Source organism: Vipera ursinii, assembly GCF_947247035.1.
Source record: "Vipera ursinii genome assembly, chromosome: 15".
Lineage (NCBI taxonomy): Eukaryota > Metazoa > Chordata > Lepidosauria > Squamata > Viperidae > Vipera > Vipera ursinii.
Window position 1 is genome coordinate 804923 of NC_139528.1, and position 135896 is coordinate 940818.

Genomic DNA, 135896 nt, shown 5'->3' on the forward strand with positions numbered 1-135896 from the left:
AACAGTTTCCCTAGGCTCACAACACTCCCCCCCCCACACACACACACCAAATTCCCCATCCCTGGAAAAAAGAAGGCAGCTTACCTATTGTTGGATGTTAAGCCTTCGAGAGGCAGGTAGGACTGTTGGATGAGAGAGGGAGGGAGAGAGAGAGAGAAAGAAGGAAGGAAAGAAAGAGAGAGAAGAAAGATTATTTTGGCTCTCCGGCACCCCAGCAGCCGTAGCCGCCGTCTCTTCCACCTGCCTCGCCGGCAGCGGCTCGAAGGGGTGGCTTTGAGAAAGGGACGGAGGAGAGCGACCCCAGATCCCTCCCTGGGGGCCAGCGCAAAGAAGCTTCTCCCCCCCCTCCCAGCCCCCAAAGAGTCCCACTTTGGAGACCTTCCCACCCCAAGCAGCAGCAGCAGCATCTGGGGGGGGGGGGAGAAGCATCAATTCACTGCCTCTCCCTCCCAGCTGCTGCTGCTGTCCATTTAATTTGGATTTCTGGAAGTCCGTCCAGCTTGAACTAACCTCCTCCTCTGTGTGTGTGTGTGTGTGTGCGTGCGTGCCAGTGGGTCAGTCTCAGCCCTCTCCTTCTCCCCCCCAGTGGGTCTCCTCTCCAGTCCAGCCTCCCCCCACCCCACTTCCCAACCTTGCTTCTTCCAAGCCCTAAAGGCACTGGTATTGATTCCACCAGCCTAAACCTTTTGCTCGCCTGCCTTTTTCCACGTCACCAGCCTAAAAAATATGCCGGATTGCAATCAGGAGCCAATTGGATTTAACCCAGTCGGCCCTGGAGCCAGGGGGTGGGAAAGGCATCAGGGGGCTGGGGCGGGGGTGGGGGGGTGGGAAGAGAGAGCAAGCAGGCTGCGGTGTGTGCAAAGAAAGGGTAACAGACCTTTTCAGATATGCCATTAGGGATCTATCATCTCTCTGGATTCGCCTTGGAAGCTTCCTCTGCGGGTCCGAAACAGCACACTGATGTTAAAAAGCCCCCAAAGGTTTTTAATTGAGTGGGGGGTCCTTGTAGCAGACAAGGCAGAGATTGACTGGATTTTTATTAGCTATTTCGATCCATCTATCCAGAATTGCTTGGCCATCGTCGTCTTTTAAAATGTCTTCTTGCTAAGCTACACCGGTGGGATCACCTAGTGGTCTCCCATCCAAGGAGTCACCAGTTTTAGGGAAGCAGCTTCATTTTTTTTCATCATGTCTGGCCTGGGGGTGTTGCCTTCCTAATCCCAGTTTCAATGTTAGGTTGTCCTGATCCATCGTTGCTTTTGGAATTGGCTGCAGAGACTAACCGTCATTCTGTTAGTTATACCTGATTAAGTGCTGCACTTTTTAAATTCTGAATTTCATTTATTCTGAGACTTGCACCAGCAGAGAAGACAAGACAGATTTCTCCATAGTCTCCTTCACAGCAGGGAACAATGGGCGCTGAATAAGCTTTGGGAAAAAAGAGAAAAAAAGTGTGTGGGGGGGAAATCAAAGACTTTTTTTTTAAAAAAGGAACAACTAATATTGATTTTGTTTCTCAAGATTCTGTAGTAATTTATTTTCCTTCCCCGATTTTTATTTATTTCTGGGCCATTCGCCTGCATCCCAGCCTGGGTTTTGTTTGTACGTAAACAGGAGCTTGAGCGGAAAACATATTTAAATTTGAAAGTTTGCCTTGTTTGATTTGGATGAAGATGGTCTGCGGGAATGATGCATCAAGAGTCAAAGAATTCGAGAAAAAACAGGCCAGTGAGAGAAATGAAGAAGAAGAAAAAAGAGGAAAAACTGACATCTTGTTCTTGAACTCCTACTTAAAATCACTACTTAGGAATTTCGTGAGGATGTTTGCAAGGGATAAAAAAGACCTTTTTCTGAGGTCATCTTTGCCGTGACCCTCCACAAAACCCTTGCAAACACCTTAGCAAATATTATGGCCCATTAATGTCACCACAACTTTGTTGGACACCGGACCATTTCCCATAAACAAGATTGGCACCTACAGCCCACGAGTTCTTTCCTTCCCATAGCCCAAATTTTCTTGGCCCAATAATGATTCTGGCATCTAAAGCTGTTTGGGACTCCCTTCTTGGTCAATTGCTAAATTTCTAGATCCCCCCCCCCAAAGGCAGAGGGGTTGCGTAAGCAATGGGGGGGGCGTCACCACCACCTTCCCTGTTGATAATCCCATGTGGATAATTTAAGATCTGATGAACAGAAGCAGCATCTGAGAAGCCCATGGCTTCCTTCCAATTTTTGCAAGCAACAGATCCCCCCAAAACCTGGATTTCAGACCTGGCTTCCCCTCCCCCCAAAAGCCTCCCTCTCTCCAACTGCTGGAGGACTGCCGAGGCCTCCATGGACCCCTAGAGGGTCCAAGGCTGGTCTTCCCTTGGTCATTTTAAGGTGCCTGCTGCACTTCTCTTAGTTTTGGGACACAGTTCAAAGGCCTGGATGTTCGCAGTTAGAGAAAACAGCAGCCTCTGGAGTGTCATCCTTACAGTCCCTTGTGGCCTGCAGGCGCCCGTGGTCACACAGGTAGGCACAGGTGAGCTTGCTCACAAGTCTTTTTTGCACCTTCTTAATTGCACAAAACTGGAAAAAGGGGTGCCACTAGAGGGGAACGGGCAGCTAGGTAGTCTTTGTGAAACAAGGAGTTGGTGAGAAGCCCCAGCTTTTGAGAACAAAACCATCAGGAGAACGTAGCCGCTTTCTTCTCGAGTTGCAGTCTTCAGCGTTACACAGAACAAGTAGTCGGTATGAATTCCCCATCTCTTTTGCAAAGCTGCAGCTGTCTGCGTGAATTTCAAAACTTTTATCAAGATAGCCAATGAATAATCACTAATTTTGTCATACATCTTAAGAGGAGGTGGTTGGTTGGGGGGTGGGCAGTTAATATTTTGTGTGATTTCATGAGGGTGTTTCGTTAAGGTCCAAGTTAATGGTTAATGATGGTTTCCAAATTAATTACGTATTTTGAGGTGGCTTAGACATGAAAGAAGGTCCTTATTGTGCAGCCTCTCCCTCTGAAACCCAAGTACTGTCTTTGCCTTGCAAAAAAGCAGTGATTTGAGAAGGTTGGTTAAATTCTGCTCATTTTATATATTTTCAGAATTTATATGCTGCCCTCTTAAGGTGGCTCCAGCTGTAGGAATGGAGTGAGTTTATGGCAACCTAGCAGCAAAAAAATACAGAAAACCACAGAAACGTAATAGCTAAATCAAAGTGGAAAAACAAGCACAAAGTCTTTAAATATTCATCATGTGAATTTCTGAGCCATTAAATCCTAAAAGCAGATGGTTAAAAAAGTCGCTTTTGGACGAGATGGGCCAAATAAAAATAATGCACAGATACCTTATCAATTAAATTCAAATGCATTATAAAGAGAGAAATGGAGGTTTGGAGGCATTTGGAATTGCGCCAGGATGTGGTAGCGTCAACATTTTTTGATGGTTAAACTGAGAACTAGCTGCTTAACAAAGCAACACCCAGTCTAAACATGGCTATTTTTGTAACCGGCTTCCTGAGGCTTCCCCTTTGCAACCGTCCTTAGTTATATAGAAAAGCTTGTGACTAAGAGGCATTAAATGTTAAGAGCCCTCAGCTTTGAGGCTTGTTTAGGCCCAAATCACTAAGACGCTGTGAACTCTACATTAAAATATTGGCCAACATTCAAAGCTTGATGTACCGTCACCTCACTGCCCGCTTAATTATTGTTAGGTCAACTTAGCAAGATCCTATTTGTTGAGTTAAAAGACTCTGCATATTAAACATGAATTTATTTTCTTCTAAGCTGATTCCATAGGTGGTAAAGGGTGCTGTTTCTGTGCATGTGCACGTAGGGGTTTAACTTCGATTTTTTTTTAAAAAAAAGAATCTTAATAAAGAGCATTTTACGTCAGTAACCCAAATGTTGGCTCCCTATTCAGAGACAAAGGACATCCCCTTGCTTTTCCTCCATTGCCTTCTGCATCTTTTAATTAATTTGTAAACGTCTTGGCAGAAGAACTGTACAAACGGAGTCTTATTCTGGCTAGAAAGGATCAAAATCTACCGAGGATCAAAAATGAGCTCTGGATGTTGCAATATTCATTAAATTTATAAAACCCTCTGCGAGGAAGGAAACTGCTGGAGCTTTTACGGAAATCTGATCAGAAGCGGAGACACACACACACACACACCCCTTGGTAAAAACAATAATAGTGATAAAAGGGACGATCAGTCTGAAGTGGAAATGAAGTTGGAGGTAGAAAGTCCATTCAATTCTAAATTAACTGAGATTTTTTAGAAAGAAAGGACTTTCAGGTGTGAGCAATAATTAAACACACAAGTTGGCTTTTTTTTAGAGCTCTTTTGACCACAAACGGCTCTCAGCAGCCTCCTCCACGCCAATTAATCAATATTTCGCAGAAATCTGCTAGAAATTCAAGAAGAAGAAGAAAAAGGACGTCAGAAATTTTTTTTCAAGTGCTGTTAAAAAAAAATCAGGTTTCCCCCTTTTTTCCCCCGAAGGAGCTGTCCGGGCATTAGGTGCTGAAATGGCTCCGTTTGATCGCCTCTTAAAACATGTAGAATTTAACAGAAATAATAATAATAATAGAAGTCATCTCTTTCTCTGCTATATTGTCAGAACCTGAAATAAAATCCTGCCAGGACTGGCAGATTTAAAACAAGTAACAGCATATTAGAGAATATTTTTTTTGCACTTTCCTAGTACGCAAACCCTAACCAAACTGACTTTTTCTCCTGGAATGGAAGCAAAACGTTAATTCTCCAGGGTTAAACGTCATTCGGACAAACCTTGCTTTCCCCAAAACATTCTCCACTGTTCACTTCAACCCAAGTAGGAACTAAATGTTTTTCTTGAACATACTGCCTTCTTTCAGACCAAAATAAGATTCAGCTCTACCGCTGATCACTTGAAGGAAATTCACGCAGAAAACAACAACACACAAAAACACTCCTCTTTTGTTTCCACTCTTAATAAACTGCGTCTCCGAAGGAAGAAGACATTGGAAAAAATTAAAGACCCTTCCCATCTAAAAATATTAAGAGTTAGGAGTTTTTAAAAATCCAGATTTTTTTTAAAAGTTTTTGGCAGATGCCAAGAGTATCCGCTTATTGTGAAAATCTGTGTGGGTTTTATTCTTGTCTGTGTAGTTTTAGCTAGCAACCCTAAGGATTCCCCCTTGTTTATTTTCGGCTGCTGCAAACTTTACACACAATGTTGTTAAACAACTTGTGAATAATGTTGTTATACTCCCTATTCTGCTTTAGCAATTATGGAAAAGCTTTTGATTTGGAACTGTAATGCCTTCTTTTCCCCCTACATAAGTCTCTCAACACACTTGTCACATCAATAAGCTATTTTATCTACATACACCCACAGAAAAACACCCACACATCCCCCCTTGGAAGGAGTTTAAAACACCATTTGGTTGATTAATTGTCTTTTTATTGATCAATTTCCTATTTGGCAGAAACCGTGGACCTTTGGCTACATAGATTTCAATATGTTTCCTAACCTTAAAAGGCAAATGTATATATATATATATATACTCTTGATTTAAAAAAAACATACACAGGCACGGGAGCTGGATTTGTTTCCATTCTAGAAAGTGGGCTAAGAAATATGGATTTTCCCCCCATGCCCATCTTTCATAGTGAGGAAATAAAGACACCTTTAATGCAATACTGGAGGATGGGCCCTTTTTAACAACATGGAAATTACATTATATAAAGTTAATCTTTTTTCTCTTTAGGGAAGAAAAGTGAAGGGACTTGCTAATGAAACACCAGCCAGGCAACCTTCAAACTTACCTTATTTCATTGCTGCGGTTCCTTTGAGGGTGGGGGGCGGTGGGGGGGGAAATTTGATTTATTATTTATTAAAATTTATTAAGACGGGGTAGTCATATCTCTCTTTCCCCTCCACCTTCTCAGGGATGGAGGAGTTTTGGCAAGCCCGGAGATGAAAACGAACGTGTAGAGAGAAGGAGATTAAACGTCTCAATTCTTGCAAGCCTTTCTTCAGCTTAAGGTTAGGAGGAAACTGGAAAAATTATTTTTATGGTTATTAATATTATCTTCCTGTTTAGGAGCCTTGCCACTTCTCACCTCACTTGAGTTGCCCCCCCCCAAAGAAACAAACCCCTTCAGGGCAACCTCAAATTTCCAGAATATCCAGAGAAAAGGCTTTAAAAATTAAGGGCTTCTCCCCCCCCCCTCCACACGCCTGGTTGTAACTCTTGAGGAGCTTGTTTTGCAACATATTTATGAAGTTGTGCAAATGGTATCTCTCCTCTCCCCCGGCCCCCCTCCCCCCCCCCGCCGCCCCATTACTCAAAAGGAGCTCTGGCCAGACCTCTTTTTGAAAAGGAGACCTGGTTTGTAATAATAATAATAATAATAATAATAAAGTGAGATATAAATAAGTATACAGAATAAACACAGGAAGGGGGAAGTATGCTCTCTGGGGCTTACTTCGAAGTAGACGGCGGGGTTGTCTCGGTTTGCGGGTCCTGGCCGGTGGGTGATTTTGGAGCAGTGCAAAGACGTGGGGAAAGGTTCAATCTGCGTGGAAAAATCTCTTGTGTGCATAGATGCTTTATTTCATTCCATTTACGCAGCCGTCTCTCTCGCGGAGGGGAGCCTAAGTGGCATACAAAGATTTTGTCTCTCTCCGTGCGTGTGAGACTCACGCACACACGTATAAATGCATATATACACCACCCACAAATCCAGGAAGAAGCGACGTAGCTCCAGTTGTGTCGATCCTCATTGTAAATTCCGAATTCATATATTTGGGAGGGTGAAGGAGAGAGCCCCCCCCTCCTTATGGAGCTGAGTTCAGGCAGGCAAAGCGAGGCGTATCGGCCCGGCTCTGGGTTCGTCTGAATCCTTCTCGCTCGCGATCCCGGGTTTTCCCACCCGCGGTCGAAAGTCTTACGCCTAGTTTGGATTGTAGGGGGAAAGCGCGCGGGGGGGGGGCAGGTGAGCGGAGGGAAGGGCGGAATTCGGGGAGATCCCGGGAGCCCCCCCAGAGGGAATCGGGGCGCCCTTTGGCCCGACCTCTGCCGCGCCCCCCAGGGAGCGAGAGCAAATTGGAGCGGGGGAGGCTGGACCTTTGGCCAGCCGGGGTGCCGGAGGGGGGGCGGAGGGGGAGTGTGGGAACCGGGCAGGGGCTGTTTGGGAAAACTCCCGTTTTTCAAACTTTTTCCCCGTGCGGGAAAGGCGAGGGGGTCACAGGAAACCAACAGGTGTGCAGCTGCCTCCTGCTGCTGCGGCTGAAGGATGCCTGCGGGGGTGGGGTGGGGGGGGTCTCCGGGTTTATCCCTCCAGACACCTGGGGGAGCCTTGAACCCCGGAGCGGTCCGTGCGCTTTGGAAAAGGCCGCGCCACCCCAACCCCCACCCCGCCTTGCAGGCAACTCGGGCGGGGGAGAAAGAGGACGGGGGGGGGGACGAGGAGCGTTGGAATTAATTTGGGCAGCGCCTCTTGGAGGAGGAGGAGGAGCAGGAGCAAGTGGAGAAGAAGAGGAGCAAGTGGAGAGGGGAGGGAGGCGAAGAGGAGGAGGAGGAGGAAGAGGAGGAGGAGGAGAGGAGAGGGAGGAAGAACCGGACAAATCTCTGCCCCGCAGAGATGCCAAGAGGGCGCGCGGGAGCCGGCTGCTCCAACCGGGCCGGCGGCGTGTCAAGCACGGAAATTGAGGGGAAATCTCCGGCGCCATCCAAGCCGGACAGCCCAAGCCCCGGCCTTCCCTCCAGTTGCCCCCCCCCGGGCCGAGCGCCTGCGATCCCCTTCCCTCTCGCCGGCCGGGGTCTCTCCCGCAGAGGAAGCCCCGAAATGTCCCGGTAATCGACGCTGTTATTTTAATAAAAAGAACCAGGCTTGAAAGTCCCGGCTGCCCTTGCAGAAAACCTGACGTTTCGCCCGGCGAGAGGCTGCAAGCCGAAGACCGAGGCCCCCTCTTGTCCCCCCCCCCATTGACAGACTCTGCCCCGAGGGGGACGCCGGAGGAAGGGGAAGCCGGCTGACCTGAGTAGCCCCATTTGGGAGCCGATCTCGGGGTGCAGGGATCAAAGGGGGCGAATTGGGCTCCCCAGAGGCTCCCCTTTCACTAGAACAATCGGATCTTTCTTTCTTTCTTTCTTTCTTTCTTTCTTTCTTTCTTTCTTTCTTTCTTTCTTTCTTTCTTTCTTTCTTTCTTTCTTTCTTCCCTCCCTCCCTCCCTCCCTCCCTCCCAGGCCGCTTGCTTGCTTGCTTGCTTCCTTCCTTCCTTCCTTCCTTCCTTCCTTCCTTCTCTCAAAGGGGGGGATTTGGATGTCACAGAGCTGCCCCCCCTGCCTTCCATCCAACCCCGATTTTTGCCCCGAGGCTGCCTTCTCCAAACTTTCCCCTAACTCCCCCGCCTGCCCAGCTCCATTGCATTAGGAAAATGAAAAGCAAATCACGGGCGCGGGCAGGAGGGATTTTTCACGAACCCCCCCCCCCCATTAACCTTTGGAAAACTATAAAGAGGGCTGTAAAACACACGCGCCACGCACCCGCCCGCAGCAGCCGCAACCCGGGTGGGCTAAGGGGAGAGAGAGAGAGAGAGAGAGAGAGAGAGAATTTTTTTAACTTGATTAACGTTATTTAAAGTATTCCCAGGAGGCCGCCCCCAATGGAGTTTACTTTACAGATAAAGGGAAGCGGAAGAGAGTGAAATTGAATTAAATTCCTGTATTTGCCTTTGCTTGACAGGTGGAAACGAGAGGGGGGGGATTGGGAAGAGAACAGCGAGAAAAAGAGAAATCTAGAGGAATCTGGGAATTATTCTGCATTTAAATATACCTGGATAAATAATTTGTACCTTTGCATCTTTAGGGATTTGTGTTTTGTTTTTGCTGTCTGCACAAAAAACGTTTTTTTTTTGTCCTGCAGCTTTAGCTGAAATTGAGATATTTAGGCTCAATCTCAGGAATTATTTTTCCCTTATTTTTTTCCTTCCTATTTCTAGCCTTCCCCAAACACCCCAAGATTTTTGTGGTGCCATCATCTTTTAGCGAAGCCATAAATTTTGTGGACTTGTCACTATGGACCTATAAAAATTCCATTCCCTTTTTTTTTACCTTTTCTTTCTCAGTTGACATCGCAAGCACCGGTTTATTATTATGTATGGTAGCAAGAAGTGTCTGTTTGTGTGTATGTGTAAGAGTGTGTGTGTGTATTTGTGTGCACACGAGAGACCAGGCCTTATAAAATCCAAAGCCAGGTTAAATTTATTCTAGTACATTCAGGTTTTTTTTTTAAAAAAAAACAACAACAACAAACACACGCCTGTACTCAAATATCTAGCAGACTCTATACGTTCAATTTATTTTATTTTATTTGTAAAGATCAGGGCTCAGAGGAGGAAACCAAATTATAATCTTAAACCCAGAGCTGGAGAATGAAGACTCCTTGAATTTATAAAATTTATTTCAGAGTAAGTATGTATAATGCATGAACAGGCAGCGGTCAAAACATCTGAGTATTATTATGAATAATTTTTCTAATTGATATGCAGAAAGGAGGAGTCAGATGGGCTTTTTAATGCAACTTGCTTTAAAATAAAATAAAAAATTCTTTGATTAACTGGCAAGTAAGGAAGTCTTTCCACCTCCCTTCAACCCCCAATAGCTTCTGTTTTCCTTTATTGATCTGTCTTTCTCTTTATTGATCGCTATATAAAAAGAACCCTAATCCTTGTCCACAAGAATCCATATTCCAGGGATTGCTAAACACGTCTGATGCCTTTGCCTTTCTGTTCACCATCGCTCTGGAAACACCCCTGCATTTTTTTTCCTTGATTGGGCTCAGAAACATGGGTATTATTGTGTGTACAAGAAGAGGCCCTCTATTTATTTGACAAACCAGAGGAGAAGCAATATATTAGCATTTGAGGCTTGTTTACAAACATAAATCTCTCTGGATGCATTATTCTCTTCTTTTAATTCTCCTTAGACCAGCAGTTAAAATTTTCCTAGGGTGGCTGGAATCTTTATCAAGGAACAAAGCATTAAACAAACCCAACATGATGCAAATATTAAAACACACTTCCAAAGCAAAGAAGAAGCTAATAAGATCACACGAGATTCCAAACAGAGCATAGTTACCTATCTGCACGCAACACTGTTTCTCCACACACACACACTTGCAAACACCAAATTCAAATGTGGGTATCAGAACAAAGAAAGGAGATGTTTCAACTTGCAATAGCTGAAGACCAGTTTCCTGCAATCTCCCACCCTCAATCATTAAACAACCTGCTTTTATTTTAAAAAAAAAACAATATCAAGATTCTCGCCCCTCCTGATTCCACCCGAGCTACAGGCATGAACAATAAAAATATTACCCTGATCCTCGCTTTGAGGGGAAAAAAAATGAGGATGAAGAAGAAAGTTTAAAAGAGGTTGGATGCATGGAAAGAAATTATCTTTATTCTGATACTAAAATTTATTTTTGTGTTCTTGTTCTAGGCACAAGGTTCCATGCTCGTAAGAAAAATCCTGAAAAAAAGACATTTCGTATCTTTGGGGGTTACATTTTCTCCGCTTTTTGAGAATTCAAAGAGGTAATTTTAAATGCCGAGCAAGTGATACTTTTAATATTAGGAAGCTGGCTCTTCATTTCTGAAGTCTGCTTGATGGAGAGGCTTCTGCAAAGGTTTATTATTGTTGCAGGGAAAAAGGAGACCTCTCTTTCTGCCTTTCAAAAGAGATTAAAGCCTCAGTATATCGACGGGCTGGATGCAGAATGCAGCAATTATTCTCTAATTTTAGATTTGAGCTGTCTGAGAAATGGGAGGCAGAAAGAAAATCTTCCCAAATCAAAATCAGCTCCCAAATCAGTCACGGCTGTTTCCTTGCCCCCCCTCCCCTACCAATTGACTCTCAATCTAAAGGGATTGCAAACGCCAGGAAATTAAGGAAATTACGTGTAGAATACCTTGTGTCTTTGGTTAGGGAAGGCCAACACTCTCCAGCTTGGCTGTCGAAACAGAGCATCAAAGGAAATCAATGCGATGCATTTCCCATATTTTATGAGCCCTGGATGAGGGTTTTGGAGACTTCATTGTCTGAAGGCCTCTCCACCCTTCCTTGGCTGGAGAAGTTGGAAAGCCAAGTGAGGCTAAAGTTGCCAAATTGAGCTTATATGAATGGCTCAAAAACTCAACATTTCCAAATGTATCATGAGAGTTAGAAATTGCATGTTGAGTCAAGGTGGAAATAAATCCATTTTCAGGGCCTGCAGCAGCCAGTTGCTGCTGGAAACGGACATTTCTGCTGGACCCCATCTAGCCTTGACCTCTGAATTGGAAATTCATGGGGTTTGCACCTCCAGCCTCAAGGATGGAGATGCTTTGAAGCCAGTTTCCTGAGTTAGAGCCTCTTTTAACGGCAGGTCACTTCATCACTGTCCGCTAAAAGTTGATAAGTTGGAAAGAAACTTGGTGGGGAAGGTATTATGAGAACAATGCAGGGGGGGGGGAAATCTTGAAACCCTTCCTGTTTGCCCTACCCTCATTTCCTGCCTGTGCCCCCTAAGAAGCTTCCCCAAGATAAGCCTTTGCAGACTAACAAGCCACCTTTAACTCCAAAGGGTTCAGCCATGGGGTGTCAATGGAAATGGACTCATGGAGGGCTGCAAAGTTGGAAATTAGAACAAAAAAACATTTCACCAGCTCAGAGACCTGTGTGTTTGTGTGTGTGTGTGTGTGTGTGTGCCTCCCATGGCTGCGCATTCCCCCCCCCCCCGGCCTCTTTCATCCACCCTCTTCCCATCATCCCCAGCTAGCCAAGACGGGATGCTGCGGGCATGGAAGACTTTAGCCCTGAAGCTATTTTCTTTCTAAACATTACCTGTATACTTAACCCTCGGCTTAACAACCACTGTCAGGACCAGAATGTCTGTGACTAAACAAGGCAGTTGTTAAGTGAATCACGGCCGCCATTAAAGCGAATCATGCAGGCCCCTCCCCCTTGAATTTTCTTCTCGGAGCTGAGAAGATTGCAAAAAAGACGATCAGACGAAGGCAGAATGGTCAAAAATAGATGCTGGTTGCCAGGTGCCCGAATTCTATTCACGAGGGATGCTACGACGGTCACCAGTGTGAGGACCCGCCCTCACTTTCTTTCAGTGCCTTCGAACGGTCGCTAAACGGATACTTGTAAGAAGAGGACCACCAGCGCACAGCCCTTCCCTAGAGTTGTGTTTCAAGCCGCTATGTTTTTTAAAAAGGGGTAGATTTCTCCTAATTTCTCCCCGGGTTAGCTGAGGGGGTGACCCGGAGGGGGCGGCCCCACGGGCTCCATGCACTCACAGCCTCCAGCCCCACCCCCACCCCCGTGGCCCAGTCCGCGTGAGGCTCCTAGCCGGCCTATTAATGGGAAGCTGCCTAATTAATAGATTCAGTCAAGAGAGGCAGGCAAAAAGGATCTGCTCGTCTGCCGGTCTCTTCCTGGGAAAGCAGCCTTGCTTCCCTCCCTTCGCCCGATGATCGGCTAATGAAAACAAATCCCCCGGATCAGTTAATCTGACAATGCAATTTAATTATTCCCTAAACCAGATATGAGCATTTCCAGAGTGGAAACTGAGGGAGATTCATCGCGTCTGCCTCTTTCTCTCTCTCTTTTTTTTCCCTTCTCCTGAAATTCAACCGCCGAGGGACCCTTGAATTTCAGTCCGTTTCCTTCCCCTTTAGGGACATGTTTGCAGAGCCCCCCAGAGGAGGGGGCGGCCCTCTTCGGCCCCGCTCTGAGGCTGACACACAAACAGGCCTATTCGTTTGTGCTGCTTTTCACTGAACAGATTTTCATATTGGTTGTCCTGTGGTTGATGAATGAAGTTGCCTCCAGAAGGTGTAGGGGCTCCATCACTGGAGGCTTTTAAGAAGAGACTGGACAGCCCCTTGTCTGAAATCGCACAGGGTCTCCTGCTTGAACGGGGTGGGGGGTGGACTAGATGATTCCTAAGGTCCCTTCCAGATTCTATTCTATTCTATTCTATTCTATTCTATTCTATTCTATTCTATTCTATTCTATTCTATTCTATTCTATTCTATTCTTATTTGAACTGTTGTAAATTGAGGACTAGCTGTAACAGTCTGCCCTCCCTTCTACGGCCGGCCATTCTGCCTTCTTTTTCTCAGCACCGCTACCTTACGAGGGACTAGGAACTTGAAAACCTCTCCAGGCACTCAACTTCTGCTGATGACTTTGGTTGCAAAACGCATTTTATTCAAAGCTGTCTCTGCCTCTTGGGGAGAAGCTGTTTTGAGGGGGGGGGCCCTCCGGCTTCCCACCGGGGAAGAGGGGAAAGGAAAGCAGGGGGGAGGTTTAATTTTCCAATGCGGGGCAAAGCCAGGCCCGGCTCCATCCTTGCCAGCTGCAGCATCCCCAAAGTTGGGATTTTTTGCCAGCCTCACCGGCCTTCTGGGGGGGGCCCTCCTGCCACCCACCCGCCTCTCCTCCCCTCCAAAAAAAATCCCCGCTGGGGCGACCTCTCTTCCTCTCTCTTCCTCCCACCTGCCGCCCAACCAGCTGGCCTGCAATGCTGCGGTATCCAAGGCAACCACACCTGACCCTGGCCGGCTCCGAGGACCGGCCCTATCGATTGCAAAGATAATAAATGGACAGCCGTGGCCACGGGCCCATTTCCATATCAAGCCGGGGGGGGGGAACTGAGTTCAGGTCCTCCCAGAGGGAAGGGAGAAGGGCTAGGCCCCGTGGAGCCAGCCAGAGGATCAGGAGAGGGGGGGGTGAGGAAGTTTTGCTGCACAGGGGCACCGGAGGCCATCCAGACGGGCCCACAGCCAGGCTCTCGTCTGTGCCACAACTGCCTTGTGGAGTGGGCCGGTGATTGCAGTTGTTTTGAAGACAGCTGTCTCTGTGGACCAGGTGGAGATGGAGATTTGAGCCATAAGGGGTGAAATGTCATTTCTCCTCTTTTACAACCCTCTCTTGGGCCACGTCAACAGGGCCACGGGTGGCTAGCAGGCGCACCACTCAAACCTGGAGCCTCTGCAGACCTTTCCGGTGTCTTTCTATCTGCCTTCTCCTTGCTGAGTTTCCCCTCCCCCCTCGCTCGCTCTCAAAGCTGCCTAGAGATCTTTGCCATCCAGTGAAACAGTCAAGAGGCTAGTCCCTGCTGCACCGGCTCTACTCCGCAGGGCCGGCCGCGTAGTAGAGAATCTGCACGGCAGCCCAGCACGGAGCATTTCTGGAGCTTTGGCCTGGCGTAAGATGTGACTTGTATCCCGCAACGCACGGCACTATGTTGGTTTAATGCAAACCACAATCGCTTACGGGAGGCTGTGGCTTAGTCCGCTGGCGGGGAATGGGGCAGAACAATCTGCCTCCCCAGATTTATAAGGCGAAGGCGAGACTGTCTGAGGCTGCAGGGCAGGCCCTCCCTGGCGCAGTTCTTGGGTATCTTTTGAAAAATGCTGCGCCTTGAAGTCTGTGGCCGAGATCGATGCCTCTCCCGTCAGCCTCCATCTTCTCCCTCTCTGGCGGCCAGGAAGATGGGGAGGGGGGACGCAGGCAGGCCAGCCGCTTCCTGCAGACCCCCCAAAGCGCCTTTTGTCCTCCAACTCAGACCCTCATTCCAGAAGCTGCCTTTGCAAACCTCCTGCTGGTTTGGGGGGGGGGGGCTCACAAGGCATCTTCCACCCCACCCCATTCTTTTTTTTTTTAAATTGCCCTGTTGTTTACTTCTGGGTCAAAGTGGCTGGGATGAGCCAGCGGTGGCAGTTTGGGGCTTCCTGATCTTTGGGGGAGCCCCAGGGTGAATTTGTGGGCGGGAGGGGAACCGGGTGATGGGAACAGCTAGAAGGATTTTCTCAAGGGGGGGGGGGGAAGAAACGAAGAGAAAAGGGAGAAGAAAACTCCTCCTGATTTTTTAATCCTAACTTCCTCCAGGTTTTTCCATCCCAGGGATTAACCGAGCGAGCGGGTCGGAGATTTGCAGGGGGCAAATAATGTCGGAGCCCAGTTTCTGTGGTCAAGGAAACTGGACACCCCCACCAAAAAAAGAGTCTTGTTCGGGGTATTTTGTGTCTGCATTAAACCCCCCCCCAGACCTCCCCACTGTGCCTTTAAGGCGCCGATCGATCCGCAGAGTGACCTCCGGGGCTGTCCGAGGGGTGAAAGGTCAGCGGTTCCCATCCAGGCCTCAGGGACTGGCCGAGGGGCTAATCAGAGTCCAGCCAGAAGAGGGTCAGGGAGGCAGGGCAGCCCATCTGCGCCCAGCCACCTTTGGGGGGGTCCCTGCACCCCAAAGGCCCTCCGGAGGGAAACAGTTCTCCCTCCTGACCCGAGACCTTCGCTCAAGGGGCCGAGGGTGGTCCTGAATTACGACCACAATGGAGCCCAATGTTGTACGTTGTTAAGCGAGACCTTTGCTCAGTCGGCTTTGCCCCATTTTGCCCCCTTTCTTGCCACTGTCGCTAAGCAGATCGCTGCGGCTGACAAGTTAGCAACACGGTCGTTAAGCGAATCAGGCTCTGTCGACTTTGCTTGTCGGAAGGTTGCAAAAGGGGATCACGTGACCCCCCCCAGGGACCCCGCGACCGTCGTAAATACGAGTCAGGCGCCAAGCCGCCTGAATTTGGATCACGTGAGCGTGGGGAGGTTGCGACAGTCGCTAAGTGTGAAAGACGGGCCTAAGTGCCTTTTTTTCAGTGCCGTCATAACCGTGAAGGGTCACTAAATGAGCTGTCGCAAGCCGAGGACTCACTGTCATGCCCTCCCCTCCACGGCCGGCCATCCTGCTGTCTTTTCCTTGGCACGTCTACCTTCCGAGGGACTAGGAACTTGAAAACCTCTCCGGGCACTCAACTTCTGCTGCTGACTTTGATTGCAGAAGGGAGCAGTTGGGAAAAAAAGAAAAAAAACTCCTGGCTTCCCTGCCTTTTTGGTTAACCCCCCCCCCATAACACAAGCCGCCAGGAGGACTGGGGGGGGACGGAAGAGAGGAGAAGGCGAAAGGAAGACTCGTCCGGAATAAAGAGGGCCAGATATTGATTTCGGCCTATGGTTAGGGAGGAGGAATTGCAGCCGGGCGCTGCGTGGACAGCCGGCTTCGGCTGCGCTGATCAATAGCCCAATACATCAGGCGTAACCATGGAAACCCCGGGTTGCAGAGGATGAGGTGTGGGCCGCGGAGGTGAGTGCGCGAGGGGGAAGGCGGAGGGCTGGAGACCAGGAGGCCTCTGATCTGGGGAGAACCCCTCCTCGAACGGCACAGGTGGGGGGGTGTTGCAGACCCCCCCGCTGCTTAAAAAAAAATAAAACTCTGGCTCCCCCCCCCCCCCGATTGCAAGCAGAAGACAGAGAGCAAGCCAGTTTTCCATTGGGACCTTAGGTGGCCGAGGTGCACCTTTCCCGGTTTCACAGCACGCTTCACGGCACAGGCGTTCTGTGCACCTGGGAGGCTTGCGCACTTTGAGCCGGTTGGTACTGGAGAAGATGACCAATCAGCCGATTGGCGGCTCTGGAACCGCGCCGGGCTTTGAGAGTCAAAGGGAGATGGGCTGAGCCGGGGCTGGTCTAGTGATTAGGGACTACAGCTCCCAGCATCCTCTCTTGCAACCTGGTGGGTAGTGGGAGAGGGTTCCCGAGTGGCCAGGCGCAACAGGGGTTGCCCCCCAAGATGCTCCAAGGGAGCTTAGAAGAATCGTCCTCTCGGACACCACGCAAAAACCAGGAAATCTGCCCAAAGAGGCCACAACTTGGAACAACAAACACACCACCTCGAAACTGTGCCCACGAGGCTAAGTCGATTACAATTTTGCAGAGGCCATCTCTCGTCCTCTGCCTAGGAAGCCATCGGCCCTCGGATTCCTGCCAGGCGGGGACCCTTTTTAGTTTTAACATACTGATTTATATTTATTTCTAAAATTTGTTTTATTTTATTGTTTGATGAGATTTGCGTGCTGCCCGTCTTGACTGCTTTTGGAGCCGGGCAGCCAGCTGCATCCGTAAACCTGCCAGGTGGGACCCTCGGCTTTGCCACCCTTCTGCCTTGTACCAGGAAGGGCGCAACTCCTGCCTGTGCCCAGAATGGCCTGGACTACAGGGCCTGTGCATGGTGGCCTGGCTGCCACCAGGGGAAAGGAGCATGGGTCCCCGACTTACCTCTGAAGAAGCCTCTGCGATGCCAGTCCTGGAGGGGGCACCCCGGTGGCGGAGATTCTCTAGCTTCAGTGTGACACCGCTGGGCTGAGTGGTCTTCCCTAGCGCCAATACGAGGCCGGCCTGTCCCTTGAATGCCACGGGTGTCAAAAAGCCCTAAAACCCACAGTCGAATGTGGCACAGGCTCCTATGCGTGCGTTACACACTCACTTTGTCCTGGCAAATTAAAAAACGGCTCCTACAACGTGGCACGGCCGTGCTAGCAAGCGCATCCCAGAGAGCGAGAAACATATTGCCGCGTGGCTATTGATTTTCCTCCCCCCACTCCACCCTCTGGCCCCTTCCAGCAGATCAATGCGGCCCCAATCAATAAGCCGGGCGGGAGATTCGCCCATGTGGCACACACTCCCAACATGGACGCCTCTCTCTCTTGCACACCGAAAGACACATTTGCACGGAGAAAGCTGCAGGGCCCATGTGCACAAAGCCGTCAGTTGGTATTTGGGTTTTAAACTTTTGTGTTAGCCCGACAAATGCTGCAAAATCCCCTAAGATGGGAGTTGTGGGCAGGTGGGAAGCCAAGGGGCTTTCCCTCAAGAAGGGACCTCTAATGCCCTCACAACAGCCCTGCTGGGTAGGTTGGGGGAGGGAGAGAAAATAACTGATCGCTCAGGCCTTTTCTTCGCGTCTCCTTAGTTTAATCAGAATTTAACACCGGCTTATTTAATATGACGGGGGCAGGGTCAATCAACCCCACAGCAATCAACCCTTCTTGCCCTCGTCTTTATTTTCTCTCCCTTTCAAACCCCAATTCCTGGCTTGTTGTCAGGAAAAGATGGATGCCGTCTGGAAAGATGAGAAGGTGGAAAAAAGAGAGAGAAGGAAAATGGCTTAATGAGAGCCACGGCTGCCCGTTCCAAGAGATTCCCCCGTGTTTCCTCACCGAGATCATCAGGCAATTGAGGTGGGGGATCCCAAAACAGAATCCGTAGGTCCCTGAGCCTTGTGGTTTTGGGGAGCATCTTGGCAAAGACTGGGGGGGGGTGTCACAGGAAAGAGGCAGCTTCCTTCCTTCCTTGCAGTCCTATTGATTTTTCAAAGCCATTTCGAGTAAATCTACCCACCGACTCGGCCCCAAGGAGCTTAAAAGGCTTGACAGTTTTTATTCGGCCCCTCAATCTATTTTAAAACATGTCGGTCTCTGCGCCCGGCTGGCCTTCTGTGTGTGGGGGGGGAAACAAACCCGAAGGGCTGTGGATGGACACAGATGGGAGATTTCCGTCTCAGAGATATTTCAAAAGTCATTTCTTGGGAGGGGGAGGAAGATGCACACCCAGCAACCAAACGGAGCTCTTTTATCTCCTTTCTGTCTGAAGCTTCTGCCTCTTTCCCACAAGGGGAGGAAAAAAAAGCAATTTTTCTGTTTCAGCCTTGCCAGAATCCAGGGAGGTTTTGCTGAAGTGTGGAGACAAGTTTTAAACGATGCAATTTTTGTGCTTTTCGTTTGCTGATATTTATTTCCAGACGAAACCCCAAACTTTGGGCATTGGGTGGGGGTGAGATTTGCCGCTGACTTCTCTCTCTGTAGGTGCAAAACCCACCAGGAGACGTTTCTCCCTTCTTGGTCCCTGAAGCCAGCGGAGCCCCCAGTGCAAGAGCAGCCCCCAGACCCGCCAGCAAGGACAGGGAGGGCCGAGCAAGGAAAGACCCTCGACCCGCGGTAAATAAAGGGGGGAATCTTGCACGGATGCTGCGCAGCCCCTCCGCCGAGAACTCGGGAGCCCCCAGCCCACCGCTCTCATTCTCCTCTTCCCGGTTGCCATAGCGGCCACCCAATTCCGGCGGTATTGATGTTCCCCATTGATCTGTGCGGCGGTGCGGTGTCTGGACGCGAGGCCCAGCCATTGTGCCGGAGAAGCTGACAGACACCGATCAATGCGCCCTGCCATTTTCCAGCGCTGGCCCACTCCGTCCGCAGGGCTGCCAGGCACGGGCCGATCCCCGCCGGCTGTGGGGGAAATGGGGAGGGGGGAGAAGGCAGAGGGGGTCTTCTCTTAAAGCAGCAGCGGACCCCGAGCCTTTCCCCGCTCCTCGCCGCCATCCTGAACCTAACCCCATCCCAGCTTTTGGAGGAGGGAGGGAGGCACGGCACCTTTGCCAGGTGGGAGAGCAGGAGGAAGGGCGGCCATGCGGATGGAGGGGCGGGGCCGCGCAGTCGGGTACCGCTCCCTCTGTCTCGTGGATGGGCCAAGCAAAGTCAGCCCATGTCCCATCAGCCACAGCCCGGCGGGGTCCACGGGGTGTGAATCTGCAGAGGATTGCCGAGGGCAAAGAAAGGAGACGCTTTGCCTGCTGGATGCTTGCGGAGGCGCGCCCTTTGCCCATGCTCTGGGGCACGCGAGACCCCCCAGGCGCCTTCCCATCGCCCCCGGGCGCCTTTGGGCTGGGACGCCGGGACCCTCCGCTTGCCCGCATCGGCGCCTCGCCTGCCCTTTGCAAGCCCGCATCAGGGCTCGGGGCCACCCGGCCACCCTCCGGCATCGGCGGCCGGGACGGGGGGGGGGGGCGGCCTCTCCGCCCTCTGCCGGCAGCTGGACCGGTGCGGAAGCGCGCGGGCGCCCTCTGGCGGCCCATCCCGGGACTGCAGCCGCGGGGGAGGGGCCCTCGTGGAGGCGGGGCCAGGAGGAGGAGGGCGGCTTCCTTAGCCCGGGCTGGATCTGCTGGGGAAGGAGGAGGGCAGCCTGGGCGCGCGCTTTGGGGCTTGCAGAGGCCATCTGTCCGTGCTCAGCGGAGGGGCCCTCGCGCCGGAGGCAACGGGCGACGTCCCGACGGCCTCTGGCCCGAGGAGGCTGTTCGCCCCGCCTTCTGCAATTCTTATTGGCTAGGGCCGGTGCCCGTCTAATTCGAATCTTTTTCCCGCCTTTCGCCGCCTGTCGATCGCCGCACAGAAACCGAGCGCCCGATTGGTCGGCCGCGACATCTCCCGCCTCCCGGCGCTGGCCCGGTGATTCGCCGTGCGCCTCGTGGCTCCGCCCCGTGGGCGCGGAATAGTCAAGCGAGGGGGCGGAGGAGGCGGCGGCCATTTTGGCTCTCCGCTGACAGGGGCAGGCGAGCGGGAAGGAGGGCGCCGGCCGTGCCTGGCCCCAGCGTTTCCACCCTCGCTTTCCTCGGGCCGCCCGGCTCCTCGCGCCTCGCCATGTCGGACACGCGTGGCGGCAGTGACAGCCGTTCCGACGAGACCGGCGTCGAGAAACAGGTGAGGGCGGGGAGGGGCCGAGCGGCGCGGGTGGGTGGGGGGAAAAGCGTGCAGGACGGGGAGCGCTGATTGGTCTGCCCCTCCGCCACTCAGCGTGGAGGTGCCTCCTGATTGGTTGAACCCGAGGAATGCCCGGGGGCTCATTGGTCGGCGAGCTCTCCGGCGTTCGGCCCCGTGGGGAACCATAGAGAGCAGCGAGCGCGGCTACCCGCAGCCTGAACTTCCGGTTTGAAACTGCTCCCCTCTTGCCCGCGTTTCTTTATGATGGATGCGTTTGCTAGGGAAAATCACGCGTGGGAAGCCGGCGTTGAGCGTTTGAATGGGGCTCGTTGCGTGTCGAGCGAGCCTTTTGAAAGCGCAGCGCTTCTGCCTCTCGTCTTGTGGAAAGGCATCGGACTACAACTCCCATCACCTCCCCAGGCACGGGATGACGGGCCCTGGCCATGCATCCGTCCTGGGCGATTCGATCTCTTCCTGGAAGTCGAAGGGTGGGGGGGGAGAGCATCATGGGTTCTGTGGTAGCCCCAGATGCTCTTTGGAAGGGGAATTCCGCCCTTGGAGACTGGCTGGGGAATTCTGGGAGCTGAAGTCCACGGCTGCCCACCCTTCGGAGAGCCCCGAAGAGAGGAAGCCTCTTTGGAGCCCTAAAGAAGCCTTTCCCCAGACAGGCAGCCTTCAATTCCCAGAATTCCCCAAATGGCCTTGGGTGGATTTCACTTCCCTGAATTGGCTGGGGGATTCTGGGAGTTGGAAGTCTGCACCTCTTCAAGCAGTTGAAGTGGAGAAACGCTGCTGTGGACCTCGCTGGACCGTTTTCCCCTGGCTGAGTAGAGCATCTTAACAGAATAATAGTGTTGGAAGGGTCCTCGGAGGTCATCTAGTTCAACCCCCTGCTCACCATACAGAATAACAGAGTTGGAAGGACCTTGGAGGTCATCTAGTCCAACCCCCTGCTCAAGCAGTAGACCCAAGACCATTTCAGAGAAACGGTTGTCCAATTTCTTCTTGAAAACCTCCAGTAATGGAGCATCTAGAACTTCTGGAGAGAAGCCGTTCCACTGATTAATTCTTCTAAGCTTCGGGGTCAGGAAGGTTCCAGTTGTAGATAACATGCTGGCACCTGGTCCTGCTGCCTGGGGGAGGGATGAGACCCCCTAGCAAATCACCCTTGTCTGCTTCCATATGTGATTGACTGAACTTCCTGCCCCAAAGACCTCCAGTTCAAGCAAAGAGATGTTGCACCTGATGAGGCCCATCAAGCTTAGGTTACTGGTTGCTCCAAATAAACCGCCAAGGGCTGGCATCCCTGCAAAGCTCAACCTGGCAGGGACCGGCAGGGTTTGGTTTCAAGCAAGAATAACCTACAGGGCATCCAGCTTGGCAGCAGAGGGGACAATTTAAGGAGCGAGCATCAGAAAATAATACCAGGATGAGATCCGGCTATTGTAATGAGAAGAATCTGAGATTTTTTTTAAAAGAAGAAAGTCCCATCCATTTAGTAGGAGTGTCCTTATGCTGCCCTCCAATAGGGAAGCTCCTTTGAAATCAGCACAATCCAATTGCAATATATTACTCTGAACTTTGCTTTTATTTTTTAGCCAGTGTTTTAATGCTTTTATTTCCTGATTTGTGGCGGTAATAAAGATGGACTGATTGAAATCAGCACAATCTTCTCCACGGTGTTATCTTCAGAGAGGCAGGAGCTGGCGTGGCTTAAAGAAAAGATAAATTCTTCTAGGGGTGGAGGAAAGTTCAGGAATGTAGGATTGGCTTTCAGATAAAAGTTTGAAAAGTCTGACAGTCTTTCCCCCCCCCATCCAGATATTTACCCTTCTTCTTCTTCTTTGGTTCCTGTTCATCAGCATTCTAGAGATATTTAGCTAGCCCAAGGGAGAAGAAGGTCTGGTGCACCCAGGACGCAGAAGAAGAAACGGGGGTGTCTCATAATGTTCAAAGCACTGAGGCAGATATTAGTAATTTGGCAAGTTTTATTCTTTAGGCTTGTCTTTTGAGCTCCCTTCAAAGAGCTTGGCCTGCCTCTTTTATTTTATTTATTTTAATTTATTTTAATTCCATTTATATCTCGCCCTTCTCCGAAGACTCAGGGCAGCTTACAAGCTTAGCAGTAGCCTTCATTCTATGTATATGCCTGCTTATTAGGGCTTTCACACACACACCCCAAGCAGCATTATTACAAAGTCAGCTTAATTGCCCCCAACAATCTGGGTCCTCATTTGATGCATCAGGGCTTGATGGCTGCTGTTGAATTTTTTTCCCTCCCCCTCCCGCCTGCTTTCTTTCAGGACACGCAGGAGAAGGAGGCGGGCATTCCCGAGAGAGAAGAGGAGGCCAAGTTGAAAGCCAAATACCCCAACCTAGGACTTCAGAAGCCCGGCGGCTCTGACTTCTTAATGAAGAGGCTGCAGAAAGGGGTAGGTGAGCCTCCGGGGGCCTCTGGGGGAGCCAGCTTGGCAGGAAGGGAGAACTCAGGGCTGCAATAAATGGAAGCCTGGCTGGGGGGGCTGAAGGTGGGCGGCTGGCTTGTGGGGCATCTGGGGGAGGGTCTTGCTAAGACTCCTGGGGTCCGCTTGCAGGATTCCCACCCAGTGAAAGGAATGGTCTGGAGTTTCCGCTCTTTTCTGGCCAAGTCCTTCCCATTTTTTGCCCTGAATGTCACCAGACTAGTTTCCTCCGTGGGAGCAGCAGAGGGGAGACTAGATGGGTCTCCAACGTGGGGCGCTTTAAGACTTCTGGACGGAAGGAATTCTGGGAGTTGAAGTCCACGAGCCTTAAAGCGCCCCACGTTGGAGAACCCCGGGCTAAGGGAAACGGCAGGCCCCTGGGGAGGAACCGGCGGCCGCAGCTGCTCTTGGCTGGAAGGGGCGGCAGGAGGGGACGAGGGGTTGGCCTGGTGCGGAGCGACAGCCCCAGATCCTGTCTTCCAAACGGCTTCTGCCGCTTCTCCGCCCTTTGGGACCGGAACCTAATTCCTTCTTTTCTTCTCCAGCAAAAGTACTTTGACTCTGGAGATTACAACATGGCCAAAGCCAAAATCAAGAACAAGCAGCTGCCAACTGCAGGTACTGACAAGAACCTGGTGACCGGCGACCACATCCCCACGCCTCAGGATCTGCCCCAGAGAAAATCTTCCCTCGTCACCAGCAAGCTGGCAGGGTAACCTGCTTTCCTGATGGGATTTCTCTCTCTCTCTCTCTCTTTCTCTCTTTCTTTCTCTCTCTCTCTCTCTCTCTCTCTCTCTCTCTCTCTCTCTCTCTCTTTCTTTCTCTCTTTCTTTCTTTCCAGTTGGGGGTTTGGGGAATTGGGTTGTTGTTTTTCCCATTGTCAGACTGAGCTGAACTCTGCTGTACCCTGCATCTGGGATCCACAGAACTTCCACTGTGGCGGATCTCTTTGTAGTAATCAAAGCCAGAAGCTGAGACCTGGACTTGTGTGCCGTTCTGGTGTGTGTTTTCTCGCCACTGTGGGCGGGCAGGCTGTGCAGCATGGATTCTCTGGGGCTGAAGCTCGCTTTGCTTTAAATTGCCAACGCGCTGCCCTGCCGATTAATCCTTCATCGCCACCTCGGAGGGGGCAGGAGGCTGCAGAGGAAGCCGAAGGAGGCAGAGGCAAAGTTAAACAGGAGACACAGCGGTGGGTTACACTTCCGGGAAACCGCTAGCCCTCCGTACATTTAGGACAACAAGACCCATCAGCTACAACCACGGGCTGCGTGGCCTCGAGCAATCTGAAACACCCATAAGCCTCCTCACCTCGAGGGCTTTGCGGGTAGAACTGCGACAACTTTGTGTTGTGTTTTGACTGGTTGAGGAAGAGTAGGGTTCTTTGGAGGTCCCGGAGAAGCCCTTTTGCAGGGCTGGGAGTTTACAGGCAAAAGTCTTCCAAACTCAAAAGCTTTTCTCGGCCATCTTGTCCGACGCCAGCGGCCAGGACCAGCCTTCCCTGGATCTGCAGAAGCTCCGGAATGGGATCGATAGAATCCAGGCAGTGCGTTCAGGCAAGCCAGCCCATGTCCCAAGCCGAGGCACGCGGCTGGACTGAAGCCCTCCCCCTCCTCCCCTTGGCTGTTTGCCACGGCCCCCAGATTGGCGTGGATCTTCCACCCAGCCTAAGCGTGCCTGGGTGGAACCCTTTTGAAGAGAGATCCGGCATGTAAAATCTCCTTAGGCAGGGAAAAGGTCTTCCTGGATCGTCTTGGGAACAGAGGGACACAAGAAGGTTGGCCAATGCGGGGTGGACCCCTGGCCCACGCCCCTTCTCGAAAACCCAGCCCTTGAGAGTCTGGGAAGCAGATGCTGGGCTGGGGCCAGAAAGGCTGATGCCGTGGGGAGCAAAGGAGGCTGGACGGCCCTGAACTCTGAACTGAAGGCGCTGGAGATGACCAGACCATTGGCCTTTGAAGCGTCCCGTCTTGATTCACGGCGAGGAATTTGGCGCGAGAGAGTGAGACCTGCTCTGCCTCTCTTGAAACGAAGAGTATTTAAAGCAGGGCTGTTCCACTTAGCCACTTTAAGACCGGTGGACTTCAGCTCCCAGAATTCCCACCGGTCTTAAAGTGGGCAAGGTTGGACACCCCCAATTTAAAGCGTCTAGGATGATTCCCTCCATCAATAGAACAAGTAGCGAAACTTACAATTCTGAATTTAGACGAGCGGCTGCAGAAATCGAAGGGATGAATCGATCAATAAAATGATAAGCAGAATCCTCTGGGCAGCCCAAGTAAAGCAGGTCTCCTCGCCCAGAGTCACACTTTGGGGCATGCTTGGAATTCTGGGAGCTTCTCGAGGCCACGGAGAGCCCGCTTTGGTGGGCTTGGCCATGTGGGGGTCTCCAGGGAGGCTGCAAGAGGTCTGGGCGAGGAACAGAGTAGGGTCCTCGGTGGTCTGTCGGGCGCCCTACCCACCCTCTGTCCCCCATCTGTATTCCACGCCTCGTTTCCACAAGAGAGCAGAAACCTGCATTTCGGAATTGGGTGCATCCCCTCTGCAGCAGCGGTCGGGTTGCAAAATCTTACGCGGGAGGGTGCCCCTCGCACCCTCCACACAAACACACACACCCCGTCCTGCTGGGTGTTTGTAACCCCAAGAGGTGTGTCCGTGGGTGCGTTGGCCACTCCCTCTTTTCCAGGTGAAACTTCCTGGGTAATCCCATCCACTCTCCAGCTTTGCTAGATGGCTTAGTGTTGGCCAGGAAAAGGTTTTCTGTTTCTCCCCCTTTCACCCCCCCAAAGGTGCAGCTGCTTCTTCCGAATCGCTGCGGTGCTTTGAGACCCCTGAAGCCGTAGCGCCTTGCCCACCGAGCCATCTCTCCCAGCCCTACTGTAAATAGACCCGTCATTTATATACATACATACATATATATACATACATACATACACACACATATATATAAATAAGTGTGTGTGTGTGTGTGTATATATATATATAATATACTGCTCAAAAAATAAAGGGAACACAAGATAAGACATCCTATTAAATACAGTACATTGTGTTGTTTAAGTCTTCTCTTTATTTTTTGGAGCTGTGTGTGTGTGTACACACACTGTATACACATATATATAATTTTTTACATTGTCTCCATCATCTTCTGGTGCTTGGTTTTTTCTAAAAAAAATGGCAACCCCGCCCCCCGCAAGTATGAACATGCACACATAATTCTCTCTTTCTCTTTCTTTCCAAACTTCAGACCTGCTGTTTACAATTCTGCTCTTCTGTTTGTCCTTCCCGCAAACCAGCTTGGTGCTTAGAAGCTGCTGCTTAGGTGGGGGGAGGGAATAGTGTCCTCTGGCGTGGGGGGCAGCAATTCCGGGTGGTGTGCTATGAGAAGGAAAGGGAAAAGAGCCGGGGGGGGGGCGGGGGGTGAACACTGGACTGATAAACCTTTGACAATAAACAAACCCTTGTTTCAACCCAGAACTCTGATGTCTGTTGTGTGGCCTCTTGGGGGCACCGATCCCGGTTCCCACCACCTGCTGGTGCTAAGATGGCTTATTGGGTTGTTTTTTTCCAGTTAGGGCCTTGTGCGAAGCACTCTAGTTAGCCAACTAAACGTGGCTTGGAGGCTTAGTGAGTTGTGCGAACCCGGTTTACTCTAGCTAACTTGACAGATCCAAGTTAGGTTGTGGCGTCTCATGGGGTATGAACCAAGCGGTTGCATTTTGCTGATTTCTGTCTTTTAATACCTGCTTCTACCTCATTGTTAACCCCTGCCTGCAGGTGCAGCGTTTCTCAACTTTGGCAACTTGAAGGTGAACTCCCAGAATTCCCCAGGCTGAGGAATTCTGGGACTTGAGGTCCACTCGTCTTTCGTCTCGTCGAAATATTCCGAGTGGCCCGTTGGGAAAACCAAACTCATAAGCCAGCTGTTTCCACCCATTGACGAAGGAGGCCGACCCCCGTGGGTGTTATGCTGGCCGCTGGTTGTGTGAAGGCGGCTTGCTGGCCGTGTCATTCCCTCCGTGGCCAGGGGGGGGTGAAAGAGGCCTTCCGATTCGGTCAGTCCCAAATCTGGAGGGAGGGGGAGAGACAGAAACCGCATGAACTGGATGTTCCTTCTGCATTTCCAAACATTGAGATCATTGCAAAGCGTGGGAATGCCGAGCGGGGAAGGAGTGCAGAGCATTATGGGAAGGGCCTGGTTTGTTTGCAGTCGGGCTGGGCACGGAGCCAAGGCCTGATTCCCAACAGACCCCACCCAGCCCTCCGTTGGAAAGCAGACGGACACATTCAGAGCTTGCTTTTCTGTCCAGGTCCCCCCAGTTGCTGAAGGGCATCTAGGCTTCCCCCGAGCTCCCAGGATTGTGTTTTCAACACAAACTGGCCTGTTTGCTTTGGAAGCTTTAATTGCTGTTTTCCTTCCTTCAGCTGCCTTCTTGGGCTGGGCTGTTTACCTGGGCTGGGGCACGTTAGCGGTGCCTTTACTTATGGAGGGTCAGAGGTCAGAGAGGACATTTGCAGGAAAGGGGGGGACAGACTGTGGCTGGAAGAGTTTGACACACACAGGGCCCCAGATCCTTTCAAAGGGGAGAAGGCGGCTGCCGGCTTTAGGCCGACCTGCCTGACCTGCCTGCCTTCCTCGTCCCTCCTGGGGGAGGCCCACACAAGTCGAGGCCAGCATAGCGTAACCCTTCCTTCCTTCTTCCACCTGGAGCAGCCGATTCCCCTTCTGCATGGCTGACCTTGCCCGCTTCTCCCCTCTGGGTGTGAGAGGCAGCCATGTATTGGCATGTTTTGGGGTGCTGGTTTGTGGCCCAGAGAGATCCGGGCAAGAGGGAGAGTTGGTGGACTGTTTTTAGGTTTCCCCACTGTCTTGGTCCGGGGGACTGCCTCAGTTTCCAAATACAGAGAACATTTGGGAAATATTCCTTCCCCCAGTGGGTTCGCTGGAGCAAAAGATCGAAGCGTTGCGAGTCCTGCCTCTGTTGTGGGTTTGATCTCAGCCTGAATCGAGGCCGCAAGGAAAAAATTCTATCTGTGTAGCAGCTCGTTCGGGAAGACTGTTAGAGCAGCGGTCTGCTACCTTGACTACTTTAAGACTTGTGGACTTCAGCTCCCCAGCATAGCTGGCTGAGGAATTCTGGGAGCTGAAGTCCACAAGTCTTAAAGTGGTCAAGGTGGCAGACCCATGTGTTAGAGGGTTGCAGGGTCTCCGTCCCTCAATCGATCGTCCTCCATCGGCTTTTATCACGAGAACCGATGGGGGAAGATCCCTTCAGTGCTCTTTCTGTGAGATATGTGGGTCAAGAGCTCTTTCTGAAAATCATATTTTCCATCCCACTTGAGGGGCAGCTAATTTTCCAGAGAAATAGGCCGCAAGCCTCAAAACTGGTTTCTCCTTCTCAAAACTTTCTGATGAAATTTTAAGATTCCCATCAAGTTTCCTGCTTAAAAGATAATTCGTGTGGTTTGACCTTCGGGGTTATGTCTTTAAAAATGTTGGATGGTGTTTGCGTTTGGGTCGGTTGTGAGTTTTCCTTGGTGTGTCTGTGTGATTGACAGCATGTAGGCACCATGTCAACAATTCATGCCAGGGCTTCGTAATGCTGACATCTGAAGACAAGATGTACTTTTCAGAAGCCGCCTACGTCAGCTGTGCTTTCTTCCTCCTTCACAATAGATGTGTTACATAATCTCCAGCAGTGGGTTAGTACGTGATTACGTAATGGGGATGTAGGTCTGGTGAGCAGGTTTGCACCCTGTTTTGGCTGCCATTGGAGTTGAGGGTGGGTGGGCGGGTGGACTTTGAACAGAGACGGGCCTGTGTGCTCAGCATTTCACTTTTGAATTCCGTTTTCTTGTTTTTTTCCACCAGTGAAAGTGGCTTTAATGTGGGGAGGGTATTCTTGGTCACTTATATGCCGCCACTTTCAGAGACTGGCTGATTTACAAGAGAAACCCAAACACATCTGTGAGAAATAATCCCACCTCTGCAAATCCAGCCCCTTCTTTCATTAAAGGGTGGGGGTCTCCAGGAAAATAGACAGGGAGGGGACCACCTCACACAGATGAGGCCACCCCGTGCGGTCCTGCCTTTCGGGGCAAAAATTAGTCTGCTTTTGCTCAGTGGGGAGAATTGTTTGGGTCAGGCCTTTTTCGTTTTCCTGCTGACACTCTCTTCCCAGATTTGATGCAAACATTTCAAAAGATGCTTTTCCATAACGTCATGCTAAGAATAGGGAGGGGGGAAAAACCTTAAGAAGCTTTTTTAAAAACACCCTCTGGTTTTGGTTTTTTTTTTTATTAAAAAAACCTGTCTTGTTCCTGAGGTTTGAAATGTGCATACCTCATCCCTGGTTCCTAAGGCAAAGCTCTTTGGAAGGAGTGATTTCATTCAGCTATCCTTGGCTCCGGGCCCTCAGTCAGCAGGCCAAACCTAGGCCAGCCCCTGGGCTGCAGAAAAACATCTCTGCGGGTTGGTCTAGACAACCCCAAACTGCTTAACCTGAGAACACTCAGGGCTTTGGCCCGCTGACGTCACGGGAGACGTGGTTTTTTGCAGGAGGAAAATGAAAATATGCTGTGTGGGGATTGCACAGTTTTGAAATCTGTCATTTACCCCAAGGCTGCGTGTGACATCCTGTTATGCTCAAGAAAGACGCTGAGCTTTTCGTTTCAAAGCCAGCAGGTTTCCCACCCCCCTGGGTTGTTTTTTTTTTTTTTGCTGAATTCTGCTCAAAGAGAGGCTGGGTGCCTTGCCTTAGAAAGCAGCCCAGATTTTCATTTGTTTCTATCCTGGCTTGATTGTTTTTTGTAAATAACAGCAAACATAGCCAACCCCCCCCTTCCTCCTCTTATTTGCCTTACCACAACAGCCCTGGGCGGTTGGCCAGGCCGAGGGTGGGGGGAGGATTGGCTCAAAGTCACCCAGTGGGCTTTCATGCCTCAAGTGGGACTACAACACCCATCGCTTGAGTCTGTTGGCTGATTGGAGCTTTGGCTTGACGGTTGCTCCCATCGGGGCACTTTGGGGGGGGCATAATCCAGGCAGGGGGTGTTGCCAGCCAGCATTAGCCTCAGCTTCACTGCCAGGGATCCAAACCTGGCCTGGGGGTGGGTGGGAACCGATTGGGGAGGGGGACCCCAGACCTCTGCCTTGCAGGAGGAGAAAACCCCCAAGAACATCTAGTCCAAGCTCGGCCACTTTAAGGCGTGTGGACTTCAACTCCCAGAATTCCCCATGCGTGGCCTAGGAGGGGAGTCGGGGTCAAGCCAGGATTCCGCCGGCGCCCGCGGGCTCCGCTTTGCAACTCCAGAACTTTGAGTGCCTCCCCTCCCGGCAATTCCCCGCTGGGGCGGCGCTCTTTCCGCGGATCGGCCGCCCGGGAGCCCCACGCGGGAGTCCCACGCCTCTCCCTCCCCCCCCCAAAGCAGAAATGCGCCCGTCCAGCCTGGCTGGGAAGGTAAAAGGGGGAGGGGGAAATAACTCCAGCCGGAGCCCGGCTCCGATTGGCTGCGCACAGAAGCTCCTCCTCCCGTAGGGAGAGTCCCCGGCCCCTCCTCCGCTGTGCCGCGCCAATCGCCTCTCGCGCGCCCCGCCCCTTCCCCCGCCCTCCTCGTCGTCACCGTGACGTCACGAGCGAGCGGCATTTATAACGGCCGCGCCGGGCGCGCGCCACTCCCCTGCTCGGACGAAGCCTGCGCAACGCCGGCCGCCATGTTCAACAAGAAGACGATGGTGCTCTACTGCGGGGGCTCCCCGGGCTTGGCGCCCGCCGCCCCGCAGTCTCCGGTCGGGGGCGGCGGAGGCGTCGCCGGCGGCGAAGGCGGCCCGGCTCTCCTGCCCGCCGGCGGTCGGGCCGGCTCGGCCGGCGGGCTTTGCTGGCCTCCGGCCGGCTGCGCTGAGAGGCCTCGAGCGCTGATTGGCGGAGGGCCGCGCGCCGGGCCCCCGTCGCTGATTGGGCCCCCGGACGCCGCTGCGCGCGCGCTGATTGGCCAGGCGGCGACCCCCGAAGAGGAGCTGGACGGCTGCGAGCCGGAGCCCGAGAGCGAAGCCGCCGCCGCCGCCGCCGCGCCGCCCGTGGCCGACCCGCTGCGCCGGGTGACGCTGGAGCTGGTGGCCTCGTACCTGCGGGCGGCGGCCGACCAGGAGCCCCCCAAGCAGGGCGGCGGCGGCGGGAAGTTCCTGCAGGGCTTGCTGGGCCGCTTCGGGCCCTGCCCGCCCGGCCAGGCGGAGACGGCGGCGCGGGCGCTGGAGACGCTGCGGAGGGTCTGCGACGACATCATGGAGAAGCACCAGCTGGCCTTCCAAGGTGGGCCGCGAATCCCGCCCCGCCGTTCGGGTGCTGCTGCGCTGCTGCCCCTGATGGGGCTCGGAGTCCCGAGAGGGTTGCAAGGGGTGGGGGGGGGGCGCAGATACGGAGAAGCTACGGTGCAGGCGGGAGGTTACTCTAATTAGCCTCCCCCCGGAAAAGCCTGGGATTGCGAGGGTGCAAATGTTCAAACTGCGATGCAAGCAGAGGGTCAGTCTAGTTAGCCCCCCCCTCCGAAAAGGGCAGCAAGCAAGGAGGCTTGGGCGGGTGCAAGATACGCAGGAAGGGATCTAAAATAGACCTCGTTCTATTCAGGGGTTCCCCCCCCTCCCCATTTGCCTTCTGCTGGGGATGTGAGTTGGGGAGGAAGAGGCTCTTGGCCCGGGTTGGCTGTACGGCAGCTGCAACTCTGGAGCCCACCCTGGTGGCTGGGAGGCTGCGTGTGGCCAGGTCTGCCTCTCTGCTCCCCCCTCCTCTGTTTTTGCTGCAAGGAGTCATTGTGAAAGTGTCAGGCTGCAGCAGAAAGGAAACTGCACTTCGTACTGAGAGAGGGGGGGCAACCTTGCAGGCAGGCAGAAAAAAAAATCTCATTATAGATTAGCTTTATCAGTGGCTCGTATCCTGCTGGGCCCAGCAAGTGAAAAATAGCTCATTGTAAACAGGGTGGTGTTAAAAAAAACCCAGAAGCTTCTCTAGGCAGGGTTTTTAACTTCCTTTGCTGTAGAGCAAGTCGGTTGTGCTTCGCCTTTGGAGTGATCTTAGCAAAGCGTTTGAAGTTTGCCAGCTTTTAAGTTTTCTTGATAAATGGGATGGTTGCTGATGAGTTTCTAGGCTGATGTACTAGTGGAAGGACACCCTCTGCCTGTTCTGTGTCATAGTCCTCACTTCAAAGCGTGATGGCCAAAGGCGTTCCTTCATCTCTGATTCCTAAAGGAGAAAAGTCTGTTGTGGTTGATTCATTGAATTCCCTGGTAACAGATTTCATCGGCACCTGTTTACTAGGAGGCTTAAAGCCTTCCGAATAATCCACTGTACTGTAGGGACATTCTAACCTGAATTCTAACTTCCTGAAGCTTTGAAATCAACTGGTGAATCCAGTTCTGCCTTTGCATCTTACGTGGCATCATTTAGCAATCTGAACTGAGAGTTGCATCCTTCTTTACTTGGGAAATCACTGGGCTGAGTGTTATATATTGTACATAAAATGTGCTGTTTCCTTTCTGGAAAAGCAGCACTAGTTGCTATTTGGATGAACTATGGCAGCACTGCCTGTTTTTCTGAGGGGTTTTTTTTCCCCCTGGGGCAGGGAAATGGCCAGACTAATCCAGAGATTGTTTTCAATATTTTTATTCCTCTTTAACATTCTGTGGTGCTTTGCTTAAAGTCCTTCCTTCCCTTCTTAATTCAGGAATGCTAAGGAAAGTGCAAATCAACAAAGCAGATGACTTGAAGCTTATGTCAGAAGTTGCAACGCAAGTTTTTGACGATGGCGTAACAAACTGGGGGCGAATTGTGACTCTCATTTCTTTTGGTGCCTTTGTTGCCAAACACTTGAAGAGTATAAATCAGGAAAGCTGCATCAACACTTTGGCGGAGATTATCACAGAGGTTCTGGTGACAGAGAAGAGAGAGTGGCTGCTGCATCATAACGCCTGGGTAAGTGAGATTCCTGGCCTTGGGGCTGATTTCTTGCTTGTTCCTCCTTATTGAGGACCTCAGGGGCAGTGGAAGCTTCAGCTGTTCTTGTGGCTGGTTGTCCAGACAAGAGAATACTGCTTAAACCCCTGGATTATGGTGTCTGCCTCACGTTAAATAAATCAAGATAAAATGTGAGATGGTATTCCTTGGCACGTGGGCAGAGTTTGCATGGCTCTAGAGGGGTGGGCTTCTCTGGTTTTATGACAGGCTACGTTTTCTGCAGGTGTTTGAGATACAGGTCATATCCTGTAGGCCCAGTTTCTGGAATGTGCTTCTCTCTTCACGCGAAACGTGTGCTTTGCTTGCTTTCTGTGAATTCTCTAAAGCTGCCAGCTGCTACTCTGGCCACCGGTGTCAAAGCCATTAACGGTGCCGTTCTTTCTTTTAGGAGGGCTTTGTTAAATTCTTCCACGTAGAGGACCTGGAAAGCAGCATCAGAAGCATTCTGGTGGCTTTTGCGAGCGTGGCTGGCCTAGGGGCCAGCCTGGCTTACTTGATCCGGTGAGCCAGACGAGGGGGGCTCTCCGAACGGAGCTTAGCACGGACTCCTCTGTTCCTGCTGTGAATAGAAAACTGAGCTGTTCTCCTCTTGCGAGCGGGAAGCAGAACAGCTGGAATGCCCCAGGAAGGAGGACTGCTGTGAACTGTCCAGGATAGAAGGTAAGCCAGCAAAGGCTATCTTAGAAACAGAAGTCGGTTTTGCAAGGGAAGAAACGTGCACTCTGGTTCACTCACACGAAGCAAAGAGGACTGGAAACCTGTGCAGGATGTGTGCTTGGACTGGCGAGCTCGGGAGAAAGACCGTGGGATGCACTGAGCAGTGATCGGATTGCGCAGGGCGGCAATGGGAGACTAGCGCTGGTCTGACCTGCAGAGGTTTGGGTCCAGTGTCGCCTTCAAGACTTCCAGGTGATCTCTGTCGGTGGAAGCAGGCAAATGTTTGTGGTTTTTTTGCCCCATCACTAAGGAAAGGCCTGGCGTCCTTCAGACTCTCACCAACCCATCGTATTCAAAAGGACCGCCTGTATTATTGTTATTTTTTGCCATCTTTCCTTCCGTTGCCCTCCCTTTGAAAGCGTTACACTGCCAACGGGCCCCCCTGGATCGCACCAAGCTGCTCCGTGCAGCGGAGCTCAGTCTGCAACCACGATAAACCATCATTTGGAACCGATGTCAGTCCCTGTTTTGAAGCCTGCAGGATGTGTGCGCTCTTGAAGAGATCTTTGAGAAAAGTTGCAAAGAGTTTTTGGTTTTTGTTGTTCTTTTAAACATGATTCAGCTTGGATTTGGTGACTCTTGATTTATTTCCCCCCCTCTTCGATTACAGGGCATTTCAGAAAACCTTTCTATCCAAGTTAACAAGGTTATCCATGTGACTGTAGTGTCCACCTAAAATAGCAGGGTGTTTTGAAAACCCCTCTTTTGGCAAGGAAGGAGACCTCGGGGATCCTCAATCGCCCTGCTTTTATTTTTGATTCTCGAATTGAGTTAAAGGATGCTTTAAAAAAGAAAAAGCTAAACTTGCACATGAATGTCATTTATCCTGTAAGAAAGCAAAATAACTTGCGTGAATTAGCAGTGGAATATAATGTGGTACACGTACACACACACATGCACACGCAGCCTCCTGGGTGCCCTCCAGATGTTTTCAGCCTGGATGTCTCTGGAGGGTGCCTGATGGCCTTTTCTAAACCCTTGAGGATGAAACAGTTCATAAGCTGAATTTCCTTGATTTTTTTTTCTTTTTATTCAGGAGAATGGCTTCAGTTAATAGGAGCGGGAGTTTTAATTTGCAATCTAGATTGCTTTTAGCTTTCACTGTGCAGCAGTCTAGACCAGGGTATCCAGCCCTGGCCCCTTTAAGAACCATGGACTTCAACTCCCAGAATTTGGGGAATTCTGGGAGTTGAAATCCGCAAGTCTTAACAGTGGCCAAGGTTGGACAGCCCTGTTCTAGACCAAATAAGGGCAGGGGTAGTAAAAAAAACTTGGCATGGTGCTGGCAGACCTGCTTGTTTACATAAACTGTCTAATAATAAAACCCATTCACTGATTCTTGCAATGTGAGGTCCTTCTGTTAATACAGAAACCTGAAATGTTTGTTTTCATCTTGTGACTGAATGTTCCTTGTTCGTTCGTTCTTTTTCTCTCCTTTAACGTTGCCAGGCGATTCGTTGGTAGATGAGGCTTAAAAGCCTGGCCTTGCTTTTGCTTTTGCTTTTTTTTTTTTAAAAAAAAATGGGGAAATGTAGAGGCAAGGCCAGAGACCACAACCTTCCCTCTTCAGGGTAGAACTAGCCAGCTTCAGGAATGGGGGCTAAGCCTTGTTTGTTCATTCAGGGTGGTCTGAATAACTGGGTTGGGTCCTGGGGCTGTCTGATCTAGGACTTGCACACCTACCTCGTTGTTTCCGAATTGCTGCCCTGTGGGCACTGAGGTGGTTAAAAGAAGATTACAGCGATGTGCAAGGAAATTAAATATTTCACACAGGTTCAGCTGCCCTTTCTCTCTGCCTTTAGGGACCAGAAAGGTGGCTTAGATTAGGAAGAGAAATTGAGAGAAGGCTAGGCAAGTATTTTCATAGGGGCTAATAGAACCAGCCTATTGTGTTGCCTTGTGTGGGGTTTACTGGCACAGTATGCAAAACCTTTCCTTAGAAATATGCAAAATGGCACTTCTCCAAAGTTCTATTTATAAATACCAATGTACTGCGTGCGTGTCAGCTGTGGTTCCCCATTTTCACACGAGCAGCAAACAGACCCACAGTGAGACCTGTACTTTTTCTTCTGCCCCCTTTGAACAAAACTTGACACAAACTCCAGTGGCTGTGAATCTCTTTCCTGAGCATGCAGAAGAAACATTGGCATTTTATCTTTTAATAGGGCCCTGAGCCTGGATCCCTTCTGACTTCCTGGCAGATCTGAAGGACCAGTCACAAACCATGTGAGGTCTGTTTACACCCTAGATCCCCTTTGCTGCTAGACTAACTTCTCTCTTTGTGGTAGGAAAGAAGGGAACAGTTGCACGTAGCGAAGGAGGCCAGAGAGAGAGTTATTCTGAAGACCCTGACTTTGATAAAAGCAACATGGAGGCCTTACTGATCCCTACCCTGTCCACATTCCTCCCAGGCGGAATCACTCTTTTGCAATCTAGCAATGAAGTGTTTAATATATGTGCTTGAATGTTCTTCCTAATTAAATTAATTTAACCCTTAACTGTTCAAGTTGTCGGTAATGTTACACATCGGGCAAACTCCCCAGTCTTCTTAGAATGTTACGCGGAGGAATGTCTCTCTCTGAATATGGCAAACGTTCTTTTAGGAATTAACCACAGAAAGTTCATGTATTGGTAGATTTTTAATCCAATGAGGTTCTTTCAACTATTTTTTTCCCCCTCTGGAGCTTTTATCGCTCCTTGGTGTAACTGACAGACTTGTGCCTTTTCCTCTAATCTGATATTTATAAATTTCTCAGTTTTGCAATAAGTAGCTGGGTGTGTTGGAAATCACTGTTGGGTGTGATGCTGTGACTTTTTTCTAGCAACGGTCATACTTTTTTAAAGGAGGAAAACACGTTTACTGGATGCCAGTCACTTGAGAGCGGGCTTCATCCTTGGTTCAGCTTTTAGGCAAAATAAAGGTTACTTTTGCTACAGCTCAGAAAGATTTGACTGGAGCGATAATGGGCGGTGTCCACCCTCATGAATAGAAGGAAACCATATTAAGGAACTTGCAACTGCAATTGCAAGATAGTCATTTCCCCTTTCTGCTTGGTATTCATTCCTCACACACCCAATTCACTGTAGGAAGAGTCAGCTCTCAAGGTGTAAATGAAAAGGGGGGAGGAACAGTGGTGGCAGTCAGCCAAACCAAACGGAAGAACTGATGTCTTGATTTTAGGGCTGGGGGAAAAAAATGTTGAACTTCGGAAAGAACAAACCATTCAAGACGAGCCGAAGTGCAGTAAAGCCGAACTGCTTTCTTGAAAGTTCTAATGAGGCTCAAGCTTAAATAATTGGGTCACACAATGCCAAGGAGTCACTGGAGAAGTAGTCCCCGTTTCTTGGAAAAAGCGATGGTCGAAAGGATTCTGTTAGGCCCCCAACAATATTTTCCATTTCATAAACGGGTCCCTGGGATTTTGAATGGAAGCGAAGTGTAATTAAGCATTGTTTATTATTTCACAGTTCTCAGGATTTTCTAGCACAAATCAAAAATAGGAACAGGGTGGAGCTGAGTGTTGTTTTCCCTGATTAATTCCCATCCCTTTTATTGGGGAAAACTCATGACGGGGAGGCTGGCGAGAACATCCTATGGGAACAGTGTGGGTGGCCTCTTCCATTTCACTGGCTCGTGTCCCAAAACTCCCAGCAACATCCTTGTTGGAATTGTTCTAGAAAGAGGCGATAATGATAATAAACTTAGAAAACTGTTGGTTTTTTGTTGTTGTTGTTGTTTAATGAAACACTGAAACTCAACTTCCTTTGCCCCCCTGTGGCTTTTAAAGGCTCCTGTGATTCTTTGGATCTAAAACTGAGCAGACGGCTGACCCAGCACGCTCCCTCTCTCTCCAGGCTGTTCTTTCCCACCGTTTCCTGTTCTTTGCCTCCATGATCCGGGGTTCAGGACAATTCATGAAAGATCCCAATCTTTTTTTCATGGCAACTTAGCCCAGCTGCTTTTCACTTTCCATTCCTAAAAGGGGGATTGAAACAAAAAAGCTAGGCAAATGTTTTAAGGCCATTCCTGTCTGGTGAAGTCATCCGCTGGTGGCTTTTCCTGTAATAAGAGGCCTTGCAAGTAAATAAATGAAAGGGAAGCTTTTATCCCAGGGAAGGGAAAAGGGGGGGGGGGGCTCAGCTAGTCCTCCAGGACAGCTGCCTTGAGAGGTGGGGGGAACTTTCCTGCTGGAATCGGTTCCCCCTTGAGCTCGACGCTGGGTTAGTATTTCCCCGTGGGGTTCGTTATTCCTTGCTTCCCCCCTACCCTGAAACTTTTAATTCAGCATTTACTTTGTCTCACGGATTGCTGATAAGGTGTGCTTTCATTTTAAAACTTCTCCCTGCTGGTCGGTCTGCTGCCTTTGTGATAGCAGAAGTTGAAAGCAGAAATGGGACTGCGGGGGGGGGGGGCGGGGGGAGAAACCAGCTGTTAGGGGAAGCGACCTTTGAGATCTAGCAGACTCCATTGTAAAATAATGGAAGCCATTCAGAAGGAGACGCTTGAATGCAGGGGAGTTTCTTTGCCACTTCCGTGAGAAGGGGCTCCTGTTTTGCAAGCCTTTTTGCCTCCTACAACCTGCTTCCTCGGCTTCACAATGGCTAATCACGCAACACACACACATCCTCACTGACCAGCCGCAAAGGCTGGCTGGCGCCTTCCCCTAACGCCACAAATGGCACGTAGGCTGAAGCACCCCAAAGTTTCAGAGGGCCAGGCCCCAAAAAGGTTTTCCCCCCCTGTGGTTTTATAGTTTTTCTGATCTTCTAGTGTCTCTTCTTGGCTGAATTTTGGGCTGGTGCTGCCCTTCATCTTGCGGGGTAGAGAAAATAGTGAGATTTTTCTACTTCTGTTTGACTCCTGGCTGAATGTTGCCAGCATCCAGGTGTTTTATAGGGCAAATGCTCTTTTGGGGGTGGGGGTGGCTGATTCCCTTCCAGGAAGTGATTAGCAAGCTCCCCCCAGCGGCTTTTAAGCCGTCTTCCAAGTGGCGGAGAGGTGGGACCGCCAACTGTCCTTGCGTCCTCAGAAATAGGAATTATTAATGGAGTAACCATCACATCTTTAAAAGGAAAAAGACCGCCCAGAATGACAACCTTTGAAGGTTTCCAAAGGGGTCTCCGCAGCCGTCCACTCATTCTTGAACCCTGTCTAGGTCTCAACAGAGGAGCCAGTTTTCAGGGTGGGGGGTGGGGGTCCAAAGTCTGCCTTTCTGTCTATAATTAATCTTGGCTGTTTGCGGATTTGTGTCACTGCCTTTTCCAGGGCGTGGGCCTTCCATTAGCCCCTTGCTTCAATATTCCGACAGCCTCCTTTGCTTTGAAAAGTCTCTTCCTCCTTGGAAATTTGCACATCTGTTTTAAGAAGTTCCTTATAAAGCAATCCACTTTTTTTTCTCCCCCCCCCCCCCCCCCCGGACAGACCTGGGATCTCCTTTCTGGTCGCCAGATTCTTCAGCCAAGAGATCACACGAGGCTTGCAAAAGAGTGCAGGATGACCAAGGAGATAAGTATTCAGAGGAAAATGATGGATCCAATTAAGGAAATGGCAGAGCAGAGTCTATTCTCTGCTTAAACCATATCTAAGCCATAATTGGCTGAGTGTACATCTCACATTAAGCCATAAAAAGCAGCTTTTATCAGCCACAGTGGGGAATTCTGTGACCTTGCCCTGTGGCTCCTTCCACAGACTCCCAATATAATGTAATAAACCCATTAAACTTTTACAGTTGTGCATCAGCCCAGGTGCAAAGTGCCACAGGGTGAGCCAGTCCGTTGCCTTTCTCATAAGACGCAATATCTGACCATATCTGAACTTTGCTGGGAACTGAAACTCTAGTCTTCTCTTGGTGCCGCCCCTCCCCCCAAATAGCTTGAAAAAATGCCAAGGTTTGGGTTGGTCCTCCTCTGTGAAACAAATAAAACTTTATTTATGTTTGTTACTTTAGCATTTCTTCCCACGCAGAAAAGTTTTTCTTTCTTCAGCAAACTGATTCTTCCTAATCTGAAACCGGACTGTAGAATTTGCAATTAATAATTTGCAATTATTCGGGGTTAAAGTTCCTTGCTGAACAGGCAGTCTTTTGTGTGTGTGTGTGTGTGTGTGTGTGTGTGTGTGTTCTATTTTGCTTTAACGTCTTTTTTTTCCTTTGAAATTGGAGACTGGAAAATGCAGTTCAGGCCCTGAAGTCTCCTGATAGGGTTATCTAACACGTCCTTGAATCGCTCAAGCAAAATGACAGGCCCTGCAATTTCCTTGTTGTGTATCTCCCTTTAGTGGAAAAAAATCTGGAAAAAAAAGCCCACGAAACTCTTGCAGGAGATAGGATCTTCTCCGCAAAGATGAAAACGTTGCATTCAGAAGAAAAAAAAATAATGGCAATTTTGGACCACATTTCTGCCATTGGGCCTGTCTGGAGGGGATGTTGATCTGAATTCTTAGAAATGTAGTCCCAACACACCTGGATTTTGAGACAAACATCTCTGGGGAATGAAACATTGAAGGATCAGGTTGGGACTGGTGTGTGTTGATAGTTTTTAAAAAAACCACATCATTCCACATTTGTGCATTAAATCCCTTTTAATTCACTGAAGGTTGTTTGTGTCAGGCAGAGTTCTGGTTTAGACCCCTGTAGAGAAAGCTTGAGAAAGTTGAGAATTCAGCTGGGCATGACCAGTTAAATACCAGGATCAATGTCTGGTAATTGTGATGTTTTAATCATCTCCAAGTTAATATCTAACCACTGAAAAAATTCCTTAACAAAGGGGCCCCCTTTTCTCATCTCTGCCCGTCCTTTTCACGTCGCCTACCCAGTGGGAGTTTGCAAAATAATAATTACGATGGCGATGCGGAAGGCACATAGCAATTTACAAAACCCCACAAGCATGCTGGGGATTGCACAGAATACATCAACCTGACAGAGAAGCAGCCTTTCTACACACTGCTCGTCGATGAGAGATACAAAAAAAAGAGGTTGCCATTTGTACTACAGTAGCTTAATAGAACGTCGCTCCTTCCAAAACTGGACTGTTCGTTTCGGAGAACGAGTGTCCAAGTCTCGGCATTTCCTCGAATTTATATGAGTTAGAAGAACATCTTTTTCTTAGAAGCGTTTAGGTGTCTGGGAAGACGACAACATTTCATTTCGGGGAACTGTCTCCAGGAGGCTTATCAGGCAGGCCCAGGAGACCAGTACTAGCAAGAGAGGAGAGGAAAGAGGACCGGGCCAGATTGGGGCCAGCGTGACGAGGCAGGAAGCTGCCAAGTGGCTGCAGATGGCAACAGTCTGGCATGCTCAAAAGATTTATGGGCATTGGCATCGTTGCCATCCCTCCTTGCCCACGTGGGCTGAGGCCAGAAGGAGTAGGACGTTCCAGAGCACATCCTTGTTAACCCAGAACGTCAAGGAGGGCGTGGTGGCCGACCTCACCGGGATGGGGCCTGAGTCAGAAGGGGTGCAAAGTCTCTTGCCTCCATCACCCAGTGGGAGAAACGGAGCTTTCACGCTGTTTTGTTCTAGAGCGAAATGATGCGCCTTCAATTTCCTGTGACTCAGGAAATGGCGAGCTTCAAAAGTTCCCACCTTGGCAGCGCTTCCTGCCACGAGAGCTGGGAGGGCCTTCTCAGTTTCGCGTGGGTTTCTTCTCCACTTTCGCTCCTTAGTCGCAGAGGTGACGTGTCGGCGAGGGGGCAAACAGGTGACTTTTCGAGAGCCGAGTTTGTTTCTCGGAAAGGCGAGATGCTGAAACCCACGGGGGTTTCAGTTGTGGGTCCGAGGGAGCCAAGCGTGCTTTTGTGCTTCCCTGCCACCTGTTCCCCAACAGCTGGCTGCGTCTCGGGCAGCTGGTCCTTCGGTTTTGGCACCCGGGCAGCCTCCGTCTGTTGGGTGCTTCCTCCTCGACAGAAAAAAACAACACAAAACATCTCTGAAAAATCCGGGTTGGCTTGGACTTGTCCATGCAGAGAGCAAGTGTGTTTGTGTTTGCATGTGTGGCTGTTACTCATTGGCCAGTAATGCTGCTTGGCAGAATCCCTTGGTGCCTAGAACATAAACACTGGCAGTTCTTGACTTACAACCGTTTCTTTTCGTGACCGTTTGAAGTTACAACCACACCGTTGTAGCATCCCCAGGGTCAGGTGATCAAAATTTGGCTGCCTGGCAACTGACTCATATTTATGACGGCCGCAGTCTCACGTGATCCTCCTTTTGCGACCTTCTGACAAGCCAAGGGGGAATCCGGATTCACTTAACCAGCATGTTGCTAACTTAACCACTGCAGTGACTCCCTTAAGCGGCAAGAAAAGTCATAAAGCTCTTCTTTGAGCTTTCCGGCCCGGGCTGAGAATTTTAATTGGGTTTGTTTATTTTTTAGGGATTTGATTTAATCTTTTTAAATTGTTTTTAACTTTTGTATCGATCTTTGTTTTAAATACCCTGTAAACCGCCCTGAGTCCTTCGGGAAAGGGCGGTATATAAATCCAATAAAATAAAATAAATAAATAAATAAAACGGGGCAAAACTCACTTAAGGAATGCTTCGCTCAGCCACAGAAATTGAGCAAAGTGCTGTGTGCGAATCCAGCACTTGGCCTGCCACAAAAGCCGTGCCCGGCTAGACTGCTTGCAACCGGGCGAGGTTGACCTGGGTTCTTGGCACAGGCTGGTTGCCTACCTGTGGAAGTGTAACATCTGCCCACCCAGCTCGACCCACCGTGTAAAGGACGTCCCCCTCCTCTGCACGTTGACAGAGGGACGCCCCCCCCTTATGACCACACGAGGGCTGGAATGCAGCCTTTGGGCCTCCCCCTACTGCCTACCTACCTGAGCGGGGACATTAATTGGGGTGGGTGTCAGTCGGGCTTCTGTGAGCGTTGCTTTTCCCAGGACCCTCCTTTCCCCTGGGGAGGGGGGCGGACCCTCCTCTTAAAATTTGTTTGCTCTCCGCCTGGTTTCCTCTTCGAAGTTTACCCAGCAGTAATGGCGCTACTCTCTGTGTACTTTACTTCCTGTTTCCCCAGAAAAGGTCAAGCCTGGGTGATTTGAGACCCGCAGTGCAGATTGGCTTATTTTGAAATAGACTTATTCTGCGTCACTCGCGTCCTCGGTTGGGTGGCCGATGCTGCGGGATTCTCATTGGGTGGCTTGTATTTGCAGGTACTACCCCAAAATGACTTCATTTTAGACGGGTGTTTTAGACACTCGTGACGTGCTCCGTTTTGATGGGGGAGTTTCTGTAGTCAAAAAAGTCAGGTGGAAATTGCAATAGCCATTCTCAGCCCAACCTCCTCAATCCTACCCCCCCCTCTCTCTTTTCTGCAACTTTTTTTTGTCATTTTCGGTTGGTTCCTTAAAACTCGCCTGGCTTCCCCTGCCCTCCCTAATTCACAAGGCTTGTGGGGGAGTTAAGGTCTCATGCTTAAGCTGGTGCAAACATCACCTGCTCTTTGGGCAAATGAGGAATGATTCATTGCCCTGAGAACAAACTGTTTCCTCCGTGCACAAATATTTGGAGTTGCTGTTGGCAATGGGAGGGAAACTCCTTCCTTCCTTCCTTCCTTTTCAAAAGAGAGGATCTCGGGATTCCCCGTTTGTGGCGATCACCGAAATGTGGTTGCTGAATAAAAGACAAAACTAGGCTGGATTTAGACCGGGGAGGCCCTGCCCGGATAGTCCTTGCCTGGGCACTGAACCAGCCATAGCTTTACTAGCAATTCGCCACCCCAAAGGCTTGCAAAGCAGTCGATTCAGCCAGGTGTGGAGTAGTGGCTCAGTCGCACCTGGCTACACCTGCCATCCTCATCCTCTCTCTCTCTCTGTGTGTGTGTGTGTGTGTGTGTCTTCTGCTACTCTCACCCCCAGCGCGCTGAGCCAAGGTCCAAGGGAGCCGAGAAAGAGGACGGAGGGGTTTAGTCTGTGGCTTGCTCTTGAAGGTCCAGAACAAATTGGGGCAATAAATTGGAGGCTGCAACCCAAACCAATTTTTTAAACTACCACGGGTCTTTCCTTGCCGCAACTATTCAGTTGCTCATTGTACACAGAGCTGTGTGTTCTCTCTCTCTCTCTCTCTCTCATGTGCAAGGAACCCAGCCAATGGTGGCTCATTCTACAAACCCTAGTTAAGCCAGGATTGGGTGCCTAAACCCACAAACCAGATTTCTGCTTGCATGTGCAGGAAGGGTTTGCCTCCAGAATGAACATCGGTTGCCTAAATCTGCCTCTTACAGAATCAAATGGCCCTTAAAGAGCCCGTCTTGGGTGATTCCTATTTTGGAGCAGTCTCTCCTGCCCGATTCCTGGTTTCAAGGTGCGTTTCTGTGCAGGATCCATCCCGGAGGAGATGCTTTCCAAGGCTGCCCCTGATCCAGTGTTGGATTCCAGTCTCCCCCACACCGAGCCGGGGCAGTACAACTTCAGATGCTCCGTGCGAGGCTGAGGAAGTCGCTGTGGGCGAGATGTGGGTTTTCCGCGAAATGCTTTTGCTGCATCCGGCCCTGTTGCTGGGCAGGAAAAGCGAGGCAGCCCAGCCCTCTCGGCCAAGGCGCTCCTTCCCCTTCGGATTTTTCCGCAGGAGGAGTTTTTTGGGCTTGCTGTGACTCATGAGCATGAGGACTAGGAAACTCAGCTGGCCTTGCAGAAATCCTGACCCGTCTCCCTTGTGTTCTGGCCTTGCCTTACCATGATGCCACTGACACCATTCCTGTATTTCTAGCAGACTTTTAAATCTGCAACAATTAAGCTTTTGGGATGGTAAGAGGAAGCCCAAGGATCCCTCGTCCCGTGGTGAAGGCAGATTTCTTCCCTCCCTCCCCTTCCCCTCTATTCCTTCCTTCCTTCCTTCCTTCCTTCCTTCCTTCCTTCCTTCCTTCCTTCCTTCCTTCCTTCCTTCCTTCCTTCCTTCCTTCCTTCCTTGTGGCAAGTTGTGTTCTGCGCCAGCCCTTTCACAAGTGCTCGCTCACTCCTGGTGAATCTCACTTGAGTTCTGCTTAGTTTGGCTTTCAGACGTATTCCAGCCTCCTGGCTTGCAAAAGGGGTTGCCATGTTGCTTTAGGGGGATTTTATCCCACTCTCCAAGCTAGGACGGGTGCCTGGCCAGGACCAAGAAACGGGAAGGCCACTTCCTTTGCATCCTGGGGGGGTGGGGGTGGGATTCAGGCTGAGGAGGATTCTGGACATTAAAGAGGATAAGGGCCCAGTCTCCTGTCTGTGGGACTTCCCTCCTTGGCCTAATTTGAATCTGAGCAAAGATAGTTTATAACCTCCAGCCAGGAAGTGAAGTGGGGACAAATACATAAAATCTGGGTTTTTTTGCAACCGGCCATCCTCGTTCCAGAGTGAGCATTTGTTCAAAATCCACTTCCTTTTGGCAAGGTTTGCTTCTCCCACAGTTGGCTGCACGCCTTCCCCCTTTTTGGTGTAAAACAAGGAAATGGGCTCTGTCCTTCCTTCAGAGAAGCGAGAGGTTTCAGCCGGAGAGAAGCCAACTGGTCAGGCCAGCCTGAAGCCTGGCACCTTTCCCCCCTTAGGATCTCCTCCTGGGGAAGTGCCTGGCTCTGAACTGGAAAAGAAAGATGCTCATCGATAAAGAGTTCGGGTCCTGTATGGATGGAGAAGCGTTGCAGATTTGGAAGAGGCAACCTGGTTCCCTCTCTGGCGCCTTGGAGATGCACTAAATCAATCTGTTTAGGGCTTAGCTAAATCAGGTTTTGACACCTTGATCCTGGTTAGTGCCTCGGTGCAGACTGCCCCACCAATATGCCTAGTGGAGCACATTCCTGGCATTCCCCCCCCCCTTTGGTTGTTAGCAAGACTAAAAAAAGCCTCATTGTTCTTGCAAACCCTGGGTGATTCGCACCCGTTGCATGGGCTTAGTGAGGCCTCAATCATCTTGCTGAGGGAGCTCGTGGGCTGAATGTTAAGGGTGGGGGGGGAGAAGATTGCTCTGCATTTCTTAATCCTTGTACCTCCAGACCACCTAAAAAACCAGTTTTTAGGAGGAGGGAGTGGGGGAGAGGGATAGGGGTGGGGGAGGGGGGGATTAAAGTCAAAATGTATTGTAAAACTTTTTAAATAAAAAAAAAACCAGTTTTCCCCCTTTTTTTTTCCTTTGAGCTTTGTGGGGGGGAATAACTCAAACATTCCTGGCATAGCAACCCTGAACCTTAGCTACTGGAAGGCCTCCATGGCAAGAGATATTGCTGTAATATTTACCTTTAGCAAATCGCTCTGGGCCCCAAGCAGAAATTCTTGCTTTTTTGCTGTCTAGCAAGAAGGGTTAGAAGGACAACTTAAGATAATTAAAGGCCTGGAGACTAAAAGCTATGAAGAAGGGTTGCAGGATTTGGGAATGGGCGGTCTAGAGACAAGAAGGACTTGGAGGGGGACATGATAGCAGCCTTCCGGTATTTGAGGGGCTGCCCCAAAGAAGAGGAGGGGGTCAAGCTCTTCTCCAAAGCACCAGAAGGCAAGGCAAGAGAGAATGGATGGGAACCAATCCAGGAGAGAAGCAACCTGGAATTGTGGAGAAACTTCCTGACAGGGGTGACCATTAACCAGTGGAACCGCTTGCCACCAGACGTCGTGGGTGCTCCATCACTGGAGGTTTTAAAGAAGAGACTGGACAGGCACTTGTGTGAAATGAGATAGGGTCTCCTGCTGGAGCAGGGGGTTGGACTAGAAGACCTCCAAGGTCCCTTCCGGCTCTTTTCTGATTTGTTTGGAAAAAAGTTCCCAAGCTGAGTTTTGTAAACTTAAGTCTGTTTGTCCCCACTCACCCCCATGTGGGAATGCGGGTTGCCTGGCTTAGGATAAGGAGCGGGGGGGGGGGGCGGGAAACCCAGTATTGACGGTTGTTCTTTGTCCCTTCCCATTGGGTCCAAGGCAAAGTGAAATTGTTTGAAATTGTTGTGTTTCAGTTTGTTTCCAAGGTGGAGCCTTTGCACAATGTACTGAGATACAGCCGGCCTTGGCTTAAGGGCAGCTAAGGCAACGAAAGGGGATTTAATTTGTTTTTTTATTATTACGTTTTATAAGGAAAGGGAAGGCAGATCGCTGGTTCCGGGGAAGCAGATAACGACAGGGAAAGGACTTTCGATCAATATGCTTGCACTTTGTAGTTGGAAAGGACAAGTGGGGGACGAGCTGAGCTGCAGCTCACAGAGAATGCCAGCCCTGACTTATCCCTTTGGCAAGGTAGACTGCTGGAGGAAACAGAAGCTCTGTTAGTTATTATACGCTCTCTCCCTCTCTCTCTCTCTCTCTCTCTCTCTCTCTCTCTCTCTCTCTCTCCCAGCCCCTTCCGCAATCGCTCTACACACAATCCCAGTTCTGCTCCTTCAGGAGTCGCCATCTGTCCCCGAAGCCCAGTTTTGTACAGGCTGCAGGAAGCCTTTCCGACTCATGAACTCTTCCACGGAAAAGGGTGTGGATGGGTGCGTGCGTCGTTCGAATCCCCCTTTCCTGACAAAACCTCTGAAGACTTGAGCTAGGAAAACGGGCCAGCATCCTTTTGAGCGTGCCCAAGGGTCTTTTCTGCATGTTGGAACTTGCCCCATGCGACTCCAGCTCCGGGTTCAGATATCAGCCAAGCTGGAATGCAATCCCAGAGGCTTGTTTACCTTCCATCCCTGGCAGGATAACCAGCCCTGACTCAGGAGTCTGGAATGCGCCTGTCCGGCACATAATGTCCCAAGCAGGCTTGGAAGCCACACCGGCCTGGCTGGATCTGGATGACTCCAGACGTTCTTCTTCCGTTATTCCCGGCAGCTGGAATGAAACAGTCCCAGGCGATTTATTATTCCCCAGGCCTGGCTAAAGTCCTTTGTCCTCGCTGGAGGTTTGCCTCGATCCTTGCCCAGCTGAAGTTTTCTTTTACAATCCATTGAGGATCAGAACTGAAGAAGCTTCTTGGATGAGAAGCGAAACGTCTTCAAGGGGGGGAAAAAAACACACAACCCCAAGAAAGTCCAGTTGCTTTTTGCAAAGCACCTTTGGGACAATCACGACCGGAAGCATTTGAGAATCCCGATAGCTATTGAGGATCGAGGAGTCTCGGTTCCCTGGGCGTGTGTGGAGTTGCTTGGGGGTGGGGCTGTGTCCCCCCGAAACACACCAGGTGTGGGACAGACCCAAAGGAGCGAGCTTCCACCCACCTCCTCAGTCAAGAGAATTCGGTTTTGCTGAGAGTTTGGTTCTCTCCCCACTCCCAATCCCGACTCACTCCTCTTTGGAAATCCTACTTCGCTTCTGTCGCCTGCCTGAGTTGCCTCAAAACCCAACTGGATCACGTTTCCCTTTTGTCGCTTCCTCCTGGTTTTGTCCCGTGGCTCAGCCCAAGTTAGGAATGGACGGTCTGCTGGTCACACACATACACACACACACAGACACACACACAAACCCAAAGCAAAGGCCCAGAACTCACCCGTTGGTGTCGCAGCAACTCCTAGTGGTCAAAAAGAGCCTTTGCGACCGACGCAACAACACAACTAAAGTCTTGTGGACTAGTCTAGGTGGCTTTCTTGGCAAGGGCACGCAGAAGGTCTTTCTTTTTGACTCCCTGGCTTTCCTTGTGGTCTCCCATCCTTGTGCTAACCAGATCTTGCAAGTTCAAAGTCACACACCCCCCATCCCCGACTGGGCTATTAAAGAATAAAAGCGTACGTTCGTATCCTGCACTCCCAGTTCTTTCAGAGGTGAAAAAATTCCCCAGAGCCACGTTTGTCTCGTTTGGCGTTCTCCGGCCTTTGTCCTAACTTGACCAAAGAAATGACAAGAGTCCTTTTTTAAGAAAAGAAAAACTCTGCATAACTTTATTCAGGACTGACAGACAAAGCAACAAACGGAAGAGGGAGGGCTAGGAAGAAATCAGCAAAGCCAAGACTTCCAACGGAATCGGGCGTGAAGTGAAACAGTCGCCGGTTTTTAAACTTCAGCTTGGAAGCTCCCCAAAGCATTAACGGGGGAGCATAACTTTGGCTGTGAAATGATTGTCTCTAAACACAAAAGGCTGCTGGTGCCCACAGGATTTCCACGTGAAATGCCACAATAACCCCCCCAGCCCCTCCCAGGTGAAATACAACCCCCCTCCCCCCCAGTGTCAAAATCTGAGAATGAAACTTCTCCTCCACCTTCTGCCTCTAGGAAAGGATTTCGAGAGGCGGCCCACGGTTTTCCTGGAGACAGCTCGGCTCGTCCCCGTGCCTCGACTTGGCGACTGCTGTTTCGCAGAAGGGGGCCCGTCTGAAGGGGCCCCCCCCTTTGCCTTTCCCACCTGGAGCCTTTGGGGAAGCGAAGCATCGATGATCAAATGAGGTCGGGTGAAGCGCCTTGCAGGCCCATGCTTTGCCGGATTCCCTTTCTACACGCGTGCGCTGGGGAGAAACGCGTAGGGACGCAGACCCAAGGAACGGGAACGGGCAGAGCCATCAGCTGGGGCCTTGTCTTGTCGCCCCTGAGCTGCCGGCCGCCTCCGCCGACTTCTCGCGGTCTGCGCCGATCCACTGCAAACGTCCCACAGGCGCCCACGAGGCCCAGCCTGTCGGACAGTCCTTGGATAGTGGCGGACGAGACTTCAGGGAAAGATCCGTGGGCTGCAGATCGTCTTCCGACGAGTCGTGCCTGTCCGGCTGGTCCAGTGGCGGGGAGTCCTGTAGACCCCGTCCTAAGGGCGGCGGTGGCGGCAGGATCGGGGGACCTGACATCCGGGTTCGGATGACGCTGAGGTGGTAGGGCAAGATCTTCCTGGGGGGAGCCACAATGAGGTTCCTGGCCCCGGCCGGGCCTTCCTCCCTCGGCTCCTCGGGGGCCGGTCTCTTGAGCGCCAACCCCAAGGGGGGCTCTGCCTGGGAACTCTCTTTTTTCAAGTTCTGGGTGGAAGAATTCGAGGCCACGGGGGGCTCTTGGCCACGTGCAGGCCCCACCACGGGCTCTGACTCCTCCTTGCCTTTGGAGAGCTCTTTCCGGAGGATGCTGTTCTCCAGCACAGGAGGCTCGTCTGGCTTCTTCCGCGGCCGGCCACGCTTCCTCTTCACGGTCACCTCCCCGGGCCGGTCTGCCGGCCGCTTGGTGGGGCTCTTGACTTTCTGCGGATCACAAGGGCTGCGCCCGGCTTCGGTGCCGGACGCTGCACTGGCCCCTCCGGAGGTGCTTTGGGGCTTTGGCCGGTTCTCGGCTGCGGGTGGGACTGCCACGTTGATGACCGGCACCATGTTGATGACCGGCACAGCAGCCGGCTGGCTGACCAGGCTGGGGGGCCCATTCACGGCTGAGGCTAGCAGAGTGGAGGGGGGTGTCCCCACTGACAGCGCCATTTTGACCGTTCCCCCCACCGGGGTGGGGGTGAGCTTAGGAGCCAGGATGGGGTGGGGAGAGTGGACAGCCGCCGTCCCAGGAGACACCACCAAGTGGTCCCCGGGCTGGACTTGCACACGGGGAAGCAGCAGAGGGAGACGGGCCACCAAGGCGTTGACCTGTGGGCTGCTGGCCTTCTTGGGGGGCACGTCTGGTGGCTTCTTGGCTTCGCTCCGTGGGGAGGGGGCCGAGGGCTTGGGCGCGTTGTCTGGTTTAGCCTGAAATGCAAAGATCAGAGGAAGGATCAGCCCCTTCAGCTCCTCCGTGTGGCTAGTCCGAGGGTCACAGTGGCTACTTGGACCCCACAAAGCCGGGAAACGGCGGCCTTTGCCTGCCTGCCGCTTCCTTCGTGCAAGATGTGCGGGTTTTTCTAGAGGTTCCTGGTTTGGTCCTTTAATTGTGAGCTGGGTCTGGGGTCTACATCGCCCACTCTTTGTCGGATCTGATTTACACAAAGCGCATTTTGGGATTCCTCTGCCCGGTCCACTTGGCCCGTCTCCCAGCCTCCCGTTTCTCCTGGGGTGGCTAATTCCCCCCCCCAAACACACACGCGCCAGAGTCTCGTACCTGAGGTTGTGTTTTGGCTGCACTTTCTGTGGCTTCCGGCTCGCTTTTTTTTGGGGGGGGACGCTTGCCCCACGAGCTCTCGGGGTGCTCTGCAGGTAGGGGACATGGAAGCAAAGGAAGATCAGCCAATCAGGGTGTTTAGGGGAGGGATTGCAGGCAGAGAGGTGGGGAAGGGGACAGCCTCGGCCCCAAAGAGGATCCCAGAGCGAAGCCGTGGGTCTCTCGAGTTCGGCATCTTCCACCCTCCCGCCCCCCCCCCCGAGAAGATGGGACAAGTCAGGAGCGAGACACCAGCCAAGGGCAGGCCACCCCCTCCCGCCACGCCCCAGGCCGGCCCAGACTCCAGGGCCCACCTGTGACTACCGTGGCCATGACTAGGTCGGCGTGGGCCGAGCGGGAGCTGATGAGGTGCTGCTGGAGGAGGAACTGGGCCACCTCCACGATGCTGTCAAAGGAACGCTTGAGGATCTTCTCGGCCCAGTTGCAGGTCAGGGCGCAGGCCGCCTCCACCACCTCGGCGTTGTAGGCGTGGCTGCTCTCCGCTCGCTCCAGCTGCAGGGACACGGAACTGGCCTCAGGCGTGGATCGGCTGCCCCCTCCTCCCGAGTCTTCCCTAGCTGCCTTCCCCAACCCCCTGGAGCCCCCCCCAAACACAGCTGGAAGGAAAGAAGTCAAATGCAGAATAACAGAGCCGGGAGGGAGCCTGGAGGTCCTCCAGTCCAACCCCTTCCTCAAGCAGGAGACCCTATGCCACTCTGGACAAATGGCTGTCCACTCTCTTCTCGGCAACCTCTAGTGATGGGCCACTTCTGGAGGCAACTCCTGTTCCACCCACTGATGCCTCTAATCGAACTAAAAATGCAAGCGTGTCCTTTATCAGGAAAGGGGTGTAACAGAGGAGACCCTGAACCCTCAGGCCGTGGCCAAAGACCACTCTACCCAAGGTGTATTGCAGCAGGAAAGCTTTAAGAAGATTAGAGAAAAAGCCAGTTGGAAATGCCTCCTGGGAGCTACGTGGAACTTCCAGCTGCAGGGATAGTCTATCTCTTCAGGGACAAAGCTACGAGGCCCAGCTGCCTTGTCTGTCTCTGTTTGATCTCAGCAGGTGATTCACGAGCGAGTCCACACAGCTTACAGTCTCTGTTTCTTTAAGGTCCAGGCTGGGCAGTGGAGGCATGTTGACCACCGTTTTGCGACGGATCCCACTATAGCAATATGTTGGAGGAGAATTAAGGAACAACGACAGGGGACGGCCCTGAACGCTGCAGCCCAAAGGGCCAGGTGAAAACAAGGGAGGGGGCTGAAAATTCTTGGGGACCCCCTCCAAGGGGGAGGAAAGGGCCTCCACCCACCCTCCAGTCCCTCCATCGTAGGAAAAAGGATATTTGGATTGCCCACGTCCACCCAATCTTCTCGCTTTCATGTTCGGAAAGATCTCCCTGATGATCTTGCCAAAATTGGCGGCGCTCACCGAGCGGCTGCAAAGGTTGTCGCAGTAGCGCCTGCCGAGAGAGACCAACGGCAGCCACGTTTTCTTCTGGGGCACCCACCCACCCACCCCCCCGGCACGGCCTGCCAGCCCAGGACCGTCACTCCTCTCGCTTATCTCTTGGGATGCCCAAGGGGTGCTCCTGCAAAAGCGCCAGCCCCCCCCCCCCGGGAGAAAGGCCATAGACGGCCCCAGATTACTCACTTGTAAGCATCGTACACGTCTTGTTTTGGCAAGCAGGTGTCCAGATACTCCTCCAGGTGGTTCCGTATCCAGGTGCAGGCGTGCATCTGTTCTGCCGAGTTGAGGGAAGTGAGGTCCAGGCTGGGGAAATAAAATGAATTGGATCAGGAAGAGAATCAGTCTCTCTCCTTCCACTGGCTCCTCTCAGCCTGATCTCTATTTATCTACGTGTCTATCATCTGTCCCTCCCTCCCTCCCCTCAGCCAGGCACGAGGAATTCTGCGAGTTGAAGTCCACCAGTCCTCAAAGGGCCGAGTTGGAAGACCCCCTGCTTCGGAGGCTGCCTGAGGGCCCCACGGGATGGCTCTGGTGCCTTCCAAAGGGCGCTCCCCCTGTACACCCACGTTCAGGGACCACAGTCGCTTACGCTTAGCTACCTTTTTTCTCCCGAAGCTGGCCCAGAAGGCAGCTGAAGATACAGATAAAGTTTGGCGTAATCTGAAAACTTCTGGACATCTTGCTGTTCACGGCAAAGGCAGGGAGAAAGAGAGAGGGAGAAAAGTGAGGATCGGTAGGAAGGGAAACCCCAACTTGGGAGCCGCGCATGGCGAGCAGACCGTCGTGGCACCCCGCCTGTTTCACCTGCTGTTTGCCCATCTCATTGCGAGGAGCCTGACCGATGGGAGTCCGGTGGGGAGATCAGAAAACTTACCAAGATCAAGTCCACTTTGCTCTGGATAGACTTTCTGTCGGAAAAATGAGAAAAACGCGTTGCGTCAGGGCAAAAATCTGCTTGGAAGGGAGCTCAGCGCCTGGAGGACGGGCTTTGCCTTCTGGCCAGTGGTAGGGAAGGGGTTGGGATGGGATGGAGGTCCCCGTCTATTCCTGGTGGCCTCTCATCCTAACTGACCAGGCCTGGCTGTCCTTAGCTAAGAACACACTTGGACCGGTAACTTACTTTCCTCTTTCCAACAGCAACCAGAATGACCCACCCTGTGCTTAATTCTACAAAGATGCCCCTGGTCTCTCAAAACACCCCTTGCAATGAGGCCTTTAATCTTTGCCAGCCGCTCCTCCTTTCCTTCAAAAGCCTTCTAAACCTATTGCCGTTTCTCGTGGCAGGCAGTTCCACGGATGAAGCGGAACATTTTTGTGGAGAAGCGCCGACTACGGCGGCCCCAAACTTAACTGCCCCTGTCCGAGGCTAGAAATTTAGGTTCCGTCTGCGCTCTCCTCGTCTTCCTGAACTGGACCCGGCGCTCTTGAAAAATCAGGGAATCACGGGGCAGAAGGGGAATCCAAGGCGTCTGTCTCCCTTACGAGATGGCACTCTTCAGCTTCTGCAGCAAGGTGTTCGGCTCTGCGCTGCAGTCTCCTTGCGCCTCGGCCTCCAAAATTTCGCTCCCGTTTTCCACAATCTTTGCCAACAGGCCGCCGTCATCCGCCATGGCACCGGTGCCCCTGAACCAGAAGGAGAGGGAGACCCCGGCCCCCTTTAGTATCTCCCTGGCAAGGCGTTTTATTTTGATTTAATTTGCTACGAAACTTCCAGTTTCAACCACTGCATTTTGTTGTTTTTTTTTTACGTTGTTCTTTGTACTTTGTTTTTATTATTCTTATTCTTAGTTGACTCGCCAGCATGGTAAATCTCGTGGCACCGAATAACTGCTTTTAATCAATGGAAGACTTTGCAGGGGGTGGGGGGTGGCAGAAATACCTCCAAACTTCAGAAAAGGGGTCTAAATAAATAAATAAATAAATAAATAAATAAATAAATAAATAAATAAATAAATAATTTAAAGGTTCTTTTCTCCTTGATCCTTCCCACCCGTTCTTCTCAGGAGGGCACCTCTGGGTCGCGCTTTTAGCCCTCCTGCCTCACCTTCACAACTTTCTTTGCCCCCCACCTACACACACACACACACACACACACACACTTTTTCTCCCACGATGGGGAAGGGAGAAAAAAAAACCACCTTAATAAACTTCTGGGCTGCCGCAGCTTAGGTGGCAATTAGCTTCCTGGAAGAGGGAAATTCGAATGAATTTTTTGAATTCTCCCAGCGAGAGAGAAGCCGCAGCAGCAGCATCGTCTTTCGAAGCTGCCAATGGCCGTCTCTCTTTCCGCAAAGGAGTTTTGCAACCCCTTTCTCCGCCTGCTGCTTTCAAACCCAGCCCGCCCCAGGATGGGCATTTCCAGGCATTTTATGGCTTTTTTTTTAAGTTTCGTTTCCTTCTCTCTCTCTCTCTCTCTCTCCCGGCAACAAAGCTGCTGTTTTTCCTAGTTGTAGTCCCTGCAAAGCTTTGCAAAACAACAACAACAACAACCATCAGCAATTTCTGGCTGGAATTCACTTGCCTCTTTCCTCCCCGGGCTGCAATTCTTCGGCCTGCAACGGTCCGGGCTTCTTAGGCGTCTTGATCCAATTGCAAACAGAAAAGGGAGATTTCGCATGCCGGAAAAAAAAAGGCACGGAAAAGAGAGGAGAAGCCTCTGGAAAGGCCTGGGACCCTGCGGAGGGTTAAGGGATCCCCCCGTTTGCTCGGGCGGGATCCGGAGAGCAAAACCCCGGCCGCGTCTCTGCCCCGCCGCCGCGCATCATCTCGGCCACTTTCGCTCTCAAAAAGAAAGTGGCGCTCGGGCGGCAGGCAGCCTCGGCTTTTCTTTTTCCCTGATTGGCCAGCCCGCTTCAGTTCTGCCCGGATACTGGCGCTTGCTGTAATGCAAATGGCTGCCTCCGCTTTTTCCACCCGGATACAAGCCGGGCGCGGCCGGCGATTGGTTGAAGGGGCTGGGAAGTCTGCCTGGCAACGTGTCGGCGATTGGTCGGGACTCTGTCAGTTTAAGAAGCGAACTAGGAAGAAGGGGGCGGGGAGAAAGAGAGATTGGCTTCAGATAGACTGGGCTGAGCCACGGAGAATTACAGCCGGTTGCGGGTCTTGCTCCGGGGTTGATCATCTGCTTTTGCAGAAGGGGTGCGTGTGTGTGTGTGTGTGTGTGTGTGTGTGTATGCATCTCCAAGGTTCGAAGCCAAGGAGCTGTTTTCTTCTCTGCATGGGTTGGTACTACACCTCCCATCATCCAGGGCTGTTGTGTATTGTGGCTAGTCGCAATCAAAGAATGAAGGATTCCATAGGCTATGAATTGCTTCCCAGGGTTAGAAGATTTGCACTCGTTCTCCATCCAGAGAGGAGTTTCGGCAGCCAAGGAACCAGAAGGAGCAAAATTTTCACTGCCCAAACAATCACTCATTTTGGGGAAAACAGGGAGAAAAGGTATTTTGGCCGCTCTCTTTGATTTGATTTAATCAACTATTCTGCCTTAATCAGGGTGGTGGTGAATCTGAGGCCAACATTAATTAGTGTTTGGCCTAACTTATGGATGGAGAGCCAGTTTGATGCTGGATTAGACAGTGGGCGACCGTGGATTTTAATCCTGTTTTAGGCATGAAAGCCACGGTGAGTAACTTTGAGCCAGCCCTTCCATCAGCCCTGGGAAAAAGGAGTTGGTCAGAATAAATTGCATGAGAGACACAGAGACTTGGTCAACTGGTAATCTGCAATGCCAAGAAGATTCTTTATTATAATATTTTTAATTTCTTTGTTTGCATCGTCTTCAAATGCGGATATCTGTGCTACTCTACAAGCCAACATTCTGGTTTTGACTTGCTCCACAGCCCACTTCCTGACCCCTAAAGGCCAGCTTAGCAGGAGGGTGGGCTGGGAGGAGGGTCTCAGGTCCAGATCTCTGAGGTGCAGTCTCCTCCCGGGTAACGCATTTCGCGTGCACGAGCGGGACCATACGGCTCCTTCCCGAAATCCACCAGGAAGTCCGGGTTCACACAGAGGCCCCCTCTCTCGGTGTCCACATCAATCTGGAGCATGACTGACCCGTCCCTGCAAAGGAAGAAGAATTCAGGGGTAGAAAAGATGGTCTTTTGCTTGCTTATTTGGGCCTTCATAATGCTGGAGACGCTGATTAGGGAACTCTGCAGTTCCAGCATAAATGGAGAGGCAATGACAAAGCAATAGAAGGTAGGTATAGGATTGATTTGGTATGTAATGCAAGAAGGAACAGAATGAGGAGAAACCCTAACCCACCACACCAATTTGGTCTGAAGGTTCTTCGTCTGTTGAGAGACTTCATACCTGACCATTTGTGGGTAAAATTGCTTGTCCCACGGTGTGTAGAGGCTGTTGGTGACATAAAGCCTTTTTCCGTCCAAGCTGAGCTGGAGCATTTGGGGTCCCCCGTGGACTCTCCTCCCCTGAGGTGAAAAAAAGCGAGGAGTGGTCAAGAAACGTAGGTGGTCCATAAAGGGGAACATGTGGCTCCTTAGTTTCAGTCTGCCTCAGGAGACTCATTTGGGGCATTTCAAGGTGTCCCACCGAGAATCCACGCTGTCCATTGACAGTTATGCCCAGCCCGTTTCCCGTACGCGTCTCCAACCTGGAACCCTTCTGAGAAAAGGGAGGCTCACCTGGAGCATGAACGGATCTGGTTGGCATTCGAGCTCTTCGTCCTCAATCACAGTCACCACCCCGCCTTTCTGGATGCTGCCTCCGACAAACACCTGCGGGTCCCAAAGGGAGGGTCAGCTCAGGCCGAAGGACAGTCTGCCCTTCCCCAAGCTGCCCTTTCTCTCTGCCCAGACCACGGTATTTGAAGGTGGACCCCGTCTGAATGTGGAGGTTCTCCCAGCAGTTGCCGGTAAATGGGGCCTGGGTTAACCCAAGGTCTGCTTAACCCAACATCCTGGTTCTGACGGTGGAAGAAGACGACCCCGGGCCTTCCTCACGGTTGCAGGGCCTTTGGGCAGGAGGGGGCTCACCTGGCCCGTCAGCCGAGGGCAGTGGGGGTCGGAGATGTCGTACTGTCGGACATCGCCGTGGTACCAGTTGCTCAGGTACAGGAAACGGTCATCCAGCGAAATGACAATGGCTGCGAGGAACGCTGGAGAGCAGAAGGTGCCGAGAAATAAGGTCAGGTTTAATTCCGTGGCATGGAAAGTTTTGGACGTCTCGGTGTTTCCCCAAAATGTGCCGATCTCTCGGCCACGAGGCACTCAGCCCGTTCTCCAAAGATGCTGAAAATCCTTCCCAGAGGGTGTGAAGTCCAGCACAATACAAAGGTAGAGGATGGAGACCTAAGCGCCTGAACTTTATTTACTCACATGCCATTTCAGGTTGGTACCAGCCAGTGACCACCTTCTTTGGGATCTGGATTACCTTCTCCGAGGCCCACGACCCATCCTGCAAGGGACACACAAGGCTGGTTGGGACGTGGAAAGGTCTCCCTTCCAACACGTTCGCACCAGCCCTTCCGCTTCCTGTTGTGTCTGCCTCCTGATCTGAAGCCTTTCAAAGAGATTTGAAATACTCCTGTAGCTTCTGAGTTCCACTCTTTCAGCTCCTGGGGGGTCCTTGGCACTCTCTCCATTCTCTTTCAGCCCCCTTTCTCCTCAGGAGAAGTTAACACGGTTTCTCTGCCATAAAAAGAAGATGAACCGATGGAGCTGGGTGGGCCACTCCCTCAGGGTGACCCCCTTTGTCCCCAAATCTTCTTCTGACTCTGCGATTCAACATTCAGGTTCCTGTTGCTGAGGACTTCCATATCGTCATGATCACAGAAGACGAATTACAGGTAGTCCTCAGCTTACAGCCATTTGAAGTTACGATGGTTCTGAAAAAAGTGAACTATGACCTCTGTTCCCCTGGTCAGGTGGTCGAAATTCAGCACTTGGCGTGGATTTAGGATACTTGTGGTGTCACGTGGTCCTCATTCGCGACCTCCCCAGAGGTCTTTTGAGAAGCTAAGTCAACGGGGGAAGCTGGATTTCCTTAATGACCCACGTGATTCACTTAACAGCCATGGCAAAAAGCTGCTAAACATCAGATGTGACTCCCTTTCACTTAGCAATGGAAGTTCCTGTCCTAATTTTGGCCATAAGTCGAGAACTACCTGTAGTATATTGGGTTGTTTTAACCGCTGCATTTTATCCATTAACTCTGTAATTTATTCTAAGCTGAAGCCTCGGATGCCGGCTCTTTCTCACGGAAAGGAGAAAGAAATCCTACGCGTTTTCACCTGCTTTCTGAAAATGTGATGCAAAGCGCCGTCAAGGGCGCAGCCCACAAAGCCATGTGGGGAATCTGGGTTGTGCAAGAAGCGAACATGCAGGGGGGCAGAATCCTCCCCCAGGTCAATGGACTGGACAAGGCAGTGGGTGGTCAGGTCCCACACATTCAGGGAGCGCCCATAGCGGTCTGCGGAGGAAAAGAGAAGAATCGGCTTCATTTCTTCTGGTGAGTAGGAATGCTTCCTGCTAGAAAGCGCCCAGGGGGAGGCAGAGGGTTTCGCTAAGCAGTTGCTCAGAACAGGGGTCCCCCCGACCCCCGGCCCATGGACTGGCACCGGGCCGCAGCAGCCCAGAAACCGGGCCACCCAAACAAGCAAAGCCCCATCCGTGGGGATGCAGGTGGTACGTGAAACCAGGCCCCCTCCGGTCCGCGGAAAACCCTCTCCCCGCAGAAGCGGTCCCTGGTGCCCAAAAGGTTGGGGGCCTTGGAAGGCTGGGGGCTTTCTCCTGTCGGAGGCCTCCAAGCAGAAGCTGAGCTGCCAGCTCTTGGGGAAGGGTTAGGGTTAGGGTGGGCAAGCGTCCCATTTCCCCAAAGAGTCCCGGCTCCCTCCTTACATTGGAGGGCAGACCTGCTGGGTTTTGAATTCCAACGTGCCAGAAGTTGGCATAGTTTTGGCACCTCACCTTTCTTCAGATCTTCAGGGTTGAAGCCATTGGAGAAGAATTTGGGGTCTCCTGCTTCAGTGCTGACTAGGACGTTTTGCCTGGGTTGGAACCAGAAGTCGCAGCCTTTGGCAGCGGCATCCCCGGGGTGGTTCCAGGTGCCCTTCACTTCCCAAGTTTCCGCATCCACAACAACAAATGCTCCTGCGATTGGGGTGTGTGGGGGGGAGAATGCAAATTAACTCAGACAGGTGCAGGTGACTGCCGGGAAGGGTTGGCCGAAAGGAAAAGGGCTCTGCCCAGTGGTACCTTTTCCGTTGCCATAGAGGTCCCCTAGAGCGGCGATCACGACATCTCCGGGGGGCATAAAGTGTGCGGTGCGCAATGTAGCCAGGTTGGTTTTACAGAAGACCTCCCTAGGTTCAATCACCTGTCGGGGTAATAAAAACTCTTACATTGCAATTCTGTTTTCCTTCTTCTCACTTCTGCAAAATGCTTTTGTCTAAAAACGCCAAGACCCCTGTGAAAATGGACGTTAAGAGGTCGGGGCCAGGTCAGGGGGTCGGTAATGGTGGTGTACAGCTTTAAAGCCCCCCCGCCCACATCACAGGGGCCTTTGGGGAACCCCTTCCAGCCCAATTCCCTGACTTGCACCCTCTGTCAGTGGGGGGCCTACCTTAAACAGGCAGGGAGCTTGGGGGTCAGTCCCCGTGTCCACAACATAAATCCGCGAAGAGCTGAAAGACGGAAGGACCAGCCGGTTGCGCTTCTTGGTGGGGTCTCCAAAGGAGCTACTTCCAGTGTTCCAGCCCGAACAGTGAAGCTGATCATTAATGAACGGCATTTGCAGCCGGTGAATAACCTGGTGGGGGAAGATTGGGGTGGCAGAGATTAAACAAGCATTATTTATCTCCTTGCCTGGAGTTGGGCTTCTCCGTGTGATTCCCAAGAGTTTGTGATCTGCATATGTTTTGGGATGCAAACGTGGAGTGGAATTTTTGCTAGTAAGTCTTCTGCTTGGTGGAAGATCGTGTGGGTGGTGGATTGTTGCTGGCAGAACGCATGTTCCTTCCACTTCCAACTGGCAAGCAGAATCTCACCGACAGAACAGGCATCCCTGCAACAAGCCTTTTTCTTCCCTTCCCAAGTTCTCGCGTGTGTGAACGCAACAGCTGGCGTCTGAGCATCGCCCGCTTATTTCGTGCATTGTGAGCAAGCTTTAGGCTTCCCGCAGCTCTGCCAGGACGGTTCCTGCCTCAGCTGCACCTAGTTAAGGTGTCTGCGCTAGGCGTAACTGACCACAACTCTGCTGACACAAACATGTGAAGATGGCAGATCCGCCTGAAGACACTCATTAGGCACCGAGGAACAGAACGGCTGGAAACAGTCCAGATGCCGGGAGCTGCTGAGCTTGGAACCAAGGACTCCCTTAATTTGATTTAACTTAATTGTTCCCAGCTTGATTTTATTATTCTAGTCTTTAGTAAAAAGTGTCTTAGAAATTGAAAATATCTCTGAGCGTGTTGTAAATAGCGCAGATTGCCCTCCACTTAGGGCAACAATTGCAGCCGGGAACCCGGTCAGTGAGTGAAGCAGCCATTAAGCGAACTGACTATTTCCCTAAATTACTTCAATTCCAACACCTCTGGTTTCAGTCTGTAAGCGATCTCCTTCATTTGCTAAGGCTGCCTCTGAGTTCAGCCCCCCCCCCGTGTACTTCTGAAACATCTCTCAGGTTTTACGTCCATTTGGAGCATTACAAAGCAACTTTAAATCCTCCGCCCCCATCCACAGACCCTGAACTGGAACGCCAGGTATTAAACGAGGAAGAGGAAGCCGGACAAGCGTTCCCATGTTCCCAAAGAAGTAAGTGCTGTCATACTTGGCAAAAAGTGGGAGATTTAGGATCAACATCCACTGTGGCAAGATAATCTGGCATCTGGGTCCCTGACTCAGTTAAGACGCAAGTCACATAGATCAGCCTCTCTCGCGGTCCTGGAGGGAAAAAAAGATAAATCCACATTTTAGGATCTCGGACTTGAACCTTAAAACGGTTTTGTTTGAGCTACAACTTTTACATTTGCCCATCCTGTTAAAGTTGGTTACTGGATTAACTTGTGCTATGGGTTGAATCTTTGTTCCAGGATCTCGATACCGGATCGGAAGTCTTACGCCCGACGACTTCGTTAAGCTTGCTCCACCCTTCATGCTTCAATCGAGGCGGCTTAATATGAAGTGTGAGCCCACGCCTCACCTGCGCAGCTCTGCCTGGACTCAACACCCACTTCCCTGCTCTGCTCTCCGGGAGAGGATCGGATCCCCCCTTCTTACCTCTCATGGCATCCAAAGGCGTTGGATACCCAGGGCCCGGATAGCAACATACTTCTCCCTCTGAAAAAGGAAAGAGAGAGAGAGAGAGAGAGAGAGATTTAGCTTCTTGGCAGCACGAGGGAGAAAGAAGACGCAGGTGTTTGAAGGAGACAGGTGCCATTGGGGAACAAAGCCAGATCGATTCCCAACCTTTGCTTGGCATCTTTGCAGGTGCCTTCTCCCCATCTCTTGCTCGTTGCTTGTGCATTTCCTTCTCTCTCTTTAGCACTGCCGCGGCTTGCATGCCTGAGATTCTCCGGCCTGTCTGCATCCGGTTTATATAACCCAGGAGACCTGACCAAACCTTGTTGCATTCCCGGAGGGTGCACGCCGAAGGAACTCATTAAGAAAATTGCTGATCCCTGAAAACCCAGAGGCTCTCTCCCTTCATCCCATATCAGAGAAGCCCAGCCAGCTGATTCCACACCCTTTGGGGCTGCTCAGAAAGAGAGGCCCTATTAACAGGTCTGTTTCATCTCTTTCTCCTCACACGCTTTTGATTGCATCCTCAGAACAAGTTATCTCAACCCACATCTTCTGATTTTGTAGTTTTGCTGACTCGGATCCGAATAACCAGACTCACAGCGCAAGAGAATAGCCAATTGGAGAGGGAACACTGGAAGAAACAGAAGTCAGAAAATCTGGAGATGTTTTCACGTTTTGAGGGCTCTGCCAATGGAACGGAGGTCTGTCTGCATCTTTGCAAGGAGTTTTGAGTTGGTGTGCAATCTCAAGAAGTTAGAATCTGAAGTCTCCAAATTCCCAGAAAATGTTTCTTCTCCCAATTGCAGAGAAGCTCTGTGGCTCAGAAAGTGGGTCCAGCAAGCACTAGGGGGTGTGCCCTAGCCCAGGCAATTTTTAATTTCATAAGCGGTAACATCAGACTTACCACTGTGGTGTGAATTACACCTGCTAAGCTCTTCCTGATGCTGAGTGCTAGCCACTTAATGCCCTTTGATGAGGCTAAGGCTGGAATCGCCGGTCTCGGCTCTCCTCTCCTCCCTCACAAAGTCCCTTTCAACTCTCCTGTCCCAGCTAGAGTTTTACAACTTTTTCAACTTTGTTGCTTCCTCCTGATCTTCATAGAGGTTTTACCCTTCTGCCCCCCGTTTCCCCCCCCGTCCGTGGCCTTTGTTGGGTTTTTAGAAAATGGAGCTCTACCCCACCAACATTCATGGGACCTCGAGGTAGCATCTTCCTGAACGAGGGACCGGGGACCCCCCCATCCATCTGCGTTCCCACAGTAGACAAGGGAGATAGTCTAGGTCAGGGTTAGGGAACCGCGGCTCTTTGACGACTTGTGGACTTCAGTACCCAGAATTCCTGAGCCAGCCATGCGGACTCAGGAATTCAAGTCAACAAAGAGCCAAGGCTCCTTACCCCTGGTCTAGGTGATCTCCAAGGCCCTTTTTCCAACCCTCACATTCTACGGACTTGGACTCTTCAACGTTTGGTTCGGGTTCTGTGGAGGAAGCCAAACTGGGCAATGGTTTGTTGGGTGCAATGGCGCAAAAGGCAGTCTCGTGCATTCCCAAGCTCCAGTGCTTTATCCAATAAAGGCTTGTTAAATTCCTGAAGGTAAAAGCAAATGAGCTTCGTATTAAGGGCTCAGGGGGAAATTAATGCTTGTTTTGTTTTCTTTGTAGATTAAAGCGCTAGACTGCATTTCAGGGTTTAAAATGAAAGTGTGAACATTGCTAGAAAGCCTAAAAACCAGGGCTTTTTTTGTCATAGAACGCTCAGAACGGAGTTCCGGCACCTTTTTTTGGATAGAACCTTGTAGGCAAGGCGGGTTGTATGACATGTGTGAGTTCCGGCACCTTTTTCTTTGACAAAAAAAGCACTGCTAAAAACATTCAGGTTTCAGACCTGACAGAGTCACACGTTGTATGAGAAACAGTCCTTTCTGCCCCTTTCCCACCTTCCCTTAGTGCGATCGCTGAAGGCTTTGGTGCTGGTGGATATTTGTTCCGGATGCAGGAATTCTTAAAATCCTGGGTTAGGGCTGCCCTGCCGAAAGATGAGGACTGTGCTGAGGTGCAGGCTTCACGTGTCCCTTTGTGGCCAAACAGGGCACGCCACACACACACCAGGCAAGAAAGAAGTAGCATCTCAAGGAAAAAGCAACTCTAAACTTTTTCTTGTTTGCATGCTACACTATCTGCAGTGATTCTTAAAAACACCCTACGACTCTCACTGTTGGTTAGTTTGTAAGCTTTGAGTAGGTGCCAAGATGCAGAAAGAATCAAAAGTTCAGTGTGGTTCAGGGCTTCTCTTGCACCGAGTTAAAGTCACGTTTGGGATGCCCTGATGCAGTCAAAGTAGGGAATCTCTTAGATCCCAATATCAAAGGTAGCCTTGCAGCTGGGAGGAGGGTGTGGAAATTTTCATCCTTTTAAGCTGCCTTTCTTGGTGTCGACGTTTGGTTCATAACATTGCAGAGCCTCCTCTGAGAGGAGAGGATGTGAAAGAGTTGTTTTTACCACGTTTCTTCCCTGTGATAGTGAGTGTTATGAAACTTGAACATCGATGGATTCCAAGAACACACTGCCAAGGGTTCATTCCTTGACAGTGTGTTTGGAATTTAATTTAATTTAATAATTTAATTTGTATACCGCCCTTCTCCCGAAGGACTCAGGGCGGTGAACAGGGCGATACATAATAAAAAACAATTCCTTTAATTGCCATCGTTTTTCTCCTGGCGGTGCTTTTCATAGGTGTTATCCTATTTCACTACATTATAATTGCATTGTAGATCGTTTAGCCGACACCCAGTGAATATAAAGGCAGGAAAGGCCCTACCACGTCAAGTGTTGCTGCATCCCTCAGTCAAATAATATCACGGGAGACGAAAACCCCAGACAAAGTGCAGTTTCGTAGAACCATGAGTTTAATACAATTAGACGCCTTGACATGTTTTGTCACAACATTAAGACAAGTTGGGCAGCTTCTGGCCTGTGTCAGTCAAGTTGGCCTTCATGGACTTAGTAACTCTCCGTGATTCTTGGTGTCCACCTGGGCTAGGATGCTCTGGCAATTCGCCCTCCTCCGCGACCAGCTGGGGAGGGGAAGGGTTAGAGGAGGCTCTGTTTTAGTCTGGGATGGGAGGGGTTGAGAGCGCCCCCCCCGGCTGTTGAGGGTAATCTCTCTCTCTCTCTCTCTCTCTCTCTCTCTCTCTCTCCCTCTCCCTCTCCCTCTCCCTCTCCCTCTCCCTCTCCCTCTCTCTAGCGTGTAGTACAGGGGTCAGCAACCTGAAACAGTGAAAGAGCCACTCGGAACCGGGTTCCCTCACAAAAGGAAAAACTGGGAGCCTCAAAACATGTGTGCGCATGCGCGTACATGCGCGCATATGCAGAACAGGGTTTGACTGAAAAGTGGAGCAAAGGCGAGATGTACACCTACCCTGTATATTTGAATTGATTGGTTGAACTTTTTTAGTCCCACTTTTTTTTTTGGACTGCACATGGCAGAGAACCGGGAGCCACGGGTTGCAGACCTGTGGTGTAGTAGGTAGACAACCATGTATTTTTTTGAGAGCTGACACCATAGAAATGTCAGTGCCTAGCGTGTGTTTCAAAAGAAGCCCCCTGCCAAAGTTGTGCCCCCTCCCAATATAAATGGCTTTCTCCCTCCCTCTGCTGAATTCTCATCTTCAAATAAAAGTTAGCTCCGAGACTCTGTATTAATAAGAAAATCTTTTATTACAATGACAATTTTAATTTCTTTGCATCCTCTTCGAACACGGAAATCTGTGCAGTGGGATTAAACTACAAGCCAACATTCTGGTTTTGAGTTGCTCCCTGCCACACTTCCTGCCCCCTGAAGGCTAGCTTAGCATAGGGTGGGCTGGGAGGAGGGTCTCAGGTCCAGATCTCCGAGGTGCAGTCTCCTCCCGGGTAACGCATTTCATATGCACGAGCGGGACCATACGGCTCCTTCCCGAAATCCACCAGGAAGTCTGGGTTCACACAGAGGCCCCCTCTCTCGGTGTCCACATCAATCTGGAGCATGACTGACCCGTCCCTGCAAAGGAAGAAGAATTCAGGGGTAGAAAAGAGGGCTTCCATAAAGTTAGAACAGCTCATTAGGGAACTCTAGAAAGGAGAACAAATGAAATTCCGGTGTAAATGGAGAACTAACGACAAAGTAACAAAAAGTAGGGATAGGTTTGGCATGTAATACAAAGTGGAAGAGGAGAAGGAGGAGAGCAAAATTTGCAAACTTGGTATGAATATTAAGACCAAAGACCCCGTACCTGACCAGTTGTGGGTAAAATTGCTTGTCCCACACTGTGCAGAGGCTGTTGGTGACATAAAGCCTTTTTCCGTCCAAGCTGAGCTGGAGCATTTGGGGTCCCCCGTGGACTCTCCTCCCCTGAGGTGAAAAAAAGCGAGGAGTGGTCCAGAAACGTAGGTGGTCCATAAAGGGGAACATGTGGCTGCTTAGTTTCAGTCTGCCTCAGGAGACTCATTTGGGGCATTTCAAGGTGTCCCACCGAGAATCCACGCTGTCCATTGACAGTTATGCCCAGCAAGTTTCCCGTACGCGTCTCGAACCCGGAACCCTTCTGAGAAAAGGGAGGCTCACCTGGAGCATGAACGGATCTGGTTGGCATTCGAGCTCTTCGTCCTCAATCACAGTCACCACCCCGCCTTTCTGGATGCTGCCTCCGACAAACACCTGCAGGTCCCAAAGGGAGGGTCAGCTCAGGCCGAAGGACAGTCTGCCCTTCCCCAAGCTGCCCTTTCTCTCTGCCCAGACCACGGTATTTGAAGGTGGACCCCGTCTGAATGTGGAGGTTCTCCCAGCAGTTGCCGGTAAATGGGGCCTGGGTTAACCCAAGGTCTGCTTAACCCAACATCCTGGTTCTGACGGTGGAAGAAGACGACCCCGGGCCTTCCTCACGGTTGCAGGGCCTTTGGGCGGGAGGGGGCTCACCTGGCCCGTCAGCCGAGGGCAGTGGGGGTCGGAGATGTCGTACTGTCGGACGTCGCCGTGGTACCAGTTGCTCAGGTACAGGAAATGGTCATCCAGCGAAATGACAATGGCTGCGAGGAACGCTGGAGAGCAGAAGGTGCCGAGAAATAAGGTCAGGTTTAATTCCGTGGCATGGAAAGATTTGGACGTCTCGGTGTTTCCCCAAAATGTGCCGATCTCTCGGCCACGAGGCACTCAGCCCGTTCTCCAAAGATGCTGAAAATCCTTCCCAGAGGGTGTGAACTCCAGCACAATACAAAGGTGGAGGATGGAGACCTAAGCGCCAGGACAAAAGCCCCCCTGAACTTTATTTACTCACATGCCATTTCAGGTTGGTACCAGCCAGTGACCACCTTCTTTGGGATCTGGATTACCTTCTCCGAGGCCCACGACCCATCCTGCAAGGGACACACAAGGCTGGTTGGGACGTGGAAAGGTCTCCCTTCCAACACGTTCGCACCAGCCCTTCCGCTTCCTGTTGTGTCTGCCTCCTGATCTGAAGCCTTTCAAAGAGATTTGAAATACTCCTGTAGCTTCTGAGTTCCACTCTTTCAGCTCCTGGGGGGTCCTTGGCACTCTCTCCATTCTCTTTCAGCCCCCTTTCTCCTCAGGAGAAGTTAACACGGTTTCTCTGCCATAAAAAGAAGATGAACCGATGGAGCTGGGTGGCCCACTCCCTCAGGGTGACCCCCTTTGTCCCCAAATCTTCTTCTGACTCTGCGATTCAACATTCAGGTTCCTGTTGCTGAGGACTTCCATATCGTCATGATCACAGAAGACGAATTACAGGTAGTCCTCAGCTTACAGCCATTTGAAGTTACGATGGTTCTGAAAAAAGTGAACTATGACCTCTGTTCCCCTGGTCAGGTGGTCGAAATTCAGCACTTGGCGTGGATTTAGGATACTTGTGGTGTCACGTGGTCCTCATTCGCGACCTCCCCAGAGGTCTTTTGAGAAGCTAAGTCAACGGGGGAAGCTGGATTTCCTTAATGACCCACGTGATTCACTTAACAGCCATGGCAAAAAGCTGCTAAACATCAGATGTGACTCCCTTTCACTTAGCAATGGAAGTTCCTGTCCCAATTTTGGCCATAAGTCGAGAACTACCTGTAGTATATTGGGTTGTTTTAACCGCTGCATTTTATCCATTAACTCTGTAATTTATTCTAAGCTGAAGCCTCGGATGCCGGCTCTTTCTCACGGAAAGGAGAAAGAAATCCTACGCGTTTTCACCTGCTTTCTGAAAATGTGATGCAAAGCGCCGTCAAGGGCGCAGCCCACAAAGCCATGTGGGGAATCTGGGTTGTGCAAGAAGCGAACATGCAGGGGGGCAGAATCCTCCCCCAGGTCAATGGACTGGACAAGGCAGTGGGTGGTCAGGTCCCACACATTCAGGGAGCGCCCATAGCGGTCTGCGGAGGAAAAGAGAAGAATCGGCTTCATTTCTTCTGGTGAGTAGGAATGCTTCCTGCTAGAAAGCGCCCAGGGGGAGGCAGAGGGTTTCGCTAAGCAGTTGCTCAGAACAGGGGTCCCCCCGACCCCCGGCCCATGGACTGGCACCGGGCCGCAGCAGCCCAGAAACCGGGCCACCCAAACAAGCAAAGCCCCATCCGTGGGGATGCAGGTGGTACGTGAAACCAGGCCCCCTCCGGTCCGCGGAAAACCCTCTCCCCGCAGAAGCGGTCCCTGGTGCCCAAAAGGTTGGGGGCCTTGGAAGGCTGGGGGCTTTCTCCTGTCGGAGGCCTCCAAGCAGAAGCTGAGCTGCCAGCTCTTGGGGAAGGGTTAGGGTTAGGGTGGGCAAGCGTCCCATTTCCCCAAAGAGTCCCGGCTCCCTCCTTACATTGGAGGGCAGACCTGCTGGGTTTTGAATTCCAACGTGCCAGAAGTTGGCATAGTTTTGGCACCTCACCTTTCTTCAGATCTTCAGGGTTGAAGCCATTAAATAAAAATTTGGGGTCTCCTGCTTCAGTGCTGACTAGGACGTTTTGCCTGGGTTGGAACCAGAAGTCGCAGCCTTTGGCAGCGGCATCCCCGGGGTGGTTCCAGGTGCCCTTCACTTCCCAAGTTTCCGCATCCACAACAACAAATGCTCCTGCGATTGGGGTGTGCGGGGGAGGGGGGAATGCAAATTAACTCAGACAGGTGCAGGTGACTGCCGGGAAGGGTTGGCCGAAAGGAAAAGGACTCTGCCCAGTGGTACCTTTTCCGTTGCCATAGAGGTCCCCTAGAGCGGCGATCACGACATCTCCGGGGGGCATAAAGTGTGCGGTGCGCAATGTAGCCAGGTTGGTTTTACAGAAGACCTCCCTAGGTTCAATCACCTGTCGGGGTAATAAAAACTCTTACATTGCAATTTTGTTTTCCTTCTTCTCACTTCTGCAAAATGCTTTTGTCTAAAAACGCCAAGACCCCTGTGAAAATGGACGTTAAGAGGTCGGGGCCAGGTCAGGGGGTCGGTAATGGTGGTGTACAGCTTTAAAGCCCCCCCGCCCACATCACAGGGGCCTTTGGGGAACCCCTTCCAGCCCAATTCCCTGACTTGCACCCTCTGTCAGTGGGGGGCCTACCTTAAACAGGCAGGGAGCTTGGGGGTCAGTCCCCGTGTCCACAACATAAATCCGCGAAGAGCTGAAAGACGGAAGGACCAGCCGGTTGCGCTTCTTGGTGGGGTCTCCAAAGGAGCTACTTCCAGTGTTCCAGCCCGAACAGTGAAGCTGATCATTAATGAAGGGCATTTGCAGCCGGTGAATAACCTGGTGGGGGAAGATTGGGGTGGCAGAGATTAAACAAGCATTATTTATCTCCTTGCCTGGAGTTGGGCTTCTCCGTGCGATTCCCAAGAGTTTGTGATCTGCATATGTTTTTGGATGCAAACGCGGAGTGGAATTTTTGCTAGTAAGTCTTCTGCTTGGTGGAAGATCGTGTGGCAGAACGCATGTTCCTTCCACTTCCAACTGGCAAGCAGAATCTCACCGACAGAACGGGCATCCCTGCAACAAGTCTTTCTTCCCTTCCCAAGTTCTCGCGTGTGTGAACGTAACAGCTGGCGTCTGAGCATCGCCCGCTTATTTCGTGCATTGTGAGCAAGCTTTAGGCTTCCCGCAGCTCTGCCAGGACGGTTCCTGCCTCAGCTGCACCTAGTTAAGGTGTCTGCGCTAGGCGTAACTGACCACGACTCTGCTGATGCAACAATGTGAAGATGGCAGATCCGCCTGAAGACACTCATTAGGCACCGAGGAACAGAACGGCTGGAAACAGTCCAGATGCCGGGAGCTGCTGAGCTTGGAACCAAGGACTCCCTTAATTTGATTTAACTTAATTGTTCCCAGCTTGATTTTATTATTCTAGTCTTTAGTAAAAAGTGTCTTAGAAATTGAAAATATCTCTGAGCGTGTTGTAAATAGCGCAGATTGCCCTCCACTTAGGGCAACAATTGCAGCCGGGAACCCGGTCAGTGAGTGAAGCAGCCATTAAGCGAACTGACTATTTCCCTAAATTACTTCAATTCCAACACCTCTGGTTTCAGTCTGTAAGCGATCTCCTTCGTTTGCTAAGGCTGCCTCTGAGTTCAGCCCCCCCCCCCCGTGTACTTCTGAAACATCTCTCAGGTTTTACATCCATTTGGAGCATTACAAAGCAACTTTATATCTTCCGCCCCCATCCACAGACCCTGAACTGGAACGCCAGGTATTAAACGAGGAAGAGGAAGCCGGACAAGCGTTCCCATGTTCCCAAAGAAGTAAGTGCTGTCATACTTGGCAAAAAGTGGGAGATTTAGGATCAACATCCACTGTGGCAAGATAATCTGGCATCTGGGTCCCTGACTCAGTTAAGACGCAAGTCACATAGATCAGCCTCTCTCGCGGTCCTGGAGGGAAAAAAAGATAAATCCACATTTTAGGATCTCGGACTTGAACCTTAAAACGGTTTTGTTTGAGCTACAACTTTTACATTTGCCCATCCTGTTAAAGTTGGTTACTGGATTAACTTGTGCTATGGATTGAATCTTTGTTCCAGGATCTCGATACCGGATCGGAAGTCTTACGCCCGACGACTTCGTTAAGCTTGCTCCACCCTTCATGCTTCAATCGAGGCGGCTTAATATGAAGTGTGAGCCCACGCCTCACCTGCGCAGCTCTGCCTGGACTCAACACCCACTTCCCTGCTCTGCTCTCCGGGAGAGGATCGGATCCCCCCTTCTTACCTCTCATGGCATCCAAAGGCGTTGGATACCCAGGGCCCGGATAGCAACATACTTCTCCCTCTGAAAAAGGAAAGAGAGAGAGAGAGAGACAGAGAGATTTAGCTTTTGGCAGCCCGAGGGAGAAAGAAGACGCAGGTGTTTGAAGGAGACAGGTGCCATTGGGGAACAAAGCCAGATCGATTCCCAACCTTTGCTTGGCATCTTTGCAGGTGCCTTCTCCCCATCTCTTGCTCGTTGCTTGTGCATTTCCTTCTCTCTCTTTAGCACTGCCGCGGCTTGCATGCCTGAGATTCTCCAGCCTGAGATTCTCCAGCCTGCCTGCATCCGGTTTATATAACCCAGGAGACCTGACCAAACCTTGTTGCATTCCCGGAGGGTGCACGCCAAAATTGCTGATCCCTGAAAACCCAGAGGCTCTCTCCCTTCATCCCATATCAGAGAAGCCTAGCCAGCTGATTCCACACCCTTTGGGGCTGCTCAGAAAGAGAGGCCCTATTAACAGGTCTGTTTCATCTCTTTCTCCTCACACGCTTTTGATTGCATCCTCAGAACAAGTTATCTCAACCCACATCTGCAAGTGTTCCAGCCCATGAAGTGAAGCTCATCATTAATGAACGGCATTTGCAGCCGGTGAATGCATGTTCCTTCCACTTCCAACTGGCAAGCAGAATCTCACCGACAGAACAGGCATCCCTGCAACAAGTCTTTTTCTTCCCTTCCCAAGTTCTCCCGTGTGTGAACGCAACAGCTGGCGTCTGAGCATCGCCCGCTTATTTCGTGCATTGTGAGCAAGCCCGTTGCATCGTAGCGCAGGAGGCTACAGTGCCAGCTAATGATTCTTTAGGCTTCCCGCAGCTCTGCCAGGACGGTCCCTGCCTCAGCTGCACCTAGTTAAGGTGTCTGCGCTAGGCGTAACTGACCACAACTCTGCTGACACAAAAATGTGAAGATGGCAGATCCGCCTGAAGACACTCATTAGGCACCGAGGAACAGAATGGCTGGAAACAGTCCAGATGCTGGGAGCTGCTGAGCTTAGAACAAAGGACTCCCTTAATTTGATTTAACTTAATTTTTCCCAGGTTTCCAAGTATTTTGGAAACTGAGAATGTATCTTAACGTGTTAGTATAAATGTTCCTCGACTTGCAGCTGCAATGCAAGGTATTAGAGGCCCAATGGGAAGGAAACTGAACAAGCATTCACAGCACCAGCCCAAAGAACTAAGTATCCTCCTACTTGGCAATAAGTGGGAGATTTGGGATCCACATCCACCGTGGCAAGATAATCCGGCTTCTGGGTTCCTGTCCTGGTTAAGACGCAAAGCACGTACATCAGCTTCTCCTGAGGCCCTAGGGAAGATATCCACATTTTAGGCTTCTGGGCCTGAACCTTCAAAGAGTTCTGTCTGAGCTACAACTGGTGTTCAACCCCTGCTCTTAGGGTATTGTGGCTGTGGGCTAATCCGTCGGTCAAGGGATTCCAATACCAGATCAGTCGTCCCACGCCAAATGGCTCAACTTATTTGTTGAGCTTCTTCCACACACCACAACGAGGTGGCTTAAAATGAAGTTTGAGCCCATTCCTCACCTCTGTGGCTGGACCCGACATCCCCTGCCCTGCCCTGCTCTCCGGAATGGGAGGGTACCACCCCCTTCTTACCTTTCATGGCATCCAAGGGTGTTGGATAGCAACATTCTTCTACGTCTTCAAAAAGAGAGAAGAGATTTAGCTTCTGTACAGCGGGAGGTGGGGAAGGGGATGTGGGTGTTTTAAAAAAAGGTTGCGGACTGGCGGCTTTGGGGAAAAAGTCGGGTGCCTCCAATGCACGAGACGGATTGACTTGGCTTCTTCGGAAACTTCTTCTTTTGTTCGTTGTTTGATCATTTCTGTCTCTCTCTTGCTCTGCCTCTGCTTGCACACCTGAGATTTTCCAGCTTCCTTGCAGCCGGTTTATATATATATCCCGTGGGAGCAGACGGAGCCTCGCTCCGCGTCCTTTGGGGCCCTAATTCTTTTGTTTCATCCCATTCTCCTCACGCTTTTGACTGCATTCTCAGAGCAGCTTATCTGAACCCCCATCACCTCTTCCGTTTTTGGAGGTTTTCTGACTCAGATATGAATAACCAGATTCACAGGGTAAATGTAGTTTGGCACGCATTGAGAATAGCTCGCTTGAGAGGGAATGCTGTCAGAAAGAGAAGCTACAAAATTTGGGGAGGGTTTCATGATCTGAGGGCTTTGCGAAAAGGAATGGAGGCCTGCCTGCACGTCATCTGCCCCTCGGGGTAAATCAAAGGTTTTTGGGTTGGTTTGCACCAAAGGTGCTTTTTCAAAAGACAACCTTACTTGCTTTTTTTTTTTTAAAGACATTTCGCTTCTCAGCTGACTTTGTAATAATGCCGCTTGGGGGTGTGTGTGAAAGCCCTAATAAGCAGGCATATACATAGAATGAAGGCTACTGCTAAGCTTGTAAGCCGCCCTGAGTCTTCGGAGAAGGGCGGGATATAAATGGAATTAAAATAAAAAATAAAATAAATCCAAGAAGCATCCTTGCTTCTTGGTTTTTTTGCAGTCTCGAGAAGCTAGAATTGCAACTGACGTCAGCGTCTTTTTCAAATTGCAAGAAAGCTCCGTGCCTCATAAGGTGGGTCCAGCAAGCCTCGTCAGCTGTGTCCTAACCTGGGTAACTTTTATTTCCAGTAGTGGTAACTTGAACCTTACCCTGGCCTTTTGAAATGATCCCAGTTTGTGCACTGTGGGGAGAGGGGAAGGAAAGAGAATTAAGAGATCTGCCGTTCTGGCAACGAAGCTGGAAAAGCAGCACGAGGACCTAAAAAGGGGAAAATTGGGGATCTGCTTTTCAGCAGCTCAGCACTTTTCATTTTGGTCTCTTTGTTGTAGTTTACTAGCATTATTCTGGTTAGGACGGACTTTCCTTCTCTGAATTACGCCTGCTAAGCTCTTCCCGTTGCTGAGTGCCAGCCGTTCGGTAGAGCCCTTGATGACTCTGGCAGGATGGTATTAGAGAAGTGATCCAGTGGGTCTCAACCTCCCATCTTGCCTCTTTCAAACTCTTTCTTTCAGCTCTGCCTTCTTAGATAGAGTTTGACAAGTTCCTCCTTTTCGTTGAGGTCTTACCCACCTGCCCTCTCTTCCGTTTGTTGGGTTTGATAGAAAAAGGAGCTGTAGCCTCCCACATTTATGGGACCCCCCCCCCCACACCCTGATCCATCTCCATTCCCACACCAGACGAGAGGGTCAGTTTAGACGATCTCCAAGGCCCCTTTTCCAACCCTCACGTTCTACGGACTTGGACCGTTCGAAGTTTGATTCAAGTTCCGTGGAGGCAGCCCAATTGGGTAACGATGGTTGGGCACGATCACGCAAAAGGCGGCCTCGTGCATTCCAAAGTGCCCTCGCTTTATCAAATGTAGGCTTGTTAGGCTACTGGAGCTGAAAGCAAACCAGCTTCATACTCAGGGTTCAGAGGGAAATGACTGCTTATTTTGCTTTCGTTTGACTCGTTTATCAACGAAGCTGCTTAAAATGAAAATGTCAACACGGAGAGAGGAGGCCTTAGTAGCCCTTGGCATTCTGCTATCAAACTGGACCGACTCACAAACTGCACAAGAAACGGCCCTTTCTCCTTCTTTGCCACCTTCCCTTAACGTTGTGACTGAAGGTGTGACTTCTGATGGCTGGTGGTGACGGCCCGTGGCTGTTTGTTAGGGATGCTTAAAATCCTGGATTAGGGCTGTCCCACAACAGTGATGGCTTTGCTTGGGCACGGTGTGCGAGTGCCCCCTTGTGGCAGAACAGGGTACCCCTCACCTACGCGCAGGAGTAAGCAAGAAGTAGTAGTATCCCAAGGAAAAAGCAATTTAAGACTCTGTTGTCTGCCTGATAAGCCTTCTAAGAGCGAGTGTTAAAAAGACACTAGGACTCTCGCTAATTTATAAGCCTTCAGGATAGGAGTGGAAGACCAGGCGCCCAGAAGCAAAACCTCAGTGAGGTTCTCTGCATCAGGTTAAACGGCCAGAGTTAAAGTCCACTTCTGGGGGTCCCCGATGCTCAGGATTTTTCCATGAGAAACTTAAGCCGAACTTGGTTCCCTGACGGATTGACCAGTTTGAGCTTCTGTTGGAGCAAAGACCTTTCATGTTTTGCCTCAGTTTCTGCGGTTGAGATGCGTGTTCTTACCAACCTACTCTGACAGCCGTGAACCTAAGCTGAGTGCAGCTGAGCTGGACTTACTCAAGCGCATTCGTTTTCAGAACAGACACGATAGAAATGTAATGTGCACAAAGAGGGAAAACAGTCTCCACGTAATTCCTCCCCCGGCTATTAATATCCTCGTGGGTGGAACAGATTGATGTATTTCATCATTTGTCTCCCTCTTATTGGGCTGTTTGCATTTGTTCCTTCTCTGCCTTCTGGCACATATCAAGAACAGCCTTGGCTATAGAAGAGTTCTTTCTAGAAGAGGTTTGTCAAAATCTGGGTAACCAGGAGAGCCAGCAGAGAACCAGCTATGATCTATGATCTGTGATCCATTGGCTGATCACAGATAGCTCCGTGAAAATGCCTCTCCTGCAGCTAAAATTAATTAACAGCCTGTCAGGGATCTCCAAACGTGGCAACTTTAAGATTTGTGGACTTCAACTCCCAGAACTCCTCAGCCAGCTTTGCTGAGGTATTCTGGGAATTGAAGTCCACAAGTCTTAAAGTTGCCAAGTTTGGAGACCCCTGGCCTAAGTCACGGATGGATAGCCAGTTTGGTATAATGGTTAAAGGGGCTGGATTAGACCACAGGAAGCCGTAAATTTTAACCCTGTTTTAGGCTCAAAATCCAGGCTGGGTGACTTGAGCCAGTCCTTCTCTCTCAGCCCCAGGAAGAAGTCGGCATTGGTCCTTCAGAGGCATTCAAAATACATTGCGAGAAAAACACACAAAGACTTTTCCCCGCAATCCTCAGGAGCCAGGATAGACATGAAGGATCACAACAATGTAAGTTAAAGACTTCATCTCACCTCACCAGACCTATGGCACCGGCTGCTAAATTGTGGATTATGTGATAAGTCAGTTGTGAGATTAGAAAGAAACGTGGGAGGTGAAGACGGAGATAATTACCTATTGACGGTGACCAGTCAAGAAAAATAAAAATGCTTGGGTGTAATGCAAACACTCCTTTTTAAACATTCTATCTCTGTATTTAAGCATCCCCTATTCAGGTCTGAACGGTTCAGGGTGGCAATTTTTGCCCGACGGAAGGCTGTTATGGGGGCTGGAATTCCTGAAGATGGCTTATGGGTAGGACTGGGTTATAATGGGAGCCCTACTTTCCATATACCTGGAGGATGATATGGTGGAGATAAGCCACAAATATTGAAGGACGAGATTTCCAGGCATTTGCTGGGTCAAATGCCTTCTTAGGAGCAGCGACAGAGGAAATTAGAAAGACTCCAACAGTGAAGATATTTACAGGTGTTTTTTGAATAGCATCAATACAGGTCCTAATGAGAGGCTCCTACCTAAATTGCAACCTATCCAGAGGTTGGATTGCATAATGGAACCAGGGATGGCCTGCTACAGATCCACGTGGTTAATAACATCCAGATCAGATGGATCGTTCTAACCTCACTTGCTGGTGTTCGAGACCTTGATTTGATTCCCATCCAGCTTTCCGCACAGTTGTGGATGAAGTGTGCAGACGCTCTTCTGCAAAGCTGTGACGACTATAGATCCCTCTCGAAGCACTGCAGCAAATTTTTTAGGCGACGGCTGTGAATTTACACACAATACTAGCTACGAGTTTGCAGGTAGGAGATTTGAACTCGGTTCCTGTCTGACAGCCACAGAGGTCAACCTGTTAGCACTCTCTGCTTGAAATAAAGGTTATTCCCAAGAGTCTGTACTAGCAGGAAAACTTTTTATTACAATGACAATTTTAATTCCTCTGTTCGCTTCCTTCTAGAACTGCCAGAAGGGCTTTAATTGGCTCCCCACCAATTTGCAAGCATTGTATCAGAAGGCTGACTTGCAAAAATCTGTAGTGCTTTGAACGGCATAAACCCCGGCTGCAGTTTTGCACCTGGGCGATGGAATCCAGAGGAACTTCTGAATGGAGCTGAGCTCGCTTGCGAGGAGAGAAAAGCAACGAAGAAACCAGTGGGTCCCTTAGCTCTGTACCGAGCGTCGACTGAAGGAAGAGCAAGCAAGCTTATTTCTTGACTTAGCACACCGATTAAGTGAAAATGTGGGAATGGGTGCAACGGGATTAAGCTACAAACAACACTGTGGTTTTGAGTTGCTCCCTGCCACACTTCCTGACCCCTGAAGGCCAGCTTAGCATACGGTGGGCTGGGAGGAGGGTCTCAGACCCAGATGTCCGAGGTGCAGTCTCCTCCCGGGTAACGTATTTCATGCGTACGAGCGGGACCCCACGGCTCCTTCCCGAAATCCACCAGGAAGTCTGGGTTCACACAGAGGCCCCCGTTCTCGGTGTCCACATCGATTTGGAGCATGACTGACCCCTCCCTGCAAAGGAAGAAGAATTCAGGGGTAGAAAAGGGTATCTGAGCGAGGGAGGCGTAAAAATAGGCACAGAGGTGATCTGAGGTGTGACACAAGAAGAAGGAGAACAATGGGCCCCCCTCCTTGGGGCAACTTTGCTCTGAATTTTCTTCATCTGTCAAGAAGCTGTCAAGATGGCCTCACCTGACCAGTTGTGGGTAAAATTGCTTGTCCCACGGTGTGTAGAAACTGGTGGTGACATAAAGCCTTTTTCCGTCCAAGCTGAGCTGGAGCATTTGGGGTCCCCCGTAGACCCTCTTCCCCTGAGGTGAAAAAAAGCGAGGAGTGGTCAAGAAACGTAGGTGGTCCATAAAGGGGAACATGTGGCTCTTTACTCTCCTTTGCCATAGGAAAGCATTTCAAGGTGTCCCACCGAGAAGGGAGGAAGAATCCACGCTGTCCACTGACAGTTATGCCCAGCCTGTTTCCCGTACGCGTCTCGAACCCGGAACCCTTCTGAGAAAAGGGAGGCTCACCTGGAGCATGAACGGATCTGGTTGGCAGTCGAGCTCTTCGTCCCTAATCACAGTCACCACCCCGCCTTTGTAGATGTTGCCTCCGACAAACACCTGCGGGGCCCACAGGGAGGGTCAGCTCAGACCGAAGGACAGTCTGCCCTCCCCCAAGCTGCCACCTTCCTCTGCCCAGAGTGCGCTACTTGGAAGTGGGTGTTTTTCTGCCAGGTGCTAATAAAGGAGACCTGGGTGAGCTTTCTGCTTAACCCAACATCCTGGTTCCAAGGGTGGAAAGAAGCAGCGCCTGCAAAGATCCTAAGAGAGGAACCGTGATTTCCGGGCCTTTGGGCGGGAGAAGGCTTACCTGGCCCGTCAGCCGAGGGCAGTGGGGGTCGGTGATGTCGTACTGTCGGACGTCGCCGTGAAGCCAGTTGCTCAGGTAGATGAAGCGGTCATCCAGTGAAATGAGGAAGTCCGTGAGGAATGCTGGAGGGAAGAGGTGGTGCCCAGGAATAAAGTCAGGAAGAGAATTCGATTAGCTGAGTATCCCGGCACAGACAGTTTTTCACGAATCGTCCTTCTCCAAAATATGTGGATCTCTCTCAGTTCCTGGGGTACTCGGCCCATTCTCCAAAGATTCGGAACAGAAGGTGTTGGGAACAGAAGGTGCGAACTCCAAAGCTATAGGGCTGAGACGTAAGCATGAGGACTTTGTTTACTTACATGGCATTTCAGGGAAGTACCACCCGGTGACCTCCTTGTTCGGAATCTGGATGACCTTCTCCGCCGTCCACGACCCGTCCTGCAATAGACACACGAGGCTGGTGGTTGGGTCCTGCGAAGGTCTCCCATGTAAACTAAATTGCAGCCTCTCCTTCACTTCCTACCCATATCTGCCTTCTAATTTGAAGACCTGCTCTCAGTGAGATTTGAAATATTTCTACGGTTTACTGAATTTCATCCCAGTTCTGTCGTAATTCTTTCCAATCTCTTGCCAGGCATCCGGACCTTTCGGCTGTGTTCTTCGGCAAAAACTATAGTGGTTTCTCTACCACAGATAGAAACGAGGTGAAGCGTAATAAGGCAGTTCTACGTTCAGGTTCCCGTTTGTAAAGATTTCCTTATCGTGATAATAGTAGACTAATTATAGCATAATGTTTTCTTGGCAATGGTGCACTTTAACCAATTGTTCTGTATTTTATTCTAAGCTGAAGCCTCGGTCGCCAGTCGTTTCGGATGGAAAGAGGGGGGAAAGGAGAAAGGAATTGGTTTGGGTTTTTTTCACCTCTTTCTTGAAAAAATGGTGTATGGAGCTCTCTAAGGTGCAGCCCACAAAGCCGTGCGCGGCGTCTGGGTTGTGCAGGAAGCGGATCTCCAGCGGGGCAGAATCTTCGCCCACATCGATGGACTGGACAAGGCAGTGGGTGGTCCAGTCCCACACGTTCAGGCGGCGTCCATAGCGCTCTGCAGGGGGAAGGAGAAGAACGGCTTCAACATCTCCTGGCCAGTAGGAATGCTTCCCGCTAGAGGGATATGGAGGCTTTCGCTAAGCAGTTCCTTAGACCAAGGGACCCTAACCTTGGCCACTTTCTGACTTGTGGACTTCAACTCCCAGAATTCCTCAGCCAGCATGGGAGTTGAAGTCCACAAGTCGTCTTGGGGACAGACGATGGGCTTTCTCATGCTGGAGGCCTCCAAGCAGAAACTGAGCTGCCACCTCTTGGGGAAAAGCTGTACGAGAGGGTTGGGCTAGATGGCCACCAACGCCCCCTCGGCGCCAACTTCCTTCAAGATATCTTGGAGCCTTCTTTAAGTTGGAATCCAGCTCCCTCCCCCCACATTTTGGGTCCCGATGGGCTTTAAGCTGATGCAGTCTTCTGTCATCTCACCTTTCTTCAGATCTTCAGGGTTGAACCCATTCACAAAGTATTTGGGGACACCCCATTCCGTGCTGATTAAGACGTTATGCCTGGGTTGATACCAGAAGTCGTATCCTTGTGGAGCCTCGTCCCCGGGGCGGTTCCAGGTGCCCTTCACTTCCCACGTTTCCGCATCCAGAAGAACAAATCCGCCTGCGATTTGGGGTGTGCGGGCAGAATGCAAATTAATTCATATGGCAGGTGTGGGTGACTGCCAGGAAGGGTGGGCTGGAAGGCGTTTGCCCCACTCGGAGAGGCCCGAGAGATGGCAGCAGCCTGGAAGAGAGCCCAGGACTCAAATTTCAGCTTTTCGGAGGAGTTCCTGCGAAAGGTTTCCCTCCCAACATCTTCCGAGTCACACCTGCTCTTACAGCACCTCAATCTGGACCCCCTTTTTGGAAGACAAATCTGCCCGGCGGTACCTTTTCCATTGCCGTATGGATCCCCAATGGAGCTGATCATGACTTCTCCGCTGCCCAGACAGTGTGAGGTGTGTAATGTAGCCAGGTTGGTTTTACAGAAGACTTCTCTGGGCTCAATCACCTGCCAGAGTTGGGGAAGAGAAGAGGAGAGATTGGTCAAGGACTGTGGGAAGGGATTTTGGCTTAAATCTCTTACAGAGGCCAGGTCAAGGGATGAGTGACGGTGACTGTATGCTCAGGATAAAATCCCTTGGGCTTTAACCCACTCCTAGGTCCTTTGAGAGCCCTTTGCAACCCATTTCCCTGGACTGCGCCCTCTTGGGGTGTGCGTTTGGGGGGCCCTACTTTAAACAGGGAGGGAGCCTGGGGGTCAGTCCCGGTATCCACAATATAAATCCGCGAAGAGTTGAGGCAGGGAAAGATCAGCCGGTTGCGTTTCTTGCTGGTGTCTCCGAAGCAGCTGCTGCAAGCGTTCCAGCCAAAGTGGTGAAGCTCATCGTCAATATACGGCATTTGCAGCCGGTGAATAACCTGGTGGCAAAAATTAAACACGCTATTTACCTCTTGGCCTGGAGTTGTGCGTTTCTGTCGGATTCCAAAGGTTTTGTGATTTGTGTGCATCTTTGGACGCCGGACGCCGCTTGCAGAATAGAATTTTGTTAGCAGAAAGGTCTGTTTCTGCTGGGTGGAAGATCCCTTTGGCTTTGGGTGCGGGCTGTAGCTGGCAGAAAGCAGCTTTCTCCCTCCTTCCCTTAAAACATGCAGCCTGGTCCTTCCCCTCCCAATCTCTCACGCGCCCTCTGCGCAACAGCGCTCCACCATTCCAAGCCTGGGCATCGGGAGCTGCTGACACCCTTTGGGACAAGGAAGGGCCCTCCCTGCATGTCTGGAGGCCAGAGCCAGCATCCGAGCATCGCTGCTTCTATTGCAGCATTGCAGCATGGGCGTCTGCGGTACTAGCTAGTGGTCCTCTCTGGCCTTCAGGCTTTCTAAAGGTCTGACATGAGGGTTCCAGCCTCAGCTGCATCCAGTTAGAGTGCTGCGTGGATCTAGGCTATGACTCTGCTGACACAAAACTCTGAAAAAAGCAGATCCGCCTCGGGAGAATCAGGAGACAGACGAACAGAACGTCGTGAGCCAGTCCAGAAGCCGAAAGCTGCTGAGCTCTGCTGGGCTTAGAACAAAGGACTTCCCTTAATTTATTTAACTTAATTATTCCCAGGTCTCGATGTCAGGATTCTAGTAATTAGCAAAAAGTGTTTTAGAAACTGACAATGTGTCTGAACATGTTGGGTAAATGTTAGTCTGTCTTTTTGCACTTTCATAAACAGAGGCCTGTTTTAGCTCTGCAAACTGGCGTATCATGGTTGCGGTGATGGTTACGCATTCTAAAGCAACAGCTTCTCTTCCAACCAAAGTCGAGAAGTTCAGGGAAGAGGATTCGAGGCCTCGGCCTGAAATGACTAGCCTTCCGTTCTCCTCACATCTGTGCCTACCAAGGAGGGCATAAACCTTCTTGCTTCCACCTTTAAAGTGGGGGATAATGGCCCTTTTATGACTTGTGGACTTCAACTCCCAGAATTCCTGAGCCAGCTTTAAAGGATGTTCGCCACCCTTAGCTTCTCTTTAAGAAGCTGCCAAAGTTCACTAGGAACGCTGTGCTGCACCACAATTGGTTTGTTCTGGATTAGTGTGCCGTGGAACCCAGGACCCATTGGCTTATTCAATAAACTGGTTAAAACTAACCACAGTTTAGCCTGATGAGTTTGATGCAGCCTTACTCCACGTCTAGCCCAGCCACCAAGCAAGAGTTGTGTTAAAGAGAAGCCCAAGGAAAAGGAAGCTGAACAAGCGTTCGCAACATCATCCCAAAGAACTAAGCAATCTCGTACTTGGCAGTAATTGGAAGATTCAGGATCCACGTCCACCGTGGCGAGATAATCGGGCTTCTGGACCCCAGTCCCAGTTAAGATGCAAGGCACGTAGATCAGCTTCTCCCGAGGGCCTAAGGGGAAGAAAACCCCACATTTTAGGATCCTGCCTCTGAATCTTAAAATGCTTCTATCTGAGCCGCGCTTTGCTAGACTTGCATTCCTGCACCCTGTTAAGCTTGGTTACCGGATTAACCCATGCCAGAGAGTGAATCAGAATAGAAGGCTTTCCAAGGACCTGCCCTAATACAAAATCCTAACTAGCTTCAGGCAAACCGAGCTGAGTGACCTGTGCAGAAATAGCTGTTGGATTTTTCCTGACAGTTAGAACAACTAACCCATGGAACAACCTGCCTCCAGAAGTTGTGGGTGCTCCAACAGTAGAACTTTTTAAGAAGAGACTGGACAGCCATTTGTCTGAAATGGGGTAGGGTTTCCTGCCTGAGCAGGGGTTTGGACTACATGTGATTCTGTGGTTCTGTTATTTGCATCGGGCCAGGCTGAGCGCATTGAGCGGTAGTGGCCAATCCGTGGTACTCTGAGTCACTTCCTGGATCTGTGGGATGGGAGCGCATGGATGGTTGGTCAAGAGTCCCAATACCAGATCGGTTGTCCCTCACCAAATGGCTCATCACCCATGTTGAGCTTGTTCCACATGCCACGGTCCAAATGAGCAGTTTAATATGCAGTGTGAACCCATCCTTCATCTCTGGAGCTCTGTCTAGTCCCAACCTCAGCTGCCCTGCCCTGCCCGGGCATCCAGAAGGAAAGAGGCTCTCTCATACTTACCATTCATGGCATCCAAGGGTGTTGGATATCCGGGACCCTGACAGCCACATCCTTCACCTCCTCCTCCTTCTTTAGGAAGAAAGAAGAATAGTTGAGCAACTTGGCATCAGGAGAGAGAAGGACACCCCTGAGGGGACCAATCAGAAGAAACTGGACATATTCTTGAGCCAAAGGATCGTCCTACTGCCCCCTGGCGTGGCTGAACTTCCCTGCAGTTGACCGTCCGCTGGTATGTGGGGAAGAGATGGTGCCTGGGGAACAGCCGGATAAGAGACGGCATAGCCTCCGGCTGCATAATGGATGAAGCAAGAGTCTCAAAAGGGACCCTCCCCAAATTCTCAGGCTATGAAGATTGGTACTTTCAGACCTGCAAGATTCTGTTAATGGAGCTTCACCATACGGTGGGATCGCCTTATCTGTCTGAATTTCCCATCGGATCTTCCTGGTAAGGCTGCACAGGCCCAGCCAGGGGAGGACTTCCTGTGAGTCAAGCACCTTAAGGAGGGCAAAGGTAGCGACTCATCACCACATTAAATTAAAGGCTTGGCAGAAACAAAATGGCAGCTCATTATCTCTTGATTTGGCTGTTTCGTTTCCCCCATTTATTTTGATAAGCCCATTATCTAATTCATTGCTCATCCCTGCCTGTGAATTAATTGTTCTGCTGTGGAAACTCATGTCTCTGATTGCGTGCATGATACTCCTTCTCGGCTGCTGCTGCTGCTGTGGCAAACACACTCTGCTCGAATGCTGAAAGGAAGAAGCCGGACTGCGTTGGCGGTCAAGTCTTACGTAAGGCGGCTATATTTTTGACAGGGCTGTCAGTACCATTCATCAGCTCCAATAATGCATGTCTTCCTTCTTTCCACACCCCCTTCCTTTCAGGTGCTAATTAATAGGAGGAAAATAAGCCACCAATTTCCATACTACTCTTCATCAATGACATTTCTAGGACAGGATATAAGACACACCAATCAGGAAGCAGCCAAATAATTTGCCTCACGACTATTGACAAAAATACATTTCAGAAAGGGGGACCCATGGCAAGCTCCCCTTGTTCTCCTCTCGTAACCCAGCCTGGCCCTCCTCGTTAGCTTGAAACAAATTCATTGTTGGGAATTTGCTTCCCTCCTACTTACGAGAAAGAACATTTTAAACAGATCTGTAACTAAGAAATAACAAACCCTGTGTTTTTCCTTCTCCCTCCCGGTGGCTTTTCCTTGCGTGCCATGCTAGACTTAAGCTCATCTCTCCTTTGGTAGATTGTAAGCCTTTGGCCTGCGCAAATATCGATTGCTGGAAGCTTCTTTGGCTAAGGAGCCCGATAAAAACACGTGAAATAGGAAAAGAGAAGTTTGGTTGCATTGCAGGTTAAGAAGGCAGGAAGCGGAGGGTGGCAAGAATGGGAAATCGGAGGGGGGAGCATCGTCTCCCAAAGTCAAAGTGATTGAGGAATGGCAATAATTGGAGATCGAAGAATTAGGGCTTCGTCCCTGTCGAAAAGGTTGCTGTCCTGAGTTTAGGCAGAATGCATATGTACAGAAGTTGTGGGTACTCCAACACCGGAGTTTTTTTAAAGAAGAGATTGCACAGCCATTTGAGCAAGGGGCGGCGGGGGGTTGGACTAGAAGACCACTGAGGTCCCTTTTAACTCTGGTATTATGTTATTTTATTATCCCCAGATCAACTAATCAGAGGAACGGTTTGCCTCCAGAAATTTTGGGGCTCCATGACGGGAGGTTTTTAAGAAGAGATTGGACAACCATCCGTCTGGAACGGTAGAGGGTCGTCTGCTCAAGCAGGAGGCTGGACTGGAAGACCTCCAAGGTCCCTCCCAACTCCTGTTTGTTCTGAAGATTGTGGGGTGTAAGGGCGACGTGGGTCCTTTAAGGAAGGCTGGGGACAGGCGTCATTGGGGGAGAATTCAGGGGACGAGAAGGGATGACTTCTTACCTTTGCTTGGCATCTGTGGAAGATCCCCTTGAGCATCCTTCGTCTGATGCTTGAACATTTCCCCCTCTCTCTCTTCTGCTCTGCCTGGACTCGCACACCTGACATTCCCCAGGTTGGCTGCAGGTGGTTTATATAACCCGGGAAAGCAACGGTGAGTCTTGCCACAGAGGGTGTAGGCAGAAGGCGTGGTCTCCGGAAGGAGCTTGTGTGTGGAATCGGCTGGCAGAGATGGAGGGAGGGTGGCTTGGCCCGCTGGGTTTTCAGGGATCAGCTCTTTTGAAAGAGCTGATCCCTGAAAACCCAGCGGGCCAAGCCACCCTCCCTCCATCTCCCATCTCTGCCAGCTGATTCCAGACCCCGTGGGGCTCTTCAGAGCATGAGGTCCCACGACGTCTGCTTTCGACTTCTTCTCGCAGCCTTTTAATTACACCTGATCTGATTCTTATCTGAAGCCCTATAACCCCTTCTGGTTTTCTGGCTTCTCCAACTTCGTTGTGGAAGTCCAGATTCTAAAGGTGAATGCCATTCGGGGCACATCGAGAATAGCCTATTGGCCACCTGTTAAACCGCCACGCAAGAGACCCCTGCTGAAACATGCTGGGTTGTGCATGCAAGTTCTGAGATCCCACCACGCCTTTGAATCCAGATGTTCACACACGTATTAAGTCTGCAAGCGGATGTGGTCTCTGCCGTCCATGCACCCTCAATCAGAGACAGAAAATTGATTTCCCCACTCCATCTTCCCTTTGCCTAGCATCCCAACAGCGGAGACCACTATTCTGGTGAAACAACTATCCAGGCAGGTGTGAAGGTGTATTTAATTTAATTTAATTTAATTTATTGAGATTTCTATACCGCCCTTCTCCCTAGGGGACTCAGGGCGGTTCACAGGGCATATATAAATAACAATACAAAAATTAAAAAACAAATCAATGCCCAAGTTAAAACAAGAATGATAAAACAAGCCTATAAAAACCCATATACCCCCATCAGGCCAGACCCGCTAGTTCAAATAAATGGGTCTTCAACCCGCGACGGAAGGATCGGAGGTCTGATGCCGTCCGGAGCTCAACCGGCAGTTGGTTCCATAATGCCGGAGCACCCACAGAGAAGGCCCTCCCACCATTTAGAGTTTTTCATGTGAGGTTCAGGTGACGACCACCGAGGTTTGAAAAGTTCAATCGAATGGGGAGATTTGGAGGATTTCCCAAAAAGAACGGAGGCCTTGCCTGCACGTTATCGGCCCCTTGGAGTAAAGGAAAGGTTTTTGAGGAGCTAGAATTGGCGGTTTCTTCTCCAAGTCCCCAGGAAAGCTCAGAATTTGGGTCCAGCAAACCTGGTGGATCAAGCCTCAGCCCAGATATTTACTTACCTTCCATCTTATAGCTGCATTTTGAAATAATAGCACTTTTTGCGTTGATTAGAAGAGGGGAAAGGAAACTCAAGCGAGAGACTTGCTGTTCCAGAAAGTCAAGTCAGAAAAGCACCGTGAGGGCATGAAACTGAGAAAATTGGAGATCTGTCTTGTGGCTCGGCTTCTTTTCAAGAGCTCAGCGTTTTCATTCGGTATCCTCATTCCCCCCAGTTGTAGATTATTACCTCCATTCTGGCTAGGCTTTGCCCCTGCCTCCACTCTCTGCTGCTCGGGATGATTAACGATTGATTTTACCTGATTAAGCATCTCTGCTACAACTAAAATGAAGCCTATCCTGCAATGTCAAAATCTAAACAGGAGAGTGGATGCAACCATTTGCTTGACGGCCATTCTTCGGCGTGTTGGGATTATGTTTTATTCAGTTCACACATTAGCAAAGGAACTCACCGTCGTTAAAACCCACTTAGAGTGTAGCCCAGTACCTTAACCATGGGACTCAATTAGCTTTTTGGGGGGGGCTCTTCCATCCCCAGATGTGGACATTCAGCCAGGTGAAGAGATGACCCTTTCTAACTTAAAAATACGCTTTGACGGGAAGGAAACTGTGTCGAAATGAGCAGTGCCTGGTTTTGATGGCCGGCGTCTTGGATCGGAATAAGCACCGTTAATTGGAGCACAGACAGCAAAAGCCAGAATTCTGGGAGTTGAAGTCCACAAGTCATAAAAGTGCCAGGTTTGAAGACCCCCTGCTCTAAAAGAATGCAAATGACCGGCTGACTGCAAGGAATATATACGCTTCCATTGCCCATCATCCAGTCAGAGCTGAAGAAGCGAAGCTTATTTTCAAAGAAAAATGAAGTCCAGTTGCCTCTTGAAAAAGCAGCTTTGGGACAACCGTGACCAAGAATCTCCCTAGACGTTTGTCTGAAATGGTGCAGGCCCCTATCTGGAAGACGCAACATGGCGGAAAATACTGAGAAGGGGTCTCGTTAAAAGTTATTAAAATCCTTGTGATGGGGATATAAATGTATCGGACACCTTTTTCCAATAATAGAAAAAGGAAGAAATAGTTTCAAATTTGAGTGAATTTCTTTCACTGGGCAAGACACTATGGATCAGAAACTCTTATTATAGCATTTTAGCAGAATCCCTAGAAAAGCAAAGCAAAGCAAAGCAAATCAGTCCTGGGGTGTTTTTTTCTTAGAGGGAAAAAAAGACTGGAAAAAAAAATAACAAATTCAAAATAAAACCAAGGGCTGCCTGGCAAAATTGTGAAGGTGGAGAAAATGCAAATAAAAAACAGAAAAAGAGCTTTGAATTTTAGGTGGAGGAGAGGACCCACCAACCAGAAGGACAATCTGTTGCAAGAGAGGTAATCCCCATCACCCCCCCCAAGGCCGGCTAATGGGACCTGTAGTCCAAAGGAGGAAAGCCATGGCAAATCTAGACAGCACACTAAAGAGCAGAGACATCACCCTGTCAGCAAAAGTGCGTATAGTCAAGGCCATGGTCTTCCCAGTTGCAATGTATGGCTGTGAAAGTTGGACCATAAGAAAGGCTGAGTGCCAAGGAATGGAGGCCTTTGAACTCTGGTGCTGGAGAAGACTGTCAGCATATCAGATAAAGGTTTGTTAAGCTACTGAATGTGGAACCAAACTGGCTTCCTATTAAGGGTTCAGAGGGCAATTTCTGCTTATTTGGCTTTGTTTTCATCTCCGTAGATTAAAGGTCTGGAGACTTCAAAGTTGGAAACGAAAGTGTGAACACCGCTGGGAGGCCGGGAGCCCTGGGCTACAGACATTCGGGTTTCAGCTTCACACTTTTCGTGAGAAACGGAGTATTCCCGTCCTTTGCCACCTGCCTTTAATGCTATGGCCACAGGGGTGAGCGCTGATGGCTTGTGACGGCTGGTGGCTATTCATTGTTACTGCACAATTGTCTACTTGGGTGGAGACGAAGAGAAGAAATTTGGGTAGGCGAAAAACACTGCTCTTGAAAATCAATTTATTTTTTTTTAAAAAAGGAACAGTGAGTAGCAAAGATAAGAAATACATTATTTTATTTCTGAAGCCTTTTGCTAGAGGTAACGCTAAGAGGTTCCAAGAATGTGGCTTATTAAATCACAAACTTCTGAATCAAAGGATTTCACACATGCCAAAGAAAGAAGGGATGAGTTTGTATCGCTCCAAATATAGATAGTCCTCAACTTACGACCGTTTGTTTAACAACCATTCAAAGTTACAACAGCATTGAAAAGAGACTTATGACTAATCCTTGCACGTGGTGGTTTTGGTCATGTGATCAAAATTTGGGTGTTTGGCGACCAGCATGAATTCACGACGGTTGCAGCATCTGGGGTCACGTGATCAACATTTGCGACCTTCCCAACCAATTTCCAACAGGCAGAGTCAGTGGGGGAAGCCAAACTCAATTAAGGATTGAACTGCAGTGATTCACTTAGCAACGTGACAAAAAAGGTGCGACTCACTTTACAGTTGCCTTGCTTAGCAATGACAATTCTGGTCCCCGCTGTGGCTGTAAGTCGAGGATTACCTGCACACAAGTGATAAGATCGTTTGCTTTGTTAATTCCTCTGCTACTACGGGAGGAATTAAGACCGAAAAACGTGGGTTTCATGCTCCCAGGCCTTTTCTGAGAATATCGTGGGCACAATTTATTGCCTAAAATATTTCCTTCTTGGTAAAAGTGTGCAATTCCCTGGCGGGAAGGCGGAGATACTTAAAAATCCCATGTCAAAAGTCCCCGGGGGTTGAGATCGAGTCACAGCAAAGTGGGTGCAATGTGTGAGCGCCCCCTTGTGGCAGAACCAAGGCATACCCCATCCGGAGGGAACTGCACGCAGAAGCAGGCGAGGAAGAAGCAGCAGCTGAAGGAAAAATTGGTTAGCCAGACGTTAGACCCAGATATCGGAGGTGGTGTCGCCACCCGGATAGCGGATCTCATGGGCCAGGGCTGGCCCGTCTGGCTCTTTCCCAAAATCTACTAAGAACTTTTCATTCACTTTTAAGCCTCCTTTCTGGCTGTCCACATCGATTTGCAACATGACCGAGCCTTCCCTGGGGGGAAAAAAGAAAGATAAAACAGAATTTCACACTGCGTTTTTGAAAACAACTACAGCTACAAAACTTGCATGGATTCTCCCTACTCTGGAAGTTGACGCTGCAGACATACAAACGTAACTCCCTAGGCTGAAAGAAGGAATGCCTTTTACATTTATTTAGGGCGTCACTTTAAATTCCACGCTAATGGTGACTGAAGGCCTAACGATTCTAAAAAGGTAAAGGTTCCCCCGCACATGCGTGCTAGCCGTTTCCGACTCTAGGGGCCGGTGCTCATCTCCGTTTCAAAGCCGAAGAGCCAGCGCTTGTCCAGGGACGTCTCCGTGGTCATGTGGCCGGCATGACTAGACGCCAAAGGCGCACAGAACGCCGTTACCTTCCCACCGTAGTGGTCCCTATTTTTCTACTTGCGTTTTTACGTGCTTTCGAACTGCTAGGTTGGCAGAAGCTGGGACGAGTAACAGGCGCTCACTCTATTATGCGGCACTCGGGATTCGACCCGCCAAACTGCCGACCGTCTGATCGACAAGCTCAGCGTCCTAACCCACTGAGCCACCGCGTCCCTTCAAAAACCACACCACATAACTTCCAGATGTATTTCTGCCTGCGGATTTTCCCAGGAAATTGTCTCAAGACCCAGCTTTGTTGCTGCTTCTGATAAGCAAAGGAAGAATGTGAAGGAGGGGCCGTCTTACTTGACCATGTCTGGGTAGAACTGCTTATCCCATCCGCTGTAGAGAGAGGTGCTGACGTACAGCCGTTTTCCATCCAGGCTCAGCTGGATCATCTGGGGGGCACCTTGAACTCTCTTGCCCTGCAAAGGATGAGAAAACGGACATGACTGAACTTGGGATGACTTGCCCAAGAGGCGGACAAGGCTTAAAGTCTTAAAGTTGCCAAGTTTGGACACCCCTGGACTAGAAGACCTCCAGGGTCCCTTCCAACCCTCTTCTGTGTTCTGTGATGATGGTTTGGCCGTGAAATTTCCTGTGGAGCTGAACATCCCTTGCAGAAATGTGAAAATGAAATGGAGGGAGAGACAGAGACGTTCTTTGGAAGACAGTTTAGAAGAAGAAGAAGAAAAAAGTAAAAATAATCCAGGAGTGGGGAGGGCCCCAGTGTCTTGACCCACCTTGATGACGAATGGATCCGGCTGGCAATCCAGTTCTGGATCTTCAATCACTTTGACGGGACCCCCTTTGACAATGCTGCCTCCCAGAAACACCTGCACGGGCAAAGACACAGCTGGGTGAGGATGTCCCACGTCACCCGCAGAGTCAGTGACCCCCAGCAGCGATGCACACACACCCCTTCCCTGCCCCTGTGTCTACCTGTCCCACCAGCTTGGGCTTCCGACGGTTGGAAATGTCGTATTGGCGGATATCTCCGTGAAGCCAGTTACTGAAATACAGGAAGCGGTCATCGAGGGAGATCAGGATATCGGTGATGAGACCTACAGGAGAGTTTCGCGTTAACAGGAGGCAGCAAGTTACAGGAGGAACCAACTTTCTCCCCAAATTCCCAGCTGGGCCAGTAGCAGATTTGCAAGTATCCCACAGAAGTATTGACTTGTTGCGTAAAGGCTACATGGTTGGTTGAGTAAAGTTGTGTTGGAAGTCACGGCTGAGATGTTGACAGCAACATCTCAGCCACGACCTTGCACTCTTTACGCAACGACTCCATATTTCTTCTGCAGCTGCCACTACGAAATCCATGTTCATGAAACGGAATACGGGATCTTGCAAAGATCACGGCTTTCCCTGAATCCTCTAATAAACGATTAAAGGAGTAAATTAAAAAGCAGGAGATGAGATGCTGAAAGTTTATACTGAGTTTGAATTGAGTTCCAAAGCAAGATGGCGGTGTTTTCAAGTTCTTGGTGGTGGTGCAAGGCAACTCGGATCGATCACAAAAACAATCAATATAAAGTTTGCGGGACTAGCCTGGCATTTCCGGCAGAAGCCATCCTTCGACCTTCTTGTTCGGAATTTGAATCACCTTTTCTGCTGCCCAGGTTCCTTCCTGAAGGAAAAAAAAAACAGCCGGAAGGGGAGGAGTTACCCTTGGCATAGCCCCACCTACAGAGGCGGCAACCGTTCACCTGTGCCTTTAGGTCAGCTGAGCAATTCGTGCCTAAGAACCACCTGCAAAGAGGCAGGTTAGAGATAACGCAATTATTAGCTCGTTATGTTTATTAATTACCACTGTCTTACAACTCCGGGCAGTGCATGCCTGAGTAAAAAAAACAGGGCATATTTATTGGATTTCTTTTTCATTACAGATTGTCCTCGACCACAACTGAGCCCGAAATGAGTTTTGTCCCATTTTATGACCTTTCTGGCCACCCTGGCTCTGTGAATCACTGCAGTTGTGAAGTTAGTAACACGGTTATTAAGTGGATCTTGTTTCCCCGTTGAATTTGCTGATTAGAAGGTCACAAAAGGGGATCACGTAACCCCAGGTCACTGCAAGCGGTCGTAAGTGTGAAAAATGGTCAGAAGTCACTTTTTCCAGCGCAACTTCGAACGGTCACGAAATGAACTATTGTAAGCCGAGGACTACCTGCACTTACAAATCAGCGTTTGGTGATGCCAGGAGGACCGGAAAGGGTGAATTGGTGGCCGAGAGGCACGCCTGGCAAGCCTAGAGTCAGGAACTCCTACTTGCGATACGATGGAATTTGGGTGGCCCAGCTGTGGCACACCCAGGTGACCTTGGCTGACTTCAGGAAGCTCAGACCTGTTGTGTGCTTTGGATGAGGTACCATCCAAAATTCCTAAGGGGGTAGAGACTAAAATGGAGAATTGACCAAATAAATAAATAAATCCCAGAAAAAATCCATGCTGCTAAGAAGCTCCATGCACATCTTTGGAAGTCAAGTTTGACTCGAAGGAAATGTTAGCTGGATAGCATTCTGGGGTTGCTTTTCTGCATTCCAAAGTGCAAAGGAAAGCTCGCCCAAAACATGGTGGAGCAGTGGGCTAATGCCTCCTTAAGTAACACCAGTTACCTGCAATTAGTGCAGGTTCGCGCCCCACCAGGCTCAAGGTTGACTCAGCCTCCCATCCTTCCGAGGTAGGTAAAATGAGGACCCAGATTGTTGGGGGCAATTAAGCTGGCTTTGTAATAATGCCGCTTGGGGTGTGTGTGAAAGCCCTAATAAGCAGGCATATACATAGGATGAAGGCTACTGCTAAGCTTGTAAGCCGCCCTGAGTCTTCGGAGAAGGGCGGGATATAAATGGGATTAAAATAAAAATAAATAAAAAATATAAATGGGATTTTAAAAAATGGGGGAAAAAGTGCCTTGCTCTCTTAGCAACAAGTACTTCTCAGGACCCTAACAATTCTAGGGAGTGGGGCCTACCACACCCACCAAGGCTCTGGAATGGTGGCTGTGTGCCCGTGGGCTTTTCCCAGAGACTGTTCTTCACTCTGTTCTGCTGTAATTATTCATTTGGTTTGGTTTTTTTTACCGGGGTCTTGTAGAAACGGTGGACGGCGCTGCTGAGAGCACAGCCAATGTATCCCTCGGCTGCATCCGGGTTGTGGAGAAATCGGATCTCCAGCGGAATGGAGTTCTTGCCCACGTCGATCGTCTGGATGAATTCGTGAGTGGTCCAGTCCCACACGTTGATGTTCCCGCCGTAGCAGCCTTCGGAGGTGGGTGTGAGAGAGGAAGAGAGGATTATTTTGAGAAAAGAGGGAAAACAGGGTTTGGTTAGCAATAGGCTCGCTGTGAGGGCTCCTTGGGGCTCTCTGAGTTGCGTTGTTTCCTTGCAGATGTTTCATGACCCAACAGGTAACATCACCAGTGCTAGAAGGAGCAGGTGCAGCAAACATCACAAGCATTGATCGTGTTACTTGGTTTGGGTAATGAAATGTCTGCAAAAAACGACCAAGCTCAGAGAGCAGCAAGGAGCCTCCATGACGTTGGCCCTCAGACCTCAATCCCTGCCGAGCTTCGCCTATTTCTTCTCCAGTCCTTATTCTGAAACTCAACTCCATATTCTGGACCATGGAAGATACTTCCAACCAGCTTCTCTTTGACCCAACGGCCTGGCTGGCTTCTTTGATCTGAGGCTACGCGGTGCCTGTGGAACTGCCTCTTGGAAGCAAGGACAGCAGGCGGCCGTCCTCTCACCTTTCTCCAAATCTGCTGGGTTAAACCCAGAGGCGAAGCACTTGGGCGCTCCCCACTCGGTGCTCATCAAGACATTGTGCCTGGGCTGGTACCAGAAGTCGTAGCCAAACGGTGGGACTCTGGTGCCTTTTTCCCAGTTTCCCTTCACCTCAAAGGTCTCTCCATCCAGCAGCACGAAACCCCCTGCCAGTGAAAACAAAACATTTAGTTATTAAATTTATTTGCCACCCACCTCACCACAAGGTGATTCTTTATCATGTCAATGTGTTAGCTTGAGATGATTTCCAGCGGCTTAGAAGGAAGTGAAGACAGCATTTGACAGCGCATTCAATGAACAGAAATTCTCCCAGTGTTCTTGGAACAGAGGGCGAACGGCACCATCCCCCCCAAGAGCCATTGAGAGACTGCACAGAGATTGCACAAAGCCGAGACAAGCTTAGAGAATATCTCCCATCAGATTTCTCCCACTCAAATATTCTCAGGTAGAATTGGAATTGGAATGGAACAGAATGCAGAATAGAACAGAATACAGAGCAAAACAGAACAGAATACAGAATAGAATAGAACAGAATAGAATATTTTATTGGCCAAGTGTGATTGGACATATGAGTATTAGATATGTCGGCCACCTTGAGTTATTTATAGCAATAATAAAGGCAGAATTTTTTTTAAAAAAAAAACATAAAAAAGGCATACCTTTTCCATTACCAGAAGGGTCAGCCATGGTGCTAATCATGATTTCACCAGTGCCCAGGCAATGTGTGGTGTGAGGATTTGCCAAGTTGCACTTCCAATAGACGTCAATGGGCTCAATAACCTGCAATACGAGGTTATGCTGGTGAGATGGAGAGACGGACCGCGGGCAGACACACCCAGCCCTTCACCATCCTAGCTTTGCCCACTGGTGGGCGGTGTGAGAAACGTGTCGGTCCCGAGGGCGAAAGAAGCTTGCAAAGGGAAGAGAAGGAAGATGGTTTTGTGAAGCCCCCTATGGAGGGGTCCCTGAAGGTCCCCTCAGCACTAGCCAGGCCCAGTGTGTACCTTATGGATCCTGGGGGCCCGCAGGTTGGTGCCAGTGTCGATTATGTATATCCGGGACGAGATCAGGCTGGGAAGAATGAGACGGTTGCGCTTCTTGGTGGTGTCTCCGAAGCAGCTGCTGCAGGCGTTCCATCCGGAATGGTGCAGCTCATCGTTAACATTCGGCATCGGCAGGCGGTGGATGACCTGCGGGGTGACAGAGCCCGTTTGGGTCCTTACGGACAGGTCCTCAAAGGACTCACGGTCCTTCCTTCCCCTGTCTGGAGAAGGGAATGGAGCCCCCAGCTGGATCTTATCATTCTGAACGGGGATTAGCCGAAAATTTATTATTTATTATTTCTGCTCTTAATTTAAGGTCTTGTAATGCTCTGCCCCTTTACTCTTCTCTCCCCATCCCCCAAATTATTTTTAATCAACCCCTTAGGTCTCCAGCCTTGGCAACTTTCAGACTTGTGGACTTGAAATGCTGGCTGAAGAATTCTGGGAGTTGAAGTCCTCAAGTCTTAAAGTTGGCAAGGTTAGAGACTCTGCCTTAGACTGAGAAACTGGACTTGAACTGAATCAGCTCGCCCCGAGAAGCAAACAAGCGATTTAACCACGTGATTTACTGGCAGGACGCACTGCTGGGCAATGGAGATGGGTGGGGATGGGTGAGTGTCTTGTGGACATTTTTCTTTTGCAATCCTGCATTATTCAGTCCCAAAGCCTGCAGGAACCCTAGCCGGTTTCCAATTTCCAAATTGGAACCTCAGACTGATCCAGAGACCAAGGAAAGCAGGAAGGAAGAGATGGCATCTGTTCCAAAAGGAGATGTTCCGCAACTGGAATTTTAGGCAGCAAGGAAAGGCAGCTGCAGGGTTGAGACTTCCCAACAGACCGCACGGAAGAGAACTGTTTTACTCTCAGCTTCCCAAGGAACCACGAAGTATCTGTATTGGGCAGCAATTTCTTCCTGATCATGTGGCATTACATCTTGAGAACCCTGTTCCCCCCCCCCCCGCCCTACGGCTTGATGGGAAAAGAGTCATCTAGAGGCCCAGGTGGGCTCAGATTCTGAGATTTAAAATAGTTTTGCTGAAAAGGTGAGAGAAAAGCAGCAGCTCCTCCCTGTGAATCAAAAGGTCCACCATTAAGCATTTAAAAACGAGGTATCCTATCTGTGCTGCGTGTAGAGATATCAAGTTATCCCAAAATAGCTTCCCTCTCCTGGGAATCACTCTGCTCGAAGGAAAGCAGTCCCCTTTGCAGTTATTAGGATACTGAGCTATTGTTCAGATAAACCAGCTCTGAAGCTGAGATTTGAGCCCAGATACTGAATTAAACCCACTTGGCAGTAAGTCCGGGATTTGGGGTCCACATCCACAGTGGCCAAATAATCTGGTTTTCTTGTTCCGGTGTTTCGATAGATGCAAGGCAGGTAGACGATCTCTTCTCGTGGCCCTTTTGGAAGAGCAAAGGTGAGTAAGTTACAGAAAGGAAAAGGAAGGAGAAATTAAATAAGGAGGTTAAAAAAAGGTAAAGGTTCCCCCGCACATGCGTGCTAGTCGTTCCAAAGCCGAAGAGCCGGCGCTTGTCCGAGGACGTCTCCGTGGTCATGTGGCCGGCATGACTAGATGCCAAAGGCGCACGGAACGCTGTTACCTTCCCACCGGAGTGGTCCCTATTTTTCTACTTGCATTGTTACGTGCTTTCGAACTGCTAGGTTGGCAGAAGCTGGGACGAGTAACAGGCACTCACTCTGCTACGCGGCACTCGGGATTCGACCCGCCAAACTGCCGACCTTCTGATCAACAAGCTCAGCGTCCTAACCCACTGAGCCACCGCGTCCCTAAGGAGGTTATGTTGGCCAATTTATTAATTAATGCCTCTAGGTGCTACAGCCAGAAACGGGATAGCGATGAGCTACTTAGTTCTTAATAAAGCATATTTGTTTATGAGCGAAACCTTTGACCAACTTTGCTCTCTAACTTGATTGCAAGTAGTCCTTGACTTACAACCACAACTGAGCCTCACAGTTCTGTTGATAAGCGAGACGGTTGTTAAGGGAATTTTGCCCCGTTTTACGACCTTCCTTGCCACAGTTAAGTGAATCTGTGCAGTATCCCCTTACCTTTCATTGCATCCAGGGGGGTTTTGTATCCCGGCCCGCACTCTCCGCACTTTGCTGCAATTCAGAATGGACAGGAAGAAAGTTAAACACGCACAGAGGACATTCAACTCAGGATATGCTTTGGAAATAAGGTGTCGCTTTGATTGTGGCTTTTCTGATAAATTTCTCGGTAGCTTCAGATAGGGGAATTCTAGGGCTGAATTCAGCTTCTTGTGAGTCTTTTAAGATTTCAGGTTGCTAGCACTCATGACCTCAAGGATATACTTCCCCGTTGCTGCTGAGACCTTTTTGGCACAAACTGCGTGGTGCATCTTAAAGAAATTATTTAAGTAAAATGAACAGGATCGCATGCCCTGGTTTCCTGGCTTCGATGCAGGATGAACTTTGTCTTCTTCAGGACTTCCTGACTCAGTTTGACTTTTTGGATGGAAGAGGGTCGAGATGTTCGTCAGGAGTCAAATTAGGATGGGGAAATGTGGGTCGGTTTGGCTCAGGAGCTGTAGCTGCATGCCTTTCCCATGTTTAACGCTGGTTGTGCACGGAGGGAGAGAGGGGAAACGGCACGGCGGAGCAATTCCAGCGGGACCTTCTGAGGGGACTCACTTGGCCTCCTCAGAGAAAGATTCTGGCCCTGGGCTTAGTCAAGAATTTTGCAGCAGAGGAAAGTTGTGCGCTGCTGAACACTCCCTTGTCATAAAATTTTATTTTCAGGCATGAAGAGTGGAAGAATGTTTCATAAGCCTACTTGAGCAACTGCCCAGTTGCTGCTGCTGTCACGCAAGTGGTGGGCCCACAGACCATTTGGTGGGTGATTGCAAAACAATTGAGGATGTCCATTCTTCGCGTGATGCCTTCGGTATGTTTGGGACTTAACTCTCTAAATTCCCGACAAGTCTCTACTCCCAACGATCCTGGGAAGCTGGTCATTTTTATGACCCAAGGGAGAAACTGCCCAATATCCCACTCTTGAGGCTGGACATTTAGTCCCAGATTTTGCCTCACCTGGTTTCTTCATGTTGCATTGTCTGCTTTATCTTTCCATACCTGGAGGTCAGGGGTAAAGCCTTCCCTTCTTGCAAAACCCAGCACGCAGCCTTCAAGTAAACTCTTGGGTCTTTTACACATATTTTTTGTTGATTCTGTTGCAACAGAGCAATACAGCCGTGATTTGCCATACTGGCCTATTTGATTTAATAGGTAACAAATTAAACCGCAGACAAAAGAAAAAATTGTTAACATCAAATGGCTTTATGGTAGCTGAGGATGGACTGAGACCGTCACGAACGGCAATATCCTCATAACAACAGCTGGAGTTACAGTTCATTGTGCTATGATTGCCTTATTTTATTGGGCTTTGGCTTAGCATCTGCAAACTAGTCGATAAAGGTTCATTGTACAAACTATGAATTAAACAACCCATAGCTTAATGCATTGCATAAACCCAGCCACTGTACTTTTAAAGTAACCAGAAGACAGTTGGCTGCAGACTTTGCATTCTCTCTCTCTATTTTTGTAATTTAATCTGGCGCTGCTAATAAATTATGGGTTTTAAATTGGATGGACTTCCTAATCGAAGCTTATGCAAGATAAGTAGATGCGGGTGATCAATTTTTCTGGAAACTGAGTTAGAGAGGGTCTCCTGAGTCTATCTTGCAGTGAAAGTAGCCATATTAATTGGCTTATTTGACTTGATTGAGTGGATACCGGAGTAGGGAAAATGCCATCTTAAAACCTTCAGCTACGACTCTTGTCTAGGAGAGTCAGACAAATGTATGTGCGGGTTTAGCTGTAGAGAATGGAGCTTGTTGTAAGCATAGGGTGGAATTTAAAAGGTTCAAAGGATATATTTCTGTTATATGAATATATATCCATTATGTAGTTTGTTAATCTGCTGACTGCCAGAACTCTGTATAGTACTTATACCTTGATCGAAAGGATTCCAGTCCATAAATTGAATTATTAGCTCCTCTTATAGTTCAGTTGGTTTTGCTGTAATAGGCTAATACATTTCATTTTTTAGAAACTCAAGTTCTACCCATCTTGAGCAAATCAGGAACACCATCAGTATAGAGGCAATTTCTCTCCAACTTCTTCCTGTTTAAATTCATTAACAAAGCTTTCTTGTTGCATAAGCCCATGTCAGGGTTATCAGATTTTATTTATTGAATTTACATACGCCCATTTTCTACTAAGCAAGTTCTCAAGCCAGCTAACAAAATTAGAAGGAAACCAAGGTTCAAAAAGTTAGAAGCACGAATTTAAATTAACTCAGGGTCGAGAGCCAGATGGGTGAAGGGGTTTAAGGAACCTGGCTGGAAACCGGGAGACCCTGAGTTCGAGTCCTGACTCGGGCATGAAGCCAGCTGGGTGACTGGGGGCCAGTCGCTCCCTCTCAGCCATAGGAAGAAGGAAATGGCAAGCCGTTTGGGAAAATACCGCCAAGAGAACTGCAGGGACTTGTCCGGGTGATTGCCAGATGTCAAAGCAGACTCAAAGGAGCACATTTAATTTGAATTGTTCTGGAACATCTGGGGGCACATTTATGAATCAACTCCAGGGAAGGTTTCCAATCCTTTGGCCATTTCTTTTCTCCTCATAACAACCCTGTGAGGTTGCCCAGGCTGATAGCGACGGACAGACCTAAAATCACCTAGTTAATTGCATGGTTGAGTAGAGATGGCACGGCGTTCAGCGCTTGCTCGCTCCCTCTGTAGACCGGTACTTTAAACAAGTCAATTTTTTCCACCTTTGTACAACTCTCTGCTTGAATGCTCATTTCTCTTTACTAAAGGCTTATATAAACAGCATAATCTTATACGTATTTATTCAAAAACCAATCTCACTGGGTGTTTCCATGTAAGACCTTTTACGGAGCAGTTGCTTTTCCTTATTCACAGTTTTCGTGGGGGGGAACTGGGAAGAGCACCTGATGTTCTCTCCAATTTTTGAAAGTGGTTTCCTGCTTCCTCCCCCACCCCACCCCACCCCTTCTGGATCATTTCCTAATACAAAAAAGCAGTCTCTTAAGAGAGAAAGACAGAATTGCATACAATAATAGTATTCAGAGCTGTTCTTTAGACCAGCTTCTCCCATTCTCATATCCTGCAGAGCTGTTCGACCCCCAACTAAGAGAGATAAAATGTGAAATTTTTGGAGAGACGTTGTGCACGTTTTCCTGCTAATGACAGGGTCCTCCTATCCTTGCTTAGGCATTGCTGAAGGAGCTGTCCTTTTGGGGAATTTTTTTTTTTTGGTACAATAGTGGCTGGGAGATTCTAGAGGACACAAGACATCAGAAGTAAAGGAATTAAGGAATTAAGTTTTGAAATTAAAAAAAAACATGCCAAAATGCAGATAAACCAGTTTCAGATGAAATTGGAACTACGTGTGCTAAGCCGAAGTGCTTGTCAAAGAAAACAAGGGTCTTCCTTCCAAGCATAAGTGCAGGTGGTCAGACTGTGAAAAAGCATGATTCTATGTATAAAAGCTGTTGCAAATAGTAGACTCCCAAGTATACAACTTTGGAAGTAAACGTGTGTGAGTTATTGGTATCCTATCGCACTAAGGACGGATTTTCTTAGCGATGGGGATTTTTAGGGACTTTGCCTCAGACCATAACCTCTAAGAAAGAAATTGTGTTAAAGAGCAGAAGTTCTGAAATCTCACTGGCGTCTTGCCTCTCAAAAGCCGAACTCCCTGAGGTGTAATACTTGTACTTTAAAAAGTCGATATGCGGTCTCCTATCAAGCCGTTTGCAACTAAACACTGCATCCCTGGCTTTCCCCAACTTGCAGAAGCGATACGGTAATTATCCTCATCTCTTCCTGAGCTCCCAAATTGGGAAAGTCTGAACTACGCAGAAAATCCTGGACAAAGCATGGCCGTTTCTGCAGCTGAGTAAAAGAAAGTGGCCTCTGTCTTGTTTTGGCTTACCCATGGTGGTGGACGTGGGTAATCCCTGCTCTCTTCCCTCCAAAGAGTTCTGACAAACGAAGGGGATCCTCCAGACCAGAGGCAGGGCTTTTTCCGGAGGAACATATATCTCTGTATTTCAGTGGGTGGAGAAGAGGCGTGTTGGGAGGAGGACTGTTGCAAACTGCTGAGCAATTCCAGATGGGGAGGGCTGTATTTTCAGTACAAAAATCCCATGGTTTCCCCTGATTCTGTTAGCTGCTCGTTCTTGTTTCTTTCTTGAAAGATCTGGGTTCTTTGTCCTGTCAATAGTTGGTTGCCTCATCTTTTAGCTTCGTCAGGCAGAAAATCCTCCTCTGTTTTGGGCCGAAGGTGCAAAGAAAACTCTTAGCTGGAGGTGGTGTTTCAAAAAGTATGTCGGCGCCCAGCACAGCCTTGACACAAGTATAGCTTTGAAGCTGGCAGGCAGCGGAGAACTGGCAACTCATTTGCTTTCCTGTGCACTTTGGCGATGATTTTTGTCTCTCTTTAGCTGAAAGTACCCTTAGGAAAGCCTTTCTTCCCTTGTTACTGTTAATTAAAGCCCAAAGAAGCAAATATTTAATAAGATTTGGTGAGTAATCGGTCAGGTTTGCTCAGTTCTGAGTGTATTCTTGTTTCTGTTTGATTTGTAAAATCTTGCACTGACCACGTACTTTTTATGGTGAACGCTGAGGTTACAGATTACATTTTTTAAAATGCCATTAGCAGATTTCAGCATCCTCTTGAGTTTCTTCCTCTTTTCTGCTAAAATAAGGGCAAATTGTATAACCGAAGCAAACCTGTTTTACACCGTTATGTGAAGATTATGAAATCTGTGTAATTTTCATTGCGTATGCTAACAACCCTTAAACTATATTATATTGATTCTCCTCCAGTTAACAGGATCTGTGAACCCTTGCATGCTAATCTCTACAATCAAACAGAAATGGTTAAGTTCAAACTGGCTTGGCAGCCAGATAGAATGTATTTACTATATGTTTGTCCCGCTTTTCAGATATTGACTGTTCTACAAAGAAATTGACATCAGCTGAAAAGGAGGCCCTTCCTTCAAGCTACAAGTTAAAGGAAAAGAAACAAGAGGAGATTGGACCGGAGGAAAAGATTAAACAGAAAAGGAGAAAGACCAGTTACACAACGCCATAAGAATTTAAAGAACTACAGGGGTGCATTTAAATGGGCCTGAGTGATTTATTTATGCTGATGAGTAGATGGCAGTAGTTAGCAGTAGTAGTTCAATTTGTTGCTGGATGGATAGGCAGCTCTTCATTTCTCCAATTCTTGATAACTTAATTGAAACAAAACACATTTTACTATGTTATTCATTGTATGCTAACTTTCGATAATGGGCAGGTTTTGAAGAAAGAAAAGATTAGTCATATGATTCTGTGTGAGATACATGCTCCTTAGCAGGGCATGGTTGGCAGTTTATGGAATCCCAGTATATTTAATTTGAATATGTTGCTCTGTTTACTAGTTAAAATACTCTAAAAGAAAATTGATCCAAATGCATGGGGGGGTGGAGTTTGCACGGTGACATCCATTAAAACTGAAAATTATTTCACTTTGTAAAGTCCTGACTCTGTATTTCGTTCCTGGAATCTGATGACCACAGACTAAAATGCAATAGATCTTTTGAAACTAAATTTTAAACAGACTAAAGTAAGCTCGTGTACTTTTAACAGTGCATTATGTAACTTTTTAGTACTATTTATTTTCTCAAAAGCAGTTTGCAATATTGTGTCCTTTTCATAAGGAGTTACAGACACAGTTCCTGCCTTTAAGAATGAGTTCTCTTCCTAACTTTAACTCTAATTTATATGTAAGTTGGAACTGGTACTTATTAGCTGACTGCGTATTACTAAAAATGGTGGACAGCCTTCTCCTTCCTCCAGCTGATGAACTGCAGTAGATCAAAAACCTGCAGCTTCAGCGGTTCATACTGCTAAGCTTGTAAGCCGCCCTGAGTCTTCGGAGAACGGCGGGATATAAATGGAATTAAAATAAAAATAAAAAAATAAAATAAAAACATCGTGGGGCTCCAGTGGTTCAGCTCCAGGGACAAATAAGGCCGTCTGCCATTTTTGGCGACAGGCCGCCCATTTCTAAGTACCGTTTGTCTGTTAAGTGCACATTGGCTACACCGGGGGTAGGCAACCTTGGCTCTCGTATGACTCGTGGACTTCAACTCCCAGAATTCCTGAGCCAGCCATGGCTGTCTCAGGAATTCTGGGAGTTGAAGTCCAGGAGCCAAGGTTGCCTACCCCTGGGCTACACCGAGAGACTTATGGCTGCGTCTCAGTGGCTAATCACGCTCATTCGTTACTGAGAGAAGCTCCACATCTGGAAGAGGGAGGAGAAGGTGGACGAGGCAACCTTTTCCCTCCAAATCCCAGAACGGCCCGCCAGGCAGCCTCGCTCGGGGGCGAGCCCCTCCGCCGGTGACGTCACGGCGCGCCGACCAATCCGCGCGCCGCTCGGCGGGCCGAAGGAAATGACGACGGCGCCGTATCCCTCCGCCGGCCAGGACCCCTTTTTGTGTGTGTGTGTGTTGTTGCTGCTTCTGTGTATCAACCCGCAACCCCTTTAAAAAAAAAAAAAAAGAGGAGTCGCGTGGGAGGGGGCGGGGAGGCTCATGCGAGCCGCGCCGCCGTCGCGTCGCCCTTCTCCCCGGAGCCGGCGGGGGGCGCGGGTCCCTCTCAGCGTGGGGACGAGCCCAGCCTCGGAGCCCAGCCAGGGAGGCGAGGCGGCCACCGGCGGCCGTTCCGGGGAAGGTGAGTCGGCGCCTTCCCGTGGCGCGGGGGGCGGCGGCGGGACGGGGGGCAAAGCGGGAGAGGAGGGAGGTGCGGGGAAGAGCCCCGCGCGCGGCAGGCAGGCAGGCAGGCAGGGGAGCAGCGCGCGTGCGCGGGGCCCTACGGAGGGGGGGGAAACCGTTGGAAACCGGTTCGAACCGCCCCGGTGGGCGGAGGGGGGGGCTCCTCTCTCGCGGCCTTTTTTTTTTCCTTCCCGCCCTCCCCGCCCTCCGTGAGGGCGAAGCGGCGGGCTGAGGGAACGGCGCGCGCGGGAGGAGAGGGGGGCGCGCGCGGTACACAAAAGCCAGCGCGAGACGGTTCCCTCAGCCGGGGAGGGAGGGAGGGAGGGAGCGGCTCAGGGAGGACGGCGATTGGCTGGGCGTGGAGAAAGGAGGCGTGGCCTTCCCCTTTCCCTAGCCCTCCGCTAGGCGGCGGCCCTCCCCGCGCTTCGTGGGGAGGCGAGCGCGGAGCGATCTGCCGGGATTCTTTTCTCTCTCTCTCTCCTTCTGGCCGTGAGGGGCGGGGCGAGCGGGGCGCGAGGAGGAGAAAAAGGGAGTGAGGCGTCGGATCCCTCCGCAGGCCGCTTCCTCCCCCTCCCCCCTTTTGCTGGGCCCTCCTGGGGGGGCGTTGAGGAGGAAGGAAAAGTCGCGTGGAAACAGGGAGACGTCCTCGCGTGGGTGGTGGGTGGTGTTCCTTAACCCTCCCCCCAACCAACCAACATTGTCCTCACTTCTGGGCAGGCGGCCATGTTGGCTGGAAGGGATTACTTTCTCTCGCCCCCCCTTTGGGGGAGACCCGGGGCTGAGTCGTAACCCTCGTGGTTGGGGGAGGGGCTGTTTTGGGGCGGGGGGAGCTGTGGGGTGGTGGTCCCTGCGGGGAGGGGGATTGCTTGCTGGCTTCCGTCCTTCTGCCAGGTTCAGACGAATACGAGGAAGGAGGAGTGGGGAGGGGTCTCTGCTGGGGCCCACAACGGTGGCCCCCCCAGGACAGCCCTTCTGCGGTGGCAGCTCAGACTACAGTTCCCATCATCCTGGCATGCTCCAGGTGCTTTGCACGGCGATGCCCACCCCTGCGGGGCGCTCCAGAGACCCGTTGCCCTGCGGCCCACCTTCCTCCTCCCTGTGCTGAGGCTCAGCGATGCCCTCCAGCCCCTCTCGAAGGCATCCGTGGGGCAGAAGCGTCCCTAGGCAAGAAAAAGCCCCTCGGCTCCCCGTTTCGGCAGCCCCTCATCCTTTGCCCTGTGTCGCTTTGCAAGGCGACCGCCCAAAGGCAGCCTCGGCCACGCTCTGCCCAACTCCCATCATCCCCATCCCACACCTGTGGAGCTGGTGGCGGTACGCGGACCGCAGAAGGGAGAGAGGGCGCAGCTGAGTTGGGAGAGCTGCCATCTTTGTGGCATAGCTGTGCATTTGACAGGGGAAGTGTCGGCCTGGTTCGCTTGGCCACGCTTTGCAAAACACATCCATGCTGTCAACCCCTGTCCTACTTTTCCCAAGTCTAGGAAGCGCCGTCCAGGGAAAACTCCCACATGTCATTACGGTTGGCAGCCGGACTTCGCTCGAAACTCTTGGAACAAGCCAGGGTTGTCCTGACATGCAACAGTTGATGTGACTGCGGGTGGCCTCAGATAGGGAGGCAAAACCATATCGTGCAGGGATGGAGTAGCTCACCTTTACAAATCTCTTCGCATTTACTTTGGTTGCATTGGTATAAGCATGTTTAATGCTGGCCTACTGTAAAGTGAGAAACACTGGCGCTCACAGATTTTTTCCTCAGATTTTAGTGAATTAAAAACACACAAGAGCAGTACGCTTCTAGATCATGCTTTAAATAGCCTCACTTTCTTCCTGAATAGACATCTAAAATGTTTATTATGTACAATTTTATTCCTGCCTTTTCTGAGATGCTTACAATATTGGATTGGAAAAATTGTGTTGCTTCCTGGGATCTGAATCTGATCAGCTGTCCAAACAGGACTGGATTCTATCATAACCTGTTGTGTTTCCCTTTTGGGTTTATCCTGGATAACTCCTAAACTGTATATTTTGAAGTACGGTTCACCAGTAATTCCCTGCGTCCTAGTTAATGTGCATGTTTTTTTGATGTGTGATGTTTCTACCTGAGTCATTTAATAGCATCTTAGACCCAGATCATTTTGAATTTGAAGTACTGCTTCAGAAAATGGTTGTCTTTTCTCCTATGCTTCTGGATTTTTGTTCTGCTGAGTATTTTTAAAAAAAACGTAGAATAGGTTTAGAATAGCACCAGGCCCTGAACCTGTCCAACCTATCCTGAATCTAGTGGGAATTTGTAGTAAATAACCATGTAGCAAGTGTTTAGTAAATAACCATGCACAACAATTTTGTTTACATAGCATAGCCTCTTATCAATGTGTAGCTACAAGTATTTCTAGGTGTGTGTAATTTCAATTATTTTTTATGTGCCAGTTTCTTCTACCCTCATTCGCAAGTCTTCTGACAGGTGTTACGAGACCTCCTTACCTTCAAGCTCCATCTAAAAAAACACCTCCCTCCATCACATATGAGGCTGAGCGATCTCTATTTCACAAAATACATTTTCTGTTAATATGGACATTTAAGATCTCACAGCCTTTTTGTCTGTTCTAGTTGTTACAGTAAGGTTGCCTTCTATAATTTACATTGTAACTTAGTTTTATCTGATGAGTAATCAGTTACACAACTAGGTCGCTACATTGTAGGGCATCACCAACAGATTTCTTATTTTATCTTGTGTTTCTTAAGAGAAGATGAAAAGATGGTCTAATTTTTTGTTTCTCTCTTTCATGGGGAAAGAGACAAACAAAAAAAATTGGACTGGTTGCATGTTGCGATTTTGTAATGGATTCCTGGCCACAGTTGCTTGGTGTGCAAAGTTAAATATTTTTATTTCTCTCCTGAATTGATTTACAAACAAATAATCAAAAGCAGTTGTTTCTGTGGCTAAGGGTGGGTTAAGCTCTTTGCATTTTTGATTAAGGATTGAATACTTGAATGGTTGGCTGTCTTTGGAAGGAAAATTGAAGTCTTGTTCCTAGACAGATTGGCTGTTGCTCTGAGCTGCTGTTGAAGCAAAGGCCTTTCTTTTTTGCCTAAATTCCTGTGGTTGAGATACGGATCTTCTTTGCCAACCTCATTTAACTGCTGTGACTGCCTAAGTCAAGTGGAGTTCATTAAGTGCCTCCTTTTCGAGAGCTGACATCATAGGAACATCAATTCCTCACTCGTTTGCAGTGCAATTTATTATACAAAGTCCATGTATAAAAGAAATTGAGGTAGCTGTAATGGGCTTTAAAATTAAGGAAAGAAAACAAATAAGAGACAAAAAGATATGCCTCTGGACAAGAATTCAGATTTTTGCACCTTTGTAATCTTAGAAGTACAGTATAAAAGCAAAAGTAAACAAGGAAATAATATATGTTGATTTCAGTTACAATTTTGATCCCGTAATTGCAGTTTTAAACAGACAAACTCTTGGACGTGGATGAAGAAAACCATTTCCAGATAAACTTTATTCTAGCTAAATCCCAAATGTCAACATTAGTCTGCAACTTGAGCAAAGGCTAGCGCTACTCTCTTGGTAGATACTGGGAATTAAACAGGCATTGCCTCTCCTATTTTGCTGATCGATTTGAACAAGCTCTGAGTGATTTTTTTTTTCAGCCAGATGGTTAGTTAGGAGAAGGGAGATGTGGAGGAATAGGACTCTTTTTCTGTGGAAGTGCAGAATATTCCAGGTATCTTTCTGAGCTCCTTGGAGAAAAACAACACAGCAATGTTCTCGGGGCAAAATGGCGCAAGTCCACTGCTGGGCATAATCTGTTGTTTCCCACTGGTGTTACTTTCTGGAGCAATCCCTGTCGGTAAATTCTAAAGTTACTGAAAGGTTCCCACAGAATGTTCATTGCAATGGAAGCCAAGGCAGGTCTACAGTGTGAAAAGCAGACCATGGAAGGAGAAGGGCAGGGGGAATCGAAGATCCAGGCTGTGGGTCTTTAGCATTCGTGATTCTTGCAAGTAGCTGGTTTAGAAAGTCGGTTTGCTTGGCCAGGCACAAAATGCTATTTATTTGCCTGCCTGCCTGCCTTCACTTGTTGCCTGCATCTGTTGCGGTACCGTAGGCCTTCTGCACACAGCTGTTGCTTCCTAACAAATGAAAATGTGTATTATTGGAGACTGATTAGCTTTTCCGAGAGTTCCTAAACTTTTCATAGCCGAGGCTCGCAGTTTAATCTGTGCAGAGTGAACTTTGAAAAAGCACCTTGTATTCCAAAGATCCTTGTTTTGCTAACCATTTCTTAAAATGCCCCCTGCTTCCCTCTTACTGAGGCTTGTCTCTTTTCTTTAGCATGAAGTAGCTGTAGATTGTATCCTGGATCCCTGCAAAACCTTGCTTACATTTCACATTTTGGGGTATGCTGGCTTTTGATGACAACCAACGCATTTGTAAGATGGTGAATTAATTAAACAGCCTTAAAGAAGTCTGTTTTAACAGTACTACCCTCCAACATGTTCCATTTTCTTTACTTGTTTTAAATAAGCTCTCATATATTTAGCGCATTCTCTCGGTCAGCTTTTGTGAGCGAGAGAGCATCTGTCATCTATGTAGCGGAAAAGTAAATGTTAGCATATTTATCACAAGGATTAAATCATTTTATTGAGCAGAAGAGTCTTGGTAGCCTCCCAAATATCCACAGTGGGAGTTTTGGAAGAAAGAATGGGAGGGAATTATAGAAGAATTCTTAGTTGAATGAACTGGTTAGAGTTTTGTGTTTCTATACCACTGACAGCAGTAATTTACCATCTATTTGTATGTGTTTTAAAGTAAGATGCATTACTAAAATGGCAAAAGATTAAAAAAAAAATGCTGGTTCCCTTTAACATCTCTTTTTACCAAGTTGTCATTCATTTATCCTGATGCATAAACGGACACAGCTAATCGCACAGCAAAGCTTTTTAGTGTTGTTTAATTAAGATGAATGTAACGTGGAAAATTTTGCAAGGCTATATTTCCTTTTTTTAAAAAATTCCGTTTTAAGATGAGCAGGAAAGACTTAAAGATACAGGGATTTCCAGTGTGGGTTTTTCAACGTTATGTCCAAATGAGATGGGTCCTTTTTACCTTTTCCGGACACGCCACAACCCAAAACTAAAATCAAAGCGTGACTCAACCGTGGATGCCGTGACCCGGTTCGTTGAGCAGCTTTTTGGAGCGAGAGGCCTAAACCAGGAGGGACTGAAGAGATCAGAATGGCTGCACACGTTGTAGTGCCCCCTCCCCCAAATTAGGTGGACGTCCCCCTCCCTCTGCTGAGTTCCCTCTCCTCCCTTGTCCAGAAGCTGACCGCCTCTTTTTTCTTTCCCTCCCCCCCCCCAAGATGGCAGACACGGACCTGTTTATGGAATGTGAAGAGGAGGAACTGGAACCCTGGCAGAAGATCAGCGATGTGATTGAGGATTCCGTGGTGGAAGATTACAACTCGGTTGACAAAACGGCTACAGGTGATGCTCCTCCTCTTCCCAAGCCCCATCTCCGCCTTACGTTGCTGAACGCGTCTCGGCAGGTGATGCTAGTAGGGGCCAGCCCCCGAGGGGCGAGAGAGAGAGAGACTGCTGCGTGGTTTGGGGGTTTTTTTTTTCTTTCTCCCTGCCTTTCTTCCCTTGCTGCACCTTGGCCTTTTCAGAGGGCACAGACAGAGCCCCCAAAGAGACAGGAAGCAGACCTGTTAAGCGGCCAGTCTGTTCCTAGCCAGAGCTGCTCTGCTTTAAGACCCATCACGTTCGACGGGGCACAGACTCCGCTTCCTTTCTCAGACTCGGCCTTCTTCGGTCTTTCTTTCCTTTCTCCTGACGGGAGGCACCGCACCTGCCTCGGGCCCCAAGCGGCACCCACCTTAGGAGACCCCCCGGGTCACGGAGGGCTGGTCTTCGCTGCTGTGAATCCTCTCAGTAGTCTTCCGTCACGTGCAAAGAAGGGGAAAAAAAAGTAAAACAATCTCCACATCATTCCTTCCCCAGCTATTCATATCCTTGTGGGTGTAACAGATTGACATATTTAATAATCTGCCTTCCTCTTCTTGGCGGGCTGTTCACATTTGCTCCTTCCCTGCCTTCTGGCAGAGATCAGGAACAGCCTCGGCTACTGTTTAACGCAGCCTCGGCTACTGTTTTTCTAGAACAGGGCTGCCGAAACCGGGCTAACCGGGAGAGCCAGCAGAGAGCCGGCCGTTGGGCTGGGGTCACCTGGGAGCCACTAGGTTTGAGATCTCACAATCCGGGGCCAGCCTGACCAGCCCACGGCAGAAGACTTAAGGAAACCTTGCAAAATGAATCAACAAAAGTTGCTAGTCCATAATGCCCCTCATTGGTGAACTCCAAAAGACGGCCCCCTTTTCGTAAAGACACCCACCCACCCCCCCGCCGCCATATTTTAGACCTGGCAGTTTTCCAGAGGGGCCGCGAAAACCTGGTTGTGCTTGCAGGAGTCCCGCTAACCATTCTTGAGTTTCCTCCTCGACAGTGTCACTCAGCGTGCAGCCAGTGGCCAGCCCAGTGCCGATCGTTGCCCACGCGTCCCTCGGCAGTGGCCTGCCCGCCACGCCCGTTAGCAGCAGCGGCACCTCCAGCAGTGACAGCACGAAGAAGACGCTGGTGACTCTCTTTGCAAACAATAGCAGTAAGGATCCTGACGGGTCTTTGGGGGACGCCCAGGGCAGCCGAGAGAGGAGCTGGCAGGTTTCTGGGACCCGACCTTAGAAGCGCCCCAACGATTTAAGGGGGGGGAAAATTTGCCTACTTTCACTTCTTTTTCCTGCTCTGTCTGTGCCCTGTCACTAACTTGGGGTGGGCACCAGCCCAGAGGGCTTTGGTGCAGTTTCTTGAGAGAGGAGAAAGGTGGGCTCTCCTGCGCTTACTCACCCGGCATGTCTGAATCCGTGTGAACGCCAGGGCTTGGAATGCAGACGGTCCTCGACTTACGGCCACAACCGAGCCCAGAATTTCCGTTGTTAAGCGAGACATTTGTTAAGTGGGTTTTGCCCCACTTTCTTGCCTCGGTTCTTGAGTGAATCGTTGCAGTTGTTAAGTTAGTCACCCGGCCGTTAAGTGAATCCGGCTTCCCCCATTGACTCCGCTTGTCAGAAGGTCTCAAAAGGGGATCGCGTGACCCCGGGACGTTGCAACCGTCATAAAATGAATCAGTTGCCAAGTTTCTGATTTTTGAGATGCTGGAAAGGCCCTAACTGGGGAAAACGGTCCTGAGTCCCTTTCTTGTAACTTTGAACCGTCGCTAGATGACCTGTTGTAAATTGAGGACTGCCTGCATTTAAATCAACCCCACGGTCCACCCCTGCCTCTTACAAACGCAGTAAGCAGCCTAACGCCCCCTGCGTCGCCTCCTCCGTGTGTGGAAAGGACGGGACTGAGTGAAGTCGCGCTGCCCTTCTAGAGGGGCCTGGCAGAACTGGAGACCCCTTAGCGGTGGGAGGGCAGCCTCGTCATTGGCCCCCTGCCCGTAACAACCCTCTCTTCTCCTCTCAGCTGGCACGCCTCTGGTTCAGCAAGGGGGCCAGCCCCTCATCCTCGCTCAGAACCCCACCTCCGGGCTGAGCACGGTGGTGACCCAGCCCGTTCTCCGGCCTGTCCAGGTCATGCAGAATGCAAACCACGTGACCAACTCTCCAGTCACCAGCCAGCCCATCTTCATCACGACTCAGGTGAGGGGGGGGTTGGTCCCAACTGGTGGGGGTTCCTGGTTCCCTTTGTAGTCTGCTGTTTCTCAACCGTGGCCACTTGGAGACAGGTGGACTTCAGCTCCCAGAATTCCCCAGCTAGCCTGTCGTTCATTTAAAAGAGACTGAGCATGACGCTGCCAGCTAACGCTGCATAGACCAGCCATCGATTGGAGGCGGCGGGGGGTGGGTGGGTTTGGTTTTCCAGTAGTCACCCACCCACCCAAACGCCTCTCGAGGCGTCGATGCTGGGACTAAACCGATTCTGCCTCTTGGGCAAGTTTGGCTGCCCGATGCAGTTTCCTGCTGCAAAAGCTTAAGTCACTTGGATAACCTTCGACTGATAGACGGTTATGAATGTTTATTATTTTTTGTTTTTTAAGAAATCTGAAACCCCAGCCTGATACTTTTTATTTATATTTAACTTTGAAAGGGGTACAATGTAGATAGTACAGAGCGAGTAGGATGACTTTTCTGGAGCTTAATTTGGCCCCAGGCAGCGAGCGGTCTTAAAGCACGCAGCCTGTCCCATTCAGGTGCCTCTCTGCGCCCAGAAGGTGGGCTGCGGTTAAATGTTACCATGAGCTTTAGAAATCTGATCCCTTTCGTGGCGCTGAGCGGTTGCCTCTGGCGAGACCGGAGTGTACCAGCCAGCCGGGCCGGCCTTGTTCTCGGCCGGGCTCAGCAAAGGCCCCTAAAGTTGCTCCTTTTGCTTGTCCGAGAAAGGGTTTCCCGGTGCGGAACGTCCGCCCTGTGCAGAACACGATGAACCAGGTTGGGATCGTCCTGAACGTGCAGCAGGGCCAGACCGTCCGGCCGATCACGCTCGTCCCAGGTAAGGCGGCGGAGGAGCAAAGGTGGCTGGAGAGTTGGGGGGGGGTAAGCCAGGAGGGCAGGGTGATGTGCAAAAAACGATCCCCTCTTGGGGCACAGAGCCTAGGTCCTGGGGGTGTGGCTATGCAAATGAACAGGATATGCAAATGGCCCACCTGCTTTGGCTGGTGAGAGAGGCAACGTATGCATTTAAAAAAAAAAAAAAACAGCTTCCCCTCCATTCCAGCTTTGCTGGGTTTGAAACATGGCTGGGGTCTGCCTTTTGCAAAGGGTGTCAGCCCCCACCCATGCCTCTTCTCCCCTCCCTTCCCTCCTTCCAGCCCCAGGCACCCAGTTTGTGAAGCCCACCGTCGGCGTCCCTCAGGTTTTCTCCCAAATGGCCCAGGTGAGGCCCGCTCCAACCATGCCAGTCCGACCGGCCTCCAACACCTTCACGACGGTCATTCCAGCCACCCTGACTATCCGGAACACGGTCCCACAGTCCCAGGCCCAACCGCAAAGTAAGTCCTCCTTCCTTCAGCGCCTCCTCCTCCTCCTCCCCCCTTCCTCCACCACCATCCCTCCCACTGGGACAGTTCATCCATAATCCACTTCCATCCTTTGACTCCTCCTTCTCCTCCTCCTCTTCTGCTTTCGAACGAAAATGACCGGCTTCTCTCCTCGTCTTCCCGGCAGTGAGCATTGCGAGTTTTGTCACGGTGAAGAAACCCGGCATGGCGGGAGGGGAGAACAGCAACGAGGTGGCCAAGTTGGTGAATACCCTGAACACCGTCCCTTCGCTCGCTCAGAGCTCGGGACCCCTCGTGGTGCCCAACAACAGCCAGGCCCACGGTTCCCACCGGACGGGGATCTCTGAGCCCTCCTCCCAGAAAGGTGCGTCTCCTAACCGCCTCGCTAATTAAGGAACTTGGAGAGGGTCTTCGTTCGGAAAGGGGTGTGCTGGCCTCCCCTTACCCTCCCCAGGGGGGAGGAGGACGAGCCAAGAGAGCCCTGGAGAGTTTCTCCCTTCCAGCTGGGCCTCTGTTTCTCTCCCCTGATTCTCTTTCCCATTGCCGTTTGCAGTCAGCTCCTCACCGATCCCAGCGTTTGACCTGCAGGACGGTGGGCGGAAATCCTGTCCTCGCTGCAATGCCCAGTTTAGAGTCACTGAAGCTTTAAGAGGCCACATGTGTGTAAGTAGCCACTCCTGCCCCAGGGGAGGACCAGGAAGAGCTCTGGTGGGAGGGGGGAGGGGGGCGACAGAGAGAAACCTCACTAGAGCACAGTGGCTTCGTGGGTTTTGCTTGCCCCGGCGCTGGAAAAAAGAGAGTCCCCAATTCATGGCTGAGCGAAACCTGTGACGCTGACCCGGCCTATATCTTACATCAGGGGCGGGTAGCTGTGGCCCCTTGACGGCCCGTGGACTTCAACTCCCAGAATTCCTGTCTTAGAAAGCCCATCATTTCCTCCGGTCTCTTTGACCGTGCGCCACGGGGTCAACAGGCACGCCAACATTTCTCAGAGGGAGGTTGGCAAGCGAGATGCAGAGACGAATACCTACTGAATTTGGAGATTTTTATCCCTGCGCCCAGAGACCGCAGTCCTTTTCACCTGAAGACGTCTTTGCACAGCAGCCTGGCGCTCCGGCCCTCCAGGATGAGGCCAGGCTGCCGTGGGGTGGGGGAATCGGAAGACCAGACCCAGAGAAGGGAAGGGAAGCCCCCATTCAGACAGCTTGTCTTTCCAGAGTGCTAAAGCTCACGCAAGACTCTCTCTCTCTCTCTCTCTCTCTCTCTCTCTCTCTCTCTCTCTCTCTCTTGTTTTCCCCTCCCGGCAGTACTGCTGTCCTGAAATGGTGGAATTCCTAAAGAAAGGGAAGCCCCTGGAGCCCGAACCAAATATCCAAGCCCCCAAGCCCCCTTCCCCGGATAAAACGGCCGCCGTGGCTTCGCCCCCCTCCTCCACCCCCATCCCTGCCCTGTCGCCGCCAGCCAAACTCTCCGAGCCGAGCGACGGCGCCAGCGAGGGGGTGCAGAGCAAGCTGATCATGCTGGTCGACGACTTCTACTACGGCAGGGATGGCGGCAAAGTGAGCCAGCTGCTGAACTTCCCCAAGGTGCCAACCTCCTTCCGGTGCCCGCACTGTACAAAGAGGCTCAAGAATAACATACGGTAAGAATAACGGGGGTAGGGGTGAGGAAAGATGCCCCCCCCTCTCCTGACCCCTCCTCTGGAATTAAGACTGAACCTGTTCTCAAAAGGTGGGGAGTTAATTCGGATCAGGGGCGCTCTACGCCCTCGTTTGGGGCTAGTGGAAAAGAAACCGCTCCAGTTTTCTGCTTAAAAGCTTCCTAATATTTAACATTTTCAGCGTTTTTAATGCCTGGCGCTTTTGCTTTCGCCAGGTAAGCCGCCCACAGCCTCTTCACAATTTAATAAATTTAATAAATCAATAAGGAAGCCACTTCTGCAGAGGACAGGATGGAAATTCAAGGGTCTGGACCGTTAAGCTAGGAAAGACCCTGTCTTATCTCTCTAAAAACATCCAAATGCGATGGCGCCCGGCTTTTCCTCTGGGGGGGGCGTGCTTCCACGGCCTAGGCGAAGACTCAGAACGGGGGCCTGTCTTTTGGGGGGAGGCTCTTGAAACCCCCTCTGGCTGTGGGATCCAGGAGGCCGCTTGCCAGCCACACGGGCACGACCGTCTCCTGGTCTGCAGGTTCATGAACCACATGAAGCACCACGTCGAGCTGGACCAGCAGAACGGAGAGGTGGACGTCCACACCATCTGCCAGCACTGCTACCGACAGTTCACCACGCCGTTCCAGCTCCAGTGTCACTTGGAAAACGTCCACAGTCCGTACGAGTCCACCAGTAAGTGGGCCCTGGAAAAGCAGGCTTCCCGGTGCGGCCTTAGCGGATGGAAAGGCCGGGGGGGGGGGGCTTTAAAAAAACCAGAGAGAGAGAGAGAGAGATTTTGGCCCTTGCCGCTTTTCCTGTATTATCTGAAAGGGCTGCCTCTAACTCTGCACGCTGTAGAGAGGAAACGTAAGTGGGAGAGATTAAAATGTCGGGCTCCGCTGAGGCTTTTCCTCCGCCGTGCCTGAACGGGTGGATTTTGACCGGCTTCCTCTGTTGCAGCCAAGTGCAAGATCTGCGAATGGGCTTTTGAGAGCGAGCCCATGTTCTTGCAGCACATGAAGGACACCCATAAGCCCGGGGAGATGCCTTACGTCTGCCAGGTACTTGCAAACGCTTCGGGAGGGCTGGCGGTTCTGGCACTTCTAAGTTTCTGGAGGAAGTTATCCCCCCCCCCCAAAAAAGGCTAAAGGAAAATAATATTCAAAAGCCTGGGAGTGTCAAAAAACCTCCTTGCCTGACCACTCCCAGAAGGACAGGTGGCTCCCTTCTCGGAAACGCAGCCTCTGACCCACACTGGACCCTTTTAACAAGAATGATTCTTCCCCCCCCTCGCCCCCCCCCAGGTTTGCCAGTACCGTTCGTCGCTCTACTCCGAAGTGGACACCCATTTCCGGATGGTGCACGAGGACACCCGCCACCTCCTCTGTCCATATTGCCTCAAGGTCTTCAAAAACGGCACGGCGTTCCAGCAGCATTTCATGAGGCACCAGGTGGGCCTCCTCCTCCTCCTCCAGGATCTCTTTCTTTCTTTCTTTCTTTCTTTCTTTCTTTCTTTCCTTTCTTTCTTCTTTCTTTCTTTCTTTCTTTTCTTTCTTTCTTTCTTTCTTTCTTTCTTTCTTTCTTTCTTTCTTTCTTTCTTTCTTTCTTTCTTTCTTTCTTTCTTTCTTTCTTTCTTTCTTTTTCCTATTTATATCCCTCCCTTCTCCAAAGACTCAGGGCGGCTTACAAGCTTAGCAGTAGCCTTCATTCTATGTATATGCCTGCTTGTTAGGGCTTTCACACACACCCCCCAAGCGGCATTATTACAAAGTCAGCTTAATTGCCCCCAACAATCTAGGTCCTCATTTTACCTACCTGGGAAGGATGGAAGGCTGAGCCAACCTTGAGCCTGGTGGGACTCGAACCTGCACTAATGGCTGTTTGTGGGTGGGTGGGGGGGGAGAGAAGGGCCCGCCTTCCGGAAAGATCACCGCTGGGTCTCCCCTCCTCTCCGTGCAGAAAAAGAGCGTCTACCACTGCAACAAGTGCCGCCTGCAGTTCCTCTTTGCCAAGGACAAGATCGAGCATAAGCTACAGCACCACAAAACCTTCCGCAAACCCAAGCAGCTGGAAGGGCTGAAGCCAGGCACCAAGGTACACAGCCGCCACCGTGGGGGTGGGTGGGGGGTCCGGTGGAGAAGCCTGCAGCTGGGCTGGTTTGCGTGGGGCCAGGAGGCTTTCTGCCCTCCGAGGGAGAGCCCCCCCCGCCTGGGGTTCTGCCCTTCCAGGTTGGGGAGTGGATCCCGTGGGGAAAACCAGCAGGGTGGGGCGAGCGCCGGGCTGCTGTCGCCCCCGCTTTCCTCCCTGGGAGCAAGAGCAGAGTTCTGGTCTGGGGCAAGCGGGGGGATTATTTTTACTCGGCAACGAAGGCGAACCTGCGTGTCCCAGGACGACGTCGCAGGATCCAATCCGGGTCGTGGGTCACCAGGACTAGAGGCTTAGTTTTCCGAGCTTCCGGAGTGGTGCAGGAGCCCATCTTCTTCCGGGACTGTCTCCTTCTCCCCCCTGCCTCCCCCTCCCCCAGAATGTGAACGGTTTTCCCTCTCTTCCCGTGGGCCACAGGTGACCATCAGGGCCTCCCGAGGTCAGCCGCGGACGTTGCCCCTCTGCGTGAACGACATGACCCCGGGCCTCCTCCAGGATGCGGCCTTGCTCTCCGCCTCTTCGGATCCCCAGCCGAACTTCCCGTACCCGCCCTTCCAGAGGAGCATCCAGAAGAAGGCGGTCCGGAAAATGTCAGACCTTCTTACTCCGAGTCTCCAAGTCACCTTAAGACCCTTTAGAAAGTTGCTGGCCGCTGGCTGCTTCTCCCTCCGGGCTGGGGGTCGGGATCAGAGCGCGTCCGCAGCGGGCGGGGGGTGAACGTTCAGCCAGAGGATGGGGCGGGGGGAGCACAGCTAGTCCTCGGCTTAACAGCAATTCATTTAGCGACCGTTCAAAGTTACAACGGCACCAAAGGAAGGGACTCCTGACCCTTTTTCACGCGACCCTTGCAGCATCCCCAGGGCCAGGTGATCGATACCCGGATGCTTGACAACTGACTGAACTTTTGTGATGGTGGCAGCGTCCTGGAGTCACGCGATCCCCCTTTTCTTGTGACCAGCAAAGTCAGTGGGGACACCTGACTCGCGTCACCAGGCGAACAACTTCACAACTGCAGGGACTCAGTTAACAAACGTGGCCAGGGAAGTTGTGAAACGGGGCAAAACTCACTTTTAACAAATGTCTCGTGTAAATTTTACGGCTCCGTTGTGGCCGTAAGCCGAGGACTAATTGTACACGCCCTGCACCTTTGGGCGGGGCCGAGAGGAAGCTCCCGAATACCGGCTGCCGTGCCACTTCCTTCTTGGGGGTCCCCAGTGACTCTTCCCCGTCTCTTCAGTTTAACGTTTTGCTCTGGAAACATAACGGAAGATTCCCCCCCCCCTCTCTGCGTTGGATAATATTTCATTCCCCCCCCCCACACTTGACTGCCTCCTCCCCCCCCTCCCAACTCTGGCCCTCATTTGTCTCTCCCTCCCTTCCTCTCGGCAGGAGCGTCCTTGGCAGGCAGACCTGCCTAGAATGCAGCTTCGAAATCCCGGACTTCCCCAACCACTTCCCCACCTACGTCCACTGCTCGCTCTGCCGTTACAGTACCTGCTGCTCTCGCGCGTACGCCAACCACATGATCAAGTGAGTAGCAGCGGGCGAGGCCCTGGGCTTGGGTCTTCTCTCCAGGTAACTCATTGCGGTGGAAGCGTCGTCCGTTGTGTAACAACTGCTGTCTTTGCTTGCTCTCTTTTCCAGCAACCACGTCCCTCGCAAAAGTCCGAAATACTTGGCCTTGTTCAAAAACTACACAGCTTGGTAAGGCTGCATCCCTCCAGACCTGGGGGTGGGTGGGTGTCTCCAGTCCTTTCGCTAGCCTGGTCTTCTCCACTGGATCCCACTAGCCCTGAGCAGGGAGGGGGGGCGGGCAGCCGTGGGAGGCCCAGCTGCCTTCCCCAGGGTGGCAACCCCATCCCGGTGTTTGGGGGGAAGGTGAGGCCTCCGAGGCAGCAAACCCGACGCCAGCGCGATGCTTCTTTTCACTCCTCTTGCCAGTGGGGTTCAGTTGGCCTGCTCCGCCTGCCTCTTCGCCACGTCGGAAGGCGACGCCATGGCCAAGCACCTGGTCTTCAACCCCTCTCACGAATTCAGCAACGTCATTCTGCGAGGCAAGAAACGGCCTGGCCGTCTTTCTTCTGCCCGGGGGTGGGGGTGGGGTGGGGTGGGCCTTTTCCGGCTTCAGTCGGTCACCGGGAGGGAGGGAGCCCAGTGGCACAGGCAGTCTTTACCTTACGGGCATTCCTTTAATGACCGTTCAAAGTTACAGTGGTGCTGAAAACCAACAGCGACTTTTCAGCAAGCAAAATCAGTCTGGAAGCCAGCTTTGCTTAACGACTGTGTGATTCGTTGAAGAACTAAGGCCAAAAAAAAAAAACCAGTGGTAAAATTGGGCCTGGTCAGACAGCGCTTCGCTTAATCACATCACTTAGTGACGATTGCAGTTGTAAGTTGAGGACTACCTATAATGAGACTTGGGAGGTCAAGCCGCAAGGGGAAGCTGCCCGCCTTGGTGCCCCCCTAACTGAAGAGAGGGGCAGACGGGGTGGGGGGGGAAACTTTGGGTCGGTCCATCCGGCCAGTTTAGGAGGGTGAACATGATTCTTGTCGTAAGCTGAAGCTCTCCTTTCTGCTTCCGACAGGCCCTACTTGGACTTCCCATTCAAGGTAAGCCCTCACCTGTCACCTGTCCAGGTAGGTTTTGTCCTCCTCCCTCTGGGCGATGCCTCACCTCCCTCTCTCTCTTCAGGCCTGCCCAACCTTTCGAACGGGGCGCCAAACCTGCCGCCTCCCCGCCCAGCAAGGCCGTCACTGTGAACACGCCGTCTCCTCTGCCCGAGGAGGAGGAGAAGCCCCAGGAAGCGCCGGGCGCGGGGGCCGAGCCGATGATCGAGGCCAGCCAGTCTCCCGCCGCAGTGGCGATGGCCCAGGAGAACGAGGGCTCGGCGGTCTTGAACGTGGAGAGCCGCGAAGAGGGAGCCGAGCCCAAGGAGACCCCTGAGCTCATGAGCAGGAAGGAGCAGCTCTCTGTGAAGAAGCTCCGGGTGGTTCTCTTCGCTCTGTGCTGCAACACCGAGCAGGCGGCGGTACACTTCAAGAACCCGTCCCGGCGGATCCGTCGCTGGCTGAGGCGCTTCCAGGCTTTCCAGGAGGAGAACGTGGCTTCTCTGTCGGAGGGCAAGTACCTGAGCTTGGAGGCGGAGGAGAAGCTGGCGGAGTGGGTCCTGGCGCAGCGTGAGCAGCAGTTGCCGGTCAACGAGGAGACCCTCTTCCAGAAGGCCACCAAGATCGGCCGGTCTCTGGAGGGCGGCTTCAAGATCTCCTACGAGTGGGCCGTCCGGTTCATGCTGCGGCACAACCTCAGCACGCACAACCGCCGGGCGGTGGCTCACCCGCTGCCCAAAGACGTGGAGGGGAATGCCGGCTGCTTCATCGAGTTCGTGCAGGGCCAGATCCACACCCAGGACCTGCCCCTCTCCATGATCGCGGCCATCGACGAGCTCTCGCTCTTCCTGGACGCGGAGGTCCTCTGCAGCGATGACCAGAAGGAGAACGCCTTGCAGATGGTGGGCACCGGGGAGCCCTGGTGCGACGTGGTCCTGGCCATTTTGGCCGACGGGAGCGTCCTGCCCACCGTGGTCTTCTACCGAGGCCGCCTGGAGCAGGCCGCCAACGTGCCGGAGATGATCCTGCTGGAGGCCAAGGAGAACGGCTACAGCGACGACGAGGTCATGGAGGTCTGGGCCTCCAAAGTGTGGCAGAAGCACATCGAGCGCCAAAGCAGCAAAGGCATGCTGGTTCTGGACTGCCACCGGACGCACCTTTCCGAAGAGGTCCTGGCCATGCTGAGCTCGTCCAGCACCTTGCCGGCGGTGGTGCCGGCCGCCTGCAGCTCCAAAATCCAGCCTTTGGACGTTTGCATCAAAAGAACGGTGAGGAACTTTGTGCACAAAAAGTGGAAAGAGCAGGCCAAGGAGATGGCGGACTCCTCCTGCGACTCGGACATTCTCCTGCAGCTCGTCCTGTGTTGGCTGGCCGAGGCCCTGGAGGTCATCAGCGACTGCCCCGAACTGGTGCAGCAGTCGTTCCTGGTGGCCAGCGTCCTGCCCGGCCCGGACGGCACGGCCAACACGCCCACCCGCAACGCCGACATGCAGGAGGAGCTGATCGCTTCGCTGGAGGAGCAGCTGAAACTCAAGGGCGAGCTGCAGGAGGAGGAGGAGGAGGGCGAGCTGAACGAGGGGGGGCCGGCGGAGGAGGGCACCAGCCCCGAGACCCTGCACCAGCTCTTCGAGGGCGAAAGCGAGACAGAGTCCTTCTACGGCTTCGAGGACGCCGATCTGGAGCTGACGGAAGTCTGAAGGCCGGCGGAGGGGGAGGGAAGCGGCCAGGGGGGGGAGTGGGAAGTGAGATGGATTCCACTCTCTTTTTAAAAACTCACTCTTGGACGAGGCCATTTCTTTCTGCTTCCCTGTGGATTTGTGGCTATAGGAGACGCCTAGGGGAACACACAAACTTAACAAAACGGGCCATTCGAGTCCTTTTTTTAAAAAAAGAAAAAGTGTGGTTTTTTTTCTCTTCCTCCTCCTCCTCCCCCCCCCCTTTAAATCACTGTCGTGGCATTTCCTGAAGATATATTGTGGGTGGACTTATTATTATTTGCTTTTTGTTTTGCATTTTCTTTACCTCGCTGTATTATAGTTTCTGGGTTTTTAATTTTTGTTTTTATACTGTGCAAAACAAGTTTTTGATTCTACCACATGGTCAATGTGACTTTTTTGGTTTTTTTTTTTGGAAGACAAGGAAGAGATGTATGTAGCCGGTGGACGTTTTCTCAATCTCGCCGCGCAGCCGCGCGCTTTTTTTTTTTCCCCTGTAACCTTTTGGACCCAGAAACGTAGATTTCGGGGTGTTTTTTTTTTTTTTTAGCTATGAATAATTTACTTTCAACTTTTGAGAAACGTTCTAGCGCTGCCCACAAAAATTGGAAGATTGATTTATGGAAAGGAGAAGAGAACAGCAATTTAATGCAGGCATTATTGTTTAGGAGAGGCAAAACCTCCCTTACGTTTTTTGTACGAACTTGGACGTGTTCTGTAAAAGCAAAGCAAAAAATTCACTTGTAGAAAAAGCCCTCCAGATTTCATTGCAGTCGATGCAAAAGCTTTTCTGTTTCCAGTGGCGAAACCCATCACTTTTATCTGAGTTGCTACCAAGAGACCCCAGCGGCAGGTCATACCCCAGTGTGACAACCCCCCCCCGTAAACGGATTCTCTTAATAGACCACACACACACACACCCCGACATTGCCTTTTAAAGATTCTGCTAACTGAAGCCTGCTTTCGCCGAAGACGTCAAGACACTACACGTTCCCTGACTCAAGTGCTGCAACTGGACCCGACTCTGACATGCACAAAAATAAGGGAAACCTCCTGTTTTATTTTACACTGCCAGCATAAAAAAAAGACACAAAAAGAGGATGTTTTTTCTACTGTTTGCATGTTTGAGAGGCTTTTTTTTTTAAAAAAAAATTGTAACGTATTATGGTCTAAACAATGAAAAAAACATTTTGACACAAAGCAAAAACAAGCCGTCACCCCCGCCACCCTCTCATCCTGTACATCTTTTCTGTTTTTCCTTTGAGGTTGAAAACAAAACAAAACCACCCTAACCCTAATCTTTCCCCTCCCTTCCCCAATTCCCCGAGGCCAAACTCAAGAGAAGCAGGAAATAAATAGGGTGGGCTGACCTGTAAATGGTTCATCTTTAAAATGTACATACGTGGAACACTTAATAAAGCCAGGGAAATGGATTTATAAACACGTGTTTTCATTCCAGAGAATCTAGTTTGGCAGCCAGAGAGGGGGGAAAAACCTGGGTTTCAAACGTAGCTAGGTTCACCAAATTGGACTTAGTGCGGTTTTGAGAATTCATTTATTGAGCAAAGGTTGGCTTAAGACCAGGCACGCCTGCTAGTTTCTTGTTGCTTCTCATGCTTGTTTCTTAAGCTTAGTTCCCACTGTGGTTGTGAATTCGTCCATCCGCAGCGGACATTTCGAAGAGCACCTGAAGCTGCAGAGAAACCAGGAGAGCTGCCCTCCTGGAACTCTGCTCCCGCTCAGGAGCTGTGAAACCCAGGCAGATGGTAAGCAGGAAAGCACCTGATCACCTGCTGGTAAGTACTCTGGGCATTATAACCCCCCCCCTCCTTCCCCCCACCCCCATTTCCTCTTCAGATGAGGGAGGGACTCATATTTTACAAGATTTGAAAATACCACCCTCTAGTGGTTCAGCATGGTCACTGGATACTCTTCCAACCTGTTGCCCTCTAGCGGCATAGCATGGTCACTGCAGCTCCCATAGATTTTGCTTTTTGATAAAAGGAGCACAGCTGCTAGTTTGTCCGCAGAGGGCATGTCTGAATCCTTCCATGTAGAAAACGGATCTCAAACTACAATCTCAAACTACCTACGTAGAAAATTTTCCATCTCAAAAAAGTAGAAAATGCTTTCTCCCCCCCCCCTCCCCCCATGTTCCGGTAGGACCTACCAAAATTGTTTTAACCTCTAGGCTGGTTTGGAACTCTAGCTGTGCTAGCTGGCGGTTATGGGAGTGGAAGCCCAGCTGTTTTGGAAGGTTGAAAGATGACAAGATTATACAGATGAGCCCCCCCCCAAAAGTCCTGGGGGGGGGGAAAACCCTCCTGAAACTGAAGCCTCTAGAAAATCTTTCACAGAGAAGAGTTGTGGTAAATAGTCAAGCATCTTTATTAAAGAGCGGCTCCCCCAGGAGCGTCAAAACAGTATATAACAAAGGAATTGGGGTTCTGTCGTCAACAAGTAGAAAAAACTGGATTTTTCCCCGCTTCATTCGAAACCACTGCAAGGAAGAAAAAAGACCAGTCGGGTTAGAAGCAGGCAAAGGGCACAAGAGTCTGGACAAATGGTTGTTTCTAAAATCCAGGGGAGGGAGGGAGGGAAGGCCCTCAGGGGCTGGGCGAGCAGGAAGACCCCCAGAAGGCCAACCTCACCTGACAAGGTGAGCGATCTCCCAGTTGGTCTCCAAGGACAGGGGTCCTTCCACCTCCACGCCTTTCTCGGTGACGGTGGTGATCTCGTACTGAGGAGGGAGGACAGAGGGTTAGGGTCCGCCTTGGCGGTCTCAAGATTTCCACCTTCAAAGCGAGATGCCAGCCCCAACCGGGCTGCGCTGGGGCTCAACCATATGCCTGCGGAAGGCCAGCCCCCCCCTTACCCGGTTGAACGAGCGGGCGTCCCTGTAGTAGAGGATCTTCATGCACCGTTCGATGAGCGCTCGGGCCGCCTGCTGGGAGAGGCTGGGGGTCTTCTCCAGTGCCTCCCTCATTAACGGCTGCGACAGGGCAGAAGAAACGGAGGGGGCTCAACTGCACAGCCACACCCAGCCAGATTAAAAACTCAGCCCCGTGACTCGAACCCATCTCTGGCCGGCTGAATAAGCCACAAGTCGGCACCCCAACGCTTGAAAAACGAGGCCGGCTGAAATCTGCAAGACGGGGCACTAATCCCAGGAGAAGCCATGATGGCTTAGCCCAGTCGGGAGAGCCCAGTTGGCACCCGGGACCCCAACCTCCCTGGGTCAAAAATGCCAGCGAGCCTCCACCACCTCCTGCCGCACCTGTGCCACGTAGGACCCGTATCCGGTCGCCAACGAAGGAGCCTCGTACGCCACACCCAGCATGTCGACGTAGCCTAAGAAGCTGAGAGAGGAGATTGAGGGGGCTGCAACGGCCCGCCATAGCTGAAGGCCCTCTTGCCACCGGGAGAAGGCCACGGTGGGGAGGGTGGGAAGGGAAGGCCTGAATTAAAAGCAGTTGGCTGATGAAAATCCAATTTATGTGCTGCTCGTCTCACTGTCGGGTGACACTGAACGCAACATGGACACAAAAAGAGGTCCTCGGGTTACGACTGCAACAGAGCCCAAGACGTTTGTGAGTTTTGTCCCATTTTACCACCTTTCTTGCCACAGCTGTTAGGTAAATCACTGCCGCTAAGTCAGTAGCACTGGCTTTGCTTGTTGGAAGCTCGCAAGGGATCACGTAACCCCGGGCCGTCATAAATCAGTTGCCAAGCGTCCGAATTTTGATCCCGTGGGGATGCTACAAGGGTGTGACAGTCACAAGCCTTTTTTCCCCCTGTGCTGTTGTAACCTTGAATGGTCACTAAATAAGCCGTTGTTAAATGGAGGACTGCCTTAGCCAGCATTCTGCAAATGGGACTTTTGAGAAATATTCTCCATGAATATTTCCCCACCCCTCCGCTCCCGGCCTTACCCTTCCCCATGGGAGTAGCCGCCGATGACCACGGTGTTCCAGAGGGGGTTCAACTTGGATCGGCGGTTGTACATGACCCGGGTCAGCCAGGAGTGAATGGCCTTCGGGCTGTAACTGTGCCCGTCGCCCAGAAGATCCTCGTCAATCCTGCAAGACACGGCGGTGCAGCTGAGACGCGGCTCTCCAAGGCCACCAACTGACCGGCTGGAAAATCGGCCCCTCTCACCATCCAGGCCCCTGGCGAAGGCATCGCCCAAGGGGGAGAAGGCAGCCCCACGAAAAGGGTCAAGAGCGAGCTTTTCAGCCCCAGGTTTGAAGCTCCTCCTCCTCCTCGTTTACAAGGCAAATCCAGGGGGCGAAGGAGCCGTCCGGGACCCCCCGAATGCCGGCCACGGGTCGCCCAGCCACTTACACCATCTGCTCCAGGACCTGCTTGAGGTACTGGAAGTCGGCGTAGTCCCCCGAGGCGCCCAGCACGGTGCTGTCGTTGACCTTCATGATCCGGGAGAGGTTGCGGAATCGGGCCAGGGAGCCGTAGGAGCCCAGCGTGTCGGCCGCAATCATCACCCCGCCCTTGAACTTCAGGCCCAGGACGGAGGTGCCTGTCACCATCGGGCTCCTGGATGGGGGGAGGAAGAGAGGTAAGAAGGCGGATGGGACGGTAGGTAGGATGGGTAGATAAGATGGGGACAGGGAGAGAGGGAGATGATAGGTAGAGGAATGGATAAATAGAAAACGGATGGAAAGAAGGAAGGGAGTGAGGAAGGAATAACAAAGTTGGAAGGGATCTTAGAGGTCTTCTAGTCCAACCCCCTGCTTGAACAGGAGACCCTGTCCCAATTCAGACAAATGCTTGTCCAATCTCTTCTTCAAAACCTCCAGGGAGGAGGGAGGGAGAGGTGGGTGTCTTGTCAATTCCTACAAGGGGGGGCTGGAGATCTGGATGACCCTTCCCTGCATGCTGGGAGAGGATCATGCCCCCCAATTGCTGATCCAGAAGACATAGGACCCCCCCACACCCCTTTCCCTCACACCCCCTTTGAATCCCACCAAAGCTTCCTCCAGTCCCATCGGGGCTGCTCCTTTGCAATGCCTGCGGTCGAGCTTCCCTAGGTAGGGGCAGTCTACCTTTGGACTCACGCTCCAGGATATGGTGTGTGTGTGTGTGGGGGGGCTTTAATTAAAAGCTGGGGGGGCGTTACCGATAAAACGAGGGAAAGCCCACCTCCCCCACCCACCCCTGAGCCACGAGGTGGGTGTTGGACTACAACTCCCATCGCATCTATGGAGGAAACTGTAGTCCAGCGCAGAGGCAGACCCTCATTTACCCCCCCTCCCCCTCGTGACGTCATTCACCGGCGGTATCCCCGTGGGAAGGGGCTTCCCCTGCCCCTCCTCCCCTCCCCCAGCCTCACAGAGTCCGCTTGGAGTCCTGGCTTTGGGCCCCGGAGAGCTGGGTCGGGCTGCCCAGTGGGAAGAGCTTCCCCGCGGCGGGACCCCCGGCCCAGAGCAGCGAAGGCAGCGGCGGCATCGCGGGACCCTCCATCTTCCTTCCCTGAACGGCGGCAGCTTAGTCACGGCGCAGGAAGAGGCGGCGGACGGAGCATGCGCAGCAGCTCGAGAACGCGGCGCGGGACGCCTCTAAATTGTCCCAGCGGCGTTCCGTAGTCGACGCCGCCATGTTGGATGTGGCGGATATGAGGTAAAGCAACTTTTTTTTTTTTACTTGCGGGGAAGTTTCGCGGATGGGGGTAAGAAACGGGGAAGCCAAGTCAGGTTTCGAGAAGCCCCGTTACGAATTTGTTCGGGGGGGGAAGGAAAGGAGAAACTTATCCGGCAAAGGACGCCATCTTGAGCGTGGCTCTGCCTCTGGAGAAAAATGCACTTCCGGGTCAGGGGGCGCGGGGCTTCCCGCAGAGGGCAGCTGCCCATTTCCAGGAAGGCGAATTGTTTTTGCAAATTGTTTTGCGAATGTTTGTGCCCGAGAATGAATGCAACAATTAAATGTGTTTGTGGAACGTCAAACGGGAGGAGGGAAGCCTCGCCTGGGCAACTGCATAGCGTTGCAAGTGAGCAGCAGCAATAATGGGGGCATGGAGCACGTGTGAACGCCCCCAATTCGCTTTATGCGGTGCAAAGCAGCTATAAAGTTTTTCTCGGTTATCTACTTGCTGGGAAAGCCCAGATTTAAGCCCAGGCTCAGCCGGGCGGGGGGACTTCAGGCCAGCCCCAAGCTAGGATTGATACATTATTATTAACTGGATTTGCAAAAATGCAAAGGACATTGAGAAATGAGGCTCTCGTGCCAAAGGGGAACTGAATTACCCTTTGATGCAAACCGTCCAAAGTGGCAGGAACATTGAGTTGCTTGGTCAGATTGGGTGGGCAAGGGAGAGACGAATAAATTCAGTAACAAACTAGTTTTAAAACCTGTTTGTGTTATTGGCAGCAGAATGGAAGGGATGTTGGAGGTTCTTCTCATCTAGTCCAACCCTCTGCTCAGGCAGGAAACTCTATCCTATTTCAGACAAATGGTTGTCCAATCTCTTCTTAAAACTTCGAGTGTTGGAGCACCCACAACTTCAACATTTGTGGGCAGCTGTTTGGTGGGAGGTCACCTAACCCTCTTGGAGGGCTGCAGACAATAGGGAATGAAGCAGGCTGTGGTTTCCTCCACTTGTTTTCAAGATCACGAGAAAGGTGAGAATAAGTAGCATGGAAATATTGGTGAGTGGGCAATGGATGATGTGGGCAGAAGGAGATAGGAAAGTGGCATCACTTTGACTGACCCACTCAGCCAATTGTGTTGTTTTTCTGCTTTGCTTGGGAAAAAAGCAGCCCTTTGCAACACTGCCAATCTCTTTCCAGATGCTTCCACTTCAGAGCAGCAGCCCGAAACCAAAATATGACCTTGGCTTGCTTGTTGCTTGTTCACATTCCTGCTCCCTCTCCAGGCTGTTGAGCTCCTTCATCTTTCATTGAAAAAGCAGCCCTTCAGCCCTCCAAAGTCCATTCTTTATGCATGTTTTTTTCCACCGCTTTTCACTAGCAGAAAAGAAAGTGACAGCTTGCTGATCTGATTCAATCTAACAAGCTCCCGGTCACCCAGCAGAGAACATAATTGAGGTGACCCATTTGGGAGAGTGATGTGCCACCCTGAATTCCTTGGTGGATGGGGAAGAAGGGAAGCAGGATTTTATTTGGGCTGCTTGATTCAAGGTACAAATGGCTGGAGAGACGATGGGGTGCTGTTCCACTACAGGGAAAAAAAATTGGGTGCCCCTTGCAGCAATTCCACAGAGCTGCTTTGACCTTTAAAAGCTCCACGTGCAAAGTGGAGATTTTAAAAAAAAAGTTTAGAGGCAGCAGGGAAACATTAAATGACAAAATAGATCACATTTTGCAAGCATGCAGTAAATAAACATATTTGCAAGGAGTTTGCAACAGAAATGCTGTGCATGAAACTTAAATCAAGATACCCCCAATTTGTAATCAGGATGTATCAAGCCAGCCAGGCGGGGGAGAGTTAATCTTCTCCAGTTGCTTCTGTCCTCTGCAGAAGTTCAAGACTTCAATAGGAGCCTTTGTTATGGATGGCTGAGTGATCAGAAAGAAACTGGAGTTTCCTCTTAGACCTGGCATTGTTCTGCAAAGCTGCTGAAAGCACAATGGATTCAGGATCTATGCTGCCTTTGTTTCACTTCACTTACCAAAACAAACAGAAGGTGGGAAGATTTTTTTCTCCAACCTTGAATGAATCCAACTGGAGGTGCCTCCATTTTGATCCATTATATGCCATCAAGTCACTGTCAGTAGTGACTAGTTAGACATACAGATATCACTTACTTGACTTGAAAAAAGACATTTAGGACAAGAGGTGCAGAAAAATCATATTTATAAAATACAGCAGATAAATCAAATCTACCAAAACAGTGGAAGAAACTGTCTTTAAGAGGGATATATGACCCAAAACCTTTTATTTATTTATATTTATTAAATTTATTTGTCACCCATCTCACCATCGTGACTGCTGGCAGCAGCAAGCTAACAGGTGCTTAATTTCTTGTCTTTGGCAAAGAAAGCTGCTTATGGTGAGAAGTGGGACACAGGGCTATCCTTGAGGGATGCCAAAATGGGTGGGATTGGTTCTGCCTCCAGGTGTCAGCTGTCACCACACACAAGTCAAGCTGTGGGTGTTGTATTCTGGGAGGAAAGAGAGGCTGTAAAGCAGAGGGCTTCAGAGGAAGCTTGGAGAGTTGTCAAGATGAAGAAAGCTGTTCTAAATTTTGGGTAGTGCTGGGTAGACTCTTCCCCCTGTTGGTTACTCCGGATTATGGACCAGATGGGAACCATTGACCATACTGGACCACGCACCACTTGGGCACATGGATCATAATGGGCGAAGTGCCAGTTGGGCACCATGGACCATAATGAACCATGGACCAGTTAGGCATCATTGTCCATGCTGGACCAAGGATCAGTTGGGCACCATGGACCATGCTGGACCATGGATTAGATGGGGACCATGGACCATGGTGGACCATGCCCCAGTTGGGCACCAGAGTTGCCGTGCATCCTACTGTTGGCAGCTCCCATCTCTGGAGTCCTGGTAGGATGGAAGCCAGAGTCCCAACTAAAGGCAACCGGGGAGAATGGGACTTGGGATCCCATACAGGATCCACCCAGGATGGCAGCGGAGCCTGGGGGGTGGGGGCTTCTCTGCTTCCAATTAATGCAATTAAGGGTTTCCCAGCATCCCCGTTGCTAGGGAGGAGGCGGCCTCCGCTCCCGGTTGCTAGGGCTCCCGGCCCCGCCCGTCGGGAAGGGACGGCTGCGGGGCGGGAGAGGGGCGTGCCCCGACGCCGCGGGCCGGGCCAATGAGGAGCGGGGGGGGCGTGGCCGCGGCGCGGGCTCAGGTAACAGGTTGCGCCCGTCCGGGGCGGCGGCCAGAAGCGGCCAGAAGCGGCGGGGAGGCAGAGGAGGCGGAGGAGGCGGTGAGTGGGGCGGTGGGTTCCCCTGCCCGGGGCTCCGCTGCCTCCCGGGGCTTCCCCGCCGTCCGGATAGCCAGCGGCGCCCCCGAGTGCCCTGCGGGGCGCGCGCGCGCGTGTGTGTGTGTGTTTGTGTGTGTGTGCAAAGAGAGTCTCGCCTCCCTTTGGCATCTTCTTCCCTCCAGGACTACACCGCCCATCGTCCCCGAGCTGGACTGCAGCTCCCGTGGTCGCCTTCGCTCTGCAAGCAGGGCAAAAAAGCCAGCTTGGCATCTCCACCCCCCCCCCACACACACAAACTCTCCCAGCCCTTGGACTGGCTGGGCAGGGGGTCCGAGCCAGCCCCGGGGTGTGTGTGTGTGTGTGTGTGTGTGTCCCGGAAAGGCACGTGGGGGCTTGCAGGTCTGTGACTTACCCTCCTCCCCTCTGCCCGGGAAACGGCCCCACCTTCGCTCAGGGGGAGGGAAGCCCTCTGAATGCAGGGGGGGGGGCTTTGGGGGGGGCGGAGGGAAGAAGGAAAATGCAGGGAAGGAAAGATCCTTAGTCCCAAAGACGTTCCCCCGACCCTTGCAGATAACGTGGACTGCAATCCCCACCATCCCCAGCCAACCGTCCTCTGAAGTTCCATCTGCAGGGAGGGGCCCTTCTCCTCTCTCTCCCATAAGCCCACCCCTCTGCACCCCAGCCTGACCCGCGGATGCGCTCTTTTATAGCTGATTGTAGGAATTTGCAGGTTTTTAAATACCTTCCTGGGCTTCCCTCCCCCAACCTTTACACTCGGCTTCTGGTTTCTTTTTACACCTGCAAGGTCAGCCGGAGTGAAACTGGAGTAAAGGGAAAAACTCCAGGCTGAAGAGTAATTTTCCTCCCCCTTTGCGGGTTGTGTATGTGTGTTTGTCTCTCACTGCGATAAGAGACTCCATTGACTCTCCCTTGGTGGTTGTCAAATCCTGTTTGCAGACAAGGGAGACAGCAGAACTTAATCATTTGCTGGAGTGGCCAGATAAGAATCTGGGCGACCACCACAATTCAGGCAGGGCAAGCAATGGAGAAAGTCCTCTACTTATGGCCAAAGTTTTAGGACCGGAATTCTGTTGTTAAGCAAGGCAGTTGTTGAGTGAGTTTGACTTTCCTTATCGGAGAAGCCCCAAAGGGTTTTCCCGCGACGCTGCAACTCTCAGAAATACATAGCTCCCCCCCATCGCTAATCAAATGGACGTAAGTTGAGGACCGCCTGTATTGATTTGGCTCCATCCTGTGAGGAGGGGGGCTTTGGGGGGGAGGGGGTTCCCCGGGTCCCAGTTTTTGAGCCCCCTGGAAGCTAAACGTTCGTTGCTCTCTCACAGCCCTGCATTTCTGAGCTTCTGGCCTTATGGAGAGGGAAGTGAGCTGCACTCTGCGCTTGCTCTGGAATCCTCTTGTTTGCTTTACCTGCACTGTTGCCGCCTTTGACTTCCTGTTGCGTCTTTAACAAGTGTCTGCCTGCTGAGGCAGGGTACCAGCGCCTGTCCGCCTGTCGTCGGAAGGATGGATTGTGGCCCAGCGAGGGCTTTGGTCACCGGGCTGGCCCTGCCAGTTACGGGTGCGGATGCTGTGCTTCGTTCTGGGCGACACCTGCTACATGGTGTGAAGGCTCTTATTTGCAACCCTCTGCTTAAACAAGCCGGCGTCCTTTCTCTTAACGTTGGTTTATTCCTCGGCCCAGCTCTCCAAAAAGATTTGAAGAAAAGTTTTAAAACTTTTACCTCCCCGTTTAAGGAAAGGGACAAGCAGCTGCAAATCTCCCTCTGGATTTTCTTTGGGGATTATTATTTTTTCTTCGAATAATCCAAAAATGATTTGCTGTCCCTTGCTTTCAGCCGATCTTTGCCTCGGTTGGTGCCGTTCCCTGCCTGGTGCCAGTTAGGCTTCTCTCCCCTCTCCCAGACCCCCCAATTTATCTAGGTGGGATTTATAGAGATTAAGTCTGGTGGGGGAATGGGCTTTTCCAGAGGCTGGTGACCTCTGATCCCAACCAGCAAGGGGGCGGGCGGGTGGGGGGGGTGAGAGATGCCAGAACTGGAATGCAAGATAACCTGGAAAAGACTTTCCCAGGCTTTTCTGGAAACATTTGGGCTGGGGTTTGTGTGTGTATGTATGTGCTACATTCCTGGTGCTCTGGGCTGTGGACTCTTGGGGTCCAGAGAGGTCATCTAGCTCAACCCCAGTTCTGGGTTAAAGGTCCGATTCAGACATCTTTCGGCTGAGTTTTTACTAGCAGTAGAGATCCTATTTGAGTAGCTTGTTCCTATTTTTTGCAACCGGACTGATTTTTCAATCTTTTTCCTCAACAAACCAGTCCAGTTACTTTTCCAAAAATAAAAACCACTTTTGATATATCTGGGATAATTCCCACTGTAATGAAGCCAGGACAGGATTAGAGCAGGCTTCATCCTGGTATCTGTTGTTATAAAAACAAAAAAAATCGAGAATTAATTCCATTTTGCCGGCATAATCATGGCGAGATGAAACTAAACCCAACTGTGTTTGCTTGCATGGCCCGTTCTTGTGAATACAGACTGATTTCTATTGATTCTTTTTCCCCCTTTCCTTATTCCCCCCCCCCCACCCGCCCGGACCTGTTTGGCTGGTTTTTTTTTCCCTTCGAAGAAAGTTTTAAGTTTCTGTTGGAAAACCCAAGTTTAAAACCTATCCAGCCCACCACTGAAAAATTCCTGTTGACTTTTGATTCCTGGTTTTCAGGTTGGAACAGCGTGTGACCGCAATAAAGCACAGAAAAATGTTTTAATTGGAGTGCTGTGCTGTGGCCTCACAATAACCCCGTGCGCACACAAGAGAAATGTTGAAGGGGGGAAAAAACACAGCAGGATTATTTCTTTTTTCGCCTCCTCAAACCTCGAGAACCGCCAGATCCTCTTGATATTTTGGGGAGGGCCAGTTCTTGAGAAAACCTGTCTCCAGATGTCACGTTGTCAAGCCAAGTTCCTACTAGTACAACTTAGTTGATTAAGCCGAAGTGACTTGATTACAGCCCGGTTACCGCCCAACCCATGTTTTCCAACAGATTCTCATCTCGATTTCCTTATTTTGGGGGGCCAGAAGCTCTTCTGGGATGTTTTGGGGCGAAATGGAAATTCGAAGGCCGGAGAGTGAAGCCCTGGTCTCCAGGCAGAGCCTTGGGAAATCTTTTTTAGGATTATTTCATTTATTTCTGGGCGCTGCGAGGCAGTGACGGCTTCTTCCGCCCAAGTCTTCCTGGAGCAGTTTGGGTGTTTGCATTCCAGGAGCCGAGCTGATGATTAACAAGAGCCTTGTCTGGGGAACAGCCAAGTGGAAATGAGTTGGTGATTCAGACCTTGTACCCATCCGGGGTTAGCGCGAGCCCAGGTTGGAAAATCTTGCACACACCAACACACACCCCAGCAGTGACTCGTGCTGCAATTGTTTTTTGGGGGGAATCTGGCCTGGATCGAAAAGTGGATTGGTTTTGAGACATGTCCTGCTAAGCGCCAAGGGAGTTTGCTTCCCCCGGCGTGTGAACCCGGCTGTAGAGCCATTTGCAAGCCACTTTTTGGGGCTTATGTGTGAACCTAGCATGAGGTTGCAACAATTTGTGGTTTAGGTTCCCCAACTCTGCATCCAGCCTGGCTCCCAAACTCTGGATAAGGATGCTTTATTCAGATCGGGCATCCAAATCAGTGGATAGTTTGGGAGAGAGACCTGGATTGAGAGTGCAAAGTGGCATGCCAGCCAGCCAGCCATAACCTTTTCTTGCAACTCCAATACGTTTTCCTTTCCTCCCCAAATCCGGGACCTGGTTGTTGTTGTATTTTTTGTATTATTCCACCCTTGTTGATTACCAGCCACTAACCTCCTCCCACAAGCAGTCTTTGATAACCAGGACCACACCTCCACACTCTTTAGCCCTGCTGGTTTGGTTTTGCAAATGAAGTTTCTAGCTCTCATGGAAAGGGTCCAAGTCCTGATTCTAACAATCAGGAATTTGGCGTTCTTCGCGCACCGGGGGCAGGGAGAGTCACAGGTGTCCCTGGCCCTTGGAGGTGCCAACTGCGGTGGCGCGGCTGCTGTTCACCCGGGACGCTGGGCCTTGCGCAAGAGAGGAAAGGTCATCCCGCATCGCCAGTTCCGTTCTGCCTGCTGCACCGGCTGGGTCAGTGAGCTCAGCTCAGCTCAGGTGTGGTGTTGGTTTCGAGTTTCTCCACCCCGTCGAAGTGGCTTGGCCTTCTGGCACGCTGCCCACCATTTCAGGCCTTTGCAAGAATGCCAGCCTGCCAGAGGGTCTCCCCAAAAGTTCTCGCCGTGCCCGGTGGGCAGAATTCCTTTTTTAGGGAAGGGCAGCCCAGCCAGCAGCCTTGAAAAGCCAATTGTGAAATGAGATTTTGTTTCAAAATGGGAAGCAAGGAGTGCCAGGTTTTGGCCTGCTGTCTTCCAGCGGCGATTTTGCCAAATCTCTGGCGAAAGGCTGAGAGGGTCCCACAAAAACATCACACACACACACAGGCACATACTTTGTTGTCTGAATATGTACTTGTTCAGGAATTGGGGACTTGTGAGCCTTATACACAAGATAATCTGCCACAAGCCCCCTTAGGCAATTTTTGTGGAGGCTTTGTTCCTTTTTATTTTAAGGTTATTTGTTAACCTTAATTGGACGAACGGATCCTCCATGTACAGCAGCAGTGTATCTCTGGCTAGAAGGTGATTTCCTTGAAGGACTGCTGTTAATGTCTGCTTGTGGGATCCCCAAAAGCTTTATTCTGGCTATTAAGATGCTGGTGTTTTGTTTTGTTTGATCTCTGCATAATTTAGATATGTACAATTAATTGAGGCTGGGGGCTGCGGGGGGTGAGAAGAAGGCCCACCCAGCCAGGGTCCCATAAGCCAGACCCCAAGTCTCTGCCTGAAAAAAATTGAAATGTTCTGTTGTGGCAATTTGTTTCTTTGCGCGAGCGGTTTGTGTTGCCGTGTAGAGGAGTATAATAACAGGCTGTGGCTTATGGGCTTGGGTGGACACCTGGGGCTTTCTTCTCTCCCCAGGAGAGGATTGGTATCCTAGGTTTTTGTGCTCCAGAGATTTGGGAGGCAACTTTTGACCTTACATCCGACATGCATTTTATCGCACCTTCCACAGCCCCACACGACTGCAAGCACACATTCTCTGCAAAACGGTGAGGCCCAAAGCAACCCCCCCCCCTCTTTGCGATTTAGAAATCCTGCTTGATGGCTGGAGAGAGGCTGGCTAAGTAAGCCAAAATGAATCCTGGTTTAATGTTGGCCAGGTTTCTAAACCACAGAGGGAAGCTTTGTGTTGGGCCTCACCAAATGCAATGTGTATGTTGGTGGCTACAAACCAGACTGGGCGGTGATATACATTTTTCTTTCTTTCTTTCTTTCTTTCTTTCTTTCTTTCTTTCTTTCTTTCTTTCTTTCTTTCTTTCTTTCTTTCTTTCTTTCTTTCTTTCTTTCCTTCTTTCTATCTATCTATCTATCTATCTATCTATCTATCTATCTATCTATCTATCTATCTATCTATCCATCCATCCATCCATCCATCCATTCCCTTCCCGGGGACCCCAGTCAGGCCGGCAGGGGATGATGGGGTTGGTGGTGGCCAGAGAGGCCAGCAGGGTCCCCTGGGCACAGCGCCTAATCTGCAATGGAGTCTCTTTTCTCTCCCTTATCTGGCTTTCCCAGCTGTCCTGGCTCAGCCGATGGGAGGAAAGACAGATTGTCCTCCCTTCAGCCAGGGAAAAATGGACTCTGGAGGCCTCTGCCCCCCCCATCTCCCGCCTCCCCCACTTATCCCCCCTTCTACACCCCCCCCCCAATAGGCAGCTGGCCTCGGCCCTGCGCTTGGCTGACCACCAGCCACGTCCTGAGCCAGGAACGCTGGGAAAGCAAAGGGGAGTGCCGAGTTCGAGTCCAGCTCTCCTCACGGTTGCATTCAGATGAATGTTTCCAGAAGGAAACATGGCATCCCCGCAAGATCTGGTTGCCCGGCCCTCTGCGATGGGAGTGGAGGGGTAGGCTGCTCTTCCCCACGGAGGCTCCTCCGTGCAGCTCTCCACTCTGCTCTGTCTCTCCCCATCCTGCCTCTCTTAACCTGCTGCTCTCTGGCTATTAGGCTCCCCGTCCCTTGGGTGATGGGAGTTGTAGTCCAACCAAGCTGGAAGGCAGTGGTTGAAAAAGCGGTCTTAGAGTAGCCTCCCTCCCTTCCTTGCTACCTTTCCTTTTCTCTCTTTCTCCTTCCCTCCCTCCCTCCCTTCTCATTCACATCTTCCTTCCTTCCTTCCTTCCTTCCTTCCTTCCTTCCTTCCTTCCTTCCTTCCTTCCTTCCTTCCGTCCTTCCTTCCTTCCTTCCCGTTCACATCTCCTCCCTCCCTCATTCACTGATCCAGGAAAAAAAAACCAACCCAGAAATTTGAAGCCTCTCGCTGTCCTTTCTCTCCGAAATCCTTCCTTCCTCCACTCCGAACTTAGCTGCGGTCCACCCTGAGCTCCAGAGATGCTCTGTGATTCCCCCCTCCCCTTTTGCTTCAGCTGACCCTCTGGCCACAGGGGGGTGGTGGGGGAGGTGGCATCTCTGCCTCTTCCTCCCTCCTCGCTCTCACCTCTCTCTCCTCCTGGGGAGATTCCCATTTTATGCTTTTTCTCAGCGGAAGCTTCTGTGTTTCAGGGGTGGGGGTGGCAGGCTGTGGTCAAGGGGAGGTGGGAGGGGCAGGGAGAAGCCTACTCAGCCACGCCAAGGGCAGCCGGCCACCTTGA

The 135896-nt window shown here is 50.8% G+C and overlaps 10 protein-coding genes and 1 long non-coding RNA gene across 11 annotated transcripts in view; 5 read left to right on the forward strand and 6 right to left on the reverse strand.

The window, feature by feature from the left end:
- The first annotated feature begins 20216 nt into the window (after positions 1–20216).
- On the forward strand, positions 20217–26253 carry ENSA (endosulfine alpha). The gene is made up of 3 exons (XM_083374350.1): positions 20217–20392; positions 22696–22824; positions 23400–26253. The coding sequence occupies exons 1-3, from the start codon at positions 20333–20335 to the stop codon at positions 23568–23570; spliced, it is 360 nt and encodes a 119-aa protein (XP_083230476.1). The 5' UTR covers positions 20217–20332; the 3' UTR covers positions 23571–26253.
- A 4260-nt stretch (positions 26254–30513) lies between these two features.
- MCL1 (MCL1 apoptosis regulator, BCL2 family member) lies at positions 30514–34140 on the forward strand. The gene is made up of 3 exons (XM_083374144.1): positions 30514–31157; positions 32566–32813; positions 33244–34140. Exons 1-3 carry the CDS (start codon positions 30563–30565, stop codon positions 33358–33360), a joined length of 960 nt encoding a protein of 319 aa, XP_083230270.1. The 5' UTR covers positions 30514–30562; the 3' UTR covers positions 33361–34140.
- A 13813-nt stretch (positions 34141–47953) lies between these two features.
- Positions 47954–54819, reverse strand: RFX5 (regulatory factor X5). The gene is made up of 10 exons (XM_083374784.1): positions 54516–54819; positions 53477–53617; positions 52869–52902; positions 52594–52676; positions 52178–52297; positions 51866–51986; positions 51620–51697; positions 50838–51036; positions 50485–50573; positions 47954–50135 (listed from the first exon to the last, which is right to left on the reverse strand). Exons 2-10 carry the CDS (start codon positions 53602–53604, stop codon positions 48993–48995), a joined length of 1995 nt encoding a protein of 664 aa, XP_083230910.1. The 5' UTR covers positions 53605–53617; positions 54516–54819; the 3' UTR covers positions 47954–48992.
- Positions 54820–55890: 1071 nt separating this feature from the next.
- Positions 55891–61729, reverse strand: LOC310647515 (methanethiol oxidase-like; the record flags this gene model as incomplete). Its single annotated transcript, XM_083374832.1, has 11 exons — positions 61231–61729; positions 60782–60894; positions 59576–59761; positions 59209–59329; positions 58921–59103; positions 58245–58423; positions 57331–57409; positions 56989–57110; positions 56638–56730; positions 56306–56424; positions 55891–56053 (listed from the first exon to the last, which is right to left on the reverse strand). Exons 1-11 carry the CDS (start codon positions 61538–61540, stop codon positions 55891–55893), a joined length of 1668 nt encoding a protein of 555 aa, XP_083230958.1. The 5' UTR covers positions 61541–61729.
- A 3274-nt stretch (positions 61730–65003) lies between these two features.
- On the reverse strand, positions 65004–70267 carry LOC310647473 (methanethiol oxidase-like). The gene is made up of 10 exons (XM_083374786.1): positions 70002–70267; positions 68814–68999; positions 68447–68567; positions 68156–68338; positions 67480–67658; positions 66566–66644; positions 66208–66329; positions 65857–65949; positions 65525–65643; positions 65004–65292 (listed from the first exon to the last, which is right to left on the reverse strand). Exons 1-10 carry the CDS (start codon positions 70140–70142, stop codon positions 65130–65132), a joined length of 1386 nt encoding a protein of 461 aa, XP_083230912.1. The 5' UTR covers positions 70143–70267; the 3' UTR covers positions 65004–65129.
- A 6259-nt stretch (positions 70268–76526) lies between these two features.
- Positions 76527–84548, reverse strand: LOC310647516 (methanethiol oxidase-like; the record flags this gene model as incomplete). The annotated part of the gene is made up of 12 exons (XM_083374833.1): positions 76527–76985; positions 77166–77284; positions 77498–77590; positions 77841–77962; positions 78200–78278; positions 78762–78940; positions 79366–79548; positions 79818–79938; positions 80163–80348; positions 81710–81822; positions 82538–82606; positions 84491–84548. The coding sequence occupies 12 exons, from the start codon at positions 84546–84548 to the stop codon at positions 76823–76825; spliced, it is 1485 nt and encodes a 494-aa protein (XP_083230959.1). The 3' UTR covers positions 76527–76822.
- Positions 84549–88000: 3452 nt separating this feature from the next.
- Positions 88001–100300, reverse strand: LOC310647472 (methanethiol oxidase-like). Its single transcript, XM_083374785.1, has 12 exons — positions 100173–100300; positions 96240–96293; positions 95457–95569; positions 94130–94315; positions 93785–93905; positions 93089–93271; positions 92421–92599; positions 90889–90967; positions 90277–90398; positions 90078–90170; positions 89641–89759; positions 88001–88942 (listed from the first exon to the last, which is right to left on the reverse strand). The coding sequence occupies exons 1-12, from the start codon at positions 100174–100176 to the stop codon at positions 88780–88782; spliced, it is 1416 nt and encodes a 471-aa protein (XP_083230911.1). The 5' UTR covers positions 100177–100300; the 3' UTR covers positions 88001–88779.
- On the forward strand, positions 90979–101750 carry LOC310647474. Its single transcript, XR_014493889.1, has 4 exons — positions 90979–91320; positions 92434–92607; positions 96951–97095; positions 101188–101750. It is a non-coding gene; the product is annotated as an uncharacterized lncRNA (long non-coding RNA).
- Positions 101751–107412: 5662 nt separating this feature from the next.
- Positions 107413–121631, forward strand: POGZ (pogo transposable element derived with ZNF domain). Its single transcript, XM_083374480.1, has 19 exons — positions 107413–107453; positions 108378–108501; positions 109520–109675; positions 110539–110714; positions 111456–111564; positions 111884–112063; positions 112239–112436; positions 112626–112735; positions 113380–113714; positions 114262–114416; positions 114684–114784; positions 115028–115174; positions 115683–115817; positions 116286–116458; positions 117258–117398; positions 117513–117572; positions 117810–117922; positions 118454–118478; positions 118561–121631. Exons 1-19 carry the CDS (start codon positions 107415–107417, stop codon positions 120170–120172), a joined length of 4089 nt encoding a protein of 1362 aa, XP_083230606.1. The 5' UTR covers positions 107413–107414; the 3' UTR covers positions 120173–121631.
- Positions 121632–122562: 931 nt separating this feature from the next.
- Positions 122563–125725, reverse strand: PSMB4 (proteasome 20S subunit beta 4). The gene is made up of 7 exons (XM_083374138.1): positions 125538–125725; positions 124535–124741; positions 124123–124269; positions 123468–123549; positions 123066–123182; positions 122842–122930; positions 122563–122690 (listed from the first exon to the last, which is right to left on the reverse strand). The coding sequence occupies exons 1-7, from the start codon at positions 125666–125668 to the stop codon at positions 122678–122680; spliced, it is 786 nt and encodes a 261-aa protein (XP_083230264.1). The 5' UTR covers positions 125669–125725; the 3' UTR covers positions 122563–122677.
- A 3370-nt stretch (positions 125726–129095) lies between these two features.
- Positions 129096–135896, forward strand: part of CGN (cingulin) — a 24509-nt gene continuing 17708 nt past the window's right edge. The window contains exon 1 of the mRNA XM_083374465.1: positions 129096–129120. The gene's annotated coding sequence lies outside the window, so the exon portion shown is untranslated. The remainder of the gene's footprint in view (positions 129121–135896) is intronic.

Bases quoted from the DNA above. Each gene is read 5' to 3' on its own strand.
- ENSA (XM_083374350.1), top strand. From the start codon at position 20,333: ATGTCGGACACGCGTGGCGGCAGTGACAGCCGTTCCGACGAGACCGGC. The intron at 20,393-22,695 runs GTGAGGGCGGGG...GCTTTCTTTCAG, and splicing joins AGACCGGCGTCGAGAAACAG to GACACGCAGGAGAAGGAGGC. The intron at 22,825-23,399 runs GTAGGTGAGCCT...TTTCTTCTCCAG, and splicing joins TGAAGAGGCTGCAGAAAGGG to CAAAAGTACTTTGACTCTGG.
- MCL1 (XM_083374144.1), top strand. From the start codon at position 30,563: ATGTTCAACAAGAAGACGATGGTGCTCTACTGCGGGGGCTCCCCGGGC. The intron at 31,158-32,565 runs GTGGGCCGCGAA...TTCTTAATTCAG, and splicing joins GCACCAGCTGGCCTTCCAAG to GAATGCTAAGGAAAGTGCAA. The intron at 32,814-33,243 runs GTAAGTGAGATT...TCTTTCTTTTAG, and splicing joins TGCTGCATCATAACGCCTGG to GAGGGCTTTGTTAAATTCTT.
- RFX5 (XM_083374784.1), bottom strand. From the start codon at position 53,604: ATGGCGGATGACGGCGGCCTGTTGGCAAAGATTGTGGAAAACGGGAGC. The intron at 52,677-52,868 runs GTAAGTTTTCTG...TGCCGTGAACAG, and splicing joins GCAAAGTGGACTTGATCTTG to CAAGATGTCCAGAAGTTTTC. The intron at 50,574-50,837 runs GTGGGCCCTGGA...CCCTACCTGCAG, and splicing joins CATGGCCACGGTAGTCACAG to AGCACCCCGAGAGCTCGTGG.
- LOC310647473 (XM_083374786.1), bottom strand. From the start codon at position 70,142: ATGTGGATTTATCTTTTTTTCCCTCCAGGACCGCGAGAGAGGCTGATC. The intron at 69,000-70,001 runs GTATGACAGCAC...TTCCCCCACCAG, and splicing joins AATCTCCCACTTTTTGCCAA to GTTATTCACCGGCTGCAAAT. The intron at 65,644-65,856 runs GTGAGCCTCCCT...TTTTCACCTCAG, and splicing joins CAGATCCGTTCATGCTCCAG to GGGAGGAGAGTCCACGGGGG.
- LOC310647472 (XM_083374785.1), bottom strand. The intron at 93,272-93,784 runs GTATGCCTTTTT...TTTCACTGGCAG, and splicing joins CCCTTCTGGTAATGGAAAAG to GGGGTTTCGTGCTGCTGGAT. The intron at 89,760-90,077 runs GTGGGTCAAGAC...CATCCTTTGCAG, and splicing joins CGGATCCATTCGTCATCAAG to GGCAAGAGAGTTCAAGGTGC.
- POGZ (XM_083374480.1), top strand. From the start codon at position 107,415: ATGCTGGCTTTTGATGACAACCAACGCATTTGTAAGATG. The intron at 114,417-114,683 runs GTAAGTGGGCCC...CCTCTGTTGCAG, and splicing joins CAGTCCGTACGAGTCCACCA to CCAAGTGCAAGATCTGCGAA. The intron at 115,818-116,285 runs GTACACAGCCGC...CGTGGGCCACAG, and splicing joins GGCTGAAGCCAGGCACCAAG to GTGACCATCAGGGCCTCCCG.
- PSMB4 (XM_083374138.1), bottom strand. From the start codon at position 125,668: ATGGAGGGTCCCGCGATGCCGCCGCTGCCTTCGCTGCTCTGGGCCGGG. The intron at 123,183-123,467 runs GTGCGGCAGGAG...GCCCTGTCGCAG, and splicing joins ACGGGTCCTACGTGGCACAG to CCGTTAATGAGGGAGGCACT. The intron at 122,931-123,065 runs GTAAGGGGGGGG...CTCCCTCCTCAG, and splicing joins ACGCCCGCTCGTTCAACCGG to TACGAGATCACCACCGTCAC.